General features: G+C 41.8%; 1 protein-coding gene across 2 annotated transcripts; it reads left to right on the top strand.

Annotated features, from left to right (window-relative positions):
• The first annotated feature begins 29,280 nt into the window (after nt 1-29,280).
• On the top strand, nt 29,281-107,293 carry LOC132589080 (cytochrome c oxidase assembly protein COX16 homolog, mitochondrial). 2 transcript variants are annotated; one of them, XM_060261687.1, is made up of 4 exons: nt 29,281-29,750; nt 52,496-52,573; nt 79,444-79,506; nt 107,007-107,293. In XM_060261687.1, the coding sequence occupies exons 1-4, from the start codon at nt 29,643-29,645 to the stop codon at nt 107,097-107,099; spliced, it is 342 nt and encodes a 113-aa protein (XP_060117670.1). In that variant the 5' UTR covers nt 29,281-29,642; the 3' UTR covers nt 107,100-107,293. The 2 variants fall into 2 exon arrangements, with proteins under 2 accessions (XP_060117670.1, XP_060117671.1); XM_060261688.1 differs by lacking the exon at nt 79,444-79,506 and having other exon boundaries at nt 29,593-29,750.
• The last annotated feature ends 2,686 nt before the right edge of the window (nt 107,294-109,979 follow it).

A 109,979-nucleotide genomic window follows, 5' to 3' on the forward strand; every position in this document is an offset into this window, starting at 1 on the left:
CCCAGGGTCATCTAGTCAACTCCCTGCACAAGTCAGGAAACTCACAAATATCTCCCCCTAAATTCACAGAATCTTCACCTGAACAGTAAGAGAAAAACCCAGGTTGGTTTTCCCTTCTCAATATGGCATGCATTTCTTTCCAGGGATCTGATGGCTGTTTGAAATTCTTTAAGTGCATAAACTGTTTGGGATCTGCAGCAAAGAAGGCCACAGTCCCAAGCATACATACTTGATACTAAATACTGAGCTATGTGGAATTTACTTCTGAGTAAAGGTTCAGGACTCTCAGCTGCAATTTTAGGTCCCCTCTCCTCTAGTCTCATCAGTGGGACTTACAAGCCAGTATACAATTTAGAGAGCTTCTCACTTTGAAAAAGGAGAACTGGTAATAATATTCATAGTTTTGTTCCTGTATAGGATGCTGTACAGACTAACATAAGGCAAGTCTCTGTCCCAACCGAGAAGGTTACAGCTTGCATTTTGGCAAAGAGGGAGAAAGGGGGAAGAGCTAAGGATTGCAAGGGACAAGTAAACAAAAATGCAAAGTGTTTGCAACTGGATACTCTAAAAACTGGGTCTGCGTAAAAGTCGGATCTACACGAATCTTCATGAATTCATATGATTTTTGCATTGAAATGAAATCAAACCACTATTATTATGCTGGGAATTATTAGGAAGGGAATTGAAAACAAATCAGCCAGTATCATAATGCCCCTGTATAAATCGATGGTGCGGTCTCATTTGGAGTACTGTGTACAATTCTGGTCATTGCACCTCAAAAAAGGATATTATAGCATTGGAAAAAGTCCAGAAAAGGGCAACTAGAATGATTAAAGGTTTGGAACACTGCTGAGCAGTCGCGTTAGAACGGATAAAAGTACTTCTTCACCCAAAGGGTGATTAACATGTGGAATTCACTGCCACAGGACGTGGTGACAGCTACAAGGATAGCCAGCTTCAAGAGGGGACTGGATCAACATATGGAGCAGAGGTCCATCAGTGGCTATTAGCCACAGCATATTATTGGAACTGTCTGGAGCAGTGATGCTCTGTATTCTTGGTGCTTGGGGGGGGGGGCAAAGTGGAAGGGCTTCTAGTCCCACTTGTGAACCTCCTTTTTTTTGTTTTGTTTGTCACTGTGTGACACAGAGTGTTGGAATGGAAGGGCCATTGGCCTGATCCAACATGGCTTCTCTTATGTTCTGTAGATCATGTCTTAGGCAGGACCACAAAAATCATGCTTCCACGGATTCATGGCACCTCACCAGTGCAAAAACAGGGTTCCAAAGCATGGATCCTCATGAAGTCATGATTTTTATGGTGAAATGAAATCAAACCATCATCATGCTGTAGATCCTGTCTTAGACTATAGGCAGCACCAGAAAAATCATGGCTTCACAAATCTGTGGTGCCACAACAGTGGAAAAACATGTTTCCAAACCATGATCCTCATGATTTTTGCTTTGGATCCCACCCAAGCTCACCATCCAATCACATATCATGTCCATGGACAGAGTTTGCACCACAGAAATCATGGATCTACGGCTTCTTGGCAGCACCCTAGAGCAAAAACTTGGTTTTGAACCACGGATCCTTATGGATCCCCATGATTTTTGCTTTGGATCCCCAGAAGCTCACCATCAATTTTTATATCATGTCCATGGGCATTGTTTGCACCACAGAAATCGTGGATCCACAGTTTCTGGGGTGCAAACTCTGCCCATGGAGATGATATGTGATTGGATAGTGAGTTTGGGGGGATCAAAAGCAAAAATCATGAGGATCCATGAGGATACGTGATTCAAAATTAAGTTTTTGGTCCATGGTGCTGCCACGAAGCCATGGATCCATGATTTCTGTGGTGCAACCTCTGCCCATGGACACAATATGTGATTGGATGGTTAACTTGGGGTGGGCCAAAGCAAAAATCATGAGGATCCATGGTTCAAAACCAAGTGTTTGTTCTATGGTGCTTCCACGAAGCCGTGGATCCACAATTTCTGTGGTGCAAACTCTGCCCATGGACATGATATGTGATTGGATGGTGAGCTTGGGGTTGCCTAAAGCAAAAATCATGAGGATTCATGAGGATCCATTGTTCAGAACCAAGTTTTTGGTCCATGGTGCTCCCACGAAGCTGTGGCTCTACAATTTCTGGGGTGCAAACTCTGCCCATGGACATGATATAAGAATTGATGGTGAGCTTGGGGGGATCTGAAGCAAACATCATGAGGATCCATGAGGATCTGTGGTTTAGAAACATGTTTTTCCACTGTTGTGGCACCACAGATTCATGGAAGCATGATTTTTCTGGAGCTGCCTATAGTCTAAGACAGGATACACAGCATGATGGTTGTTTGATTTCATTTCACCATAAAAATTGTATGAATTCAAGAGGCTCTGTGCTTTGGGACCATGTTTTTGCACTGGTGAGGCGCCATGAATCCATGAAAGCATGATTTTTGTGGTCCTGCCTATAGTCTAAGACAGGATCTTCAGAATAATAGTGGTTTGATTTCATTTCAATGTAAAAATCATATGAATTTATGAGGATCTGTGAATCCGACTTTTACCTCTTTTCCTAAAAACTTACTCCAATGCAAGTCAATCACTGACTTCTTTGAGACTCTCCTACCAGCATGTCTATGATCTTTCCTTCAGGCTTGTTGGCTCTAAGTCTGGAAAGGGTGGAGGGAAGGGGGTGGGGATCTTGGAGAGAGCGAGCGGGTCTTGTTTATGGAAGAATCCCAGAGGTGGAACAGAGAAAGTGACTCTTCTTTTTATTCTGTTTCGGTAGCAGCAAATGGTCAGCCTGGATTTTTTTCTCACCTGCTTTACTTTGATGAGCTGCAGGAATGAACTGCAATTGTCAAACTGCTGGCAAAGGGTTTTTTCATGCAGAGCAGAGGCTGGTTTTTTGGGGGGCTGGGCGAGATGAAAGCACTTCTGAAGGGAGGGAGGAGATAGCCCACGAGATTCTTCCCTCCGTCCCTCCCACCCCAACACACACAACCAGTTATGCTGCCGGGGAGGTGTGTATGACCAGGGGCCAATGGGAAGGGGCTGAGGTGGCGAGGAGGGGGGGAGAGAAGAAAAGCAGCCAGGAGGGAGCGATTATTGCATTCTTGTATCGCTGAAGGTGAGGCAAGGAAAGGGATTCCAGTGGGCCCGGGTGATGGTGCAAAAGAAGCCGATCTTTCTCCCCCCTTCTGGGGGGGGGGAGGCGCCCAATTTGGCACCCCCCTCTGGCAAAACACCCCCTCTGCCCCCCACAGATCCGCCCCTGCCATGGGCCAGTCACAGTTCTCTCAGAACTCTCTCAGTTGCACTTATCTCACAAGGCTCCTGTTGTGGGGAGAGGAAGGGAAAGGTGATTGTGAGCTGCTTTGAGACTACTTAAGGTAGAACAAAGCAGGCTATAAAAAACTACTTTTCTTCTTCTTAATCACTTTACTACTTGCCTGTTTGTGGACTAAATGCAAACAAGCCTCCTTGGCTGGCACAGCTAATCTCCCTACACTTCCCTCCTCTAGCCAGAAGTAGGTGATTTATTTATTATTTATTTTTGTTAATGTGTATTATGCCCTTTCCCGTGAGCAGGCTCAGGGTGGATAACAACAAAAGTTAAAACAATTAAAAACTACAAGCTAAAACCATAAAATACAATAAAACAAATAGCATATATGTCACTGGTGCTGGTTTCCATTGGGCGTATTCTACATATCAGTACAGCAGTGGGCCCAGAGATGAAATAATAGATTAAGATAAAATAATATAGCATCATGACAGGCAAGGGAGGCCAAGCAGATGGAAATAAGGATGTTCGCTGCCTCAACCAAAGGCCTGACGGAATAGCTCCATCTTGCAGACCCTACGTAATGGCATCCAATCAGCTAGGGCCCAGATCTCCACAGGAAGCTGATTCCACCAGGCTGGGGCCAAGGCCAAAAAGGCCCTGGCTCTGGTCAAGGCAAGGCGAACATCCTTCGGGCCAGGGACAGTCAGAAGATGCTGTGAAGTGGAACGTAGCGATCTCTGGGGCACATATGGGGAGAGGTGGTCCCGCAGGTATGTCAGTCCCAGGCCACATAAGGCTTTAAATGTTAAGACTAGGACCTTGAAGCAGATCCGGTACTCTATTGGTAGCCAGTCCAATTGGTGCAGCACTGGCCGGATGCTTGCCCATAAAGGCAATGCAGTTACCAGCTGTGCTACCACATTTTGCACCAGCTGGAGTTTCTGTGTCAGCCTCAAGGGCAAGCCTGCACAGAGCGAGTTACAGTAGTCCAACCTGGAAATGACTGTCGCATGGATCACCGCAGCTAAGTCCTAGGAGGACAGGTAGGGCACTAGCTGTCTAATCTGCCAAAGTTAGTAAAAGGCAGATCGAGCAACTGCTGTGATCTGGGCCTCCATGAAAAGTGAGGCATCCAGTACCACTCCCAGGCTCTTTAGTTTCTGGGCCAGCACAAGAAGTGCACTGCTCAGGATTGGGAGCCGGATGCCCAACTCTAACCCCCCACGGCTCAAGTACAGGACCTCCGTCTTAGCTGGATTAAGCTTCAGTCAATTTAACTGCAACCATCCAGCCACAGCTACTAAGGCCCTGGTCAGATGATCTGGGGTGGAATATGAATAGCCATCCATTAACAGATGGAGCAGAGTGTCATCTGCATACTGGTGATAACCCAGCCCATAACCTTGAGCAAACTGGGCAAGGAGGCACATATAGATGTTAAGCATCTTGGGTGAGAGAATGGCTCCCTGAGGCACACCACATTCAAGAGGGTGTCACAGGGAGGTCCGCTCACCAAGCGCCACCCTTTGTCCCCGACCATGGAGAAAGGAGGAGAACCACTGTAAGGCAACCCCCTGAACTCCAATGTCGGCAAGGTGGTGGGTCATTATATCATAATTGACCATGTCAAATGTTGCTGATAGATTGAAAAGCAACAGCAGCACTGACCCACCTTGATCAAGATGCCTTCCGAGGTCATCTGTGAGAGTGACCAGAACAGTCCCAAGATCAGGGCAGAAGCTGGACTGGAATGGGTCAAAGGCAGATGTATCCTCCAGGAAAGCTTGGAACTGCTCTGCCACCGCTTTCTCAATTATCTTACCCAGAAACTGAAGATTTGAAACAGGGTGGTAATTGAATGGGACCATCAGGTCCAAAGATGGCTTTTTAAAAAGTGGATGAACCACTGCCTCCTTGACCCTGGATGGGAACGTTCCTGATGACAGGGACAGAGGGCCCAAGATACCATCACCACCTGCTTTTACAAGCCACGATGGGAATGGATCTAAAGGGCAAGTGGTACGCTTCACTGCAGCCAAGATCCTGTCCAGTCCACATCTTCCACAGAAAGTCGATTGAAATGGTCTAAAGTAGGGCCAGAAGATGGACGACGGGTTTCCAGTTCCTGTACTGTGTCAATTGCAGCTGCAAGATCTTGGTGGAAATAAGTCACAAAGGCATCACAACCAATATCCAGTTTCCTAACCTTTTGGTTGCCAACAAAAAGTAACAGACTGAATTCCTACCAAACTGATGGTAACAGACTGAATTCCTACCAGATACCCTTCATGCTACCAGTCCAATACTTGCTACTCTCTGGGGATTGTGGCCTACCGTTCTCTGCAGACTAGGAGAGACTATGCCCTGATTTGGATAGCCCAGGAAAGCCCCATTCCATCAGATCTCAGATGCTAAGCTGGGTCAGCCGTGGTTGGCACTTGGATGGGAGACCAAGGGATACCAGGGGTGCTATGCAGAGGCAGGCAATAGCAAACTACTTCTGAATGTCTCTTGCCTTGAAAACCCTACAGGTTGCCATAAATCAGCTGCGACTTGACAGAAAAACAACAACAGAGAGATTGTGACAGTATTGGATAGTATCAGGATGGTTCTGAGTAGTATGTAGCTCATATATGGAAAGAGAGCCCACCCTCCACAAAGGCATCCAGTTCTTCAGTAAATAGATGTCATCAGGTGAAACCAGTTCCCATATCTGACTTAGAGACTGAATAAAATTTGAGTCCAGTGGCACTTTTAAGACTAACAAGGTTTATTCAAGATATAAGCTTTGTGTGTAGGCACACTTCTTCAGAAACATTGTAATGGAAGATACCAGTCCGTACATATAGGTAGAGGGTGAGCAGCAAATCAGCATACAGCATAGTGAAGATATTTAACAGATGCAAGGATCAAACTAATAACAAACTTAGCTTATATGGTCTCCATTTGCTTGGATTAATTTTGGGGGTGAAGGAAGAGTGAAGGAAATAAATATATCAGAATTGGAGATTGATGTGTAAATGTGCCCTTTTTAATTGTGGAATGCTGAGACTACTGTTATGCTCCATCCATCTCTTCTCAAGCATGGAGGTAACTAATAGCATCCTTTTCTTTAAAATGGGGTGATTTGTTGTGCAGTGTTATGTCTCCTCTGTCACCAGACCAGAGAAATACATTCCAAATTACATTAAGTTTTACTATTCACTGCATTACATTACAATTACTATTCCAAATAAGAAATACAATAAAATAAGGAGGATGTATAGCCTTTCTTGGTGAGAATACAGATGTAAGGAATGAGATTAAGAAGGGTACATTTACACATCAATCTCCAATTCTGATATATTTATTTCCTTCACTATGTTTTCCCCAGAATTAAATCCAAACAAATAGTGACCATATAAACTAAGTTTGTTATTCCAGTATGACACTTGCATCTGTTAAACATCTTAATTATGCTGTATGCTAATTTGCTGCTCATCCTCTAGCTATATGTAGGGACTGGTAACTTCCAGTTCAATGTATATGAGGAAGTGTGCTTGCGCATGAAAGCTTATACCTTGAATAAAACTTGATTGGTCCTAAAGCTGCCACTGGAGTTGAATTTTGTTCTGTTGCTTCAGAACAATGCAGCTACTCAACGGAATTTGACCTAGGGACTATTATTAAGTGATAAATTATTCCAAGGGGCCATGCCTAGAATCAGCCCAATTCCTGTTATTTGGGGAGGGCTCCAAACAGATCCCATGTTGTCTCATTTTTACCCAGTTTCATTGGGCAATATTTATTAGAACAGGCATTACTTTGACATTACTAAAGCTGCCCTTTAGAGAAAAAAGTGTGCTGACTTGTCCTTTTGCTGCCCTGAAGAATTACCAGCAGTCTTATATTTCTTCTTGTGAGATGCCTTTAGGTCTTATCTGGGACTGAGCAAAGGTCCTTGTAGAACAGCCACTGAGGTGTTCCTGAATTTGAGATGTAGCAGTAAATAGGTCCTGCCTGATCTAATGACAGCTGTCCATCAGGTGAGCTTCTGCTTTGCATCTGATCTCAGGGGCGGAAAATATTCAGATGAGAAGACTTAAGCAGAAATTCACTGGAAAAACAGTAGGTTGGATACCACCAGTGTTCCCTCTAAGCTGAGTCAGCATCAGCTAGCTCACAGATTTTTAGCCTCCAGTTCAAACATTTTTATCATAGCTCAGGAAGGACTCCAGAGCACACTAATTTATGCAGGAGCTCACAACTTTATTGCCAGTGGCTCACAACTTTAATGCCAGTAGCTCACAAAGTAGAATTTTTGCTCACAAGACTCTGCAGCTTAGAGGGAACATTGGATACCACTAGTCGAAGAGGAGCATTTTTGCCATTTCCTGCCTCCCACAGCAAACCTCTGACTTCCCCTTGTGCTATTCCTGAAGGTCTCTTGTCTTCCAGGAAGCAGCATTTCAGGAGGCATTTTGAGCTCCAGCAGGACAGGGGGAGGTAGAGACATCATATTCCACTGACAGATATCCTTCCATCAGCAGCGATTTTTGATGGGATCCAAACTTATGGCTGTGTATATAAACATAAAAAGGTAAAGGTAGTCCCCTGTGCACTCTGGGGTGATGTTGCTTTCACAATGTTTTCACGGCAGACTTTTTACGGGGTGGTTTGCCATTGCCTTCCCCAGTCATCTACACTTTTCCCCCAGCAAGCTGGGTACTCATTTTACTGACCTCGGAAGGATGGAAGGCTGTCAACCTGGAACCAGCTACCTGAACCAGCTTTCACTGGGATCGAACTCAGGTCATGAGCAGAGGACTCCAACCGCAGTACTGCAGCTTTACCACTCTGTGCCATAGGGCTCTATATAAACATAACAGGAACTGATATCCAGTTCGTGTCCTGATAGAAACTGTTATTTCTTCTCTTCAGATCCAAAGTCTATCTCAAGTTAATTTGATTTTGACAATTGAAACTTGTGTTTATGAGTCAGTTTTGCAGGCAGTGGAGAGAAAGGCTGTTTCCATACAGCAACAATTCCCTGGTGTGCCCTTACTGCCATTGTGAATGCAGAGGCATGCAGAGTGGCAATGGATTATCCAGATGGGAATCCCCCCCCACACACACTAGTTCCTCTTCCTTCACTGCCAGAGGCCTTTTAAAAAATTAGTAGGAGATATCTTACTATAATGTGTGACACTAAAGTAATATAGCTTATGCCATTTTAAAAAGCCATTTAAAAGCTCACTGATGATGGTAGAGGGAAATGGTGTGAGGTGATAGGCAGGAAAAATAGCCCTAGATGTGGGTGGGCAGAAACTTGCAGGTCCCTGTGCACACCATGGGCCAATCTAGTTTGACCTTTTTTCTGGGAAGACTGGAGAAAATTGGGCTTGGAAAACATCAGGGCAAACCTGGGGAAACCCCAGAATATGACAGAAAGAGCATGACTGAAGGACAATGTTGCATGATTGATTGAAAAGACCCTGCTCCAGTCTGAAAGCCAAGCTGGGTGGAGCAAATCCTTTGTGTGAAAGCAGCCAGATTTTTATTGGCTTCCGCTCCTTTGGATGCATGCCCTGGTTGTCAGATGATATTTCTCCATTTGAAAGGGGCCAGAGCTCTGTGAGAGAAATCATGCTTTAGCATGTCTTAGATTTCAGGAACTCTAGTTAAAGAGATCCAGGTGCCACATCTGGGAAGGAATAGGTAGCATTTATAAGACTGGACCACAGACCATTCACAAAAACCATAATTTAATACTCATGAGTGACAATGTTAAGGTCTGAACAATCATTGATCACTAAGTCAATCTTCTATATGTGAAAAAAGAAACTTTGTTCAAATACTACTACAAAGGTATATAAAGCCATCTTTTCCATTATATTTGTATAATGTGTATATTCATTATATCTTGGCTAGTAGAAATTCAGTTTTGTTGTTGATTTGAGCAGAAAACAATGCTGTCAAGAAATTGTTCCAGGAATTTGCATCTTTCTCTTGATAAATGCAACAACACAAACACATAGAGGTGCAAATTCTAGAGCAGCACAAAGCTTTAAAAAACTGGAAAGTTATGAGATGAAAGTCCCCAGCCCAGTGCAAATTTCAGCTTTGTCATGAACTCAATAGTCGGCTTGGGCAAGCCATATCTTTCTGATTTGACCATCCCTCTGTGATATGGAGATAATCATACTGGCCTGCCTTTCAGGGTTGTTAAGATTATGTTGCTGAAAGTATGTTCATGAAGCAGAGCTGGGAGAGATCCCTGAGATTTTGGACATCAGATGCTGCTCAGAACAGTTGGTGTAGCTCAGATGCATCACTTATCTTACTCACAGCTCAGTACCATTAATGTTTGCTCAGAACTAAACCCCCTGGAGTTTTGCAAGCTCAGTCAAGGCAACTTCTTATGACCTCTCAGCCCTCTCTTTCAACATCTGCAACCATACCTTCCCATATTCACACATTTCCCCACATCCTGCTGACTGTTTCTTTACTCCCCAAATCATCTAAGGTTGTTTGAGGCTTTCTCCTGTGGCCAGATGTGGACTCCCAGCCTTTAAATGTATAAGACCTTCACACAAGTTGTATCCAGTACATGGCCAACAATATCTGTGTTTGGAGAAGGGGGGGAGAAGAGGGGCTAAACATGCAGTCATTGCCTTTTCAACATCCACGGCCTTCTTTGTGGTATGTTGAATCTGATTCCTAGTAGATCACTGAGGCAGGGTATCTAGTGCTGACTCTTCCCCTCTCTTTGTGAACACACCATAGAAAGAATCTATTATTGCTTGTTCTCTGGGTGTGCTCCTGCAAGGCTTAGCAACTGGCCAGCAATTCCTATGGATAGCTTGCTTTGCATCCCTTCTTGTGCTTACCCATGTTCCTTGTTTCTTCCTCTTACACCTAGTAGTAAGCCTTACAGAGCAGCAAAGATCCACAGGATGAGATTAATTAGGGGGGGGAAGGGACATTACAGAACTGATCACCCTGAACAGTAAAAAAGGGGGAAACAGCCTAGGGTTGCCAGGTCTGACTCAAGAAATATCTAGAGACTTTGGGGGTGGAGTCAGAGCCTTTGAGTGTCGGGCCAGGAGCAAGGTTGTGACAAGCACAATTGAAATTCAAAGGGAGTTCCAGCCATCACATTTAAAGGGGCTGTGCACCTTTTAAATGCCTTTCCTTCATTGGAGATAATGGAGGATAGGGGCACCATCTTTTGGGGGTCATAAAATTGAACCCCCTGTTCCAATCTTTTTGAAACTTGGAGGGGGCAGGGTTTGAGGAGAAGCACAAGATGGTATGCTGAAAATCTGGTGCCTCTACCTCCAAAAACAGCCCCCCCCCAGCACCCCAGATTGATTCTCCATTATACCCTATGAGAATCAGTCTCCAGAGGGCATAATGGAGCAGTGGACATTTCCCTCCCCCCAAATCGCTTTCTGCTAACCTTGAAGCAGGGAGAGGGCCTCTAAACCAGGGGATCCCCTGACCCCAACCGGGGATTGGCAACCCTTAAACAGCCCCAACCTACCAAGATGCTTTCCACAGAATCTTTGGTGTGAGGGAGTTTCCCAACAAGGAAAGACACATTCCCCATTTCCTTCTGTGGCAATTAAGATAGTTGCAGGAAGCATTGAAAGTATCAGGGTTGAGATTAGGGGTGTGCATTCGGTTCGGTCAAACCAAATCAACCGCCGAATCACACGATTCGGCTGTATACGGAATCACATACAGCTGAATCCAATTGGGGGCCATTATGCGAGAGCCAAGTGTGGCTCCCTGTATACTTCCATATAGATATTCGGAAGTATACGGAATTCAATGCAAAAGGTGGGAAAGGGGCTTCTGCAGCCTCAGGGGAGCTGCTTGCCTCCTTTCCTGCCTTTGGTAGCCTTTTCCCACCTCTCCCATAGCCTCCCTGGGATCAGGGGGGGGGGAGGGGGAAGAGGAGCCCCAGCAGCCAATCCAAAGCATGCATTTGCAAAATGAATTGCAAATGCATGCTTTGCAGGGCTGTTGTGTAGCTGATCCCCCAGCCATCAGCAACATTGTTGTTCTTTTGATCTTTTGCTTACTTGGGTATCCAAGTAAGTACTGTTGTCTGGCCAATCACAGAGCAGTGCTATTTTTTGAAACTGCTCTCTGTAGGGCCAGAGAACCTTTTTAAGGAGTCTGAATGGCTGGACTCCTCCATTGCTGCTGTGTTGGTGTGTATTGGTGTAAGAGAGAGATTGTGCTATGCTGGCCCTTGGCCTCAGCTGCTGCTGCTCTCTCTCAGCCTTACCAGATTTGCCTGGAGTAGAGAAGACGTCTAAGGTAAGACAGTCTTGGGATTCTTGTTTTTATTTTAGTTGGTAAAAGGGCTTTTTAAGACTCAGAGTCCCTTTACTTATCCAGATTTGGGTGGTGGGTAGCTTATTTGGGGTTAGGGGGTTCTGCTGGGGGAGGGGGCCTGGGGTGGGGGGGGTTTGCCAATTTGCCCATATCTTACTTTAGTGAGAGGACTTTTAAAAGTGCAGTGTCCTTTTACTTTTCCTGATTTGGGTGGCTTTTGGTTCTGGTTCTTGGGGGGGGCGGTGTTTGGCCTAATTTTCATTATTTAAAAGGCCACTTTTTTAACAGTTGAGTTTCTTGGCCTTCTCCTGTTGTCCCTTTTCCTGGTTCTGGTTTGGGGGGGGGGGGGGGGAGCTGGCACCTGGGTGAGAGACCCAGAACCAGCAGGCTGAACTTGGTGGCAACATTTGCCAGCTTCTGTTCATGAATAACATCATGAAGTTGGAAGGATGGAGCTAGGACTTTCTTGGAATATTTGAAACAACTCTGTTCCTGGAGAATTATTAAATTGCACAGAGATGCATTTGGCCACCCATTCCATGATAACACAGAGTTGTGTTTACACACAAGCTAAATAAATTAAACTTTAAGGACTCGGATTATGATGGGCCTCTAAGTAAAAAAAAATAAACATTATTAAATTACCATTTTTGGTTATGATCGGGGTGTGTAAAAAAAATCTGATAAAATCTGGATTCAGGGTTATTTGGGGGGCAAGATATTTGGGAGGGCTGAAATCCCTGAATACCAGATTTGGTAGCCAAATATGATTTAGGAGATATCCGACGATTCCCCCATTACACTCTATGGATCATTGAGGACAATGGCAAAATAGGGTATAATGAATAGCAGCTGGGGAGAGGGGTTTTGAGGTAGATCCTCGAAAATTGCAGTGGAGCTGCTGGAGCCTCTCCCCAACAGAACTCCAAAGTTTCAAAACGAGTGGACCAGGAGGTCTAATTCTAGGGGCACCCAAACAGGGTGTACCTATCCCACCATTATTCTCTATGGGCCACTGAGGTCAATGGCAAAACATAGGGTATAATTAATGGTGGCTGGGGGGCAGGGATCTGAGGGAAAGATTCCAAATTTGCAGGGCAGCTATAGGAGCCTCTCCCCCACAGAACCCCCAAGGTTAAAAAAGATTGGGCCGGGGCACCTCATGATGCCCAGTGCTCCCTAAGGTGGGAAAAAAGCAGCCAGTCAGTTTTCCCATTGTAATTAGAGTGGGAAAAGTGACTCAGAGGGGCAGGGGGTTTGAGGCACCAAATATGCAGGGCTGCTTCAGGTGTCTCTCCTCCATAGAACCCCCACACTCACCACCAGCTTCCTCCCAAGCAACCAGAAGGAAGAAAGAGACTTAAAAAAACCCCAAACCTAATTTCACACAAAAATTCACACTATGCAGGGGCAAAATACAAAAAACCAACAGATAAAATACAAAAAACCAACAGATAAAAAAAGATTTATCCCAAAACTTACCTGAAGACGTCTTCTTCAGACATCACTCTCAGGAGTCCAGTCCACCAGCAGCAAAGCAGGCCAAAAAGGCACTCAGAGAGTGCAGCAGCTAAAGCCAAGTTCCATTATTTGGGCAGCTATATTCAGCTCCTTAATAACACCAAAGAATCTGATTCGGCTGTATTTGGGGCCGAATACAGCCAAATCAGTGGATATTTGGGGATAAATTCAGTTGTCAAACCAAATGCACACCCCTAGTTATGATACGGGATCTCAGAACGCCGATTATATATTTCAGGGGTGGCCATTGTCGATGGAGCGTATGTGGCACAGCACAATGCTGCTTCAAGCTATGCCATCCCTGCATTTCTAAAACTATAGTGCACAATGCAATAAGGAGGGCTTTAAACTGAATCTTATGGGAAGCAAGACAACAATTCAAAGTCTAGTATGATGCCAGTAGCTGCCAAGAACAATAAAGATTTGTGGGGAGTGACACACATGCCAGAGAACATTCACTTGCAGGGTAATCTCAGGGTACATAAATCATAGATTCTGATGTCTCTACACTAATGTGCAGAGTATGGGAAACAACCAGGAGGAACCTGAAGTTTGGAGAGGCAGTTTGGTGTAGTGGTGTAGAGATGGAGGCAGTTTGGTGTAGTGGTGCCTCTAATCTGGGAGAACTGGGTTTGGTTCCCTAGTCCTCCACATGCAGCTGCTGGTGTGACCTTGGGTCAGTTGCATGTTTTCAGCAGAGCTGTTCTCTCAAGAGCAGTTCTCTGAGAGTTCTCTCAGCACCACCTACCTCTGGGGTGGCCAATGGTAGCTCTCCAGATGTTTTTTGCCTACAACTCCCATCAGCCCCAGCCAGCATGGCCAATGGCTGGGACTGATGGAAGTTGTAGGCAAAAAACATCTGGAGAGCTACCGTCGGCCACCCCTGACCTACCTCACAGGGTGTCTGTTGTGGAAAAGAAATTTGTAAGCTCCTTCTCCTTTTTTACAATCTCTTTCTGAATATCCGCCATTAGCTTGTCTTTGGCTCTTTTACCTTTATTGTTCAATGTAATTAAGATACCACTCATTACCGCTTTATATGCATCCCACACCATTTGAAATTGAATGTCCTCTCTTTCATTTATTTGAAAGAAAGACTTGGTCTCCTTTTCCAGGGACACCACTACTTCCTTTTTCTGTAGCAAATCTTCATTTATCTGTCATCTTAGAGTCTTTTCCATGGGTTTTGTAGACCACATTAATGGATTGTGGTCTGCCCCTACTTTAGGAAGAAACTCTATTTTTTTTGTTATAAGTCCAAGATTTTTTGTACTCCATAGCATATCAATTCTTGAGAAAGAATTATGCCTTGCTGAAAAGAAAGTATAATCACATTCTTTAGGGTTAAATTCCTTCCATATATCTTCCAGACTTTCTTGTTTTACTAGCTCAAAAAATGACTTTGGTAATTTTCCTTCATTATTTTTTTCCCCAGATCTGTCCAAAATATTTTTAACTGTTCCATTGAAATCCCCCATTAGCATAACTTGCTCATACGTCGCTTGGCCTAATTGTTGCATAATGTCTTTAAAGAAAAAAGTCTTTTGCTCCATTTGGGGCATACAATCCCAATAACAAAGTTCTTTTATAGTTCAACGTCACTTCCACCGCAATATATCTGCCCTCATCATCCTTAAAAATCAACTTTGGGTCCAATTCTTGTTTCACATAGAAAACAACACTCCCTTTTTTCCCTTAGCCAATGAACAAAATTCCACACCCAGCTGTTTATTCCATACAAATTTAGAACTGATGCATAAAGCAGGGTGCTAAAACATGCACCTTGATGAAGAAGGTTGAAATAATGGAGAGGCTGAAACTTAAAACAAGCAAATAGAAATGTGTTATCCAGTAGCAAGCCTGGCCAGGACTGTAGACTGGATTGAAACACAAAATCAAGCAGAACTGGAGTCCTACCATGGTAAGAACATAAAATATAGAAAGGATTTTCTAAACAAAACACTCAGAAAAGGTCAAAATCTAACAAGATACTCTAGAGGCATAAAATAAAATAGATAAGCATGGGTGGGGCCGAGAGAGCACTGACAGAAACTGCTCTTAACCAGAACAACCTCTGAGAGGGCTATGACCGCCCAAGGTCACTCCAGCAGTTGTAAGTGGAGGAGTGGGGAATCAAACCGAGTTTTTCCAGATAACAGCCTGCACACTTAATCACTACACCAAACTGACTCTCTTATGTTCTTATCTTAGTTTGTAAACCCTGCAGGTTAACAGCAGAATCAGGAATATGATTATTAGCACAATGTGCTAAGTCTGCTCAAAAGCAACAAAAAACGATTGTCCAGTGCTTTGGCATTTAAATAAAAATAGCTATGATTGAGAAAGAAGAAAAAAAATAAATAGGGAAATAACACTTTTTAAAATCTTATCAGCATGTATATTGCCCTGAGCAATCACACCAGGAAGATTAAGATGACTTTAAATAGTGAGCAATGAAAAAGTAACAACAAATTAAAACTTGCAAGATTAAAAATATAGTCAATCAAATCAAGGTCAATTTGGAGAGATACATGCATCAGGAAGTTGATGAATCAAATTAAGTGCATATAAAGTATCCTATTAAGTTGAAAGCCTGTGTTTACATTCCCCCCCCAGCAAATTGAGTACTCATTTGATTAACCTCAGAAAAATGGAAGGCTGAGTAACCTTGAGGCAGCTACCTGAATCCAGCTTCCACCAGGATCAAACTCAGGCCATAAGCAGAGCTCAAGACTGCAGTACTGCAGCTTTAACACTCTGCACCACGGGACTCTTTTTGAATCCAAATTAGCATTTTCCTTGGCCAATTTCATCATCAATTTTTCTGCTGCATCAGGATTATCAACCTGTCTTCTGATTGCTGCCCGAGGACAATTGATAAAGACTAAACAGGGCTCTTGTGGCTTTTGACAGACAGTTGCAAAACTATGGGCTGGTTTCCCTATGCCCATATCTCTGATAGCCTTTACCAGTAAAAGGTCAGGCAACTCTTCCCCTGTCAGGGCAAATAGACAACATTTCTGCCAATTCTGGGACATCTTCCAATTTTGCCTGTTCAAGTTCCTTCTCCAAAACTTGACAGACCATGCGTCCCGGGGCGTTAGATGGTGGGCCCACGGGTAGATCTGCTGGTGGAGGAGGGGGATAAGGAGGAGGAAGAAGAGGAGGGGCAGGGGGCACAAGTTGAACACCAGTGCCTTTTAGGGGACAATCTTTGGAGAGCTGGCTTGGGTTAGAGACGGGCATATATTTCTCTACTGCATACCTGCATTTATGCCAGACTTGCAGCAGTTCAATAGAAGCTCGGGGCTCTGTGTGAAAGGTCTTCCCTATCTTCTCCCAGTCCCAAAGTTTAAAGGAGTCTCCCTTCGGATACTAGGGGCATTCCTTACTGATCTATTGTAACAGAGTCTTAAGTTGGCCAGAAGTCATGGACCCGTCGGACTTTTTGATCAAAAACTTTAACTCACCTAAATGTTTCTGCTCAGCCTGAGAAAACTGTCCACCTATTACTTACCAAATGAAAGGGGTCGTTTGAGAATGACGGAGTGCGCACTTCGGGGCCTTATGCCAGGCGTTTGATAAGTAGGAACTGAGCTGCTGGGCTGCGCCAGGTGATACCTGAAAGCAGGAGCTCTCCCTTTTCCTGGGAGCTGAGCTGTCCTGGTTCGGTGAGCTGTCCCTGCTTCGAGTGCCACTTGTAGGAATGAAGACTCTCGGCACGTGTATTGAGGAAGTGAGGAAAGCTTTCTTGCTCTCTGCAAGTCCTCTTTTTATTTATACATCTCTAGCTGATGCTAATAATAATAAAACAGGAAGCATTTGTTCAAAAGCATGAGGTTATGTCTTCATAGCCTCCAAGATTCGATACAGCCAGCAATTTATCAAGAATACATGTGTCAGCAAAAGGAAGCAAAAATACAAGTGTAAGATGTCTGCGCCCTTTTTAGCCTTTCAGACACAATGTGGGCGGCTCAGGCTGATATGCCAAATGCATGATCCACCCACATTTCTGTCTTCAGGCTTTGTGGGGTCTGGGAGCTCAAGCACGTGAAAAAAAAATTCTTTTTCTCCTGGAGTGCTCCAAAATTGAATCAAAACATATAGTCTAATAGATCTCACCTTTTAATGATGATATCTGCCGGCTCCACTATTTTTTAAAGTCCCGTTTACTTTAAAAAAATTTTTTTTTAAACTTTTGACCTTCTTTTAATGGCTGCCAGTACTTCTCTATGATTTATAGTCCCAAAGAGGGCTAGGAGGCTTGTAGTTTTCCCTTCTCTTAATAGCCACTTCCTTCCTTTCTTGCCACGAAATCTCATTTTCGATGGTTGAGAAATCTCGTGTTAGTTCTATAACGTCATTTCCTGTGACATCCCACAAGTCAGGAGATCTGTTTTCAGAGGGGGTTGTCGAGACCGACCACAGGTATTCAAACCAACAGTTGTTTTCCTTCTTTTAACCTTATTTCTCCAAGTTCATTAGTCCCAAATTTACCCCCTCCTTTATCTTCCTTACTTTAACATAACATGGTTGGATTCAGACCTTTATCTTTATTTCAAATAAGTCTTATTTTAGTCCCGGAGTGATAAAGATCTTTTAAGATCTTTTACCTTTAAAATTGCGATCCTTTTAAACACCGTTCTCTTCAAAAATAGATGTTATTTAGTTCCAAAGAAGCTTTAAATCCTGGTGAATTTAAGTCAATTTAATGACCTCAGAAGTCTTCTGTAGACGTTGGAATGCAATCCTTCTATGGGGACCCTTCAAAGCCAAAAAGGAACCCCACTGGAATTTATCGTCAGCCAAAGTAACTTCCCTCAGAATTTAACATGCATGTCTTGGGCTTCTCCCTGCCTGGGAGAAGAAGGCAGCAGGCATTAGTATTGTCTTCTCTGCCCAGAACAGAGGCTCTGGTCTGCTCCTCTGCCGAGAAGCACCTCAATCCTCCATGACTCAAAACCGGAAGTCCAAGATTATACATCATTCTGAATGAGGGGTGGGGTATAAATTCCACCTCTTCTTAAAGTCCTAATACAGGAAAGGGACTATGACATAAAAGACATTACTGAAACTTGGTGGGATGACACTCATAATTGGAATATTAAGATTGAGGGGTACAATTTATTTAAAAAGAACAAATAAGGAAGGGGGAGCAGCAGCAATATGGGAAAGGAGTATATAGTTGTGAGGAAATGCATGAATCTGAGCATGGAAGTTCAGTTGGAAGGCTTTGAGTACGAATAATAGGAGTAATAGCGATATTATTGTAGGGGTCTACTATAAACTAGCAAAACAGGGGCAGAACTTGGATGAGACACTCCTAGAACAGATTACAGTGTTTTCAAAGAGATGGGACATGGTGGTCATGGGAGATTTCAATTACCCAGATATCTGTTGAAACTCTGCTGAAAATGAGAGGTCAAATAAACGCCTGACTTGTCTTTCTGACAACTTGTGTACTTCATAAGGACACCAAGGTACACTTATCAAGGAGTCAGGCCCATCTAATTCACCAGGAAAAATGTCAAGGTTCAGGATGATAGCCATTCCCAACTTTTTCTGATTTTGCCCAACTCAGCATTACCTTGTTATTCAGGAAAAGTCACCATCACCACCACTTCCCTCCATGCTTTGGAGATGTCGTGGGTTAGCCAGAACATCACAACATCAAGGATTCATTGGGAGAAGAGGACTCTTCAGGAGGAGGGCTTCAGGGAATCAGATATAAGCAGCAGAGTTTGACCAACAGGGTTGTCAGAACTCACAGCCAGCAGCTCGGGCAAAGCCACCAGCACTCCCTAGTTCAGCTGCTCATTACCAGCCCTCTGACTTCACCCCCATCTAGGCTAAGGCTTAGAGCAGTTTCAGGAGAAAAAGTGGAGTGCATGTCTCCTGCCAGACTCTAGCTGTTTGCTGAAGATAAGTACTTGCAGGGTTATGTTCATGAAGCTGGCTGAAATAAGGCCTGTTCTGCAGATGGACATAAAAAGCCAGTCAGGGAGTATCTTGTATGGAAACAGTAAGTCAATGTGGTGGGCTACAGCTCCTGAACGGTGCCTGCTTGTATGACCTTGGAAAGGTTTTTGGATTCTGACTTTGGCTTGTGATTTGGACTTCAGCTTTGCAAACCTGACTTCTGTATGACCTCCAAATTTCCTGACCAAGCTCTTTGGCTAATCCTCTCTGGTGGTAATGACCCTCTGGTGCAAGCTCTTGGCTTGTTGATTTCTTGGACTTCTCTCTGGACTTTGCTTGAAGCCCCAGTCTGTGCCTTGCTTATGTGTGACCAGTATATGACAAATGATTATGAGGGCTTGGCTCTCCTGCCCCAGTGATGTTCACAGCCCATATTGTTTAAAAAGCCCACCAGCAATTATCCTTCTGCAGCAAGGCTTTCTTCCCAGCTCGAGAAGTTCTCTCTCCTCAACTTTTTTACATACTAATCTGACATGATACATCAGCCTTGGGGCTGCATCACACAGTAGGTAAAAAGGGAGCAGGGAAGAAGCTAGGGATCACCTCTGCAATATGACACTTCTGAATTATGGCTTTCTTCAGTGATCTGATTTAAATAGTCATACATGACTGGATAGCCCAGGCCAGCCTGATCTCATCAGATCTCAGAAGGTAAGCAGGGCTGGCCCTGGCTAGTATTTGGATGGGAGACCTCCAAGGAATACCAGGGTTGTGATGCAGAGGCAAGCAATGGCAAACACCCTTTGAATGTTTCTTGCCTTGAAAACCCTACAGGGTTGCACTTTCCACCACCATGTCCATTCACATATTTATTTAAATAGCAATGGAATCCAACACTGTGGGATATAGAAGTGGCTACAGTAGGTCTGTGCTTGATTATCCCTACCAAGGTTTTAATATAGTACACTCTAAAAATGTTAAATAAAATGAAAAAACGATATGGAATACAAAAACATCGGAGATGTAATGAGCCTACTGCAATTTAGCTCACATAGGAATGTCAGCTACTACAATCCTTCTGAATCAAGAACTTGAGCCAGGTTAGAGTTCAGGACCTACCTGGCTCATATAGGTCAATTTCTTTGGAAGGAGAAACCATCCTGGATTCATACACCCCAATTCATCTCTGCATGCAGTCAAAAGTTAGCTTGGTGAATCTGAAAATCAAGCAAAGTACAAAGGAAAACACCTACCCACCCCTTTCCCCATACTTGGTTTTGTTTTGCAGTCTTTGTTGTGGCTCAAAATTAAAAGTGGTAGGAAAACACAATGCTGCGATGGCTGTTTTTACTCTGCTTGGTGACGAGTTCTTTCAAACCCAACACCTGCATTTTACCACAACAGAAGATCATAATGTAAAAGGTAGTATTTTATCTGATTCATCTCTCTGGAACTATCAAAGCATCAAATGGAATTGCATTAACATTTGATTTCATATTCGTTTTACGTTATTTACTATAAAGTGTGTGCCATCTAATGGACAAACACAGTGGCAAAATTTACTTTGCCAAACTGGGATATTTTAAATTTGCAAATGAACTTGGATACATGTGGCATTTTAGCCAGCTGATCATAACTGCTTCCGCTTCAGCAAACAATCAAATTAATATCAGATCTGAATTTCAGATCTAAAGTTGCTGCCCAGGGTTAGCATGATATGATTTTTTCTCAGTCAGTTTACCTTTATTGGCATTACAGATAAAAAATCATTACAATAAAGAGCAAGAATGAGTCATAGATTAAAATAATCCATATTAAAAATATCGCAAATTTATGACTTCTGGGGGAGGAAAATGCCGAGCTGAGCTGCATCTCATAACGGGAGCAGGCTGGAACTTCTGTTCGGGGTAGTGGAAGGCAAATTAATGCCTACTGCCTACTTTTCTCAGTTAGAGATTAGTCCAAGATATGCACAGGAAACTTTGAGGAGACTTACCTTGGCTAAAAGGGAGTCCTGGGGGGGGGGGGCTCCTTTGAGGCTTTGAGGGGTCTCCGGAGAAGAGTTGGATTTTCATCATCAGCAGAAGTTCTCAGAGTCATTTATTTGACATAAGCTTAATAGAATCCTAACCTTTTTGGACTTTGCTAAACATCTAAAGTTACACAAGACCGGTGTGGATCTGGATAATTGGCAGAAAAGGTACAGATTACTACCTTTCATTCCGGGACTATTTACAGTTAAACAGAATAAATCCAGAAGGTGGGAAATGGAAATCTAGAAAGCTTGGAAGAAGAAGGGAGGAAGAGGTGAAATTTGGACTTTGTAAATTTAAAGGACAGTGCTAAAAAATGGAAAGGAATTTATTGTTTGGTGTACTTGCGGTTTTGAAAAAAGAGCACCATCGTCACAGACCTGCAGCATATACAATCAACACAGGAAGTATGTCAAGCATTGTGAGATCTCTTTACCAGTGAAAACGAGATTTGGTGGCAAGTAAAGCAGGAAGTAGCAGATGAAAAGCTTACTCTAGGACTGTAATATCATTGAGAAACATCGGTGGCCATTGCTTGGAGGTCAAAATTAAAATAATGTTTTTAAAGTGTTCGGGACATTAAAAATTGTTGGAATTAATTGAGATGATGATAAGAAGATAAATACTATTGGACATATTGTTTGTAATGGACTTTAGAAGCCTTTAAAAGCCTTGGCGGGGAGGGCGGGGTAGAAATAAAATTTTATTATTATTATTAAAAGAAAAAGGGAAAAAAGTTGCAGAAAGAAGCAAAAAGTCGCGACCACCATGTTGAAGGATTTAAAAATTAATATCTCGGCCTGGGAAGCTCTGAGGACGGCGAAATTAGGCTTGTTATAAAAAGCAATCTAATCTTTTGAATCTGATAGTTAAATTTGAAATTGGTGAGATCAAAATTTTTGGTGTTTTTAAATGTCAGAACACAAGCAAACCTGTACAAGGGCTACTTCATTGGAGAAAATGCAAGATCAATTAGAGGCAATGGAGGTCAGAATGATGAAAGGCATGAGAGAGCTGATAACTGCAGCAAAAAAAAAATTATTGAAGAGAATAAAAAATATATGGAAGATCTCAGAAAGGAAACAGAGCAAGCATCTAAGAAAGTGCAGGAGGTAGAAGGGAGAATGAAAGTACATGATTCCACCTTGTTGAAAATGCAAGAAAAAGTGACAATCCATGGCTGCAAATTGATGGAGACTCAGATACGTCTGAGAGGAGTCCCTGAAAAGGCAGATGGTGACTTGAAAGAATATATAATAAAAATAATTGCAGAATTTTTAGAGGAAGATCCTGAAGAGACTAAAAATATGTATGACTATATGTATAGAGTGAACTCACTCTATGCCAAGAAAAATAATTTACCAAGAGATGTTGTCATAAGATACATGACAAAAGAAATATAATAATAATAATAATATAATGGTGGGAAAGATCATGAATAAAAACTTTGAAAAGACATTGATAGTGGGAGGCAGCAGAGTAAGAATTACGAAGGAGTTGCCAAGGCAAGTGATAAATTATAGAAGAACATATAAAAAACTGACAGAAAAATTACGGGACAATGAAATGAGGTTTAGGTGGATAATACCTGAAGTTTTGAGCTTTGAACTTCAGCGGAAAAGAATCACAATTACAAATGCACAGGAACTGCGTAGATTTTATGAAGAACATAAAAAATTTGCACCATGATGGATTACAAATTATTGTCTTGGAATGTAAATGGACTAATTTCACCACAAAAGAGGGGCAACGTTTCATTGGATTAAAAAGCAAAATTGTAATATAGTTTGTTTACAAGAAGTGCATATTAAACAAAAGGATTACAATTTTTATGGAATAAACAACTGGGGTTAGAATTTTTTTCATTGGCTGAATAGAAGAAAAGGGAAGTGATTTTTTATATTAAACAAAAATTGGAGCCAAAATTAGTGTTTAAAGCTAAAGATGGAAGATTTGTAGCAGTAGAAATAATATTAAATGCAAAAAAAGTTGTTATTGGGACTGTATGCACCTAATGGTGCAAAGAATGCTTTTTAAAAAGACATTATACAACAATTTGATGAACTGACTTATGACCAAGTTTTGATAACGGGAGACTTTAATGGAACAATTAAGAACTCTCTGGATAGGTCTGGGGGGGGGGGATAATAACAAAGAAGGAAAATTGCCAGTCTTTTTTTGAATTGGTCAAATAAGAAAATTTGGAGGACATATGGAGGAAATTTAACCCTGAAGTGCGGGACTATACCATTTTTTCAGCAAGACAAAACTTTTTCAAGAATTGACATGTTGTGGGGCATAAAGATTTAGGTCTTATAACAAGGAAAACAGAGATTTTACCTAAAATTGGGGCTGACCATAACCCAATAATGTGGATTACAAAATTGTCTAAGAAGTTGAGAAGATGCAGATTGAATGAAGATTTACTACAGAATAAAGAAATAGCAACATACCTAGAAAATGAAACTAAAACTTTCTTTCAAATGAATGACAAAGAGGATATAGAATTTCAGATGGTCTGGGATGCCTATAAAGCAATAATGAGAGGAATATTGATTACCTTGAATAATAAAGATAAGAGAGCAAAAGAAAAACAGTTGTTGGACATTCAGAATGAAATAAAGAAAAAAGAAGGGGAGTTGAGAAAAAGGCCAGGGAAAAAGAAAATTATAAGGGAAATTACAATATTACAAACACAAATGAGACATTTGTTAAATAAAGAATTGGAATGGAATTTGAAAAGACTGCAGCAGAAATCTTTTGAGGGAGCAAATAAACCTGGAAAGTATTTGGCTTGGCAACTGAAGAAAAAGAGAGAAAATAAAATTATTAATAAAATTGTGGTAGATGGAAGAGAGGTGGTTAGCCAAGAGGGAATAAAAAGAGAATTTTTTAAGTATTATGCCAAATTGTTTAAAGGTGTCAAAATAAAGAAAGAAAAGATGGATGAGTATCTACAAAAGATAAAAATAGAACCCTTAACAGAAAATATGTAAAAAGTTTTGAATGATCCAATTGAAAAAATAGAAATTGAAGTTGCAATTAATGCAATGAAAAATGGAAAGGCACCTGGGCCATATGGATATACAGCTAAATATTTTAAAACATTTAAAGATGAGTTAACACCGAAATTGCAGAAGTTGATGAACATAAGAATAAAAGGGAAAATACCAAACACATGGAAGGAAGCTGTTCTTTCGTTGATACCAAAGGAAGATAGAGATGTCATGGATGTAAAAAATTATAGACCAATTTCGCTATTAAATAATGACTATAAAATATATACAAGAATCTTGACAGAACGGCTTAAACAACATTTGATAAATTTTATAAAGGAAGATCAAGCTGGGTTTCTTCCCAAAAGGCAAATAAGAGACAATATCAGAACGGTTGTAAATATTGTAGAATATTATGAAAGACATCCAGAAAAGGAAGTAGCATTATTCTTTGCAGATGCAGAGAAAGCATTTGACAATTTAAACTGGGTCTTTATGTTTGCAGTAATGGAGAAAATGGAGTTGGGAGAAAGCTTTATAAGAATGATAAAAGCAATATACACTGAACAACGTGCAAGGCTATGTATAAACGCAGACCTTACAGAAGATATGATAATTAGCAAAGGTACAAGACAAGGTTGTCCGCTTTCCCCATTGTTGTTTATAATGATTCTTGAAATATTACTGATGCAGATCCAAGAAGATAAAGAAATAGGATTAAAAATAAAAGGATTTACTTAAAAATATAGAGCATTTGCAGATGATATAATGTTTATAAATGAAAACCACATACAAGTCACACCTGTTTTGTTAGCCAAAATACAAGAATATGGGGAGTTGGTGGGACTGTGCATTAATAAAGAAAAATCAAAATTTCTATGTAAAATATGCAAATAAATAAGCAACAAGAATTACAGAGACTAACAGGCTGTGAAGTCACCTCCAAGGTATTTGGGTGTGGAGATAACAATGAAGTATATTGATCTATTTAAAAATAATTATGAGAAGCTATGGCGTAAAATGGATGAAGATCTGTTAAAATGGAACAAACTTAATTTGTCGTTGCTGGGTAGAATAGCTGCAATTAAAATGAATATTCTCCCAAGAATAATGTATTTGTTTCAAACTATTCCCATTGTGAAAGAAAGTAAACAATTTGAACATAAGAATATAAGAGAAGCCATGTTAGATCAGGCCAACAGCCCATCCAGTCCAACATTCTGTGTCACACAGCGGCCAAATATATACACACACACACACACACACACACACGCTGTGGCTAATAGCCACTGATGGACCTCTGCTCCATATTTTTATCTAACCCCCTCTTGAAGGTGGCCATGCTTGTGGCCGCCACCACCTCCTGTGGCAGTGAATTCCACATGTTAATCACCCTTTGGGTGAAGAAGTACTTCCTTTTATCCATTTTAACCTGTCTGCTAAGCAATTTCATCGAATGCCCACAAGTTCTTGTATTGTGAGAAAGGGAGAAAAGTACTTCTTTCTCTTTCTCCATCCCATGCATTATCTTGTAAACCTCTATCATGTCACCCCGCAGTCGACGTTTCTCCAAGCTAAAGAGCCCTAGGCGTTTCAACCTTTCTTCATAGGGAGAGTGCTCCAGCCCTTTAATCATTCTAGTTGCCCTTTTCTGAACTTTCTCCAATGCTATGATATCCTTTTTGAGGTGCGGCGACCAGAACTGCACACAGTACTCCAAATGAGACCGCACCATCGATTTATACAGGGGCATTATGATACTGGCTGATTTGTTTTCAATTCCCTTCCTAATAATTCCCAGCATGGCGTTGGCCTTTTTTATTGCAAACACACACTGTCTCGACATTTTCAGTGAATTATCTACCACAACCCCAAGATCTCTCTCATGGTCAGTCTCTGCCAGTTCACACCCCATCAACTTGTATTTGTAGCTGGGATTCTTGGCCCCAATGTGCATTACTTTGCACTTGGCCACATTGAACCGCATCTGCCATGTTGACGCCCACTCACCCAGCCTCAACAGATCCCTTTGGAGTTCCTCACAATCCTCTCTGGTTCTCACCACCCTGAACAATTTAGTGTCATCCGCAAATTTGGCCACTTCACTGCTCACTGCCAACTCTAAATTTATGAACAAGTTAAAGAGCATGGGACCCAGTACCGAGCCCTGCGGCACCCCACTGCTTACCGTCCTCCACTTGAAGACTCATTTATACTCACTCTCTGCTTCCTATTACTCAGCCAGTTTTTGATCCACAAGAGGACCTGTCCTTTTACTCCATGACTCTCAAGCTTTCTAAGGAGCCTTTGATGAGGAACTTTATCAAAAGCTTTCTGGAAGTCAAGGTAAACAACATCTATCGGGTCTCCTTTGTCCACATGTTTGTTCACCCCCTCAAAGAAATGTAACAGGTTAGTGAGGCAAGATCTTCCCCTACAGAACCCATGCTGAGTCTTCCTCAATAACCCGTGTTCATCAATGTGCCTACTCATTCTGTCCTTGATAATGGTTGCTACCAACTTTCCCGGTATTGAAGTCAGACTGACTGGCCTGTAATTTCCCGGATCTCCTCTGGAACCCTTTTTAAAGATGGGGGGGACATTTGCTACCTTCCAGTCCTCAGGAACAGAGGCAGATTTCAATGAAAGATTACAGATTTTTGTTAGAAGCTCCACAAGTTCAACTTTGAGTTCTTTCAGAACTCTCAGATGTATGCCATCCGGACCCGGTGACTTATTAGTTTTTAATTTGTCTATTAGTTGTAGGACCTCCTCTTTTGTCACCTCAGTTGTAGGACCTCCTCTTTTGTCACCTGTTGACAAAAGAAAACAGTCAAAAGAAAAATTTGAAGAAAAATTTCAGAATTTGTGTGGGCTGGGAAGAAACCAAGGATCAAAATGAAAATTTTGACAGATGCAAAAGAGAGAGGTGGATTTCAACTACCAAATTTGAAATTATATCAGGAAACAGTTTGTTTAGTGTGGATAAAAGAATGGATAACACTGTTAAACAAAAAACTCTTAGTGCTGGAAGGTCATGGAAATAAATTTGGCTGGCACGTGTATTTGTATTATGGAGAAAAGATGATAGACGGTTTTTTCTCTCACCATTATATAAGAAATAATTTGCTAAATACATGGATGAAATATAAGAAATATGGGGATGAGAGAAAACCGTTATGGATAGTGCCAGCTGAAGTAATAAAAATAATGGCTGAGATAGGTGAAGAAAAGTGGTTGTCATATAAGCAATTATTAAAAATACAAAGTGGCAAAACAGAACTGAAAACTGCTGAAGAGTTGAATAATAAATATGATTGGTTCCAAATGCAACAAATAAAGAGTTTGGTAGATAATGCTATCAAAACTGAAGGAATAAGAAAAGAACAAACAGAAATAGAAAAAGTGCTGCTTGGAGATAATGAAAAATTAATTTCAAAAATATCTAAATTACTGTTAAAATGGTCTATGGAGGATGAAGTAGTGAAATCTCAAATGATTAAATGGGCAATTAATGTAAATAAATATAGATGGAAACTTGGGAACACTTGTGGAAGAATTCTATGAAGCTTTTGACGTGTCATAGCATTAAAGAGAACTGTTTCAAAATGATGTATAGATGGTATATGACTCCTAAAAAATTGGCAAAGATGAACAATAAGATGCCAGATAGATATTGGAAATGTAAAAAGCATGAAGGTTCTTTCTACCATATGTGGTGGACTTTTGAAAGGGCAAAAAAGTATTGGCAGATGATTCAGCAAGAAATTTCTAAGATCTTGGGATATGAATTTAAGAAAGTTGCAGTGACTTTTCTGTTGGGATTACAAATGGAAAAATTTCCAAAAGAAGATAGAACTGTAATTTGGTACTTGCTTTCAGCTGCTAGGACATTATATGCGTAGTTGTGGAAGCAAGAAAAAATACCAGAGAAATGGGATTGGATTATAAAAGTTATGACATGGCGTGAAATGGACAAATTAACAAGAATATTAAGAGACTATGATATAGAAGTTTTTAAGACAGAGTGGAAAAAGTTTAGAAGATATGTAGAAAAAGAGTGGAAAATAAAAGGACATTGGACAATTTTTGATGATTAAGTTTTAGAAAAAAGAATATAAGTTTTTGTTTTAATAGTTAAGGGTACCTTTAACTATTAGCATTTTAAGTAAATAACACCGGTGGGGGGGGGTCAAGTAACGGGGGGATGGGTGGGTAGAAAGTAATATATGGGGTAGATAAAAGAAGTTATTAAGATGTAAGAAATAGATTTGTTACCATATGTTACCAATAAAATTGTTTTAATCGAAAAAAATATCGCAAATATCGCAAATTTGCAATATATAACTACATATAAGTACAGCAGCATATAAAAACTTTGCCACAAGATCAGTTATCTGTGTTGTTAAGCAAAAGCAAAAAACAAAACAATTTGTATGTTTCCTGTTCCATGATACTGGATAAAATTGGGAAGAAAATATTTTGTCAAATATTTATATAAGGATATTCTAACAATTCTAGCACTGTTTCAATATTTCCATTTGAAAAAGGGCAAAATCTATTGGCAAAGGATATACCCTGGAATCATCCAGTTAAGATTTCTGAAGATAAGATATTAAACCTAGGAAGAGAAAAAAAACTGTGAAATTTTGGGGTCTGTTATTGATGGAAATAACTGGGAAGGAACATAGTACAATTGTTAAAGACCATCATCACACCTTTTCAATGCCTTCCTTCCATAGGAAATAATGAAGGATAGGGGCACCTTCTTTTGGGGCTCATACAATTGGCCCCCCTGGTCCAATCTTTTTGAAACTTGGGGGGTATTTTGGGGAGAGGGAGCTAGATGCTATGCGGAAAATTTGGTGCCTCTACCCCAAAAAACAGCCCCTCTAGAGCCCCAGATACCCGCGGATCAAGTCTCCATGATTTTCTATGGGAATAAAACTCTATAGGGAATAATAGAGTTCCCAGCCGACATTTCCCTCCCCGCACTTTCCGACGACCCTGAAGGGGGGGAAGGGCCTCCAAACCGGGGGATCCCCTGCCCCCACCTGGGGATTGGCAACCATAGTTTGGTAGTAGAGAATTATGGCTGAGAGCATCTGTAAGGTTATTGGTGTGTGCTTTCGGGATGAAGCAGGAAAAGATAGAATGAGATTCAGTGAAATCAAGGGCGTCAGGCAACTCAGCACTACGAATGCATCATTTCTACCCGGTTCGAGCCCCTCGATTTCACACGGAGCCCACTGCTATTAGTCACATTTTCTGCAGGCCATCTAGTTTGCCCTTCTCTTCCTAACACGGGGAAGACGTGACTGTACGAGTCGTATTTCTCCCTGCAAAGCTGTTGGGCTGCGAGGACACATGCCAGCTTTCCGAAACGAGGATTAATGGCCCTCAGGTTGAAGGTCACTCACTAGCACCCATACGGCTTTCCTCCGCCACGCCGCCACGGACGGAACTTTTCTCCTTCGGGCTACGGAATCCAGGGGACCACGGAATTTTTTCTTAGAACAGGAAGTGTTCTGGGAGCGGCTTACATCCATGCCTAGTTGGGTTAAACAGTGGCTGGGTTTCGCTGCATGCGTGATCATGCGCATCCTACGAGGGCTGGCGAAAAACAAGACGCTGCGCTATGGAGTCCCGATGATGGTGAGTGGTTGGACGGCAGCGGCGATTACGAAGCCCTTACGGGAACGGGCTCCTGTTGCTGTGGTGGTAGTGGCTGCAGCGCATTAGGTTTGCCGCCAGGGGGAGGTGCTACTTTGGCTTTTGAGTCTGAGGCGAGCGAGGGCTGCCCTGTGGCGTCACGTTCTGAGGAAGCTGGCTAAAGTTACGTTGCGCGCGCATGAGCTTAATATAACGGGAGTTTCACGGTAATCAGGGATCATCGTGTGCGTCCTAATAGCTCATCATGTGATCTTTGAAGGGCGGGAAAACACTTGACTAGCCAATCATGGTCTGACACTATAGGGGCAAGGCAAAAGTAGAGAGTCAAGCTCAGGTTTGACTTTCCGGATTCTGAGTGGAGCGCGCCATATGCGGGGCTGGAAGTTCACAACAGCTCCACTTTTTTGTGGTACCTTGCCCCTGTTTTGCTAGGCATTGGATAAAGTCAGCCTAGTGTGAGACCAGCCTGGGCTTCGCCTGAGGGAGTCCCACTTTGTCTTGTCTCTCTGGTACTTCTTTCGGGCATTTAACCGTCTGGCTTGTTGCCTCTTGGCCTTCCTAGACCCAGAGCCCTCCCATTGGCCGCTGCTGGTTTCCTCTGATGCCCGGGTGCTAACATCTGGGGAAAGAAATGCCCGAGCGCTCGGTACAAATCCCCTTGCAGAGGTTGACAAGAAAGCAGGCAGGATATGTGGGGGAGTTCTGATCTGCCTGCCTAGCACTTTTTAAAAATCCTGGCCTCCATCAAAGGAGTTCAGGTTTCCTCTTCCCCATTTTATTCTCACAACAACCGTGTGAGTTTCAGAGAAAACTGCCGCCCCTAATTTCCCTCAGGGAGCTTCATAGCTGGTCAGGGAATGATTCCCGAGTTTCTTCATTCCTATTTGTACGGTTGTCAAATTTGGTTTGGAGATTTCCAGAAGGTTTGGGGGTGATATACAGGAGGGCGGAATCTCCAGAAATTTTCCAGGCCAAAGATAGGAAACTAAGCTCTGTAGTCTGGAGATCAGTTGTGATTCTGGGAGAACTCCAGGGTCTACCTGGAGGTTGGTAACCCTGAAACTAACCGCTATACTCCTGGAGTTCTGAGGCTCTTAAAATTGGCTGCATATGTTGCAGAACTATAGATATCGTACTGGTTGTTTTAAAATCTGTATTTCATTCTGGTTTTAAATAACATTGTACACTTAAGTCCTTTGTCATGAAAGGCAGGTTAAAAGTCACATAAGTAAATCAATGCGTTGCTTCATCCTTGCTGATGCTAAGCAAATCTAGGTCTAGTCACCACACAGAAGGAGGCACTGCTAGGGAATCCTCTGCAAACTCCCCACCCCACCCCACCCCACCCCAAGAGCTCAACAGAAGGAAGGACAGAGATTAAATATAATAAATCATTTAATTGCCATATATCCAGAGTGTTTTCTGCCAATGTATTGGGAGTAGGATGATATTTGCTAATTCCCCAACTTGCTGCAGACTCTCACTTTGCCCCAGACTGTTCCTGGTGGGCCAGAGGATCCTCAGTAGCAGCAGCATTTGGGGGATGTCAGTAAGATACAATGGGAAGGAAGAATCTGAAAAGTTTTGATCTGCTAATGGTGAAAAACAGCCTGTAGATTCAACAGCCTTTAGACAAAGATGCTTAATACAGCAATCATCATTACTGTTGCCTTTTCGTGTTCAAGATCTCAAATCACAGATCTTAAAAGCAAATTTTGAAGACCAGCATGGTGTAGTAGTGTTTAAAAAGGGCAGACTCTAATCTGGAGAACTGGGTTTGATTTGCAGCCCTCCACCTGAAGCCTGCTGGGTAACCTTGGGCCAGTCACAATTCTCTCAGAGCTCTTTCAGCCCCACCTACCTCACAAGGTGCCTGTTGTGGGCAGAGGAAGGAAAGGCAAGTGTAAGTTCCACTTTGAGACTCCTTAACGTAAAGAAAAATGGGGTATAAGAACCTTCTCTTCTTCATCTGTCCAGAACAGAGGAGAAACAGGCTATTGATTTAAAAGCACAAATTTCATGAAGTTTCAAACAACATTAAATTGATTTAGTGGTGCAAGAACATAATTTCTTCCTGTTACAATGATAACAGAGAATTGCTATATTTCAAAGTGAAGATAAGTCACACATATTGTTCAATCTGTGATTAAACTTAAATGTCAATACTTGACTTTATTTACTCTGCCTTTTTTGCTAAGACCCATGGCAGATAAACTCACTCATAGTTATTTCTGGATAAAATAATTGCCACACTGCTTATTTTCATTAATCTTTATTTTGCATAACATGTTCTGCACAGCTGCTGATGTACCAGATGGAGTCCAGCCTAACAGGCCACTTCGCCAGGAGATTTGGTAGACTTCTTGTTTTGGTTATTGAATGATGAAGCAGTGAGGTACATGACAGGCCAAGTTACGTGGCTTGATTGGCTGCATAAATATTCAGTCTAGTTGCTGAAATCCACTGATTTGCTTTTGTTTGGTGGCTTCTGTCAAGGGTCCCCAATCTTTGAGAGCCTGTGGGTGCATTTGGAATTTTGAGAAGGGTTTGTCCTGGAGTGGCTTTTGTGGAAGGTGGAGCCAAACAAAAAATGGCTGTCTCAGGAGACAGAGCCAAATGCAATACCTTCCTCCTCGTCTTGCACAAGAATAGCAGAAGAGGAATAAAAAGAAATGAAGGAACTCCCAAGAGGGTGTGCGTGAGAAAGCTATTCAGGAACAAAGGAAAGCCCAGGGAGAGGAAGGGAGAAAGAAAAGGGGAGTAACATGAAGGAGAACCTGAAGGAGAAATGGAACCACCATCCCAGCTGCTTACCAGTCCCTTTGATCCTCTAGTATCTGCAGCTATTATTACAGCTATGGAAAGTCCTTCATTTGAATAAATGGAGCTAATAGCAAGCTTTGCCTTACAGTGGGCCCACCCACTTTCTGAAAAGTTCAGCAAGCACCATGGAAAGTACTGGCAGGCATCACGGTGTCAATGGGAGTGACACAGGGACACTCTGGCTTCTGCATTAGTTTTCAGGATTCTGGTCACTTTCAGAGTTTCAGTTGTGCATGTTATTGCAGACATCAGCAAGTGTGGCTTGGTAAAGATTTTAGAATTATATGTGAGTTTTTCATTGCTATCAAATTCTTTCTCTGTAAGATCTGCTCAGAAAACCTGCCCACATCATTTAACATTTAAAAAACTCCAGTTCTGCATATAGCAGGTAGGGTAGTATAAAATGTTTGTTAAAAACATACAAAAATGAACTGGATAAGAACTAATATAATGTAACAAGTGCACTGGACAGTGTAATACAAAGCATCAGACAATACAGCACAATCTAGGGAAGTGGTGGCGTCCCGCTGGGTGCTATTTCTCTCTCTCTCTCTGTGTATCTATATAGCTATCTCTGTGTGTGTATATATATGTGTGTGTGTGTGTATCTATCTATACATCTATATATGCATGCATATATGTTGTTGGGTGTTTTTATGTGTCTCATGAATTGTGGAGGGCACAATAAAAGTCTCCCAGCTACAGCTTTGTAAAATCATAGAATCATAGAGTTGGAAGGGACCTCTAGGGTCATCTAGTCCAACCCACTGCACAATGCAGGAAACTCACAAACACCTTCCCCTAAATTCATAGGATCTTCATTGCTGTCAGATGGCCATCTAACATCTGTTTAAAAACCTCCAAGGAAGGAGAGCCCACCACCTCCCAAGGAAGCCTGTTCCACTGAGGAATTGCTCTAATGGTCAGGAAGTTCTTCTTAATGTTGAGATGGAAACTCTTTTGATTTAATTTCAACCCATTGGTTCTGGTCCTACTTTCCAGGGTCACAGAAAACAATTCCACACCATCCTCTATATGACAACCCTTCAAGTACTTGAAGATGGTGATCATATCACTTCTCAGCTGCTACCTCTCCAGGCTAAACATCCCCAGCTCCTTCAACCTTTCCTCATAGGACTTGGTATCCAGACCCCTCACCATCTTTGTCGCCCTCCTCTGGATCCGTTCCAGCTTGTCTATATCCTTCTTAAAATGTGGTGCCCAAAACTGAACACAATACTTCAGGTGAGGTCTTACCAGAGCAGAGTAAAGCAAAATCAGTTGTTATTCACTTGCCTGGCACATAGGAATAGTACAAGTACAGTCCAATCCTAAACACAGTTATACCCAGGCCTTGAATTCAGCAGGAGCTCACAGGAGCACCGCTCCTGAACCTTTCTGACAATTCCCCGTCCTCCTCCCCACCTTGTCCATTGAATAGTAGCTGCAGCTGTATAACAATTCCTGGATGAGCTTCACCACCTATTTTTCTACAAAGTGACCCCTGGTTATACCTTTCTAATCCTATTGTTTTAATGGATTTAGAAGAATATATCCCTGTTTAGGATTGTATTGGCAGAGTGGAATAATTTTTCATGTGTTGTGAACAAGATGCTGAGGTTAGTTAATTTTTTTAAAATGAAAGTCTTCAGTGGTCAAACATAGGAATGGGACAAGCTTTTTCTGCAATTGTCTAAAGCTGTTGATTAACAGTGTTGAAGAATTTTCAGATATTATATTCTTATTATGTTGATTGTATATATTGATGCCCCATTTCTGGACTGCCTTGACTGATTACCCATTTGTTTCCAAACCCAGTTCTAAATGCTGGTGTTGACCCTGAAAATCCTAAATGGTTGGGACCAAGATAACTTCAGACTTGGGCAGGCTTCTTTTGTAGAAGGTATCTAGTGAGATTCCACTTTGTGTGGCAGTGTGTAACGGGGCCTTTTCATGGGCAATACCAAGGCTGTGGAATGCCCTTCCCTGTGATATACACCTGACACCTTCCCTCAGAATTTTTAGGGATCAGTGAAAATATGGGCATTAGATAGTTGTTTGCAATGTTCCTTAATTCTGTAATCCTAGTCCAATTGTTCTTTGGTTGTTTTATGATGCCAGATTGCACTGTTTATATCCTGTAAAATTCCCTCTCACTGAGAAGGGCAGCCTGTAAATAAAGTAAATAGCAAATTGTTATATGACTGCTAGCCACTTTGGGAACTCTCACACTAAAAAAGTGGGATTACATGTTCCAATAAAATGAATGTTCTTGCTTCAGTGAACGGCTCTTGTTTGGGATGTGTGTGCACAGGACAGCCTTTCCTGACAACAGGAGTGTAACAAGGCTCTGATCAGCATCACTGATGTAACTGAGAACCCTTTTGAAAAAAGCTGGAGAGAATGTTAACTTTCCTTTTCTCCTTGGGAAGACTGTTGCAGAGAAAGCAGATTTTGAGCCTGGCGGCGCCTTTAAAACCAACAGAAGATTATTCAAGGAATGAGCTTTTGTGTGCACACACACTTCTTCAGAGACATAGAAATGTATATATGGCTGCCACTTGGATCTGTGTTGCAGAGAAACGCTGAGGTACTTTTAGTCAAAACCAGTATTTTCTATCTTTTTAAAGAAAAAGGTAATAGAATTACCAGAAGAGCTTCCTCCCAGTAGAAAGATGGTGTTTGTGTTAGGATTGTGGTTTTCAGTTTAAATGGGGTTGTGTCTTCATTCTCCCCCCCCCCCCCATTGTCTTCCTTGGCCTTTAAATACAAGGCAGGAATTCCTGTTCCTGTGCCAGTCTTTATGTGTGATTTGTCAGGCTGAGTAATGGCCAGCAGACCATTGAAGTATCACACTTGTTTCCTTTTTTGGTTGTCTTAAACTAGGCCTAGACCAAGAGTTTCCAGCATTTTCAGACCTCTGATCCACTTTTCACCTTGACCTGCAACATGGGACCTAACTACTGTAATTCTTTTTTAAAAATCATATATCTTTCTCTCCTAGTGTTTCATTTTGCCTCATCTTATTCTTCCTCTCTAAAAAAAAAATCCTTAGAAAATGGTTATGACACCAGTGGTGTGTGACACCCTGTGGTCAGATCACTCCCCAGTATTGGTCACTGGGTTACTAGCTGAAGGCCAGTGTGTTGAGGTCCATTTTATTATCTGGGCATTGTATCATCTGTTGAGTTTTTTGCCTATTTTATAGGGCATTATTTATCTTTCAGGACTAGAAAAGTTAGAATTGTGGATAAAACCACTATGGGGCTATTTGGATGTGGAGTGCTTGGTTATTCTAATTAACAGAATGAAAGGAGCTAGAAACAGCAGTTCTTCCATGGAACTGGCTAATTTCAGCTTCTCCAGCTATCAACCTGAGAAAAAGTGTGATCATATCAGTGCCTAGTGTCTGCCAGTGAAGGCCTAGGAGAGTGCTGTAAGCTGGTATTAAACATTGTCTAACAGCTTGTGTGCTGCAGGCTGTCCAAGTCCTGCATTATAGGGATGTCAACATCTGTCTGGACTCTTATGACTTTATGGATGTTATCTTGCATGTCTCACATTAGGCTGTGCTACTTCCATGCATGTTAGAATTTATTTGCCTTTAACTTCTCTTTACTGTTCCCATTTCAAAGTGCAGAGAGAGTTATTTCATCCCTTTTTACAGCTTCTAGAAGTAACTCATCTGACTCCAGTAGAAAGCTCTCTCCCCCCCCCCCTTTGTAAAGAATGACAACAGATTCCAGAACTGATTTTACTTTTCTGATAGAATTGCAGTTTCCTGTGGTCATTCTTCATATGACTCTTTGCAGCAATGCTAATAAAGTGATCTCTGACTCCTTCCTGAACATGGTTGGAGACCTTATAGGTAGCTGCCTCCACAAACACAATCCAAAACCGTTGCCCAATGCCTTTTATTAGTATAAATATCACAAAATAGTGCTGTTTTGATTCTCGAGATCTCTTCTAGCCAGATGTTCAGTACGAAAAACAAAATGGAGGGGAGGAGAAGATGTTTAAGGCAAAGCCCTATATCTGCAGTTTCAGTCTTCAATTGAAATGCTGAAGATTAAATTTGATTGGTTTGTTGTCTGGAAGAATTCCTTTCAGATAAGTAGAAAGTGAGTATTAGAAATCTCAATATTAAATATTTTATTTCCAGCTCCTGGTTTCTGTTTGGTCATTCAGGACTTCTAGGGCATAATTGATCCTGGCCTCTGGAGGGTACTAAAGCACTGCTGCTTTATGCTTTCCCACAGAAGTGAATGGAAGCCACTATGTGGAAAAGAAAACAACAGTTTTTAGGGGTCCCCCCCAATCTTATTCTGTAAGTTTTTTCCTTCACCAATTACATCTGTTACACTGAATGAATATCCCAGATTCTACTCTGGAAAGCAGAAATTTAGTCTTTGTTTTCAAAAGGCTTCCTTAGTGAGTTTTTTGTTTGTTTTTTTTTCTTTGCAGCTTTACTGTTTGCTCACACACTGATAGGAGGGCAGGGGATCTATAATGGATGGTAATGCACTCCATGAACTGCCTTTTTGTGTTGACAGAAGAAAAATTAAAGCCTGAGATCAAGTGGGTTGTCAGGATGAAAGCAAAACTCATCAATCAGGTTAAGTTCAGCCTGAAGACTTGGAAAAATGAAAAGTAGTTGTCTGCTGTACTGAAACAACAGCCTTGTGGCGCTTTAAAGCAGGGGTCGTCAACCACCGGGACACAGACCGGTACCAGTCCATGACCTGCTAGCAACCAGGCTGCGGAGTGAGGCAAAACAGCCCTGCCAACCCTTCTGCTGGTCTGGGACCCAGGCAGATGAAAGAGGCAGCACAGCCTTGCTCTGAAGCTGCCACACTGCCTCTTTCATCTGCCCGGATCTCAGACTGGTGGAAGAGGCAGCACTGCTTTAAATGGGAGGGGGGGCAGATTGGCTTTCTGCCACCTGGCCACCTAGCAAGGAGGTAGCAGTAATAGCCCCAGTCTCCCCCTCCCATTTAAAGACCCCCATGGGGGGCAGGGATGGGGCATGGGTGGGTGGGCAGCCTGGAGTGGCAAAAAACTCAGCACTACCTCCTCTCACTGGTCCATGGAAAAATTGTCTTCCACGAAACCAGTCCCTGGTGCCAAAAAGATTGGGAGTCACTGCTTTAAAGACTTAAAGTTATTGTATTTTTAGCCAGCAGGGTGCAGTGTGTAGAATAGTGGTTGGCAACATTTTTGGCCCAGGTGCTGGGGGGAAATGCAAGATCTTTCTGGTTAGATGTTGGCATGGTGACAAACAAAAAAAAAAATTTGGGGGGGGGGAGAGAGGAGAATTGTAGTCGGCCAGATGTGACTGGAGCAAGCCCAGTGCTGCTGCCAGCATCTGCAAGATTTGCCTTGGATTCAGCTGGTGGCAATGCAGGTATGGGAGGTGATGATGGATCTAAGCCATGTCAGTTCCTTTCTCCTGCACTGTTGGCTCCTTATGTGCTGTTGGTGCTTCAGCAGCCCGGGCAAAAATCTGATCCTGGATGCCAAGCAAAATGGCTGATGTGCTAGTAAATGTATGCCAGATAGGGTTGCCATTTCTGGATTGGGACATACTGGGAAATTTTGGGGGTGGAGCTTGAGGAGGGTGGTGTTTGGGGAGGGGCTTCAATGGGATATAATGCCAGAGAGTCCACCTTCCAAATAAGCCATTTTCTACAGCTGAATTGTTCTCCAGCCATCTCTTGGCGCTTGGCAAGCCCAAACTGTTCAGACTGAAATATCCACCCTTCCATGGCTTTTTCTGGGTGACTTGGGTCTCAGCCTAACCTACCTTGCAGGATTGTTGTGAGGACAAAATACAAAGAGTTCCTTGGGGGAAGGTTGGGATTAAAATGTACTAATTCAATTTATAGTTTGCATGAGCCATATATCACTTTGGCAGATACATGAGGTGTTACACAATTGTTATAAAGCAGGACCAGATGTCTAAAACTTAAGTGTGTTACTTTACATTGTAACCTCCATTCCACAGCATTGACAATTCTAACAGACTTGTGAGCGAGAGACCCCTAATTTCAGTTATATACAGACATCGTAATCACCCGTTTGGTTGCCAGGGTGCCTGGAGATTCAACTCACACACATCTGCTGTGAAACGTGGGTTTTATCTACCAGTTTATAAGAGACTTATGTGAGTACTAACAGCCTAAGCGTTACAACAGCACTTTATATCTCCGGAAGAGTGCTAGCCAGAAGTACAGATGGGTTTCCAGCCGCTAAGTGCGTGCACCATCTCGGCCGTTGCAGTGGAAGAAGTTGCGCAGCCAGGAATGTCCGGGCAAGCAGTTTCCAGCCTCGATCACGAAAGCCATGTTGGTAGGCTAACACCATCAGCAACCATCTTCCCGCAGTGCCAGACTCCATGACAGTGAAGCGAGAGGCTCACGTACTCAACAGCTGTTGCTTTTGCATAAGGCAATCAAGCTTATCTTAAGCATGGATCCTGCCAGATTGCCTAAGCTTTTGTCCAACGGAACCCAAGACAAAGGATGGTGCCAGTAAAGAAGTAAAGAAGAGGAAGAACAGCTTCACCTAGAGCCAGAGTTCTTTTGTATAGATCGGGTGTCACCTTAGGTAACAATTTGGCCCTCTTTTGTCATCTTTAGATAAGTTTGGATGGCTTGTTAATCACTTCCACTCCAATATCCTCACCCATGACTTGCCCTAATTATCACCCTGGAGCCTCCCCCTTTTCCCATTGTTACCTGGAAACCCAATCAAGTAACCAGGGTCAGGTCCGCTCAATGGCCAGATGTGGGCGTCCAATCAGGTGCCCCGAATAGACTGGCCACTGCCCACCACACAAGTCAAGCCTCCCTTTTTCTGAGGTCATGTACCAGCTGACCACCTGTCATCTGTCTCTGCACCTCCTACCCCCTAAGGGCTCAAGGTCGTCCTTATAACCTCTGACCCAACTCCCCTCACATGTGCATCTGACAGTACCACATACCCCACTGTTAGATACGCCCCCGATACCTGATCAGTTGAGGGTCCATCCCCCATCTCCTTTTTCGTCGCCATTGGAGTCTTCCTTGAAGACTATGATAGGTAATTATTACCCTGTTTGTCAATCTTTGTGTTTTCCCCTGTCTATTTGTATCTTATTTTTATTAGGACTGTATGTGCGTTGTGTGACTTTATACTCTTGTATGTTTGTCTTTATTTAATAATAAACCTTTTTATATTATATTATATTGTCTTGTTATTGGGTAACTTCCAAAGCAGGCACCTTCTGTATACATAGGTTTTTGATCTCGCTAAAAGGAAGATTGCCCTCCACTCTAAATTCCCCAAAATCCTATTTTTAGGGCAGTTTGCTTAACAAACTGCAATATAAATGTAGAGCACCAAATAACATCCAGTATTATCAATATCCATCCATTAATGTTAATACCCATCAGTGGGCTTAGAAAATATGTAAATGTTTTGGATTTCATTAGGACGGATTCAATGAGAGATGGATTTGGACCACTCTCCAATTGTTGATGAATTGACAAAGATGAATAGAATGACAATTAGTTTTGTAATGAGCTATCCACTTCCAGTCTCTGTTGAGCTCAAGCTTGATAGTATCACATGTGGATGTGGATGTCAGCTCAGTAGTTTAGCACTTGAGATTTTTTAAAGCTGTTTTTCTTATTCAAGTATTGTACATTTTGATTTTGTTATTGAATGCCCAAGGAGGTCAAACTGTTCCCCTCCTTAACATTTTTGTTTTAAATGTTTGATTAGTTCCCATTTTTTTTTTATGCTAAGAAAGTCCACTTTGGCCAGTTTAAATGGTAAAAGTTGATGGCTCAGCAATACAGAGTGGCAGCCAGATGCTGTCCCAAGCCACAAGATTTCTGCCTTCAGAAGACGAAGTCTTTCTTTTCCAGTTCAGCAGTAGTCAGGAATGGGGAGGGGTGCTTGATCAACTCTCTGTTCTTTTCATGTTTCCTTTGCAAATTATAATCAGGACTCATTCATGTTTCTCACCAGTCATTCATTTTATTAAGAAAAAATGTTAAATAAAACCCAGATTTTTTTTTTTAAATCATATTTCCTACTTTTTTTAAAAAAAATCATTTTTATGAAAATTATTTTGGCTCTGCTTGTTGTGAAGGAAGCTGCTGCTGCATGGTTTTCCTCTCTCTGGTGTCCCAGCCTTGGTCCTTTTGCCTCCTTTCATGACTCCCCAAAGTCTGAGTATGTCTGGATGTTTTATTGCTTGGATTGACGTGTTTTCACACTGCTGCTTGGGAATTATAGTACAGTCATTTCTAAGCATAAGCCAGCAGGATGAATGCTAACAACTGAGGAAAGATGCTAGGTGCAGCTGCAAAAGCAGCATATGCCCTTGAATGGAGTTGACTTTATAAGGGGTGTGACCTGCCCACAATGACTTTGCAGTGAATTTAATTCAAGCAAGCCCATAAGCTGTAAGCATGGCATGCACTAGTACTGGCTGCTTGACCAGCCACTGTGCTGACCACCAATCCCTGTGCAGATACCAAGTACTCAAAATTCTTTAGTTCTAAACTGTGAGAAAATCATCAATATTGAAAGTGCTGGACTTGACACATTGTGAGGAAGGTACATTCCAGTGTTGGTGACTTTTGTATGTTATTAGATTCAGGTCGATAGCCAGTGTTGGTCTGAAGCAACAGAACAAAGTTTGAGTCCAGTGGCATCTTTTAAGACCAACAAAACTTAATTCTGGGTATAAGCTTATACCCAGAAATAAACTTTGTTGGTCTAAAAAGGTGCCACTGGACTCAAACTTTGTTCTTGTTGTGTGTTATATCTGTAGTGTTCTAGTTGGCAGTGGTCTGCTCCTATTCTACTGGAAAGGAGGAAAGTGTTCCATACTCATGAGAGGGAATGGTCTCATTGCACTGGAAATTCAAATGAAGTTGGGGTGCAGTTTTAGTAAGCCATGGGCCATGCAAAAGGAGACAGGGATATTGCTAAGCTGAATCAGTTGCAGCCTTCTTGAGGCTTCTCTATCTTGCTCTTGTGTTCGGGTCCCCAAGATAACTTTGCTGTTCTTTGTCCCAGAAACTGGCCGATGTGTCAAACTCATTTGTTATGAGGACCAGATCTGACATAAATGTCACTTTGTCTGGCCAGTCCAACTGTGCCATAAAATGTAATGCAGCTGCAGGACTGATGCCAGTTTTCTGACGATAGGAGTGCTTGGTCAGAAAAACCTGGTTGTATTTGGAGTTGAGATAAAGAGAGCAAAGCTGTTCTTGAACCACCACAACAAACTACTTCAAACTGCTGCAGCTGTTAGAATTCCCTTGTTATCAGACTTGGCCAGACACTGTATATAATGCAAAATGACAACAGTCTGGTTGATGGAGCCATTTTTGCTCTTGCTTGCACTGTGGAACATATGGTCTGCCTTCTTGTTTGAGAACGGTTTTTGCAAAGTACCTTTTCTGCATTTCTTTTACCCATCCCTTCTAATCAAGAATGGGTTGATCTTTGAAAGTAAAGCATTTGGAAATCAAATGTGCCTGGTTCACAATGCCCAGTTGATAGTTGCCTCCTGTTGATAGTTTCTGATCTCTAATGAGAACTGTTTGGAGTTGTTGTGCATGGTGGTATTTGGCAGCCTCGTTTGCCAGGTACTTGCCGTTGACTCACAATTGACTGGCTTGCTTGGATTGTGCAAGCCCAAGGAAGGTCAAGCCATATTTAAAATCAGCTACATTTTGCACTTATGCAGTTGGTGGGATTAATCAGTTAGTGGCGTTTAACACATCGCTGAATGTGTGTTCCCTGCTGACTAGAGCAAATTACAGGTCCCAGAAACAGTACAAGAGAGTATCAAGTATTTGCAGTCCAATGTAGAAGCTTCTGCCAATACAAGCCTATTCTGTTTTGAGAGCAAAGTAGGAAAGGCTGGAATACGAGATGCAAACTGTGCATCTTCCTACCCCAGTGATCTTTAGGCAACCATGAAAGCACTTATTTGTGGGGTAATACTTGACTGGGTGGTGAGAAATTGTGCCAAACAATACAAGAATACCCCTGCACAGGCATTTGTTATGCAACTTAGTACAATTTGGGAGTATTACTTTTTTTCAAGTGTTTGAGAATGCTGTTCACAATTTGCAAGTTAATTTTGATTCAAATAAATATTCAAAAAAATGATTCAAATAGTGTTTGCCCATCGACTTCTAGTTGGCCACAGGAAACATTTTAAATTATGAAATCTTCATATAGTTTTATGTACCCCCATAATCTGTTCTCTGTGAGAGCCAGTGTGGTGCTGTGGTTAGAGTATTTGAATAGAATCTGGAGGACCTAGGTTCAGATACTCACCTGTCCATTAAGCTTTATGTGTCACCTTTGGCCGGTCATGCTCTCTTAGATTTCTTGTGAGGACAGAATCAGGAATTATGCTGATAAAATGTACACCACTGTGAGCTCCTTGAAGAAAATGTGGGATAAAAATGTAGGTGATAGATACACAAACCTGGTAGCAACCTCTAGTGACTGCAGGTTCTAGACACTGCTGTTCTCTACCTGCATTCAAATAGCCAGGACACTTGATTCAACACAGTCCTTTGTGCAGTGATGTGCCATTGCACCTCTCCATTCAAGATGGAGTGAGGTACAAAAATTGCATTCTCCTGCTTTCTATAAAAACTGTTTGGGTGGCAACATGAGACAGGGCCTTCTTGGTCTTGGCTTGGACTTATGGAATCCTCTCTTCAGGAGAACCATCTGTTGCTGTCAGTCATTTCAACCATAGGTGAAGACTTAACTCTTTAAGAACATAAGAGAAGCCATGTTGGATCAGGCCAATGGCCCATCCAGTCCAACACTCTGTATCACACAGTGGCCCAAAATTTTTAAAGATGGGGGTGACATTTGCTACCTTCCAGTCCTCAGGAACGGAGGCAGATGTCAATGAAAAATTACATATTTTTGTCAGAAGATCCACAAGTTCAACTTTGAGTTCTTTCAGAACTCTTGGATGTATGCCATCCGGACCTGGTGACTTATTAGTTTTTAATTTGTCCATCAGTTGTAGTACCTCCTCTCTTGTCACCTCAATCTGGCTCAGGTCTTTCAACATCCCTTCCAATAGAAGTGGTTCCGGAGCAGGCAAACACTTCTCATCTTCCACAGTGAAGACGGAGGCAAAAAATTCATTTAGCTTCTCAGCCATTTCCCTATGCTCCTTCAGTAATCCTTTGATCCCTTGGTCATCCAAGGGCCCCACTACCTCCCTGGCTGGTTTCCTGCTTCTAATATACTTGAAGAAATTTTTATTGTTGGTCTTTATGTTTTTTGCAATATGCTCCTCATAGTCCCTTTTTGCCTGCCTGATCACAGTCTTGCATTTGATTTGCCATTGCCTGTGTTCCCTTTTATTAATTTCACTTGGACTAGCTTTCCACCGCTTAAAGGAGTCCTTCTTACCTTTTACAGCTTCCATTACTTTGTTTGTTAACCATGCAGGCCTTCTCTTATACCTGTTCGTACCTTTCCTAACTTGTGATATATATTTTATCTGTGCTTCTAGGATTGTAGTTTTAAATAGCCTCCAAGCTTCCCCAAGGGTTTTGACGGTATTTACCTTTCCTTTCAGTTTCCTCTTCACGTGCCTCCGCATCTCAGAGAGTTTACCCCTTTTAAAGTTAAACCGTGGTTGTGCTGGTCTTTTGGGGCAACTCCCTATTTATACAAATAGTGAAATCAATAACGTTATGGTCACTGCTCCCAAGCGGTGCGATCACTTTTACATCTCTCACCAGGTCTTGGGCATTACTTAGGACCAAATCCATGATCGCCCCACCCCTGGTAAGTTCTGTGACCATCTGCTCCATAGCACAGTCATTGAGAGCATCTAGAAACTCAGTCTCTTTCTCTCGACCGGAACACATATTGACCCAATCAATCTGCAGGTAGTTAAAATCACCTGTGATTACACAGTTTTTTTGTCTGTTGCTCTCTCACGTCCACTCTTCATAGCTATGCATTTTAGTGGGACAGTACAATTTTATTTGATGTTTTTGATTGTTTTTATAAATATTTTTAAATGCTTCTTTTCATGCTTTTGAGTATTTGCTGCCTTGGGTGAAAAGGTGGGATAAAAATGTTTTAAAATAAATATAATGACACTCAACTTTGAAGAACCCAAGAGCAATCTAAAACAAGATCTGTGAGAAGTTGGATTTGTTTAGCAAACAGCACATTTCCAGTGCAACAGGAATAAAGGACTTGTGGGTCTTATATAGAGTATGTTGGAAAGTTTTCTGTGTATGGGATTGATATATGTAGTGATTGTCTTTTGAAGCTAGTCATTCAAGACCCAGATAAAATACTTGATGACTGCTGTTAGAAAAATTTACTCCTTGCTTAAAATAGAAAGAGGCAGAGGGGGAATGGGAAGCAAACTAATAACTTCTTACTAAGAGGAGCTCAAAATGACACCTTCAGCTTCAGTATGAGGTTTTCATCTGTGGGCTAATCAATATGTGTAAGAAGGTCCAAGAAGAGATGTGACTGATTTATAATGTAATTTAAAGAGACACAGTGCTGATACGGATACATAATATTGTTCTTGGCTTCATCAGATATTTTATCTCAAATAATAGGTGGACAGTATTTCCTGATCCCTACTTGCATCTCATCCTAAGAATATGCCTGTCCCTATGTGCACCTACACATTTCTAGCCTTTCCTGCTTGTTTTTAGGGAGCTTTTCTGTATATCTGTACAAATGCAGGGCAGTGTATACATGGTGAAGTTTCCACATAAGGTGAATGCAGGTAGGCAGGAATACCTGGTGCAGCTCCTGAAGCTACTCAAGGCCTGCCTGTAATCAAATATACCCTCACACAAGCCAGGCTGCCAACTGACAGAAGCCTAACCTGTTGATGTGGAGGCTCACCACTAGTGATGTAACGTTGCCAGCAATGCTGTACCATTTGGCCAGAAACCTATAGAGTTTTCTCCAAATGCTTGAGTGTCACTGGCAATGCCATCAAACCACTTCCAGATACTGCCATCCCCCCATTCTCCCCCATTTTTCTTCCAGTGCCCTGCTGAGCTGAGCCAAGTTACACTGTGACAACTGGATTTCTGGTGCCAGTGTTGGCTGGTGAGGTTTGTGGTTTGGATCTGTTCTGTGAGGCAAAGAAGACAACAGTGTTAAGAAAGCTGTAGATGGGAATATAATCTTCTCTGTATTGGCTGTATGGCAACATGAACTTACTGAGGGTGCTGAGTATATGTGACAGATGATGTGCGTGCTGTGTCACATCCCATGTTTTATTCTACCTTGCATTCAGTGCATGTGTATTTTCATTAAAATGTTGCTTTTGGTGTGTATGTGAGAACAGTGACACACTCAATGAGACACAATGGCCCAGTGGGGCCTAGTGCTTTGTGAATACTGAAGGTGGCAATCCTTGACCAAAAAGATGATTACATTTCTAAGTTCTCATTTTATTGTGCCCAAGATTTGGAAGCTTCCTCAAGGCTGTTGTGATTGTGGAGTGAGACTTCTTGGAGAAAAAAAGAATTTGTTGCTTTGTGTGAATTCATGGGAAAAGAGGATAAAACAAGCTCAAAGCAAACATTCTGCTCCATCAGAGACAGATAATCTTAATGGTTAAGGGGACCCTTTGGAGTGTCTCTTCTTCAGATTGGGATTGAGAAATATTAGTAAACTGGAATCTTTTAATGCTGCTGTTTTTGGCTAACAAACTCTTTGTTTGGATAGGACTCTAGTTTCCAGAGATATTGAAATAAGACCTTTCCCCAGCTCTGAACTGCATATACTGCATGCATTTTTTTCATACCCCCTGCCCCAAATCTCTTCCATTTCCATCAGTGTAAAATCAAAAGAGAATATTGAATTTGATTGTTCTAGTTCTGTGGCTGCACAAATGCATAGCTGGAGGCTTCAACGGTAACCAATTTAAAGCAAGAAGCCTGAAAATTATTGTATTGCCTCTTCGAGTTAAAATCCTTCATAACATTTTTGCTCCTTTTTCACTGTATTGCCAGCAGTGAATATTGTGACGTGATTAATTTAGGGATTTATGACAAAGGGAATGTAATTTTGTAATCTGGCTTTCAAAGTCAGTGCTATAGCATGGAAGGAGTTTCTCTAGCAACAGAGGTGATCTGACATAGCAAATTGCTAGGCAATGCCAGAAAAATTGCTGCTTGTTATTTTACAGACCCAGGGGTTGGCTGCTCTGGATTTGCTGAATAATTCCAGGATGTAGAGAATCTACAGTTGCACGTGATGATGAGCATTAAGTATCTTTCACCTACAATGCACCTTTTCATCAGCTGTGGATTCCATCTGTATATGTTTGTGGTAACATACTTTTTAGTGAAGGAACTGAAAGTATCTTCTCAAAATGTCAATTTTTGCATGAAACACTTACTGAGGTTGCTGAGCATATGCGACAGATGGTGTGCTGTGTCACATCTTATTTTTCATTCTACCTTGCATTCAGTGCACGTGTAGTTTATTCAAATGTTGCTTTGGTGTGTATGTGAGAACTCAGTGACAACACTTTTAAAAATTAAAGTTTGAATATTGAATACCTTGATAAAATAGCTATGCAGTTGATCTGTATCAAGCATAGTTTTATAACACTGTCTGAGCAATAAGTAAGTGTTGTTGCCGTGCCATTATACATCACTGGTGTTTTCTTGTAGAAATTGCAGGAGGAATGGGACCCACTCTAGCATAAGCAGACCTTCAGATGGGAAAATGTAGCATCCGTTCTTTCTGAGTATCCTGTGCTGTGCAGCAGCCAGAGTTAAGCAGATACAATTCTGTGTTGCTTGTGAAGCATGAATCCTACCAAAGATTAACAGATACCGCCTTTCAAAGGTAAAAAACCTCTTACAGTTTGATCCAGTGCATAAATGCCTAATATGGAGATTGCCTACAGCTACACTATGCTAGCACATTATCTCCCTGGATGAGGGAAAGTGGATTGTGTGGCAATGATTTTATATTATGGTAGCATTGCAAATCTCTGGGTGTCACCTGGAGATCTCCTATTGCAGGTGATCTCCAGACAACCAAGATCAGTTCCCCTGGAGAAAAATGGCTGCTTTGGTGGGTGGACTCTGTGGCATTATACTCTGCTGAGGTCCTTCCTCAGAGTCTAGCTCCCAGATCTCCCGGTATTCCCTAGCTCAGAGCTGGCAACCCTAATTCATGGTTTTATACATGACTCTTTTGAATTTAAATTTTTATATGTAGATGATCTTGTATTTATTGTGGAACCTCAGTCTTCCATTCCTGCGTTATTGAATATGTCTGGATAGTCGATTAATTGGAAGAAATCGGAGTTGATGCCATCAGTAGACAGAGTGCATTTGACCATAGACCAGTATCACAGTGCGTTTGACCAGTATCACAGAGTGCGTTTGACCATAGACATTTTTGGTGGTGCCCAGATGTCATTATCTATCTTGGAATACTGATTCCTAGAGATATTTTGCATTGGACTGTACTAAAGTTTAACAAGCTAATAGATCAGGACAGATGGGCAACTTTAAACCTTTATCTGTGGGGTAAAGTAAATACACTCAAAATGAATGTCATACCTAGGATTATTTATATTTTATGTGCAATTACTTTCTATATTCCTTGCAGATATATTCATAAAATTAATACTTTGTTTCAGAAATGTATGTGGGTTCCTTACTGCCTTGCATTTCTTTTAGAGGATGCAACTTTCATTTAATGAAGGAGGATTTGGTTTTCCTGATCATAGTTTATATCAGGGGTGGCTAAACTGCGGCTCGGGAGCTGCATGTGGCTCTTTCACGCATATTGTGTATTGAAGCCCCCATCACCCTGTCAGCTGGTTTGGAGGAGGCATTTCTCTTTTTACATCACTTCTCCAAGCCAAACCAGCTGGCAGCTTAGAGGATACATTTAAAGTTGCTTTCTTTCCTCTTCTACTGCCTCCCCCATCTATTTGCCTCCCTCCCTTCCTTCCTTCTTGTCTTGTGGCTCTCAGACATCTGATATTTATTCTATGTGGCTTGTAACGTTAAGTTGGCTACCTCTGGTTTATATCATCAGGCATACTTGTACTAATTATTGGGATTGCTCCTTGCAGTTGGATTGTCCATCTTGGGCTCTTTTGGAGGCCTCTTTTCTTGTCCCCTTTTCTAAATGGAATGTATTATGGTCTGCTTATGCTAGAGTGGATCTTATTCCTCCTGCAATTTCTACAGCAAGAAAACAGTGGTGTATAATGGCATGACTATCATTTGATCCATTTTCACATTCTAAATTTACATTATGGGTCAATCCAGATTTAAAAACTGGAAAGAAAAATCTTTCTTTACTTTTTCTTTTTGTTGTGGAAGGCATCTACTGGTAAGGTAGGGTTGCCAGGTCCGACTCAGGAAATATCTGGGGACTTTGTTGTGACAAGGACAATTGAACTCCTTTGGGAGTTCTGGCCATCACATTTAAAGAGACCATATTCCTTTTAAATGCCTTACCTCCATTGGAAATAATGGAGAATAGAGACACTTCTTTTGGGGCTCATAGAATTGGATCCTCAGCTAATCTTTTAAATTTGGGGAGGGGGGGAGTTTGAGGAGAGGTACCAGATGCTATGCTGAAAATTTGGTGCCTCCACCTCAAAAAACAGAGGGCCTCCAGAGCCTCAGATACTCACGGATCGATTCTCCATTATACTCTATGGTAGGGGTGGCCAACAGTAGCTCTCCAGATGTTTTTGCCTACAACTCCCATCAGCCCTAGCCATTGGCCATGCTGGCTGGGGCTGATGGGAGTTGTAGACAAAAAACATCTGGAGAGCTACCATTGGCCACCCCTGCTCTATGGGAACTGGTCTCCATAAGGTATAATGGAGTGTCCCCTCACCCCCGCTTTCTGATAACCCTGAAGTGGGGAGGGCTTACAAACCAGGGGATCCCCTGCCCCCAACTGCTAACCTAACTGGGGATTGGCAACCCTATTATTAGGGTTTTTTTTACATTGGATTAGTTGATAGATTCTGAGGATGAATTTTTGTCATTTTCTCAGCTGAGATCTAAATATGATTTGTCACCTGCAGAATGGCAACACTTACAGTTGCAACATTTGTTGGTATCTAAATATGGCCCTGAGGCATGAAGTGTCTCAGAATCACCTCTACTACTGGAAACGCTAATCAAATCAAGGCAGAAAACCAAATCCACAATTTTTATTTATAAATATTTTGTGTTAACTAACATATATGGTGTACACAGTCTTAGAAATCAATTTTATAATATACTGGACATCACAGCAACTATTTAGTGAAGGACTGAGTAGAACAGGGGTGTCAAACTCATTTGTTATGTGGGCCAGATCTGATATAAATGAGACCTTGTCGGGCTGGACCATGTGTGTTATAAAATATAATGTCAGGTAGCAGAGAGAGAAACTTTATAAAGGACACAGACAAACACAATTAAATATTTTTTAAAAAACTTAAAACATGCTTAAGAGATGAGTAATCTTGGAATACTTTGTTTATTTAACAGTCTCTGATAACTGACATCTCTTGCTCTGAATTACTGCATCAAAATCTGGAGACAATGACTGTGCTGTAGCAATCTTGAGTATGCCGTTCAGATGTTGTTCAGGTGTGTGTCTGTAAGTTGCAAACCTACTTTTGATTTATTGACATTCATTACAGAAATCTCATGGTCAGTGCTTTGAGCCAAAGTCCTAGAGGAAAACGTGGAATGGCTGGGCATTGGACCTTTTGTACATAAGTTAAATCATGTGCTGGTCAAGAACATGTGAAGGCAACATGACACAGACTGAAGACTATGTGTTTGCCTACAAAACTATAGTCTTCCACAGAGAAATAACTGCAGCTCCTATGAGGCAGTGCAGGAATACAGAGACAGCAATGTATAGTGGTCATTATCAGCCTGCTTATATGGGAAGACTAGGTTAAAATCCCCAGCCTACAAAGGAAATGTGCTGGGTGAACTTGGTCTGGACACACACACTCAGCCTAATCCACTTGAATGGCTTGTTGTTATTTCTCATCTGAATAGTTCACATTGCTTTACTACTGAGAAAGACTGCATCATGAAAGCATGAATTCAGAGAAAAGGGAGAAGCAAAAGCCAGGAAAGCCCTGGCATAACAACAACACACACGCATGACACACACACCCTTGCATAGGCCTGATAGGAGCCCTCTGGGGGCCTGATGTGGCCCCCAGGCTGCATGTTTGACACCCCTGGAGTAGAATGTCTGATGGTTGGCATTGTAACTCACAGGACATGTCCCTTACACATACGCTTTGGCTGCACCTAGTCATTTGTTTTTTCTGGGAGGAAGTTACTACTAATATCAATATTGTATTAGAATGTTCACTGATTTTGAGGATTCTTATGTCCTTTTAAACTATCTGACTGTCTCTTGGAGCCTAACGGATGGTCAACAGAAATGGACCCTCAGTGCCTTTACTACAGCTAAAAAACTCCTATAACATTTGGGAAGGTAAAAGCCCACCTCTGGTAAATCAATGGATCAAGAACCTTAGAACTATATCAGCGTTTGCACACATGGCATATAGACACCAATTATATACTGACTTATTTTTAGATATTTGGAAATCATTTACAAAAAATGTGTATAGATTTGCTACCACTGTTATAATTTTGTCTTGTATTTATGTATTTTATCCTTTTTAAAAATCTTAGTTGCTGTATTTTAAGTTTTTCCCCTTTGTTCTCTGTTCCGTTTTTTTTTTTTAAATGTGTTTGTGTTTTGTGACATGTCTGTACCATAAAAAGTCATTTTGGCATTTTCTTCATGCTGATGTTCCCATTCCTCCCTTTTCATTGCCTCCTGTTCATGAGTCTCAGTAGCTTGGAGCAAATGGCAGCAGAACTAATGAAGACATAGGTGCGGCAGCGATTGATTTCCCCAGCTACATAATAACACACCGTAGGATTCTGGTTCCAATCTGCTGGCTGTTCCAGAAGCTTAATTGGGTCCTTTTCACCTTGGAACCAGAATGAGCCTACTGAGTATTGTTGTTTCACTTGTTAAAATTTTAAATTGGTGAGAACAGGTCTCAGGGCTATGGTGTGAAAGCTCACCTGATGCTGATTTAAAGAGAGTCCTATTGAGAACGAGAGATTTGAGCCAGGGGATGTACCATGGTAGGAAGGCGCTAGGTATGGAAAACATGGGTTTCCCCTAGTGTGCACAAGTGAGACACTGCTACATTTTTGAGTGTACAATAGGAGCTGCACCCACCTAACATAGTTGGTCATATCAGATGCTTACAATAGTCAGAGCAAAATTCTTCCCTGGTGCAGGATTGTTCCATGCATCTTATCCTCTTACCCACTCACACATATACATTTTATTAATCAAGCTTGTTAAGGTCTGACATTAGCATCTTTGCCTTTGAAGATGATTAGGGTCTGACATGTGGTATTAACAGGCCCAGCCCTGCCATTAGGCAAACGCCAAGGGTGTCAGCCTTCTGGAGATCTCAAATTGGGTGCCCCTGTGTGACTCAATGATGTTATCAGTGCGGGGGGGGGGGGGGCGCCAAAAGTTAGCCTTGCCTAGGGTGCCAGACAGTCTAGGGCCACCCCTGGCTATTAATGTGGTGTCTTTAAATTGTTTCAAGATTTTGCACATAGCAGAAATCTTTCCAATGCTGTGTAAGGTAGGTACATCATTTTATTGTCCCCATATTGCTGCTGCAGTGGGGGCTCAACAGAGCTTGCCTCAGGACTTCCAATAAGTCAACTTGAACTTGTCTTGACTCATAGTTTCTCAGCACTGTATATAATGTTATACGCTCTGCTTTGCCATCCTGATTGTTGTTGTTTTCTTAAATATTTCAGCTGCTTATCATTGGAGGATCTTTTGGACTCCGTGAATTTGCTCAGATTCGCTATGATGCTCACAAACTACACAGCACGGTAAGCTGGTACTTCTCCTTGTTGAAGTGCTCAAGCCCCAGTGCATATGAGTATACCAACATTACAGCTGCCACAGAGGGGAGGAAATACTTCTAAATATTTTGACATCAAATGTGTTAGACATAAATACAAACTATGTATTTAATTCTGCTAAACTTTGATGGGGAATAATGTGCACATAGTTGGACTTTGCCTGCTCACACACTTACTGTAAGCTGTGTTTATGTCAAAGTATTTGAATCCTCCTCTCAGTGGCAGCTATAATGGTGGGATGCTCGTCTGTACTGTGCTTGCTAGAAAAGCCTGGCACTCTAGCTCAAATCAAGGAAAGAAATGTCTATGGTGCAGTGAGACAGAAGAGCTGCGAGAGTCTCAGTGGTGTCTTCACCAGTGACAGTTCTTGATATGGCCTGTTTCCAGGTGTTATGAGGTTACACTCGTTATGGCCTGCTCTGAGATGGCTCTTCCTTGCAAACCTGTGAACCTTCCAAATTTGATCTGGCCCGGACCATCCTGTACCCTCGGATGCCCAACTGTCTGTGACTGGTGAACCCTGTGTGTACTGCAAAAGGAGACTTAGTTGAATGTCGTACCACTTTGACGAACCAGTCGTGTTTTTGAGCACCAAAGACAGTTTTTCTAATGCTCTCTCATGGGAATGCACATTTTTTTGTTTTGTCTTTTAAAAGCTGTGTAGGCTCTTCAAATGCCGCAGTGTTTTAGTGGCATGTGTCATAGGTCTGTATGGTATGATGTGGCCTTTCTCTCTGCTTGGTTGGCAGGGAGGCCACCTCTAGCAAAAATGGTGAGAATGCATAAAAAGAGAAAGTTGGTTGGTACGGAATGCTCTTGAGAATGTATTTATTTAAAATCCTTCTACACTGCATTACTTGTCATGAGAAGGATATGTTGAAACTCTTTCAACCTGAAATTACAATTTATTTTCGCAAAGACTGAATAATAGGGCTAATTAGAAGGATGTCTGCAAAATACTGTGCAATAAACTTTTCATTGTCTTCTAATAGATAATCATTTAATAGGACTATGTGAAATTGACTGGAGGGCATTTTCTGCTCTCTGCATGCCCACACACACTTACCTGAAGTCTGGTACAAAACTGGCTTTCCTGACTATTTGCATTTTCATTTAAAAGGATATTTCTAATCCTTGTGACTGTGGAATTAGGTTTGGAAATAAATAGGTAGTGTCTGTTGAGGCTTCAGAAAAGACACAATCTTTGTAATTAGAATGAAGTGTGCAGATTTTGTTGAAGTCAATTTGTATTATTTATTCTGAGCACAAAACTCAGATTTGCTTGCCATGTCTTGGATTTTTTTTAGGGTGCCATATATAATAATACCTTAGTATGAAGCTAAGCAAAGCTGGGTTTACCATAACCACACATTAAGAATATTTGCATTTTGCTAAGTGCTAAACTATGGCTTCATATGACATACAACCGTGAATATCTCCAGTTTGTTCCCTGGTTCTGCCCTAGCTGTTGGCCGGTATACCAGCTGGGCCTCAGTGAGGGAAAGAATGAAGGTAATGAAGTCAGAATTTGTTGAGGGAAACCACAATTTGAATGTGAGGCAGATCCTGGCTTTACCATGCTTTCTGGTTATGTGTGGACTGAGCCAAATGTTGAGGAGCAAGGCTGTTGTTTTCTCCCAGAATAGCAGCCTCTTGGTTTTTTGTGTTTGTTTCCATGTAGGCTCTTCTGGTTTAAAACATGTATGACCTTCATATGGCATTCAGGAGATAAAATCCTAAGGAAATACTACAACAAGGGGAAATCATGACTAGTTCTTTCAAGACTTCGATTGCTATCCTAAGAACACTCCCCTGAAAGAAAGCCTCATTGATTAATTTGGATTCACTTCTGAGTAGTCTGTTCAGGATTGTTGTCTTTGCATTGACAAACCAATCTTCCAAAAGTTATAGAACAACACAAAAAATATTTTCTAGCTTAGCTGTAAGGATCCATTTAACTTTCTTTTCAAACCAGATTGCTTTAAAAAAAATATTTTTATTCTACTTCAACAACCATGCTTAAATGTTTGACTACTTTGTACATTGGAATGGACTGGCTTTTTAAATTGTTTTTATAGGTTATGTACGTAATAAATCTGAATCTGATTGCTTTAAAAATTCTGCTACTTTTCAGAAATTGTCCAGAGAGGTTACCCTGAAGAAGTGTCTCCAGATTAAAATGATTTTGTTTTTGGATTCAGGAATAATGTCCTCACATTTTTCTATCTCCTTCTAGCAAAAACAAAGCAACATTTGAACAGAATTTCCTGCTGGGGTGACACAATTAAGAGAGAAGTCCTCCCCTCCCAAAAGAAGAAGTATGTGTTGGATGGTTCTTAGACCCACGCTGATGTTAAGAGAGAGGGAGCCTTTTGTCTAGCACTGTGACACAAATTGTCAGCGAGATCAGCCTGGTCCTCAGACCTGAGTAGCCGACAGAAGCATTTTCTGATGCTTATACAACAGTAGTCGTGTGTTAAATCTTCCAGCTAGGGAATACAGAAGCATTGCAGCATCTGTGGTGAACTTTACAGAATAATTGTTGTCTTGTCTAGCCAGGCTTTCTACATTTAATTGGCTTCCAGTAAACTAATGGCAATGTCTTCATGTGACTGAAAATTGATGGTGATCACTGCTTATTTCTTTCTCCTCTTCTTGTTAAGCAGGTCAGATAGGCCTGGACTCTGAGTGTAATGAAGACAAACCTTTTGCTAATTTCTTTGTGTAAGTTGATTTTCAAAGACTAAATTCATCAGTGAGTCAGCTTAGTTACAAGTCCTGATTTTTTAAAGAATCCCTGTGAAGTGTCATTTAGCATGTTCAAGGCTTGTGGCTGTTAAACATTTGTAAGCACTCTTTTAAAAAGCCCTTACTGTTATTCATCAGGTTGTACTAACAAAAGAACCATATATTTAATTTAAACAGATTTTGCTTTCAAATAAGTTCATTACTACATGGCCCAGTTGGTGGAAGGTTTGATGCAGCAGCATAATTAATACGGCCAATTCTTGTTTTTTCCACTGGTGCAGAATTGGATGGTGATATAAATAGCTTGCTCCTGGCAAATAATCCTGCATTCTGTTTAAGTCTTGGTTTTGAACCATGCTGGAACATAGTGGAAAGAGGAAGGGAGAGGTATGTGAGCTTTAAAAAAACAAAACCCAAAACCATGTAGTTGCTACTGTTGCTATTTGCCCCTTTTGGGGTTCCAGGAGTACCAATGAAGTGCACCTGTGTTTCTCCAAGAGGGCAAATAGCACCTCCCTGGGACCATGTCAGGTTGGGCAAATGACACCGGGCAAAGGTTAAGCCTCTTATCCTTTGACTTGGTCAGTTTCCTGTGCACATAAGCCAGTACAGTAGCCCCATCTCAGCAATGTGTGGAAATGTTCTGGAATGGTTTTCCATAGATATGTCTGCAGTGATTCCCATGGCAGAGGTGAAGAAAATGCTGCCATAATCTGGAAAACTGCTATATAAACTATGCTGTGGTTTTGCGTATTGTTCTTTGAGTAGATTCTTCGGGCTACTTAGCATTTCCAGCAAGAACTTATTTTCTGGTTCATTGCCTGGATTCCATGTGCCCTTGGCATTTCACCACTTTGTGCATCATGTCTCTCTGAACTGTGCTCTGAAACTGAACTCATGAGCTGTGACCCAAGCTGGAATCTTATGCCATCTGAATGCAATAGCACTTATGGAAGGGAGCTCTCAGAGCTCTCCCTTGCTGCCATGCCCGTGGGATCCTGCCCTTGGGAGTTGGTGGAACCTCAGGATAGCAGGCAAAAAGGGGTCTGAGGGGAATCAACACAAATGGCTTTTCCCTTCTTACAACAGTGGAAGTGCCATCCACATGCCAAAAACCCAGTTAGAATACAAGGCCCAATCCTGATCCAAAGTGTGGAGCCTGTGTAAGATTGCCCACACCCCTGTTCTTTATGATCTATTTATTTATTTAGTAGGCTTATATTCCATCCTTTCCAATAGATGTGCTCAGCAGGACCGGATCTACATGCTTTTTGAGGGGGGGCAAAATTAAAAAATAATGCCCCCTTATGGGCCATTCTATCTTATGGTTCCATAGAACCATTCTATCTAATGGACTGCATACCTAATTTGGCGCCCCTCTCTCGGCGCCTGGAACAAGCACCCCCCTCTGCCCCCCCCCCCGATCCAGCCCTGGGGCTCAGGGCGGATCACAACATAAACTGTCAGCAATGAAATTCAGAGCTAAAAACAATGCATTAAAATTGAACAAAATAAGAAAAATAGAACAATAAATAAAGTATATCACAGGTGGGAAGGCGCATTTTAAAGAGTAAGCTGTTATCGGCCCCAAAATAAAATGATAGTGATATTAGATAAAACCATAATAAGTATGGTGTTGCAACAGGGGAGGCCAACTGATAGAATAGTAGCTGGAATAGGATGCCCGCTGCCTCAACCAAAGGCCCAGTGGAACAGCTCCGTCTTACAGGCCCTACAAAATGATAGTAACTCAGGTTGGGCTGGAATCTCCATAGGGAGCTGATTCCACCAGGCAGGGGCCGGGGCCGAGAAAGCCCTGGCCCTGGCCAAGGCAAGTTGGACATCCTTTGGGCCAGAGGTGCTCAGGAGGTGCTGTGTAGCTGATCGTAACGATCTCCGGGCATATATGGGGAATGGCGGTCCCTTAGGTATGTCGGTCCTAGACCGTGTAAGGTTTTAAACATCAGTACCAGAATCTTGAAGCGAATCCAGTACTCGATTGGTAGTCATTGCAATTGGCGCAGCATCCGCTGAATGCTTGCCCAGAAAGGTAATGCAGTTAACAACCATGTTGCTGCATTTTGTACCAGCTGGAGTTTCTGGATCAGCCCCAAGGGAAAGCCCGTGTAGAGTGAGTTACAGTAATTTAATCTAGAAGTGACCATTGCATGGATGATTGTAGCTATCTCTCCCTGGGGGGAGAGATAGTGCCAGCTGTTTGGCCTGCCGAATATGGTAAAAGGCAGATCACGCAACTGCTGTGACCTGGGTCTCTATAGTAAGTGAGGCATCCAGTATCACTCACAGACTCTTCACCTTCTGAGCCGGCACAAGAGATGCACCGTCCAGGGTTGGGAGTCGGAGGCCCGACTCTAATCCCCCTTGGTTCAGGTACAGGACCTACATTTTAGCTGAGCTTCAGCCGGCTTTGTCACAACCATCCAGCCACGGCTTCTAAAGCCCTGGTCAGATGATCCGGGGCGGAGTCTGAGCGGCCATCCATCAACAGATAGAGCTGAGTGTCATCCACATATTGACAACCCAGCCCAAAACCTCGAGCAATCTGAGCAAGGGGCACATATAGATGTTAAACATAATTGGCAACAGAATAGGTCCCTGCGGTACACCACACTCAAGTGGGTGTTGCATGGAGGTCTGGTGGTCAAGGGCCAGCCTTTGTCCCTGACCATGGAGAAAGTATTGAGAGGTCAACTAGATGTGTTGAGAGGTCAACTAGAAAACGCCTTTACTATACATTCTGCTCACGCAAAATGTGCATCACCACCACTCAAGGAAACATCTGTTCAAAAACATATTGACCTCTCGAATCTTTACGCAGAATTCATTTTGAGGAAAGTGTGTTTAACCTTATCTGGGAAAAGCTTATGAAGGACAGGGATACACTTATGACTGCGTCTTATGCGGAGAGACTAAAATAATTTCAGACAACAAAACAAAGTGGCCTCCAAGCGCTTAGTGATGTCATCCACTTATTTGAGGCAGTTACTCAGAATTACTTTAATATGGTAGCATCTTTGCAGCAAGGGCCATTCTGTGCACACAAGAACATGAAAAGAATAGTGGTGATGCAGCTGCAGGAAAAGTTAGAGCAATTTTGGGCTCCTCTAACAAGCACAGCACTCAGGAGACAAAAAGTAGTAATTTCACTCTGCCCCCTGCAAGATAGATCCTCATCCAGAGTATGGGGCTGACAGAGGAGCTCCAGTGAAGCAATTTGTTAGCGTGCAGTATTTATACAGAGTGCAGTGCTGAGTTCAGCGTGTCAAACTTTAAGGAAGAAGTAGACAAATTTGAACAAGTTCAGAAGAGGACTGTTGAAATAGTCAAGTGCAAGACTATCTAGGGGACTGCGGGACCAGGAACAAGCTCACCTCAATCCTAAACCATTTCCAGTCACTTGCAGAGCCCCTGCCACCCCAATTATTAGATGCAGTTTAGGGCTGCAATTGAAATGTGATGCATGCTTTCAGCCCATGCTTCTGCCAATCATCTGGACAGCAAGCCCCACCCTAGTGCCTACTGGCCAGGTGATTGGGGGTTTCTGGGAAGCACATCTCTCCCTTCCTCTCCCCCAAGCACAGGCTCTAGAGTGGTTACTATGACTTGCTTTACTAAAGGAGCATCTCTGTTTGAGGACCTGGAAAATATGTCTGATGAGGAAAGGTTGAAGAAACTAGGTATGTTTCGCCTAGAGAAGAGAAAATATATTATACCTGAAGGGTTGTCACATGGAAGACAGCAAAGACTTCTTTGTTGTTCCAGAGGCCAAGATAAGATCTAAGGGCTTTGATTACCGCAAAGCAGATTTGAACCTAAGTGAATTTTTCTTTTCTTTCTTTCTTTTTTAAACAGTTGTATCCTTTTATTATTATTTTCTTTTAAAATACAGGAATGCAAAAGTTAGGCAGATCAGTGTTTACAATATAAAAGTAAAAAGCAGAATAATACAAAATACATAATAATATCTATCTCTATGTGAATTTTTCTGATGGTAAGAGCAGTCTGGTAATGAAATAAATTACCTGAGGCTTTCCCTTACTGCACAGTTTCATACAGAGACTGGACAGCCATTGTCAGATGCTCTTGTTTTGGATTTCCTGCATTGAACAGAGAGTTGGACTAGATAGCCAACAAGACTCGCTGATATTCTAGGATTGGCTGAAATCCCAGGTGATACTTTAGAATTCACCATGTAATCTTAGTGAATGCTGACAGCATCAAATAGTTTGAAAGCAGCAATACTTTTTTAGTATGTTTATTCACATTATTGCCGGATCAGTTAGGAAGCAAAGTACACCAGACGGCACATGAACTTGTGCAAGGCCATGAAGATGGCTAATGATTTAAAACATATATGATAAAATCACATTTTAAAACCATTAAAATCACCCTCATGTTATTAAAGCCAACAAAGAACATAATGTTTAGAGGCCTGATTTCTTCCTTCCGCTGCTCCAACATGTCCATTGTTGATCCTGTAAGGGAAATTGCGATTTCTAAGATATCCTAAATGGTTGTCTGGTTTATCCAATGGGAGCCAGATACTTCCAGCCTCTGATTTTGTTGATCCATCTGGGGGGGGGGGGCAGTAGAGCAGGGCACCTGGTACTGGGGCCATGAACACAACAAAAGGAATTTGGTCTTTTGGTATCTTTATTTTAAGTATTTATATTATTTAATATTAATATTTAATTATTTAAATAATTATAATTATTTCTATTTAAAATATCTAGGTCATTTTCAATTCTTCCATTTTCTCATACATATACAAATTTAAGGAGACAATGCAATTTAATATGAGAACGCGTATAATAATGTTAGTAATGTTAGAAGTAAATTTCTGAACAGCAATTGTATTCTGTGCATCTGTCACACATTTATTCTGCCCATCTGCAGGGCCTGTAAGAGAGAACTCTTCCACTGGTCTTTTGAATGAGACAACAGGCATCATTTATCCATCTGGCCCCTCCTACCATATGATTACTTCTTCAAAAATGAGTACTGAAGACAACTCATTGGGACAATTTATGTCTTGCTGGATTGCTTGTATCATAATGTAATTAGTTTCTGGACGCCATCGTTTACTATAGAGTAGTGATTTTATGATGATAGTTTTAGATACATTGAATTTATTTTATTGTTTTATGGTTATATTGTAACATGCCCTGAGCCTGTTTGCGGGAAGGGTGGGCTAGAAATCAAATAAATCAAATCATCCAAGAAGCTTTGGAGGTTAATGGTTGTTCCTACTCCTCCTTCCCCCCCAACAATCCTGTGAGACAGGGTGGGTTAAGAAAATGAGGCTAGCCAATATGAGTTCAAGTCGAGTTCGAGACCTTTAATGGCATAATACAATATGAGTTTCATTGCTGAAAGAGGATTTTAATTTGGGTCTTCCCAGTCCTAGTCAAACTGCTGTACCATTTTGGCACTGAATCTAATTTCTCAAGATATTTGTTATGCCACCAGCAGAGTAATGAGAATATTGACTGCAAAACAGAAGAGCAGTCAAAAGATGATTCCATTGCTGCCAAGACAGTATGGTTTAATTTTATAAAATAAAAGCCAAACAATGGAAATATAGAAGTTCTCATTTTACCCATTTTATGAAAGATTTAAAAGGGATTTGAAAGCAAGAGTGTCTAAAGCCCTTTGAGCACAAAATCACTGTGGAAATATTTAAAGTGTTGCATTTATTCTTGTAACTATTGCAGTTCACTAGGTGTCAGTATACAAGCTACTTTGATTTGTACTGTTTAGTGAATCTTTACGTGAGACCTGATTTTTTTTCTTAAAAAGCGTTGAGGAAAAATGAATCCATTTGGTTAAGGATATGATACCCCTAATGAAAAGATGAGCAACCGTTCAGTAAGGGAATTACACATCTAAGGGCTGTATCTAACTTCTGTGGTTTATTTCCATAGATGTAGCATCACACATGCTGTACTTCCTCATCATATAAGCACCATCTGCAAACTAATAAAGGTTGCACAGCAGGTGAGCTTGGTGGATTGCAGTCATTACTTCTGTACTGATAATGCAGTTATTAAACTTTGATTAAAATATGCTTTCTTTGAACTCTCACAAGGAGAATCTGGTAATTGGGAATGTATACTTTGAACTGAATGATTTTTTTCCTTGAAGCTCAAGAGACTGCAACCTGCCAACAATACAGGCTTCAGCAGAGCTACACAAATCCATAGATGGCAAGGGATTTAGAAGGCTGTAACTCTGTTTAGGGTTGCACTGTTCCTGAGTAAGTGATGGGGGAAATCAGAAGTACCTGTTCAGTACCTTTCTATTTCACTCTTCCTCCAAAAAGCACAGGATTATATTTTCTTTGTCTGAGGAGCTTGACTTTTCCAGTAAGCTTCGTGGCATAGAATTTGAACTTTCATCTCCCAGGTCTTAACTATTATTCCATGCTAGCCTCATAAAACATTCCATAGCCTTGGGCTCTCATAACTCTGGGACTGCCTTTTCCCCTTTGCCATGCCACAACAGGTTCACTCATCTGAGAGCTCCCTGAAAAAGGCAGACTCTAAATAATGTAAATAAACATTTTAAAATTACTTTTAATACAGGCTTCAAAAAGAAGTTAAGAGCACATGCGATAAAAATAATTGTGATGATCCAGCAGACTTCTTTATAAAAACACTATGCAGCAGAAGAGACTCAGGTAGGATGTTTAGTGTTTAAGGACATCTCCTAGCAGAAAAATCAGTTTTTGTTTCATACATTATACCTTTTTTGAAGAACAGAAGAAAAGAAGGCAAGTTTGAAGTTGTGCATTGTATAACATTTTCTCTTTCTCAGCCAAAGCCCTGAGGGCATTTCATTTTAAATCCTGCACTTCAGGCTGTTTAAGTGGTTTGTAAAAGAACAGGTACAGCATATTAAAGAGGCTTTACAAAGGCACCTTGAGGAATTGTCTTTTAATATTTTAAACAAAGGTGCCTTACTTTTCTTACTCCCCTGCCCCATCTACCTCTATTACATGCTAGATGAGTCAACCAGCTATTCAGCAGTAGAACTCCAGTTCCAGCAAGAGGATCATGTACCACTTGGCTGTGATTTTATCATATCAGCAGTAGTCCAGCCTTTTCTGACCCACAGAGTATATATGCAGGATTACCATTTTCTGAAAAGTCAAAGAAATGGAAACTGGTCAGGGAAGTTCTGGGAAAATGTGATTTAAGACATACTTTTGAAATGTTGCCATATGAGGACAGTCTGTGTTTGTGGGAGCAGAAGTGCAGAAGGGACAGAACACATTTGTGATGTAATGATGCACATACATTCCATAATTTGATTATGATTTTCTTCTAGCCATGTGTAAAGTCCAATCATGCCACAATAGTACTGAACAATTAATTTTAAATTGATTAGAAATCAGATCTTATACTAGAACTATGTTAATAAAAGGGAGACTATTTCAAATGTTATTTTTTAAAAAACTGTAATTTATACACCAGGGGTGGCCAAACTGTGGCTCGGGAGCCACATGTGGCTCTTTCACACATATTGTGTGGCTCTCGAGCCCCACCGCCCCATCAGCCAGCTTGGAGAAGGTATTTCTCTTGTTGAATCACTAAGCCAAGCCAACCAAGCCAGTGGCTTGGAGAAGGCCTTTAAAGTTAAAGTTGCTTTCTTTCCACCTCTCCCTCCCTCTCTTCCAACACCCCCCCTCCTTCATGGCTCTGAAACACCTGACATTCATGTATTTTGGCTCTCAAACATTTGACATTTATTCTATGTGGCTCTTACATTAAGCAAGTCTGGCCGCCCCTGTTATACACCTTAATATGGTTTTTAGAACATAGACCTCTCTTCTCTACTGCTATACAAAGAAAATGGAAGCATTTCTGTCATGCAATAAAACATTAGACATTCACTTTATATAAAGAAGATAATAAAAATAGTGAACAGAAGAAAAGTATCAAGCCAGTTTTCAATGATATTCATGAAAGCAATAATTTCCAATTCATTGAGCATTGTATCTAAGCATGTTTCTTGTAGACCACTTGAGGGTCTTAGCCTGAAGCTGATGGAAATATTTTATGTCTAGTTAAGATAAGCTTCAGACTTTGCAGTGGTTTGAGTATGTATCTGTAACATTTGCCCCAAAATCATTGGTAAAATGTTTGTTTTTATAATGGCACTGAAAAAAAATGGGCAAAAATAGGATTACAGGAAGCTGGCTGGGACCCAAAGAAATAGATTTAGGATGGTGCTCTGAGTCTTTTTGAAGATGGCTTTAAAATGAAAATTTTAATACACTGTGGTTGGATCTCGGACTTCATGTAGAGTTCATTCCATGGCTAGCATCAGGTGCTGGAGATGAATACAAAGGTTACTGGAAAGTGTGCTACAAGACTTTTGAACTAAATAATGTGGAATTAGAACTGTGTAATCTCATGCACAAGGACCATCATACTAGAAGAACCTGAACATTACACTATGTTTTGGTTCAAAACCAAGTACATTTTTGGTAGTAAAGGCACAAGGGAGGGAAAAAAGATGGCAGAGTGCCTGTGGACTTTGCAGCTAGTGATGAAGAAGCTGTCATTTAACTCTTACAACAACATCAATGAGTTATTCAAGCAAATATTCTCAGATAGCCAAATAATGCAACAGTTTAATCTTGGAAAAACAAAGGCAATGTATATTGCAGCTATAGGCTTGGCATTATATTTTCTGACCTTCCACTGAAACAGTACCAGATATTTTTTTTATCTGTTTTGATGAAGCTCTGAAAAAGGTGATTCAAAGGGTCAGATGGATTTAATGGTTTGTTTGGGGGATGAATGCTGCCAAAATTTGACCAGTGTCTTTCTGGTTCACAGTTGTTAACAATTGACATTAAATTGTTTGAGAACTTGTTTGACAGAAACAAGATCAAAATTGACATTGCTTAAAAAAAACTGTTGAAGGAAACTAAACCAAGTAACTGTCAAGTGGCTGAGTTTTACCTAGGATGTCAACAACTGGTAGTTGCAGTTGAAAATTTGGTTGTGAGAATTCCTTTGAAGTTCAGGATGTTTCTTGGCTTACTGGTATTAGATCTTACTATTACACACAAACAAAATGTTGGAATCACTACAATAGAAACTGTACATGAACTTCTACTTGCAGCAAATTAAATCAGTGACATAGCTAAAACAACTAAGCAGCAATACACAGCTGCCCACAATGAATTCAAGACTCAGTTTCAAGCATACATGGTAAAACAAGATTATGAAAATGGATTGGGCACATTATACAGTATTTTGAAGGCTAACAAGAATTTCTCAGACCTATGGAAACTTGTCAAAACGTGCCTTATCCCGTCTTATGGTAATGTTTCAGTTGAAACTGGATTTTCAGTTAATAAGTCAATGTTAATAGAAAATTTGCACAAAGAAACTGTTGTGTGTCAATGCCAGGTTTATGATGCTGTCTTGACTTCTGGAGGGCTTGTCTATTGTAATTGATAGGAGTATGTTGCAGTCAGGCAGATATGCTCAAACACAATACACAAGAGTACTTGGAATTTAAATATCATAAGCAAAAAGAGGAAACTCAGAAAAAGACTTGCAGAAATCGAACACCTGAAAATGCTAAAACAAAAAAAAGAAAAGAAAGAGACTAGGAAAAGAAGTCAAATAAAAGAAGAAACAATTGATCAGAAACTTAAGGGAGCTACAAAACAAACAATAAAAGAAAATGGTAAAAGTGATGATAGCTATATACTGTTAATTTTTAAAAGAATACTGATACTTTCTAACTTATTTTTAATTGTAGTTTCATAACTAAGTTTTATATTGTAGCTTTAGTTAAGACATCTATAAGAATATTAATTGAAATTTATTTTATATAATTTTAGTGTCGTTTTAAAACAAGAACAAAATGTTTTGCCATTTGTTAAATACTGAATAATTCAGAAAGATAAATAGGGGAAGACTGACAAAAAGGGGAGATTTTTAGAAGAAGAGATTGGATTTATACCCCGCCCTTCACTTGGAGTCTCAGAGTGGGTTTCAATATTCTTTCTTTTCCTCTCCCCACAACAGATGAGGTAGGTGGGGCTGAGAGAAATCTCAGAGAACTGCTCTTGAGAGAACAGCTCTGCAAGAACTGTGGCTGTCCCAAGGTCACCCAGGAGCTGCATGTGGAGGAGTGGGGAATCAAACTTGGTTCTCCCAGATTAGAGTCCACACACTTAACCAGTACACCAAACTGGCTCTCTTGTTAGAGAAGCAGGGAGAGGGAAGGAAAGATGAGGTGGGATCCATTCTCCCTGCAAGTTTCTTGTGGGTCCTCACTTGTTTTCTCTAAACAAGGGAAGCACAGCTCAACTAATTCTCAATCACATTTATTTTTGTTAATTCATGAGAGCTTGACTATATGTAAAAATGTATTTTTTAAAGATTTTTTGTGTGTTATCTAGTCCATTTTGCATTTCTCTCCATCTGTTCATTATTCTTTAAAGTGACTTTCTTTGTCTTTCGTTCTTCATCACTACAAGTCTCTCATATCATTCCCTTTCTCTTCTATTCCATATCCCACAGGACCCCTGACTGCCTCTTTTTCTTTATCTTACCTGTAGCATGGGGGGGTGGGGGGTGGGCTCCCTCTGGGTGTCCTGCCCCCCCAGGGAAAGTGCATGCGCAATACATCGCCTCTCCTTTCCCGGTGTAGTGAACGCTGTGTGGTCACTGTCTGGCTATGCCTGGCAGATGGTCACTGCAATGGCCTCTCCTACATTACTGCATCTGTGGCAACACCTTCTCACTGGTCCCCCCCGTTTTCACAGAGTTTGCCACGTCATGGTGCGACCGAATGTCCGGCGGTGTAACCGGATGGGCAGGCTGGGCTCACCAACCTCGCCAGCCAAGAGGAGGAAAACTCTAACATCAAGCCCGGGTAAACAGAGCTCGTTAATGTAACATCTACCACCTGGAGGACTCGCTGCCAGCGTCCCGGCTCACTGGGCCATGGCAGATGACCCCATGGTGAAAGGGTAGAGCCAGTACTGCGCACACTGCGCTTCACCTAAAAATTCCTCTGCGCAGGCCTGAAGGGTATCCACATCCACAAACCACAACATACCAAGTCCTGCAGCGATGGGCAAGCGGCGAAACGGCAGGTGGAAGATGCCACTGGAAGCCGCAGTCCCGATCCTGCATGGAGGCGGTTCAGGGTATTGGTCGCCTGATGCTGACCTGCAGATGAAAGCATTTTTCGGCAGCACCCTGAATGACCAAGCAGCCTTATTTAGGGACAGCACTGCTTGTGCCGTATGGAGAGGGGCCTAGAAAAGGTGACCTAAACAAAGCTCGTCTCCTCCCCCCCCCCCGTTGGCTAGCCGCGGTCAACGGGCATTCTTATTTGCGGTCGAAAAATAACAACAAAGAAAAGGCATGCACCTGCCTCACAAAGTGTACAAAGACTAAAGCTTGCGTGTTGGAACATCAGAACCATGCTTGACACAGTAGACAGTGGTCGCCCTGAATGACGCTCTGCTCTAGTTGCCCACGAACTTCTCAGGTTGAATATCGACATAGCAGCTCTCAGTGAGGTCCGTTTCCCTGAGGAAGGTAGTCTTCAAGAACACGGTGCTGGCTATACCCTCTACTGGTAGGGTAAGTCAAAGGCTGAGAGCCGTCTTTCTGGCGTTGGCTTCATGGTCAGGAATTCCATTGCCTCTAAACTCGAAAACCTGCCAACAAGTCACTCAGATCGCATCATGTCTATGCGCCTCCCACTTCAAAACAAGCAGCATGCAACACTCTTCAGTGTGTATGCCCCAAACCTTCAAGCAGATTCTGCAGAAAAGAACAAGTTCTATGCTGATCTACGCAACCTCGTACGGAAGACCCCTACAGAGGACAAGGTGATCATCCTTGGCGACTTCAATGCCAGAGTAGGTAAAGACTTGGAAGCCTGGAAAGGAGTACTTGGCAAACACGGCATTGGCAACTGCAATGATAACGGGCACCTCCTGCTAGAATTCTGCACAGAGCATCAGCTCACCATTACCAACACTATCTTCCAGCAGAAGAATAGTCTGAAGACAACCTGGATGCACCCACGGTCCAAGCATTGGCACCTTATTGACTACATTCTGGTGCGCCAGAGAGACCATCGAGATGTCTTACACACCCGAGTAATGCCCAGTGCATAATGTCATACGGATCATCGTCTTGTACGCTGCAATCTCCATCTTCACTTTAAATCTACATCCAGGAGAGCCGGTATCCCCTGGAAGAAGTTTCAGGTTGGCAGCCTTCAGTCAGCCAAAGTTAAAGCTGCCTTCCAGGCAAAACTCCAGACAAGAATTGAGGACCCCAGTCACCTCACAGATCCTTCTCCAGAAGCACTCTGGGAACACCTAAAAACTACCATCATGTTGACCTCTGAAGAAGTCCTCGGGTTCTCCACAAGGAAGAACAAGGACTGGTTTGATGAGAACAATCAAGAGATCCAAGAATTACTGGCGAAAAAGAGATCTGCCTACCAAGCACATCTTGCTCAGCCCTTTTGTCCCGGGAAAAAAGCAACCTTTCGCGCTGTATGTAGCAACCTCCAGTGCAAGCTTCAAGACATTCCGAACGAGTGGTGGACCAAGCTTTCAGAGAGAACCCAGCTTTGTGCAGATACTGGTGATTTAAGAGGGTTCTAAGAAGCCCTGAAGGCAGTATATGGTCCATCATATCAGGCTCAGAGTCCCTTGCGTAGTGCAGACGGCCAAGTGCTCCTCACAGACAAGGCATCCATACTGAACCGGTGGTCGGAGTATTTTCAGGTTCTCTTCAGTGCCAATCGCGTAGTTCAAGATTCAGCAATCCACCTCACCCTACTTCAACCAGTGAAAATAGAGTTGGATGAGATCCCCACCCTAGAAGAGACTGTTAAAGCCATCAAGCAACTGAAAAGTGGCAAGGCAGCGGGAGTTGATGGAATCCCACCAGAGATTTGGAAGCATGGGGGCATACATAGCACACTTCACAAAGTATTTGTCACCTGCTGGGAACAAGGCAAATTACCACAGGACTTTCGCGATGCAATCATCATTACTCTACATAAGAACAAAGGGGGAAAGTCAGACTGCTCCAACTACCGGGGGATAACCCTGCTCTCCATCGCAGGCAAAATCCTTGCTAGAATACTCCTGAACAGACTGGTGCCCACCATTGCAGAAGAACTTCTCCCAGAGAGCCAGTGTGGCTTCAGAGGTAACAGGAGCACCACCGACATGGTATTTGTTCTCAGGCAGCTCCAAGAGAAATGCAGGGAACAGAACAAGGGTCTATATGTGACTTTTGTCGACCTTACCAAAGCTTTTGATACCGTTAGTAGGAACGGCCTGTGGCAAATCTTGGAACGTTTAGGATGTCCCCCAAGGTTCCTCAGTATGGTCATTCAGCTACATGAAGACCAGCAAGGGCAAGTTAGACACTGCAATGATCTCTTGGAGCCCTTCCCAATAGGCACAGGTGTAAAGCAAGGCTGTGTTCTCGCGCCAACTCTCTTTACGATCTTCTTTAGTATGATGCTTCAAAGAGCTGCAGTAGATTTAGATGATGATGATGGTGTCTACATCCGCTATCGCACCGATGGCAGCCTGTTCAACCTGAGGCGACTAAAGGCCCACTCCAAGACAATGGAAAAATGTATCCGAGAGCTACTGTTTGCTGATGATGCTGCACTCGTCTCCCAATCGGTATCAGCTCTGCAGCATATGATGTCCTGCTTTGCAGAGGCTGCCAAGCTATTCGGCCTAGAAGTTAGTCTGAAGAAGACAGAAGTTCTCCACCAGCCTGCACTGTGGGTGAATCAGTTTTGAAGACAGTCCAGCAGTTCAGCTACCTGGGGTGCATCATCTTTTCAGACGCCAAGATCAACAAGGAGATTGATAATAGACTGGCAAAGGCAAACCGTGCATTTGGCCAACTGCATAAAAGAGTGTGGAGCAACAAGCATCTGAAAAAGGCACAAAGATCAATGTTTACAAAGCGGTTGTGATGACAACCCTCATCTACGGCTCCGAATCGTGGGTTTTATACCGTCATCACCTGCGACTCCTTGAGCGCTTTCATCAGCGCTGCCTTTGCACCATCCTCAACATCCACTGGAGTGACTTTGTGACCAACACTGAAGTCCTCAAGCGGGCGGAGGTTACAAGCATCGAGGCATTGCTGTTGAAGACGCAGCTGCGCTGGGCAGGGCATATCTCCAGGATGGAAAACCACCGCCTTCCCAAGATTGCCCTGTATGGTGAACTTTCCACTGGCCATCGAAATAGAGGGGCACCAAAGAAGAGGTACGAGGACTCCTTGAAGAAATCCCTTGGTACCTGTTGCATTAACCATCACCAGTGGTCTGACCTAGCCTCAGATCGCAAAGCTTGGAGGCACACCATCCACCAGGCTGTCTCTTCCTTTGAGAACGCACGCATAGCTGGTCTTGAGGACAAAAGGAGATTGAGGAAGAATCGTGCTGCTACAGCACCAACCCCAAATCAGACTTCCCCCTGCAGCCACTGTGGCCGAACCTGCCTGTCCCGCATTGGTCTTGTCAGCCACCAGTGAGCCTGCAGCAGATGTGGACTATTGCACCTTTCTTAAATCTTCGTTCGCAAAGTCAAGCCAAGAGAGAGACCTGTAACATTCATTTTTGTTAATCACTCCAGGTCCCTGGGCACTGATCTCTCAGCTGACTTTTTACTTTCTTTGTTGTTACTTCTCATTGAGTTTAGAAGCAGCAGCATACACTGCTCACCTGTTTGGTGAGGGTTTGTAGGATTGCAGTCCAGGGTCCAGGAACAGTCCAGAATCACAGTCCAATGATCAGGTAGCAAAGTTCCAAGAGTTAAGCTAGTCCAGCAGCTGGTAGGATCATCATCAGGATTGCAGCCAGTGATACCACACTGGCTGCAGCCTTATATCGGGAGTTCCCTGCAGGTGTTGCTGGGTCCCATGTTAGGCTTTTCCTCACAAGCTCAGTTAGCCTTTCCTGGCATTTCTTTATTAGAGAGGCACCAGGCATGCATTCCTGTGCCTGGTCCATGACTCATCCCCTAGTCCTTCACCTCCACTGCTGGAGTACTTCAGGAGACCATGGTGGATCTAGTCATGGGTTGGTGTGTGCTTGGTGTGCAACACCAATCGCAATCTGGACATCAGGGAGTAACTGGGAAAGGGAGTAGAGTGGCTAGGGCAGGGTTTCCCATTCTTTAAATGTCATTTTTCTGCTTTCATTGAACTTACACTTGTTGGAGATGCTTGTACTGCTTAGGAACCTCTGGGAAGAGTGAGAAATGTAGCATTGAATTCGTTCTTTTCTCCCATGTTTTGATCTGAAGATTGGCCTTTGACAGAAGCTGAAAATATTGTTTGTGCAGAAGGTATTAAAGGTGCATGTATAGTGACCACATTACAACTATCAAATAGGTTGTAATTACAAAATTAGTTGGTGTCTTGTCTGGGGCTCTGCTTTCTCACCTGCTGAGGAGTGCCTCTGCTCCACCTCTTTGCATTTTAAGCTGCGCCTTGCCAAAGGCTGAGCACATCTCACAGAGGTCTGAGAGGAGTAGAGCAGCTCTGATAGCTGAGGCAGCTGGAGAAATTGCTGAGAATTTCTGAGTTTTGAAGGACTTCATTCTAAGGTTTGTGGGGCTGCCTAAAATTCTAAGGTGTGATAGCTGGGGAACTGCTCTTTGTTTGGTTGACTGCTCTTTGTTTGGTTGACTGGTCTAAGGGTGAAAGAGATTGAGAGTGATTGCTGCTGATTGCTGAGGAGTGCCTCTGCTCCACCTCTTTGCATTTTAAGCTGCGCCTTGCCAAAGGGCTCTTGGCCTGTGGCTCTTCGCCTAGGGGCTCTCTAAGGACCAGGAACCCAGATCCCTGATTTCCTTGTTCTCCAAATAAGGCAAGTTCCCAATAAAGTAAGTTGAGGTAAGGTAAGTTGACCCTCCAGAAGGGGAGCCACTTAAACAAACAGCATTTAAAGAGGACTGTATATTTTAAAATATATATATCATGAAGATAGAATGCCAGCAGGGGGTTGGGGGCTTTCCAGTGTTTTGCACTGAGTGTCACATGTATGACTATCTGCCCAAAGGACAGAAGTCTTGGGTGTGTGCTCTATGTAAGGAGCTCCTGGTCCTCAGGGAACGAGTTCGTACCCTTGAGGCCGAGGTGACTGCCCTGGAGAAGCAAAGACGGTCAGTTAGGCACTTGGGGAAGACTCTCGGGGGCGTATTAGATGAGCCCCGCTCTAAACGTAGCAGCCCCGTTGCTGCCAGAGAGCGTGAGGGTCGAGAGGGAACGGCACCGGGCTGAGGACAAGGGGAATGCGCCCTTAGAAGGGACCTCTTCTTCGGTGGTGAGCGGGTATCCTTTCACGCCAAGGAACCATCCCTGAGCAGGGGGAGAGGGGGGGGGGTTGGTAGTTGGTGATTCGATCCTTAGGCAAGTAGACAGCTGGGTGGCGAAACTGCGTACTGACCATATGGTGACTTGCCTGCCTGGTGCGAAGGTAGCGGACATTACGCGTGTAGTAGATAGACTGATAGACAGTGCTGGGGAGGAGCCTGTAGTCGTGGTGCATGTTGGCACCAACGATGTGGGGAAATGCAGTCGTGAGGTCCTGGAGGAAAAATTTAGGCTGCTAGGCGGGAGACTTAAGGCTAGGACCTCCAAGGTAGCCTTCTTAGAAGTGCTACCTGTTCCACGTGCAGGGGAGGAGAGACAGGCACAAATTAGAAGTCTCAATGTGTGGATGAGATGATGGTGTAAGGAGGAAGGGTTTAAGTTTGTTAGGCACTGGGATGCTTTCTGGAACAAGCGGGAGCTGTACAAAAGAGATGGTCTCCACTTGTCCCCGGATGGAACCAGGCTGCTGGCGCTTAAAATCAAAAAGGTGGCAGAGCAGTTTTTAAACTAAATCTTGGGGGAAAGCCGACAGGAGATGAAATGTCTCTGGTTCGGGAGGACTCGTCTCAAAGAGATGAAGGGTTAGCTGCTATTTTTCTACCGGGTAATGGACCAGAGTTGTCCACTGTGAAGGTGACAAACAATATGGACTGTCTGCCAGAGTCTCGAGGCGGCAGGAGGAAGGTGGCGGGCCTAGCTCACCTGGGAAATTATAGATGTTTGTATGCAAATGCTAGAAGTGTTCGAAGTAAAATTGGTGAATTGGAATGTTTAATGTTGGGAGAAAACATAGACATTGTGGGAATTTCAGAAACTTGGTGGAATGAGGAGAATCAGTGGGACACGGTGATTCCTGGATATAAGCTATATCGGAAGGATAGGGAGGGAAGGGTTGGAGGTGGGGAGGCTCTGTATGTCAGAGAGGATATACGGTCCAGTAAGACTGAGATCAGAGAATTAGATTCACTTTTAGAAATGCTTTGGGTTGAAATAGAGGGCCCAAAAGGAAATTTAACTATGGGAGTTTGTTATCGCCCACCAAATCAAAAGAGAGAGGACGATTATAATATGATGGAAGGCTTAAAGATAGCAGCTAAACGTAAAAACTGTGTCGTAATAGGTGATTTTAACTACCCGCAGATTGATTGGGTCAATATGTGTTCTGGTCGAGAGAAAGAGATTGAGTTTCTTGATGCTCTCAATGACTGTGCTATGGAGCAGATGGTCTCAGAACCTACCAGGGGTGGGGTGATCCTGGATTTGGTCCTAAGTAATGCCCAAGACTTGGTGAGAGATGTAAAAGTGATTGCGCCACTTGGGAGCAGTGACCATAATGTTATTGATTTCACCATTTGTATAAATAGGGAGTTGTCCAAAAAGACCGCCACAACCATGTTTAACTTTAAAAGGGGTAAATACACTGAGATGAGGAGGCATGTGAGGAGGAAACTGAAAGGAAAGGTACATATGGTCAAAACCCTTGGGGAAGCTTGGATGCTATTTAAAACTATAATCCTAGAAGCTCAGATAAAATATATACCACAAGTTAGGAAAGGCACAAACAGGCATAAGAAAAGGCCTGCGTTGTTAACAAACAAAGTAATGGAAGCTGTAAAAGGTAAGAAGGACTCCTTTAAGCGGTGGAAAACCAGTCCAAGTGAGATTAGTAAAAGAGAACACAGGCTGTGGCAAATCAAATGCAAGACTGTGATCAGGCAGGCAAAAAGGGACTATGAGGAGCATATTGCAAAAAACATAAAGACCAACAATAAAACTTTCTTCAAATATATTAGAAGTAGGAAACCAGCCAGGGAGGCAGTGGGGCCCTTGGATGACTGTGGGGTAAAAGGATTACTGAAGGAGGATAGGGAAATGGCTGAGAAGCTAAATGAATTTTTTGCCTCCGTCTTCACTGTGGAAGATGAGAACTTTTTGCCCTCCCCATAACCACTAATTTTGGAAGGGGTATTGAAAGACCTGAGTCAGATTGAGGGGACAAAAGAGGAGGTCCTACAACTGATAGACAAATTAAAAACTAATAAGTCACCGGGTCCGGATGGCATACATCCGAGAGTTCTGAAAGAACTCAAAGTTGAACTTGTGGATCTTCTAACAAAAATCTGTAATCTTTCATTGAAATCTGCCTCCGTTCCTGAGGACTGGAAGGTAGCAAATGTCACCCCCATCTTTAAAAAGGGTTCCAGAGGAGACCCGGGAAATTACAGGCCAGTCAGTCTGAATTCAATACCGGGAAAGTTGGTAGAAACCATTATCAAGGACAGAATGAGTAGGCACATTGATGAACACGGGTTATTGAGGAAGACTCAGCATGGGTTCTGCAAGGGAAGATCTTGCCTCACTAACCTGTTACATTTCTTTGAGGGGGTGAGCAAACATGTGGACAAAGGAGACCCGATAGATGTTGTTTACCTTGACTTCCAGAAAGCTTTTGATAAAGTTCCTCATCAAAGGCTCCTTAGAAAGCTTGAGAGTCATGGAGTAAAAGGACAGGTCCTCTTGTGGATCAAAAACTGGCTGAGTAATAGGAAGCAGAGAGTGAGTATAAATGGGCAGTCTTCGCAGTAGAGGACGGTAAGCAATGGGGTGCCGCAGGGCTCGGTACTGGGTCCCATGCTCTTTAACTTGTTCATAAATGATTTAGAGTTGGGAGTGAGCAGTGAAGTGGCCAAGTTTGCGGATGACACTAAATTGTTCAGGGTGGTGAGAACCAGAGAGGATTGTGAACTTGATCACACCAACAGACCGTCCAGTCAGACATTCTGTTTTTATCGCAGACTAAATCATTCCTCTGTAAAGCTCACAAGCAAGTAATGAAGGCAGCCAGCATCTGCCTTGTGCCCAACATCTGGTGCCTCTGGGCTTGGCAGTTCCATTTAGTTATCATAACTAATAGCCATAGATACAGTTATCCTCCTTAAATTTATCTAATCTAGACCCTGACACATGGTTTGGGGTGGGTTTTTTTTCTTTATGAACTACCTCAAAAATTTAGCAGCCAAATTAATTTTTCAGCCCTTGGGGTTATATATTTCAATGACAATATTTTTAAACTATGGTTATCACAAAACAATAATGATTGTTTTGATCTAATTATTGTTACCAGATGCTCAAGCTGGATTCTGAAAAGGAAGAGGCACTAGAGATCATATTGCTAATTTACATTTGTTACTGGATCATACAACAGAATTTCAGAAGAAAGTCAGCTTGTGTTTCATATATCACAGCAAAGCTTTTGACTGTGTGGATCATGAAGAGCTATGGGTGGTTTTAAAAGAAATGAATGGGCTGAAATATCTGATTCTTTTATGTGCACCCCTATATTATGGACAAGAGGCTACTGTTAGCACAGAATATAGAGAAACAGAATGGTTTCCAACTGACAAAGATGTCAGAGAAGGATATATTTTATCTCCTTATCTGTTCAGTCTCTGTGCAGAACATATAATAAAGCTGGATTAGATGTAGATGGAATGAAAACTGGTGGAAGAAACATTAACAATTTGAGATATGCAGATGACACTGATATATGCACTGAGCAGTTCCTCAGTGGAACAGGCTTCCTCAGGAAATGGTGGGCTCTACTTCTTTGGAGGTTTTTGAGCAGAGGCTAGATAGCCATCTGACAGCAATGCTGATTCTGTGAATTAGGCTGATTATGAAAAGGAGAGCAGGAAGGGCTTAGTTCTTGTGACTCTTTCTTACACACCCAGGGAAAACGCTGATTGCCACTTTGGGGCCAGTCAGAATTTGTTCTTGAGGCCAGTTTGGCAAGGGATCCTGGAGGTTTTTGCCATCTTCTGAGAATGGAGCAGAATGCTTGGTAAGAATTACCTCCACTAGAGAATTATCTGAAGCCTTGAAATCACAGCAACAGATGCTTCCTGGCTGTGATGAAGGAAGAATCGATATCTTACAGGAACTGTTGTGCTCAGAGTTTCCTTCTGTAAACAAAATGATGACCATGATAGTCACAACTGAACATTCATGTGGAGATAGGAAAAATCTATTATTTGAAAAATGAGAAGCCTGTAGCAAATCTTTCCGAGGCTGTGCAGTATATAATGTCAGTATCTGTTAGCAGTTGTTGTATGATGGCTATGTTCTCTATACTGGACAATACTTGGACAGTTGTCTTTGTGGTGATATAAAGGAAGAACATCTGTGCAGCTTTAATTTTTTTACTTGTCTTCTGGTGATTTCCATGATTATGCAAGCAAAAAAAAGTTATGTAAGGCAGCTCCATCAAATGACAATTATGTATTTAAATTCAGATAAAAATAAACATAGTATTGGATCCTGACAATGATTTAAGTTAACAGGTGAGAGAGCTATTTTTGCTGATTTCTCTCCTCCTGCTGAGGACCTCCAGTTTGCCTCCCCCCCCCTTCTGTTCCTGAGGATCCCATTCCCCAATATAGCATTTTGGAGAAACCAGCGAGCTGAGGCAGGCAAATTCTGTTATACCAACAAGAAACACCTTTTGTAAGAGGAGATTATTGTCAGGAAAGATTCAACCCACTGTGTGTGAAGTGACTGAAAACTAACATTGGTTTAGTTTTATTCTTAAAATTTATGGCATTAAAATTAAAGATATAGTGAAGATTTTCCATCCTTTCATAGGGAGGACATGGAATCTGCACATAGAAAGTGCAGGAGACCAGGAATGAAGGGGATGATAGTGGGTGAAGGGAAAAAAATAGAGCAGGATTTCTGTCATGTGAAATACTTTTCTGAACCCCTTCTGTGTTCTGGGCCTTCATTCCACCACACTGTCAATTGCACACACTTAGAGTTCCATTTTGCTACTGGGGTTGACAACCTTGAAGTGAGGCCTGGAGTTCTGGAATTACAGCTGATCCTGGGATCTCAGATATCATTTTCCTTGGAGGAAATAGCAGCCAGGGGTGGTTTTAGGCATGGGGCTGCCCTGGCTGTCCCTATGACTCCAGAAGTTTCACTGCGGACAGCCGTAATGGCAGATTTGTAGTAGGAATATTGAGTGAGATAGAAGGGTTGGTGGTTCCCTGATGTGGCAGAGCTGCAGTCTGTGCCTACGAGGTGGGGAGTAGACCCAGTGAACATGCCTCTTTCCCCAGCCACACTGTGCCTGTGTCATTGGTTGGAGGCAGGGGGGAACAACCTTCCCCCCGAGCTTGAAGCTTGCTCCTGCTTTTTTGCCATGGCCCCCACCATCTCCAACAGTACCCTGAAGCAGTGGTACTGTAGCCCAAGCTGAGGCAGGGGAGTGGAGCCAGTATGCCTGCCTCTGCAGAGACACTGAGCCTGTGGTGCTGATCAGGGACCTGGGAAAAGAGGAGGAAGTAGCCCCCACAAGCATGCAGCCCACCTCTGCCTCCTTGCAGCTGTGGTGGCTTCAGCTGTGTGGCAATGTGTGTGAGGGGGAGATGTGCCCCCTTGCATGATTTTGGGGCCCCATCATTGAGTTTTGCTCAGGACCCATAATTACTTGCCCACCTCTGATGGCAGTTCAGTCCTGGGGTACACCAGGGACTAACTTCCATTCACATTTTGGATGGGATGAGGAAAGATCTTACTTCCTCTCCAAAAGGATTTGAATTCATTTTAAGCTCATTTTTGTATTTGCATATTATAGCAGGAAAGGAAGCTGCATGTTTAACATAACGGTACACATTTTTTCTGGGGGTTAAACAACCGTTCTTAATGTTCTGGAAATGTCCAGTGGTGCAGATTAGTTTTACAGCCCATAAAATGTTTGAAGGACAAATATTTGATCAGTAATATTCAACCTATGGTTAGATGGTTGCCCATTACCTGACAAGAATCCAGTGTTCACTAGAATAACTTGGGTTAAGAGCTCTGGTTAGGAACTGGGAACACAGCTGACCATGGTGGCTATGTTTCTTTTTCTAAGTATGTTCTAGAATAAATATTAGGGGTACAACATGTGAGACTAGCTCTGCTGTAAACATCCATCTGTTGGTCAAAAAGAAGGTTGTTCAAGCCTAGTATCTATAACTATATTATGGCTGTGAAATGCTGGAACATAGGACTGAATTCCGTGCAGCAGCTGACAAAGAAGCTGCCTTTAAAGAAAAAAGCTTCAGAGAAACCGTTGCCTTTCTTAAGTGAAACTAGCAGTGTCAGTCTGTTTTGGAATCCTGAACTCCTTGCTAGTGTTTTTCTTCTCTTTTTTTCTGAAAATGGGCTAGACTCCTTGAAGACAGAGAGATGCATTCTTATAGGTCAACTTTGGCTTTGCAAACAGATGGTTCTTGGACCAAAAGTGAGCTATTATAGAAGTTCAGCCATATAACCAGAGTATACTTATTTCCTTGTTAAAACGTTTTATGTTCCGAAGTGAATGGAAAAATCAAAATGCATTCCACTTTAATATCCTCCCCCACACACACACAGAGAGATGGTGAATGAATGAGCTTGGTGAAGGGGACAGTTGAATGGAAATGGTGGCAGCAGCAGGGAGAGCCATGGAAAAGTAGAAGTAACAGCTGGGTAGATGGAATAGATGGGCATGCAAGTTTTAGTAGCTTCTTCTGCTGAGAGTAGAAAGCTCTGCTCTTCCTCTAGGTCTACAAAGCTGGTGGACAAAAGCAGTTCTTCCTTCTTGCATTCAGAATGTATTCTTCTTCCCCCTACTCAAGCGAAGTTCACAGTCCTGCACTCTGTCCTTGTGTTCATACCCATGTCCTTCCAAACTCTCGGTTCTTTTTGCATTTGCTGTTAGTTCCACTGTGTGAATTTGATTTTTGACCAGATTAGCCTCCTGTTTAAATCTTCGAGTTCCAAGATTCATGCCTGTGTGCAGTTTCCCAAGGAAGCACTTTAAGAGGCAGGTGCTTGTGCAGAGCGTGGTTGTTGTAGGCATACACCTGGTGGTATGTCAGGTCTCCTTGAGACCTCAGACTGCAGAGAGGCTCCTGAAGTCTACACCTGTTCAGTTTGTGCTTGAAATTTTGTTTATAAGTAGCAGAATAATACTTAGACCAGTGATAAAATCAATAAAAGTAGCAAAGCATAAAAACAGCAAGCAGGAAGTACAAAATAGTAACTTAGAAGAAGAGAAGATTTTTATATCCCCACTTTTCTCTACCTTAAAGAGTCTCAAAGTAACACCTTCCCTTCCTGTCTTCATAACAATAGTCATCTTGTGAGGTAAGTGGGGCTGAGAGAGTTTTGAATGTGACTGGCCCAAGGTTGCCCAGCAAGCTTTATGTGGAGGAGCGCAGAATCAAACTATGTTCAGATTAGAGTCTGCAACTCTTATTTCATCAAACTGGTTAGAACTTAACCAGATGGGGAAAGAATATCTCATGTGACATGGAGCTGTGAACATCTAAGGTTGCCTTTAAAAATTTGGTGTCCTGTCCCAGGTTCCCACATTGTACTTCAAGGAATCTTTCTCCCTGTCTGTGGTCTAGTCATATTTTTCAATTCTAGTAGTTATTACCAGGACCTAGTTAAAAATGTAATGCTATCAGTTCTTCTCAGCTCTTTGCCTACACTGAGAAACAGCACACAAAAGTGGATTGACAAGAGCATTTCTCAATTGGAAAACCTTTGAAAGGGTTACTTTCTGACTAAAGTGCAGTTCATACCTATACATTCTGGGTGTCTGTGTTCACTTGGCAGGTTGATCCAGCTCTGGAAGAAAGAATCAAAAAGAATAAAGTGACACTGGAATCTGAATACGAGGTATGTTCTGTCACTGAAAACCATTATTATTTTTCTACCCTGGTTTTGCAATGATATAGTGTTTCTGCCTGTAACTAAAATTAAACCAATTCTGGCTTTGATTCACTGCCATCCAGCTAAAGCAGGCTTTTCTGTTTGGAAGAAACATTGAGTGTTCAGAATCTTATAGGGCACACCCGTTCTTTGATGTCAACCTGTCAATATGGCAACATAAATGGTTTTACTGTTTCTGTGGTAACTTGGTAAAGGAAATATGAATCCCAACTGGAATGAGCACATGTCTTCATTTATACTGTGGTCTAGTAATGTTTTTCAATTCTAGTATTTGTTATTACCAAGACATAGTTAGAAATGTAATGCTGCCTTTAAAAAAACCTCTTACTTCTAACTTTATGATGGGATCCATGTGGCAGCTGCAAAACTATTTGTCTCCTTTAGTGATTCAGGTTATTAGTTTATGAAGGTAGATTTGATTCTTGAAAGTTTATACCCTGAAAATCTTGTAGGTCTCTAAGGTGCTACTGAACTTGAATCTAACTGTTCTAGGGTTGCCAGCCTCCAGGTGGGGCCTGATCTCCAACTGGCAGAGATCAACTCCCCTGCAGAAAATGGCTTCTTTGAAGGGTGGACTCTGTGACATTGTACCATGCTGAGGCCCCTCCCCACCCCCGCCCTCTCCCAGCTCTACCTCCAAGGTCTCCAGGTGTTTTCCAATACAGACATCCTAGTGCAGACCAACATGGTTACCATTTGAAACTACCACCATTTATTTAGACCACTTCAGGATTTTCTGACTCCGTTACACATTCAGAGTGTAAAGAAATAGATTTGCAAAGAAATACATTTAATGTACTTAGAGAGCTGCTGTAAATAGGAAGATCACGAAGTACTTTTAAACTTCTAGGCCTAGAAATGAGTTTTACATTCCATCAGGAGAAGTCTCCTCAATCCTTACTGCACTTTGACAGGAGTCCTGTCTTTTTCTCCCAGCCCCATCCCTTGTTTGGTTGGTCCATTTCCTAGGAAGTACACAAATGACAGGCAGCAAGCAGAAGCAGGGTACAGAGAAAGGCAGACCCAACACTCTTCTGGCCTTAAATGCATTTTCTATACTTAACTTTGATTTTTACTATCCATCTTCTTAGATGAAACAAAGATATGGTTCAAAATAGCTAGATCTGGGACATCAAAATACATGCATTCTATATTATTTTAATGTGAGACCATCTTTAACTGTAAGAGGAATGGAGATGCCTGTCCCAAACTCACAAATCTAGATCGGATCATGTGCAAAATCTCTGCTGATGAGACAAATATTCAAAGAGCGGGGGATGAATTATTTGTTATCCCCTTCCTACTGTAGTACCAGAATGCTCCCAGAATATTGCTTCTGGGTGATGCAGCCTGCAAGAACAGCATGAGAGGAGAGTTTGAGGGCTGAGGGGGAATTGATCAAAACTGTCCCCTCTCCATCACTGAAATTTTCTGCTGGATTCAACGCTATCTAAACTTTGGGAAGTCTTTTGTTGTTAGTACTCCCTGGTAAGTACAGCAACACTGTTCTGATTTATTTATGTGAGAGAACTATTGTGTAATGAAAAGTCTCTCTTCTTTAAACATGACACATAGTCTCATTTCAGAACTATGTGTTTACTTAGATATGCAGTACTTTCTCCCCAACTGACTTAAATAGCTTGAAAGACAATATTTGAATTGCCAGAATTGTGTTGATTGTTGTGGGAAAATCAATAGCTCAGGACACAAAAATGGCATTGCAAAATATTAAATGTCCATCAGCGCATCAGTTGTTCTTGAGAAGATTGTATTTGATGGCTGGAAGTAGGTAAAAGATAACTGTACTTTGCCTTAGCCCACAGAGGTTATACGAAGATGAAAAAGACATGGTGTAAAGGAAAAATAATATTTAATAATGATACACTCCCTGTGTGTTTCACGTGCAGCTTCATCAGGAGGAATCTTTTAGATTCTTTTTAGTATCATTCCCATGCATGGGAATGATGCTTAAAAGAATCTGAAAGATTCCTCCTGACATAGTTGCATACAAAACACATAGGGAGTGTATAATTATTAAAGACTCTTTTTCCTTTGCACCATTTCATCTTTTTTTTTCTTTGTTTGCCTTTGTGTGGCCCCCTTTCTTTGGATTACAGAGGTATAACCAAAGTAAAACTTGTAATGCTGAACTTATTGTATTTGATTGTTGTTAGCCACTCAGTCCTGCTTGGCAGGGAATTGAGCAGCATATGTCTAATAAAATAAATATATAAAGAAAGGTAGTAGCTCAAACCAGAGCCTACTCTTCCAACACTTTACCTTCTACTGGGTTGGATCCAGCGATAGTGGTTGTGAGAGCAGGGAATCTTTCCCATGCCCTCCCTCCTCAACAGATCTTTCCAGCCCTAGGAAATTTGATTCACAGGTTGCGGGTCCTCCGTGCAATTCTAACCATGTGGATGGGCAACTGTGTTGAAGATGTGGAAGGAGCTGAAATCACTCTCTCCTTCCTCTTCTGAGCAATTTCATTCCCTTCCCTTTCACCATGCGTGTGTTGATCTAATGAACTAGTTCTAGCAACCTGTTAGCAGAAGACTCTCCATTTAGCCAAAGGCCAGTAACTCAGAACATTTTGTAAATCTATAGAGAACTCATCCCTAAAGGGAGGGCCGGCTTGATATGAACCCCAAAATAGTAAAGGTATCTCCACATTATCTAAAAGACAAACCATTTAGATGCCACATATCTCAAGACTAGAAAAAGCTGAAAGTGAGTTATTTTACAGTTAATGAAGGCATGAGTTTCACTGGATAATAGATATTGGCACATTACCATGAATTGAGGCAAGCCATATATGTATGGCTTAGAATTTTTAGGGTGCAGGAGTCTTTCAGACACTTTATTCCAGCTTTATTTGGTGAAGGCAAGATTTCCAGCAGCAGCCAGGAACATAAAACTGTGCTTGCAAAAAGCATGATGGTGTGAAAACCAGTAAAAGCAAAATATGAAAAGATTTAATTTAGCCTTTTTTTTGCATTTTTTTCGTTATTAAAGGAAGAATTCAACATTTGAAATTAACAATTAACAAGTGTAAAAATCTTTTACACTTTACAAATTTAATATCACTTAAACATTATATCTTCATGTTTTCTTCATCTTCATCTTCTTCCTTCGTTCTTCTCTCAAAAATTGAATAATAGGATTTATAAAATTCACTAGTTATTCTTAGCTCATTATATTAGCTTTACATTATATGTTTCAAATCAAATTAGACTAAGTTATTCTGCAAATAATATAATATAGCTCAGCCCTTTGAGACCTTAAAAATTAAGGACTGGAGGAGAACAAGACTGCACCTTCCATGGGCTGATTATACCTTGGGGGAACATACCCAGACACTTACAACAGTCGCACCACTCTCTGGTATCAGAGAGTTATGCTTACATTATAAATGTACCCAAAACCTCATTTTTTAAAAGGAGGCAATGTTCTCCTCGAAATCTCCATGATCTTCAGAAGTGCATACATGGCTTGCTTTAACTGTAGGGGGAGAATGCTCCTTCCTCTTGTTTACTCTCAATGCAAGGGGGGAGGAATTTAAAGCAGCCAGCAATAATTCACCAAAGGGAGCATTGTGGGCAGTATTATAAGTTGAACCTTTTTGCATACAAAGTTTGCCCGTTTGGAACCAATGATATCTTATTCCTAAGTCCCGCAGTTTAGCTGTCGTTCCTTTAAGATCTCTTCTGATCTTTAAGAACTCAGGAGGGAGATGAGGATACACCTGGATCTTAAACTCCTGATAGTCCAAACCACCCCTCTCCCTGGCCTCTGTGAGAATCTTGTGTCGTGTTCAAAGATCCTTGAATTCTACCAGTATATCTCTGGTATATGATGATGAAGTGGATTCTTCACATACCTTGCCAGTGCGATAAGCTCGCTGCAGGAGGGGTATAATTCCGGTTTCAAGATTTAGTGTAGCTGCTAGACAGTTTGCCATAAATATAGTCAGCTCTGTTCCAGCCTCAGCGTTTTATATGAACCCTCTGAACTTTAGGCACAACTCATGGCTTCAATAGTCCAGAGTCAGAATACATTCCTGTCCCCAAGTATCTGAAGTTGCCTCAGGTATTTTTTTTTTCTCGAGCTCAGTTACCTTCTGAAAAGGTGTCTCTGCTTTTTGGCATGTCTGCTTATGAAGCTCTTCTAATTCATCCAGATGTTGGGTTACTGGTTGTAGCATTTCTATTATATCATTTCTCAGTTCTTGCCTTTGTTTCGATACTGCCTGTATTAAAAAATTTGCAGTGAGAGGAGTCTCTTCAGCCGTTGACTCACCCCTCCCCAGTGTTGTGGAGGAGGTGGATGGTATGTCTGGAGCCAGAAAAAAGTATGTTAAACGCTGCATTTTATCTTCTTTGTGTTTGCCTTTTTTCTCCTTTGGAGCCATCTTTTAAATTTTGATGTTGTAGGGGGTAAAAATATTTATTTTGTAAGCAAGTTGAGTAGGAGCTGGGCAATAGCTTCCAACCCGGAAATGGGTCAAAGCCACTCTCCCTAATTTAGCATTGACATTGGTTGAGAAGATAGATGGGCTTTGGAGGAGGAGGATATGTGTACTTTTACATAGTAGTCCTTGTTAAGGACAGTAGCAATAAAGTCCCAAAAGGTATATAAAAGAAGCTCAAAAAATGATGAGAATCAAAACAGAGAAGGGGATTTTGTAGTCCTTACATTGATAACTGCACAGTTTATATGCCTATGGTGGACCTCTTGAATTCTTCAGTGCCATTTGTGTGGAGGGTGGGGGTTTCCCTCTGGCTGAGATTGAGAGCAATGGGACATGTTTATATGCAAACCAAAGCTAGTCAACTGTTGCAGCTTCTCAATTTGATGAAAAATGTCAGCAAGAGTCTTACCACAATAACAATGAAGCAACAGTTTCGAAAGCCATTAAAGAAAAAGTTTAAGTTTAGGTCTGATATAGGGGTAATGTCAGGATGCTTTGAAGATGATCCCCAGTTAAGTGTCTACTTAGACATAGTTTTTAACATTTAACGGGGATTTCATATTGGCCCAAAAGCAGGAACTCCAACAAAGATTTTAGAATCTTTTGGGTCATGAGAAAAGAATAATTCAATTAAGTGAAATTGGCTGGAGAGACCTCTTTGCTATCTCTGACATCCTACCTCAGAATCACAGTCCTAACATGATGACAATTGAAAAATAATACATGTTGAGCTTAGGAAAAACTAAGGAAGTAAATCATCAGCCAAAAATAAAAAGGGGGAGGTAGAGTTGAGCCTTTTTCTCATATTTCCCTTTCTGTGCTCAGTATTATATCTGAACACACAATTAAAGAAAAATCCCTGTGTCTTTTTTTTTTTTGCCATATATATTATTTATTGACGTTTCCATGTATCCATACATAATAACAAACAACACAATATACATAATCCCTGTTTCATTAGCCACACTACTTAGGCAGATCCCTTCTCAATTTCTAAAGGTCTCAACTCTTTACTATATTCTGTTGCTGTACAAAGAGGGTGTTATTGTGCTGGCTGTAGAGAGCAAGAATGCCTCCATAATTCATTTCTTGCCCTATGGCGTTCAGATTGTTTGGACGCATTTCCAGGTGAGGCAGCCTGCTAAATTATCAGTACTACCAAGTGATGAGATACCCTTGACACATTATTTTCTCTTTGTTCTGTCCTGTTGTGTGCCAAAAGGCTGTTTTCCCCATTGCCGTTTTCTCCTGGGCTGATCTCACTATTTTCTAACTGATGATCACGTGGTTGCCCTTTATAAGAAATGTCCATCAATAAAAGTTTCTACTTTCCATACCTATGGCCAAGTCACAGTCATGGCATTTACAACCCGGTTCTTATCTAAGTTGCAGCATGCTAATGGAGTTGGGTCTGTCTGAACAGAATGTTGTCTCTTCGGACTCTGTTTTGTGAATTGAAAGGACACATACTTCAAGCAACATATTGATTTTTTTTTTTAAAAAAGCTTCAAATTAGTACCAATAGAAGCTGGGATCTTGCAAGGAATTGAGAGAGGGAGGAACAATTTGGAAATCTCACCTCAACCCTCAACATCTGCCTTTCAGTGATTCAATAATTATGCAGCTGCCTGAGCAGACTAATTTCTCCTCCCTGTCTCCCTTTGTGGTGACTTGGATGGCCCAGGCTAGTTGGATCTCAGACACTAAGTAAGGTCAGCCCTGGTGAGACCTTGGATGGAGGGCCACCAAGGAAATCGAGAGTTGCTATGCAGAAGCAGGCAATGGCAAACTACTTCTGTTTATCTTTTGCCCTGAAAACCCTGTGGGGCAACCACAAATCAGCGGCAGTTGATGATACTTTCCTTCTCCTCTCCCGAGGCTCTCCACATTTTGCTTTTTGTGGAAAGTTTTCAGGTCTCAGCAGCCCAGTTTTTAAAGTTTTTTTTAAATTAAAAAATCCTGTACATATGGGGAGTCCTCTGACTTATATTGTGGGCCCTTCATGATCACTTAGGGGAGTGGGTAGATTACTATTGGTAGAGTATTATTTCAAGAAGAAGCTGGTGGTACTGAATAATTAGTTATGTCTACAGGGGTGTCGAACTCATTTGTTATGAGGGGCCAGATCTGATATAAATGAGACCTTGTTGGGCCAGGCCATGTCAGGTTGGACCAGGCCATGTTGGACCCGGCCATGTGTATACCTATTTAAGATTAGGAAGCAGAGATGTAAACTTTATAAAGAACACAGACAAACACAATTTTTTTAAAAAAAAATTAAAACTTGCTTAAAACGTTAAAGACCAAAAGACTTGCTTAAAAGAGATTTGGCTCAGTAGCTCTGCTGTGTGATTGAGAGAAACAAGCAAAATAGGAAGCCATGTATACAAACTGGAAGTACAAAAGCACAAGGCTCACGGCCAAATACTGCAAACATTAATATATTTATACAAACAATAAATGAAAACTTATCAAAAATCCACAATTTTATATGCACACACTTGCAAAATCACAATGCTGACCCGAACCAAAACAGTCACTTCATAACACCGCTCCACTTTCAAGATATGTGTTTCTCCATAATTTAAAGAGCAAGCGCTCTGTTTCTTCTCACTTGCTCACATGGAGCCTGATGCAGTTAGATGAAATTTTCTTGTCAGATGACCAACATATTACAGATGTCCCAAAGTTGGAAACCCAAGCGCAACAGTGAACCGGTAAACAAACCGTTTTCCAGAATGCTCCGTCAGGTGTAGATGTTCTTTCTGAGCGTTCAGAGACACCAGCGTTGCATGTCTGACTCGAAGAGCAATTGTGATTGTATCACTAGTTAGTCCCAACACTACATCTGCGCCTTACAAAGCATTCTGGCTTCACATGAGCGAATGAGAAGAAAAAGAGCGCTTGCTCTTTAAATCATGGAGGAACACGTATCTTGAAAGTGGAGCGGTATTATGAAGTGACTGTTTTGGTTTGGGTCAGCATTGTGATTTTGCAACTGTGTGTGCATATAAAAGTGTGGATTTTTGATAAGTTTTCATTTATTGTTTGTATTAATATATTGTATTCTTGCAGTACTTCTGGTGTGGTTGAGAGAGCCTGTAAAAACAAGCTCTGCCTTCCCCCCCACCTCCTCCACAAGGGAGAAGCCTCAACCAATGGAGAAAATAGAAGTTTTGCTCTGTAGCTCCTGTGTGGTTGAGCAAGCCTTGCAAAGCAAGATGATATGCAGAAGGAAGCAAGGGAGAAGGAATCAGATGACAGCCAGTTGCTCAGGGGCCTGATTTGGCCCCCAGGCCACATGTTTGACACCCCTGGACTACAGAATGAGCTGCATAGAGTTCTGATAATCTGTATAGCAGTGCCTCCACTATTGACGTTCTTTCAAGGTCTCAAGCAAGGGCTGCAGTTGGTGAATATATTTATCTACCAAGTGTCTACATTGTCAAGTCTATCATGAGTTCTCTTGTCTTGGGTTCCGAGGGTAATCTACTTCCCCAGATCCCTTCTACTGCTCAAAAATTCTGCTCACATGAGTTTGTGTTAGGGTTGCCAACACAACTCTTCATCCCCAAATGGGGGACAGTTGTGTGCGCGCTGCGCACCACTTGACAAAATGACGTCGCCCGAAAGTGACATCATCAAAATGGCGGCACCAGTGCAGGGCCACTCTAGGCGTTTCCAGGAAAACACTATGGTTTTCCCAGACGCTCTAGCCATTTGGGAGGTTAAAACTCTATGGCACCTATTACACCATAGAGTTTTACCTCCCAAATGGCTAGAGTGTCCAGGAAAACCATAGAGTTTTCCTGGAAATGCCTAGAGTGGCCCCGCATGGGCACCACCATTTTGATGATGTCACTTCTGGGTGATGTCATCGCACCAGAGATGTGGAGGGAGGTTCCCCCCGCCAGCCCAATGTGGGCCAGCGGGTTGAGAACCTCATGGGCAGGAGATTCCCCCCCCCGGATTGGGGGGTTTGCAGCCCTATTTTGTGTTCTCATGCAGCCAGCTAGGCCTTCCTCTCCCATTTCCCTAATAAATTACTGCACTTTCAACAACTGCCACCAGTGCTAATGAGAATACACTTCCACTTCTGGGATGCACCTTGTAAAGCAGGTTGTAAAAATGCAAAGCATATGATTTCCTGCTAGGACACTGTGGTCTGCGTTATTTGAGGCAGCGGGGGAGGGACATGAAAAATCCAAAAATAAAGTTTGGGCGAGCATAACAGGCAAATTTATCCATGTCAAATAGCCTATATTAAAAAGTAAAACATCCTTTTAAAATGTAACTCTTATACTCAGAGATATGAACATACTAAGTTCTTTTTTGAGAAGCGCAAGCTATAAATGCTATAAATAAATAGGCATATTTATGTTATATTTGTATTCTGCCCTTCCTATGAAGGTGGAACAGCCTTGCTGAGATGATATACTTGTGCAGGGGGAGGGAAGATGAGAAACATTCACCTATGTAGAAAAATTAATATGTTGGGGAGAAGGCTAGAAGACTTTTATCCAGCATCCTTCTTCTGTTCGTGGAAGGAATTTTTTGTACAGAGGAATGTTTGGTCATGTGAGCTGCTACCTGAAGTTCAAGTTCAAGTTTATTTATATCCCGCCCTTCCCACCAAAGTGGCTCAGGGCGGCTCACAACACATAAAAATCTAACATAATTTGAATTTAAAACATCTTACACGGTTAAAACAGTAGAATAATAAAACACATAAAACATATAACGGCGGTCTATCAGAACTACACTCAGCTTCCAATGCCAGTTAATTATAAGCCAGCCGGAAGAGGGCTGTCTTACAGGCCCTGCGGAACTGACCAAGGTCCCGCAGGGCCCTCACCTCTTCCAGCAGTTGGTTCCACCAGAAAGGAGCCGTTATGGAGAAGGCCCTGTCCCTGGTGGATTGCAGGCGGGCCTCCTTTGGCCCGGGGATAAGAAGCAGATTTTGAGATCCCGATCTCAGTACTCTCTGGGGAACATGTGGGGAGAGACGGTCCCTAAGGTAGGCAGGTCCTAGGCCATAAAGGGCTTTAAAGGTAATAACCAGCACCTTGTACCGAACTTGGTATATTATTAGCCTAGTCTGAAATTGTACAGGTTTGCCTTTTCTGTGACCGTCACAGTATGTTCAATACTCCTTTACTTTGACTTCCGGGGGAGGAAAATGTCGAGCTGAGCTGCTTCTCACAACGGGAGCAGGCTGGAACTTCTGTTCGGGGTAGTGGAAGGCAAATTAATGCCTACTGCCTACTTTTCTCAGTCAGAGATTAGTCCAAGATATGCACAGGAAACTTTAAGGAGATTTACCTTGGCTTAAAAGAAGTCCGGGGGGGGGGGCTTCTTTGAGGCTTTGGGGGGTCTCCGGAAAGAGTTACATTTTCATCATCTGCAGAAGTTTTTCAGAGTCATTTATTTGACATAAGCTCGGCAGGATCCTAACCTTCTTGGACATTGCTAAACATCTAAAGCTTTACAAGACCAGTGGAAACTTGGATAATTGGAAGAAAAGGTACAGATGACTATCTTTCATTCTGGAACTATTTACAGCTTAAAGAAACAAATTTAAAAGGTGGGAAAGGAAAATTTAGGGAGCTTGGAAGAAGAGGGGAGGAAGAGGTGAAATCTGGACTTTATAAATATAAAGGACAGTGTTAAAAACTGTTAAAAAGTGGAAAGGAATTTATTGTTTAGTCTACTGGCGGTTTTGGAAGAAAAAGCACCATCGTCATATTGGCACAGACCTGCAGTACATCTGAGCAAGACAGGAAATACATCAAGTATCGTGAGATCTCCTTACCATTGTGAATGAGACTTCGTGGCAACAGAAGCAGGAAGTAGTGGAAAGAAAACCTACTCTAGGAATATATACCATTGAGAAACATCGGCGGCCATTGCTGGGAGGCCAAAATAAAAATAATGTTTTTAAAGAACTCGGTACATTAAAAATTGTTGGAATTAATTGAGAAGAGGGTAAGAAGATAAATACTATTGGTCATATTATTTGTGTGGTCCTCAGAAGTTTTTAAAAGGGAAAAAAATTGCAAGGAGCAGTAAAAAGTTGCGACTGCCATTTTGGAAGATTTAAAAACTTTAAAAATAAATATCTTGACTTTGGGAGCTCCGAGGATGGCGAAATTGGGCTTGTTATAGAGGGCAAGTCCTACTCTTTTGAACCTGATAGTTGAATTGGAAATTGGTGAGGTCCAAAATTTCATGGGTTTTTTTGAAGGGTTTAAAAGTTTTAAAATTAATATCTTGGTCTAGGAAGCTCGGAGGATGGCGAAATTAGGCTTGTTATAAAAAGCAAGCTCTAACCTTTGAATCTGATAGTTAAATTTGAAATTTTTGAGATTAAAATTTTTGGTGTTTTTAAATGTCTAAACACAAACAACCCAAACAAGGGCTGCTTCACTGGAAAAAATGCAGGACCAATTAGAGGCAATGGAGGCCAGAAAGATTAAAGGGGTGAGAGAGATGATAAATGAATCGAAAAAAGAAATTATTTCAGAGATTAAAAAAGATATGGAAGATCTCAGAAAGGAAACTGAGGAAACATCTAAGAAAGTGCAGGAGGTAGAAGGCAAAATGAAAGTATATGATTCCACCTTGTTGAAAATCCATGACTGCAAATTGATGGAGACCCAGATACATATGAGAGGAGTAGCTGAATTGGAGGATGGTGATTTAAAAGGATATATAATAAAAATAATTGCAGGATTTTTAGATGAAGACCCTGAAGAGACTAAAAACATGTATGATTATATGTATAGAGTTATTTTTGCCAAGAAAAATGACAAAGGAAATGGTGGGAAGGATCATGAATAAAAACTTTGAAAAGACATTGATAGTGGGAGGCAGTAAAGTGAGAATCATGAAGGAGCTGCCAAGGCAAGTGATAAACGACAGAAGAACATATAAAAAGTTGACAGAAAAACTGAGAGACAATGGAATGAGGTTTAGATGGATTATACCTGAAGGTTTGCGCTTTGAACTCCAGGGGAAGAGAATCACAATTACAAATGCTTAGGAACTGCATAGATTTTTTGAAGAAAATAAAGAATTTGCACCATGATGGATTACAAATTAATGTCTTGGAATGTTAATGGACTAAATTCACCACAAAAAAGAAGGGCAACATTTCATTGGATTAAAAAACAAAACTGTAATATAATTTGTTTGCAAGAAGTGCATATTAAACAAAAGGATTATAAATTTTTATGGAACAAACAATTGGGAGTGGAATTTTTTTCATTAGCTGAACAGAAGAAAAGGGGAGTGGTTTTGTATATTAGACAAGAATTAGAGCCAAAATTAGTGTTTAAAGATAAAGATGGAAGATTTGTGGCAGTAGAGACAATATTAAATGGGAAAAAACGTTATTGGGATTGTATGCGCCTAATGGTGCAAAGGATGTTTTTTTTAAAGACATCACACCACAGCTTGATGAACTGACCTATGACCAAGTTTTGATAATGGGAGATTTTAATGGAACAGTTAAGGACTCATTGGATAGATCTGGAGGAAAAAAAATTGTAAAGAAGGAAAATTGCCAAAGTCTTTTTTTTTGAATTGGTTAAACAAGAAAATCTGGAAGATATATGGAGGAAATTTAACCCTGAAGTTTGGGACTATACTTTTTTTCAGCAAGACACAAAACTTTTTCTAGAATTGACATGTTGTGGGGAACCAAAGATTTAGGTCTTATGACAAGGAAGATAGAGATTTTACCTAAAATTGGGGTTGATTATAACCCAATAATGTGAATTACAAAATTGTCCAAGAAATTGAGAAGATGGAGATTGAATGAAGATTTGCTACAGAATAAAGAAACAGTGACATGCCTAGAAAATGAAACTAAAGCTTTTTTCCAAGTGAATGATAAAGAGGATATTGATTTTCAGACGGTCTGGGATACTTATAAAGCAGTAATGAGAGGAGTGTTGATTACTTTGAATAATAAAGATAAGAGCATGAAAGAAAAGCAGTTGTTGGACATTCAAAATGAAATAAAGAAAAAGGAAGGGGAATTGAGAAAAAGACCAGGGAAAAAGAAAATTTTAAGGGAAATTACAATATTACAAACTCAATTGAAACATTTGTTAAATAAAGAAGTGGAATGGAGTTTGAAAAGACTTCAGCAGAAATCCTTTGAAGGAACAAATAAACCGGGAAAGCATTTGGCTTGGCAATTGAAGAAAAAGAGAGAAAATAGAATAATTAACAGAATTGTGGTAGATGGAAGAGAAGTGGTTACTCAAGAGGGAATAAAAAGAGAATTGTTTAAGTACTATGCCAAATTGTTTAAAGGTGTTAAAATAAAGAGAAGATGGATGAGTATTTACAAAAGATAAAAATAGAGCCCTTAACTGAAAATATGAGAAAAATTTTGAATGATCCTATTGAAAAAATAGAGGTTGAAGCAGCAATTAACGCAATGAAACATGGAAAAGCACCGGGGCCAGATGGATATACAGCTAAATATTTAAAAACTTTTAAAGATGAACTAATACCAAAACTGCAGACGTTGATGAACATGATAAAAATAAGAGGGAATGTACCAAACACATGGAAAGAAGCTGTTATTTCATTGATACCCAAGGAAGATAGAGATGTCACAAATGTAAAAAATTATAGACCTATTTCGCTATTAAATAATGATTATAAAATATTTACAAGAATCTTGGCAGAACGGCTTAAACAACATTTGATAAACTTTATAAAGGAAGATCAAGCAGGGTTTCTTCCCAAAAGACAAATAAGAGACAATATTGTAAATATTGTAAATATTGTAATACTGTTGTAAATATTGCAGAATATTATGAAAGACATCCAGAAAAAGAAGTAGCATTGCTCTTTGCAGATGCAGAGAAAGCATTTGACAATTTAAATTGGGACTTTATGTTTGCAGTAATGGAAAAAATGGAGCTGGGAGAAAGTTTTATAAGAATGTTAAAAGCAATATACTCTGAACAAAGTGCAAGGTTGTGTATAAATGCAGACCTTACAGAAGGTATGAAAGTCAGCAAAGGTACCAGACAAGGCTGTCCGCTTTCACCATTGTTGTTTATAATGACTCTTGAAATATTACTGATGCAGATCCAAGAGGAAAAAGAGATAGAAGGTCTAAGAATAAAAGGATTTACTTACAAATACAGAGCTTTTGCTGATTATATAATGTTTATAAATGAAACCCCATACAAGTTACACTTTTGTTGTTAGCTAAAATACAAGAATATGGGGAGTTGGCGGGACTTTGTATTAATAGAGAAAAATCAAAAATTCTGTGTAAAAATATACAGATGAATAAGCAACAAGAACTACAGAGACTAATGGGCTGTGAAGTCACTTCTAAGGTAAAGTACCTAGGGGTAGAGATTACAATGAAAAATATTGACTTGTTTAAAAATAACTATGAGAAGTTATGGCGTAAAATGGATGAAGACATGCTAAAATGGAACAAGCTTAATTTGTCATTGCTGGGTAGAATAGCTGCAATTAAAATGAATATCTTACCAAGAATAATGTATTTGTTTCAAACTATTCCTATTGTGAAGGATGGCAAACAATTTGATAAATGGTGAAGGAAAATCTCAGAATTTGTGTGAGCTGGGAAGAAACCAAGGATTAAAATGAAAATTTTGACTGATGCAAAACAGAGAGGCGGATTTCAACTACCAGATTTAAAATTATATCATGAAGCAGTTTGTTTAGTGTGGATGAAAGAATGGATAACATTGTTAAATAAAAAACTTTTGGCGTTGGAAGGTCATGGAAATAAATTTGGCTGGCACACGTATTTGTATTATGGAAAAAAGAAGATGGACGGTTTTTTCTCTCACCATTATATAAGAAGTAATTTACTAAATACATGGATGAAATACAAGAAATATGGAGATGATAGAAGACCGTTATGGATAGTGCCAGCTGAAGTAATAAAAATAACGGCTGAGATAGGTGAAGAAAAGTGGTTGTCATATAATCAATTATTAAAAATACAAAGTTGCAAAATAGAACTGAAAACTGCTGAAGAGTTGAATCATAAATATGATTGGTTCCAAATGCAACAAATAAAAAGCTTGGTAAATAATGATATTAAAACTGAAGGAATAAGGAAAGAGCAAACAGAAATGGAAAAAGTTCTGCTTGGAGACAATGATAAATTAATTTCAAAAGTATATAAATTACTTCTACAATGGTCTACAGAAGATGAAGTAGTGAAATCTCAAATGATCAAATGGGCAATTAATGTAAATAAAGAAATACAGATGGAAACTTGGGAATATTTGTGGAAGAACTCAATGAAACTTTCAACATGTCAAAGTATTAAAGAAAACTGTTTTAAGATGATGTATAGATGGTATATGACTCCTAAAAAATTAGCAAAGATGAATAACAAGATGCCAAACAGATGTTGGAAATGTAAAAAGCATGAAGGTTCTTTCTACCATATGTGGTGGACTTGTGAAAGAGCAAAACAGTTTTGGCAAATGATTCAACAAGAAATTTCTAGGATATTGGGATATGAAGTAATGAAAGTTGCAGAGATTTTCTTATTGGGATTACAAATGGAAAAATTTCCAAAAGAAGATAGAACTTTAATCTGGTACTTGCTTTCAGCTGCTAGGACATTGTATGTGCAGTTGTGGTAGCAAGAAAAAATACCAGAGAAATGGGATTGGATTATAAAAGTTATGACATGGAGTGAAATGGACAAACTAACAAGAATATTAAGAGACTATGATTTAGAAGTTTTTAAGACGGAGTGGAAAAAGTTCAGAAGATATATAGAAAAAGAGTAGAGAATAAAAGGACATTGGACAATTTTTAAATAATAATTAAGTTTTAAAAAAAGAAGAATATAATCTTTTGTTTTAATAGTTAAGGGTACCTTTAATATTTGGGTTTTTTTAGTAAATAACGCTGGCGGGGGTCAAGTAACGGGGAAAGTGTGGGTGGAAAGTAATATATGGGGTAGATAAAAGAAATTTTTAAATATGTAAGATATAGAGATAGATTTATTACCATATGTTACTAATAAAAAATTGTTTTACCTCAAAAAATACTCCTTTACTTTGAGGTACACAGTTTATGCCAGGGGTGTTCAACTCATTTGTTATGAGGGCCGGATCCGACATGTGTGTCATAAAATGTAAAGCCAGGTAGCAGATATATAAACTTTATAAAGGGCACAGACAAACACAATTAAAGATTTTTTACTTAAAACATTAGCATGCTTGCAGTATTTTGTTTAACAGTCTCTGATGTCTGACACCTCTTGCTCAATTATTGAATCAAAATCTGGAGACAATGTCTGTGCTATAGCAATCTTGAGTATGTGTTCAGGTGTGCATCTGTAAGTTGCAAATCTACTTTTGATTTATTGGCATTCATTGTAGAAATCTCATGCTCAGTGCTTAGTGCCCTAGGACTCAAGGGAAAACATGAAACGGCTGGGCATTGTGAGTTTTTGTACATTATTTGCTTTTTGTGCTGATCAAGAACATGTGAAGGCATCATGACTCAAAGTGAGGGCTATCTGTTTACCTACAAAACTATAGTCTTCCTCAGAGAAATAACTGCAACTCCTATGAGGCAGTGCAAGAATAGGGAGACAACCATGTATAGTGGTCAGTATCAGCCTACTATCTGGGAAGCTTAGGTTCCAAAGGAAATATGCTGGATGCACACTTTTAGCCTAATCCACCTCACTGGTGACTTGCTGTTATTCTTCATCTAAATAGTCCACATTGCTTTCCTACTGAGAAAGACTGAATCAGGAAGGCATTAATACAATGCAAAAGGGGGAGGGAATCCAGTTGCACCCAGGAGAGCCCTGGCAAAACAAGCTTTAAAATACATACTGTAACAAAGCAAAAAAGTTCTTACCTTGAATAAAACTGTGTTGGTCTTAAAAGTGCTTTTTGTGTTTCCTGTGATGCAGCCAAGCAAAGGACCTTCCGCTCATTCCCTCTTCCCCAAGGGAGAAGGAGCTTCAATCAGTGGAGGAGCTTGGCTCTGTAGCTCTGCTGTGCAATTGAGAGAGCCTGGCACAGCTTGAATTTTGATTGAGAGAGTTCTCGCTGTGCCAGGCTCTCTCAGTTGCACAGCAGAGCTACAGAGCCAAGCTCCTCCATTGGCTGAGGCTCCTCTTTCCTCCTCCCTTAGGGAAAAGGAAGAGGGAATGAGCTGGAGGCTGCTCTGCTCAGCTGCATTGCACGAAGAAACACAAATATGGTGACTGAAGGAACCAAGAGAGGAAGAAGGAAGCAGACAATGGCTGGTCGCTTGCGGGCCTGATAGGATCACCTTGGGGGCAGATCAGGCCCACAGGCCACACATTTGACTCCTCTGATTTATGCTTTTCCTCTCCTCTAGTATCAGCTACAAATACAAAATACATAACAAAATGTCAGGCTTATATGTGTCCCTGTTCATGCAGCTGGAATGGAGGTAAGAAAATTCAGTATGGTGGCAGAAGGACTGTCAAGGTTTGGTAAGTGTAAGCCAAAATGCCCTCAAAACGAGGTTGGGGAATTAGTCAGGTGGGCACCTGGCTCACTCAGGATCTTTTTACTTATGTATACAAGATACACGTCCAGAAAGTAATGCTTAAAATAATAGGGACTCTAATTTAGTAAAATCAATTATAATTTATTAGGAAAATATAGGCTTCTATACAAGATAAAATACTCATCAAAACACACATTCAGTCCTAGGAAACATAGATAGAGAGATAGGGGAACACATGGGTAGACAAACAGGGTGATATTTACCTATTGTAGTCTTCAAGGAAGGCTCCAATGGCGACAAGCGAGAAAGTGGGAGAAGGGACCTAAAACTGATCAGGAATCGGGATGGATCTATGCAGCGGAAGTTGGGATACTGATAGAAGTGCACCTTTGGGTAGCTAGTCCACAGATTATAAGGACTCTCTTGAGCCCTTAGGGGATGGAGGTACAAGGGAGGAGAAAGGGGAGGCTCTGCAGTGACCATAAGGGCTGGACTACTGCAGTAGCCAATAGAAAGTTCATTGGAGGCACCTAATTGGGTGCCTGTTCTTGACCAATGGACTTGCCTGGATCCTGGATACCTGAGAGAACTTTCAGGTTGAAACAGACCAGGGGGCGGCTCCAAAGTGACAGTTGGAAAGAAGAATAGAAATGACTACTGGGTGGGGAACACTCAAGATTAGGGAACTTATCTGAAAGGGTGACAATAGAAAGTCTAATTGTGGCCTTGGTAACACCCAGCATGTACAAAGGAACTTGGCTCTTGGCTGAAGATGGTCTTCCTCTTCTTCTGTCTCCTACTGGGCACCAGTCTTTGTCTAGAGTTCCATTAAACAAAGAAAATGGCAGTTGGACTATTAACCACTCTTGGGGTGGGTAGGTGACATCTGGTGTGTATGTGAGCCTTCTGTTGGGATGAACTGGAGTCGAGCCTGGCGGGAAGATGGCTACGTGTGGCGTTAGCCCTCCACGGTGGATTCCAATGGTCAGCGTTTCATAACCGTTTGCCTGGATAGCTCCTGGCGGTGCAGTCTCTTCCGCTCCATGGCTGGTACACAAAATGACGGGAGGACGTTCTTGCTGCTGGTAGGCACTCTTGAACCGGTCTAGAGTGTCTTTGTGGCATTATGGCTGCTTGTATTGCATAAGTCCCTTTTGCCCCTGGATAGGTTTACCCACACTCTCTGGCCAGATGTGTGTGAGTTACTTCTCCAGGTGCCCTGGCAACCAAGCTGGTAACTACGATGTTCAGAAAGAGGGCTTTTTCCTCACATAAGTTCCCCTAGCATGCTATTTATATGACATTGTGGGTACTGATAAGTAACTCTCTTCCTCTTCTCGTTATCTGTGTTCACCTCTTCCCATTACAAAGGACCAGGGCTTTTTTTGAACAGGAACACACAAGAACACAGTTCTGGCTGGCTTGGTATCATGGGATGTGGCCTAATATGCAAATAAGTTCCTGCTGGGCTTTTTCTACCCCCCCCAAAACCCCTTTAAAGGATAATGAGTAAATCAATATGTTTCATTTTTACCATAGAATGTTTTAAGAGGGGCTTTTTTGTCTATTAATAACTTGCTTTTATTAACAATAGTTTACTTTCTGAATTGCCAAATAATTTAGAAATTTAGCAGGCGTGGAAATGTCTCCCCTTTGTTTTTCTTCATTCTGTTTCTTACAAGATTCTGTTTAGAATCTTCTCATTAGTGCCCAGGGCATTTTTTATAGAAAAAGCCCAGCAGGAACTTATTTGCATATTAGACCACAGCCCCTGACACCAAGCCAGATGGAACTGCATTCCTGCTCAAAAAAAGCCCTGTGATTGCCCAAAGCCTTTTTACTCTGCTCTCCTGTTTCTCATTGAAATAGTGTTTAACACAGGGGTGGCCAGTGTTAGCTCTCCAGATGTTTTTTTGCCTACAACTCCCATCAACCCCAGCCACTTGCCATGGTGGCTGGGGCTGCTGGGAGTTGTAGGCAGAAAACATCTGGAGAGCTACCGTTGGCCACCCCTGAGATAGTAGATACATTTGTGTAAAGCAAAAAACAAACAAAAACACATGAAAACCCAAACCCAACAACAATAGTGGGATTCAGAGCTAGAGCTAGCTGCAAAAAATAATATAAAAATCTGATATAGATTAGGAATGGAAGGACCATCTAGTTAGTCTTCGGGAAACTACAGGCCAGTCAGTCTGACTTCAATACCGGGAAAATTGGTAGAAACCATTATCAGGGACAGAATGAGTAGGCACATTGATGAACACAAGTTATTGAGGAAGACTCAGCATGGGTTCTGTAAGGGAAGATCTTGCCTCACTAAACTGTTACATTTCTTTGAGGGGGTGAACAAACATGTGGATAAAGGGGACCCAATAGATGTTGTTTATCTTGACTTCCAGAAAGCTTTTGATAAAGTTCCTCATCAAAGACTCCTTAGTAAGCTCAAGAGTCATGGAGTAAAAGGACAGGTCCTCTTGTGGATCAAAAACTGGCTAATTAATAGGAAACAGAGAGTGAGTATAAATGGGCAGTCTTCACAGTGGAGGACGGTAAGCAGTGGGGTGCCGCAGGGCTCAGTACTGGGTCCCATTCTCTTTAACTTGTTCATAAACGATTTGGAGTTGGGAGTAAACAGTGAAGTGGCCAAATTTGCAGATGACACTAAATTGTTCAGGGTGGTGAGAACCAGAGAGGATTGTGAGGCACTACAAAGGGATCTGTTGAGGCTGGGTGAGTGGGCGTCAACATGGCAGATGAGGTTCAATGTGGCCAAGTGCAAAGTAATGCACATTGGGACCAAAAATCCCAGCTACAAATACAAGTTGATGGGGTGTGAACTGGCAGAAACTGACCAAGAGAGAGATCTTGGGGTCATGGTAGATGACTCACTGAAAATGTCAAGACAGTGTATGGTTGCAATAAAAAAGGCCAATGCCATGCTGGGAATTATTAGGAAGGGAACTGAAAACAAATCAGCCAGTATCATAATGCCCCTGTATAAATCAATGGTGCGGTCTCATTTGGAATACTGTGTACAATTCTGGTCAACACACCTCAAAAAGGATATTATAGCACTGGAAAAAGTGCAGAAAAGGGCAACTAGAATAATTAAAGGTTTGGAACACTTTCCCTATGAAGAAAGGTTAAAACGCTTGGGGCTCTTTAGCTTGGAGAAACATCGACTGCGGGGTGACATGATAGAGGTTTACAAGATTATGCATGGGATGGAGAAGGTAGAGAAAGAAGTAGTTTTCTCCCTTTCTCACAATACAAGAACTCGTGGGCATTCAATGAAATTGCTGAGCATGCAGGTTAGAACGGATTAAAGGAAGTACTTCTTCACCCAAAGGGTGATTAACATGTGGAATTCACTGCCACAGAAGGTGGCGGCAGCTACAAGCATAGACAGCTTCAAGAGGGGATTGGATAAAAATATGGAGCAGAGGTCCATCAGTGGCTATTAGCCACAGTATATTATTGGAACTGTCAGGGGCAGTAATGCTCTGTATTCTTGGTGCTTTGTGGGGGGGGGGCAAAGTGGAAGGGCTTCTAGACCCACTTGTGAACCTTTTGATGGCACTTGGAGTTTTTTGTTTGGCCACTGTGTGACACAGAGTGTTGGAATGGATGGGCCATTGGCCTGATCCAACATGGCTTCTCTTATGTTCTTATGTTCAGTGTTTCCAGAGTTTGGTTTTGCCATAAATGAGAACAAAATATATTGATTGATTATGAATATTAAGCAATGAAATCAATTAAATTTGCATAAATCTGCATGTAAATTAAATACATGCTTTCTTTGTATCCAGATGATGTACTTGTCTGTCATAAGAAGCACCACCTCACTCCAGGCATTTCTCACTTGTTCTTTGTGTTTTTTAAGGATATACTTGACAACTATTTATTTATTTCAAGTCCTCCAGATAAATGGTGAACATCTGTTGAATCAGTTATTTTCACCAATCATTTTGCATCCTTATATTTGAGGGAGCAGCACAGAAGTCTTTGTGCTTTTGTTCAAGCTAAGAAAAGAAGTCAGACCCTGTTTTAGGCAGTTTCTGTTTTTAACCCATTTTATAGGCAACGCATTTACAGGAGAAATAGCATCTGCCAAATTTATCCCTCACCTTTTCTTTTGATGAATATAACAAATCCTATAACAAGCCTAAAGAAATAAAACTTTCTCAGAAATATAAGACAAGAAATATAGTACCTCTGGATTTATTGTTTTACTTCAGGATGAGAAGTTGACTTGGCAATGGAGACAACCAAAATTTTCTGTTGTAGAAGTATAAACTGACACAACCAGGCAAAGGAGGTCTTAGATTCTATAACTTGAAAGGCATTGCTGGGGATTCTACTTACACTGCTCGTAAAAGACAGCTTTTAAGAGCAGTTGGTTCAGGGCCAGCTTTAGCTGTGTGGCATCCAGAGCAACTGCTCTGGGTGCTGTACTGCCCTCCCCAATGGCCAATGACAGGCCTTTCCATCACCACTGAGCGCTGCTACTCTAAAAAGTGACAAACAGAGTGGAGGTTGAGGGTTGGCTTAGTTTCAGCTGCCCTGCCATTTTCCTTTGCTGGCCACTTCCTCAACCAACAATCATGAATGTTGGCTGCTGCCTTTGCTAGTGTGCTGGCACTAGGGTTGCCAAGTCCAATTAAAGAAAAATCTGGGGACTTTGGGGTTGGAGCCAGGAGACTTTGCGGGTGGAGCCAGGAGACATTGGGGGTGGAGCCAAGAACAAGGATGTGACAAGCATAATTGAACTCCAAGGGAGTTCTTGCCATCACATTTAAAGAGACAGCACACCTTTTAAAATGCCTTTCTTCCATAGGAAATAATTAAGGATAGGGGCACCATATTTTGGGGCTCATAGAATTGGACTCTCTGGTCCAATCATTTTGAAACTTGGGGGGTATTTTGGGGAGAGGCACTAGATGCTATACTAAAAATTTGGTGCCTCTACCTCAAAAAATAGCCCCCCCAGAGCCCCCAATACCCATGGATCAATTTCCTATTCCCTATGGGAATCGTTCTCCATAGGGAATAATAGAGTGCCTAGTAGACATTTCCTTCCCCCCCCCCACGCTTTCTAAAGGGGGGAAGGGCCTCCAAACTAGGGAATCCCCTGCCCTCTCCCTCTCACACACACACACTTACCAGATCTTCCTCCGGACAACTCTACTTCCTGTGAAAACGAAAGCAAAGAAAGGGAGGGGCCGTTCTCAGAAGCCCTTTCTGCTTCCCGCCCAGCCTTAAAGGGGCAGAAATTTTGCAGACGGCTCAGGAGCTCTACAACATGAAGCCTAAAGGTATGTTCTCCCCCCCCTCCACCCCCCACTCCCGCTTCCAGAGTTTTGAAGAGCGGGAGATGAGGCTGCGAACCCAGAAGTCTCCCGCCAGAGCGGGAGGTTTGGGAAGCCTAGCTGGCACTGCGTCTCCATGCTGTCAGAGATTAACGCTGGCTGAGGGTTGGCTCAGCTGCATGCCCCCATGCAGCCCAGCTGGTCCCTCGCAAAGAAAAGAAAAGATGCAGTGAAGGGGGGGGGAGCTGGGGCTGTGCAGTCTCCCTTTGCATGCTTAATTACCACTGCTACCCCAGCTGGGCATGTGCCAGCTCCTGCCACAGCTGCTATGGCCCAGGTTGGAGGGCAGGTTGCCCATAAGCTGCAGGTCCTTGTTGGGGCCGGCCTAGCTAACATGGCCACTGGCCAAGCCAAGTGCAGCTCAAGGCTGGCCTGGCAGGTGCTTTCTCCCTCTCTTCTTTGGCTGGTGGTTCCAGGCTGATGGGTGCAGCCCCATCCTGGACAATATCCGGAGACTTCAAAATTGCTAAGACCACTGCCTAATTTTGTTACTGGGCCTCCATCTATGACTTCACATCAGAACCCTCTGTTATGCACATCTAGGCTCTGCAAGGGATTTAGAACCCCTGCTTTCAAATATCTGATGGCTTTTAAAAATGTAGCTGTATACAATAAATAATGTTAAAGGAATCATTATTAGCCTTCTTTCAGTGTTGCAACATCTCACAATGCCTGGAGGCACCAGTCAGTATCTCAGACCCTGCTATGTTGGGGAAAATATCCTTGCTTCAAGGGAATGATAAACTGTAATCCTCATTGAGTTTCATTTCTGACAAATTTGCTTCACTAGAGGTGGTTTTTTAAAAAAATTGGAGTCCTATTTTTGAGGATCAGGCACCTACAAGATAAGTTAAAAGCCATTTCCTCAGTGGTCTGCTGAGTTCTGTGTGTTCTCTGAGTCAGTGAGTAAGACAGCTGGGAAGAACCCTTTCCTATACTCACTGTGATAAGACAGTCCCTACAAATCCCTTTGCTGATTCCTATCAGACCTTATACCTTCTATCTGCTCAGGTGGCCACAGTCTTATGTTAATAATAGCTCTCAATGAGAAATTCCATCTCAGTGCTTCTCCCCTCTTACAATCTTTGCAGACTCACTCCAAACAATGAAATTCCTCTTTCCTTTATCCTGTCTAGGGTTGCCAGTTCTGGGTTGGAAAATTCTTGGAGATTTGAGGGTGGGACCTGGGGATGGTGGGGTTTTAGGGGGAAAGGATTTTAGCGGGGTATAATGCCTGAGAGTTCACCCTCCAAGGCAGCCATTTTCTCTGTCGTTTGGAAATGAGCTGTTATTCCAGGAGATCTCCAGTCCCCACCTGGAAGTTGGCAACCTTTCATCAGACCTTCTACTTGGATGTCATAGTGAATCAGAGCTTGATCAAACTGGGGGGCTTAGTATCAAATGCCTCAAGGGAGGTGGGCAGAATGAGGGAAGCAAGGAAACCTATCCACAAGTTATATTTGTGCCTGACTGCAGTTTCATTGCATATTTTGCTTTGTAGTAGGGTTGCCAATCCCCAGGTGGGGGCAGGGGATCCCCCAGTTTGGAGACCCTCCCCCTGCTTCAGGGTCGTCAGAAAGCGGGGGGGGGGGGGGAATGTCAGCTGGGAACTCTATTATTCCCTATGGAGATTTATTCCCATAGAAAATCATGGAGAATTGATCCGCGGGTATCTGGGGCTTTGGGGGGGGCTGTTTTTTGAGGTAGAGGCACCAAATTTTCAGTACAGCATCTAGTGCCTCTCCCCAAAATATCCCCCAAGTTTTAAAATGATTGGACCAGGGGGTCCAATTCTATGAGCCCCAAAAGAAGGTGCCCCTATCCTTCATCATTTCCTATGGAAGGAAGGCATTGAAAAGGTGTGCTGTCCCTTTAAATGTAATGTTTCAATTATGCTTGCCACAGCCTTGATCTTGGCTCCGCCCCTAATGTTTCCTGGCTCCACCCCCAAAGTCCCCAGATATTTCTTAAATTGGACTTGGCAACCCTACTTTGTAGTCAAAATGAGGAGGGGTGTGTGTGTAGATTTTTTTAATGTAACTTATTACCACATTAATAAGTGGACCTTCTACACAGTGGTTTGCATTTTCATGGTTGGAAAATTATTTCAGATCCTACAAGACAATATCAACATTTTAGGTAAGTGCATTTTAGGTAAGCTGAGTAAGTATTTTCAAATCCTACGATTCCTTTTTTCTTTAATGATCTGGGATTTTTTGAATCCTCAGCTTTTAGATTTTTTTAGTCCTCACTTTTTCCTATCTTCTCAGATGGTGTTTTCTTTACAAATGAAGATGAATTAATGCCATAGTTCTATGTTGTGTGTAGTTCTGAAAGAAAGGCCAGAGGCCATGTCATAGTTGGGGGATTTCACTTTATCATTCTCTTAAACCACCAGTACTTGTCCTGCATGCATGTCTCTTCAGGGGACAAGAATAGACACAGAAAGTCAGCAGGAGGAAATAAATATTAGGTGAAAATGAAAAATAGTCATAGTCTTATTTGAGCCGGTGCAATAAAGGTGTCAATAACAGATGTTTAGTGTGTTTGGGGGGGTTGTACAATCATCCCCTGAAAAAAAAAGTCTGTACTTTTTGGCTTTTGCTTCAGAAAGTTTTGCCAGATTCAGGAACAGATGATCCGTGCTGGCCTCGCATGCTGAAGTAGCCTGGAGAGTGTACCTCTGAAGCTAGGCTTCCCAATCCCCAGGTCCCAGCAGGGGATCCCCCGGTTTTACAGGCTTCCCCCCTCCCCCAGCCAGCTGGACGGCGGGGGAAGCCCCTCCCCCACAGCCATCATGCACCTCCATGAACGATTCCCATAGAGAATGATGAGGAATTGATTTGTGGGTATCGGGGGCTCTGAGGGGGCTGTTTTTTGAGCTAGAGGCGCCAAATTTTCAGTATAGCATCTAGTGCCTCTCCCCAAAATACCCCCTAAGTTTCAAAAGGCTTGGACCAGGGGGTCCAATTCTATGAGCCCCAAAAGAAGGTGCCCCTATCCTTCATTATTTTCTATGGAAGGAAGACATTTTAAAAGGTGTGCTGTCCCTTTAAATGTGATGGCCAGAACTCCCCTGGAGTTCAATTATGCTTGTCACACCCTTGCTCCTGGCTCCGCCCCAATGTCTCCTGGCTCCACCCCCAAACTCTCCTGGCTCCACCCCCAAAGTCCCCAGATATTTCTTGAATTGGACTTGGCAACCCTATCTGAAGCAGCAACTGGTTGATGGCCTTATTGATCCCCAATGATGCTAGATGTCTTCAGGCATGGGGATATACCTAACTTGTGCATGTGTAAATCTTCCAGTCCAATCAGAACTCCAGGTTCCAACTCAGATCCCAATAGGAAGCATCACTCCTAGTTCTGTGAACTGCTACCTCTTGCTGCTTTATAGTCTGATTATCCTGTTGAGGAGATTGTCCTTACTCAGTATCACCCTCTTCTACTTAGGCTTCCCAAATCCCCCGCCTAACCGGGGGACCCCCGATTTGGAGCCTTCTCCCCCCACTCGCCAAAAATCCAGAAAGTGGGGGGTAGGAATGGCGGCCCTTCCCACCCAGCCCCGATCCCAGCAGCTTCTCCTTGCCCTTCCCTTCGCACCCAGCCCCAACCGCAGCAGCCTTTCTTCAGTTTTCCCAGGCTGCTTCCCGCCCCCAATCAGCTGGCTGGCAGGGGGGGGGGAGAGAGGGAGCCCCGCCCGCAAAGGACCATGTGCCTTTGCACCTCCGGAGGCTTGACTTGAAAGGCTTCAATTTAGGATGGTGTGTCTGTGTTTCTGTGAAGAAGCTGGCAGCAACTGGTGAGTAGAGAGGCCGATCCGCTGCTTCAGACTCGCCAGAGAGGGAAACATCTTCATTATTCCCTATGTGATCGATTCTCATAGGGCATAATGGGGAATTGTTCTGGAGGTTTCAGGGGCTCTGGGGGTGCTGTTTTTTGAGGTAGAGGCACCAAATTTTCAATATAGTATTTAGTGCCTCTCCCCAAAGTACCAGGGGGTCCAATTCTATGAGCCCCAAAAGAAGGTGCCCCTATCCTTCATAATTTCCTTTGGAAGGAAGACATTTAAAAAGGTGTGCTGTCCCTTTAAATGTGATGGCCAGAACTCTCATGGAGTTCAATTATGCTTGTCACACCCTTGTTCCTGGCTCCGCCCCCAGTGTCTCCTGGCTCCACCCCCAAAGTCTTCTGGCTCCACCCCCAAAGTCCCCAGATATTTCTTGAATTTGGCAACCCTACTTCTACTCTCACAATTTTGTGCCAAGAATAAATTGTTCAATTTGATGTTGTTTTTTAGTGTTGCTAATGCTTTCAAACGTCTTGCTTCTGGAGAGAGGCAAAAAGAGGAAAGCAGACTTTGGCAAAGTTATGATATCCTGTGATGGGCTGATGGGTTAGGATGGTGACTAAAACATTTTAAAAGTCCTGCATTCTCAGCACTACAGTATATTGAGAAGTGTAAGGGACATGGCTAATAAAACATTTAGCAGGCCCCTTATTTTTGATCTAGTAAAGAATTCTCTAGATTTGGGGTAGGGATGGTTATGTTTGTCTGGCAGCTGCGATTTTGAATAGTTTCCACATCGCACATGTGTGCACATACACAAACGTCCCCTCCACTTCCAAGCATACACACTATTGGTATATATTGCAAGCTACTACAAAGGGGGATTTGTTGTTTAGAACAGGAAGAGAGATGCTCCTTCCTGTTTCCTATGTAAATTCCACCTATCCCAGGTTGCAGTGAGATGAATTCCAAGCAGGATAGACCAAAATTTTAATAGCACTCCTGAGGGGACCTGCAAAGGGCTAGATTGAAAGGAGTGGATTCTACCTTACCTCCCTGGCCTGAGGTGCCTCTCGTATTCCTTTATATATAAATGTGGGCATTCTTTTGCTAACTTGTGGCTTCATTTGGGCTTCCCTCTGTATATTTTCTTTTTGCCTTCTGAAAAAAATCTGTAGCAGGCTCCAGGTTCTAAAGGGAGATGCTGCAATTTATGTACAGGAGTCAAGGCTGTTTGGAACAAGTTTGATGTTTACCAGCCTATTTTATGTTGTTTTTGTACCTACAGAAAATAAAAGATGCCAGTTTTGATGACTGGAAAAACATCAGAGGACCCCGTCCATGGGAAGAATCTAACACACTCCAAGAACAGCAGCGGTAGCAGCTGCAAAGACTTGGCTGGAAGTCAGCTTGATTTCATTAATTGCTCTGCTCATTAACAGTTCCAAAACTGTGATTCTCCCCCCCTCCCTGCCCCACCGTGGATGAGATAGTTAACTCCACCAAGGAAATAACTGTTTCAAACTGATATCATGCCTGAGCAGAAGCCTTCTGAATAAAGATCACTTGCCATTCTGAGGTGTGTTTTCTGTTGATAATTAAAAAACAAACATACATTTATTTACAATAGTCATGATGTCATTCTTAGCCAAGAGTGCCAGAGATTATTTTCCTTGTGCTTCTCCAACTCACTGCAAGTTAAAGTTTTGATATTAAATGGTTGGCTATCTAGAATCTTAGGCCTACTTCTGATGCTTTTGTTACAGGACATCTAATTACTGTTTAATGTGGCAAGAGAAGAGACAGCAAAGAGTGGAAATGAATCCAAGGAAGACAGTGAGCCTCAGTATAGTGAAACAAGTTAAGCAGAGAGAGGGATGAAGGGAGCGGAAGGTTTCACCAAAGGCCAAGGAGAGACATTAGAGTGGATCATGAGTTTGAGGTGTGGCCTGTGGTTGTGGACTGAACTGTGGTATTTCCTTTCAAAAATCCTGGGCATTGATACATATTTGTGAATGAATGTTGTTTTCTTTTAAAGAAAGCACTTTGGGGCCTACTGAATAAATGAAGCAGTTGTGTGCTGAAGGCATAGGCCAACTCTAACTGGTGGTGGCTCTCCAGGGCCTCAGGCAGAAATTTCCCCTAGCTTTGTTACCAGAACTTTAAAAAAAAAAGACTGGTAATGCTGGGGAATGAACCTGAGAACCTTCTGCATGTCAAACACATGCTGTGCTACTGAACTATGGCCTAGAAAAAAAATGTTAAACTGGCCATGAGACATCAAACAACTTAGCTAAGAAAAGGAAAACTTCTGAGGCAAAAAATAACCCAGATTCATGTTCATGTGTAGAGACTTGCCATGGCCACACCACAGTCCCTTAGGACTTAGAGCTACAACTCTTCCTAGGTGGCCTGTTCTTACACAGTCTTCTGTTTGCTCTCATGAGATGCCGTAGTTGAGCAGCTTTCAATGAATTAATTACCTCATTTCTCTCAGTTCGTCTGCGGCTAAATACAAACTCATAATGCCTGAATAGCTACTTGGGCAATAAATCAGTATTCTGGCTACCATATACTATTATTTACTTATGGTCTGATTCAGTTTGCTGTTGCTGGTGGCAGCCGTTCCCTGTGCAATATCTTAAAAGCCTTCACACACAACATGTCATCCAGTGGAGCCAAAGGGATTTTTTTTAACCCTGCATTTTGGGGTTCATCACTTTGTGGCCATATTTGATTGTGCCGTGTGTGTGTGTCTTTCAATTTAGGAAACCTGACATCAGCAGCCTTTCAAAAGTGGACTGCTGTTCAGTCTGGCTCTTGTGTGAGTCTCTGCTCTTGTGTCCTACCCTAAATCAACAGTTAAAAGTGTGGTGCTTGGAGTGTTCCAGTTCAAGGGGAAGAGCAGAGATTACTTTGGAATTCTGGAGTGTGTATCATTGACGTATGCATCACTTCTCTGCTTGGGAGGCATAAGCCTTCAAAAGTTTTGGTACTTTGGGTTTTTTTCTGCTAGTGCAGAAGTTTCCAGGAGTATATAGAAACATCTCCCTTTTCTCAGTTGGTCCCCAACTGCGTAGGTTGTTTTGAATCACACTATAAGGCCAAGGTCAAAATTTAATTTATGATGCTAGCTCATGCCTTCTTAAAACAACTGTTTTTACCTCGTTCAATTGGAGAACCTGTTTGAAAATTTCTGGTTTATTTATGTATTTATAGTTGATTTGACCACCTCGCAGAGATTAACAAGGCAACCAAAAATCAGTAATGTAAATGTAAAATGGAACTTTTAGTTAATCCAAATAAATTTGTTTTACCTGAGGTTTTAGTGCCATTAGTGTTTGATACTATTTTTAAAAAACTAAAATAGTATCAAAATTGATTCCTAAAATATCAGATAAAACAAGGATATCATACAATGATCAATGTAATTCAAGGCCAACTTGAATTTAAAAATTCATCAGGCACCGGAAAAAACAATACCAGTCTTGCATGCTGGGGGATTTTGACAGTTTATGGACAGCAACTGAAAAACCTCTGCTCTGAATACTCAGCAGCTAAATCTGAGATGATGTGTGCTCCTGTAGGAAGACTACACCCTTGGATGTCAAAACTCAGACATGTTGGTCCACATGGAGACAGTCCTTCAGGTGCTTTTGACCCAACATATTTACAGCTTTAAAAGTTAAAAAAAATTACTTTGAATTGGGCTCAGAAATGGGCTATGTCAGTGAATTTCATGAATTACTGGCCTCTTAAGTTTGTTATGGTGGATCCCAATCAAAACTAATCCCAATCTAACTAATACAATTTATATCAGTTGACATTTCTATTGCATCTTCAAGAGCAGCCCAGAGTACCCTCAGATTGGTGGTGGAAAGTGCCACAAGTCACAGCCAATTTATGATGACCCTACAGGCTTTTAAAGACCAGGACCAGAGCCAGTGTCTGCCTCTGCATGGCATCTCAACTTCCTTAATGGTCTCCTGTCCAAGTACTAACCTGGACTGACCCTGCTTAGCTTCAGAAATCTGACAAGATTGGGGTAGCTGGGGCCACTGAGCTCAGGGCCCCTTAGTTTACTTTCTTGATAGTTCAGGTGAAGTGTAACCCCATCCAGTTCTATATCTGTTCTTATATAAATGTTATTCACGCATCACAGCACTTCTGTCATGTCTGGATTAAGTTTCATATTCACTGTTATCTGGCCTTGTATTGCCCTCCAGCACTGATTTATTATATTTCCTGCATCCCATTTTTC

The sequence above is a fragment of the Heteronotia binoei genome, chromosome 21, assembly GCF_032191835.1.
Source record: "Heteronotia binoei isolate CCM8104 ecotype False Entrance Well chromosome 21, APGP_CSIRO_Hbin_v1, whole genome shotgun sequence".
Classification (NCBI taxonomy): Eukaryota; Metazoa; Chordata; class Lepidosauria; order Squamata; family Gekkonidae; genus Heteronotia; species Heteronotia binoei.

Excerpts from the sequence above, each read along its gene's own strand:
- LOC132589080 (XM_060261687.1), top strand. The coding sequence starts at position 29,643 with ATGCCTAGTTGGGTTAAACAGTGGCTGGGTTTCGCTGCATGCGTGATC. Across the intron at positions 29,751-52,495 it reads GCTATGGAGTCCCGATGATG|CTGCTTATCATTGGAGGATC; the intron begins GTGAGTGGTTGG and ends TAAATATTTCAG. Across the intron at positions 52,574-79,443 it reads CTCACAAACTACACAGCACG|GTTGATCCAGCTCTGGAAGA; the intron begins GTAAGCTGGTAC and ends TTCACTTGGCAG.